The sequence below is a fragment of the Pelophylax lessonae genome, assembly GCF_965119305.1.
Source record: "Pelophylax lessonae genome assembly, chromosome: 3".
NCBI lineage: Eukaryota > Metazoa > Chordata > Amphibia > Anura > Ranidae > Pelophylax > Pelophylax lessonae.
The window spans coordinates 154,338,530-154,482,708 of record NC_138770.1 but is presented as its reverse complement, the minus strand read 5'-3'; the positions used below and the strand labels follow the sequence as shown (position 1 = coordinate 154,482,708).

The 144,179-nt window shown below is 44.3% G+C and overlaps 1 pseudogene across 1 annotated transcript; it reads right to left on the bottom strand.

Moving 5' to 3' along the window:
• Window positions 1–75,519: 75,519 nt before the first annotated feature.
• Window positions 75,520–137,288, bottom strand: LOC309550121 (annotated as a pseudogene). The gene is made up of 2 exons: window positions 136,803–137,288; window positions 75,520–75,665 (listed from the first exon to the last, which is right to left on the bottom strand). The product of its transcript is annotated as an uncharacterized misc_RNA (transcript).
• Window positions 137,289–144,179: the final 6,891 nt, after the last annotated feature.

Sequence of the window (144,179 nt, the reverse complement as noted above, 5' to 3'; positions counted from 1 at the left end):
AAGCAAACCGGGCCAAGCAGGGCCGAGTAGAGCCGAGCCTGTACGAGCCGGTACTTGCAGTGGAAAAGTGCCATAATATTTATAGGTAAAGTTGATCCAGGGAATCAGGGAATCAGGGAATTAGGGAATATCCAATTGCCTCTTGGCTGATCAGGAAGAATTTTTTTTCCCCTGCTGTAGCAAATTGGATCATGCTTTGCTGGGGTTTTTGCCTTCCTCTGGATCAACTGTGGGTATAGGATTGTGTAAATACAGTAGGATTGTAATTTTTTTTCTTTCCTTTTATTTGTTGAACTGGTTAGACTTGTCCTTTTTCAACCAAACTATGTAACTATGGCTTTACACAGGTGTGTCAGTAACTCTAGGTGCCAGTAAAGAGGACCTGTCTTTTATGGCATTGTGCAGCCATGTCAGTAATTTAATCAGCCAGTAAAGATCATCTGCATAAAGCACGTTGAGCAATAACCCAAGCTTCTAAAAAAAAGGACACTGGTCATTATGGTATCACGCAGAGGTACATGATCACGGTAATTGAAAGGGCCTTCTATTGTGACCTCATGTACTGTATTTGCAGCATTGACTTTAAAGAGGACCTGTCTTCATGACATAAGGGATGTATTAGTGACTGAAGCTAGAAATCAAAAAGACATTATGACATCCATGAAACATTTTATCATAACCTTAATCTCTGACTCAGTCTTTCAATAAAGAAGACCTGTCATGATGATAGTGTGCCAGTAACTGAAGCTGCCAGTTAAGAGGACTTTTCATTATGGCATCATGTTGGGATAGTAGTGACTATTACAGATTATGCCAGTAAAGAGGACCTGTCATTACAGTACTGTATAATACAGATGTAGTAATGACAAGTTCAAATACAAATTCAGACAAAAAAATATAATGCATCCTAAGTGACAGTGAGGAGGTTGGGACAAGATACAAACAGTGTCAGGGTGGCATACAAGGGGCATCTTATATTACCATGGTTTAAATATTCATACATTTGCAGAAACAGCACCCCTAGCTAGTATTAGACACTGCCACCATCACTTTTAGCTTATTGAATAAAATTAAAGCGGAGTTCCGGGCACAGAAGTCATTTTTTAATAGACATACCCCCGGGACAGTCAGGGCTAGCACATTCCACAATGGCTAGCCTCTGATCTGTCCCGGTTCGCACTTACCTTTTAGAAGAAATACTTACTTATAAAATTTCTTCCACAGCGTTTCCATCTCTCTTGTGGGCAGGTGAAGCCGGCGCGGTCCTCTTCTGTGTCTTCTTCCGCATCTTCCTGTCCCAGAATACGCCTGCACCGGCCCCTCTCGTCACTTCCGGTGCGGCGCCGCATTCCTCCACAGCTTCTGGGCATGCCCAGAAGCTGTTTAGCAGGGGAATGCGGCGTCGCCCGGAAGTGACGAGCGGGGCCGGTGCCGTCGCATTGATTCCTGGGAGCGATGACGTTCAGCTCCCAGGAATCATCGCGAGACAGGAAGTGACGGGGTGAGCCGCGGCGCTGAGGGAGGAAGTACTCTGAGGTGAGTATTTACGATCTTCAATTACAAGGTGAGTAAACAAAAAAAACAAAAAATAACTATCCAATTCCTTTTCAGGTACTGTCGAACTAGCGGAGGGGCACAAAAAAAAATATAGTTTTTGTGCCCGGAACTCCGCTTTAAGCTATGTTCCCTTTGAATACCAAACCATATGTAGGGGAATTTAGAGGAAAAACAACTAGAATCTTCTAGTTGCTGATTGCATAGTTTAAGCTTAGGCTTTTGGCAGACTTATTTCAAAATGTGCATTACTTATATACCTGCTATCTTATCTCAATAGAGAGGGATAACTACACTGAGCCACACGAAACTCCCTGTAGTGTCTGATGTACAGATGTCTATATTTAACTCAGAACTCTACCCTTAAAGGAAATTAGCGCAATGCATTTTTTTTTTTGTTTTTGTACAGGAGACTTTAAATGTCTCTGCTAAAAAAAAAAAGAAAAAAACACTGCTGCACGTGTGCAATTTTGATGCTAAAGGATGAAGCCAATTGCCAAAATCATGCAATTCTGCAGCTAGGAAGCTGCATCATCACCAGTAGGGATGACGCAATCAAAGGAAAGAAACTCCCTGCTCAAGGTGGTATGAAAGCCTGATGACACACACCGGTGCATGCCCGACTCGCCTCCGTGGATAATCAGTAAAGAAAAAAGGAACGGCTGCACTCCAGATGAGGTCAAAATCCAGATTTATTGACTGGACATCCCAGTGTGGCAAATAATGGCAAGGTAGAAGCGTTTCACACACTACAATGTGTGCTTAATCATTACTATTACTAATGATTAAGCACACAGTAGTGTGTGAAACTCCTCTACCTTGCCATTATTTGCCACACTGGGATGTCCAGTCATTAAATCTGGATTTTGACCTCATCTGGAGTGCAGCCGTTCCTTTTTTCTTTACCAGTAGGGATGAGCTCAGGCATGTCCAGATCTAGTTAAAATCCACCTAAGCAAGCCGACAAGAAGCTGTCACCTCTATATGGGCCAATCATAAATTGCCATGGCATTCCCCAAGCCCCAACTGGGCATATACAAGGGACGTGTATACATGCAGCTGCGGGATATGGAAAGCCCAGCCACCTCTGATTGGCCTAGTACAGTGATAGTTTCCTGGCAGGTTCTCTTGGATAGATTCAGACTAAGATCCAAAGCTCATCCCTAATTATTGACTGCCCTATGGTCGAAGGAGGTAGACAGTGGCAGGGAGAGAAGCTTTTGCAAAGATGGCACCGACAACAGTAGAGCTGCGAGAGAGACTGTGGAACGTTTTTCCATAATGTGCAAGTACACTGTGTATATTTCCATATTGCATAACTGTGAACAGTTTCTGTGCTACAGTTACCGTTGAATACATTTTATTTTTTTTAAATGAAGGCAAACATTGCAATAAAACTCATGATATGAGCTCCTGTTTAACATGTAGTGGTCCTTTAAAACTAGTCCACAACCAATTCTGTCCTACAAAAGACACTTTGAAAAGCCACTTGGGAATCAATCAGCTGCATAGTGGGAAATTCCTGCTCAGACAAAGTTATTAGGAGCACAGTCAGTGAGCATGCCATGCTCCAGAAAATGTGCTTTTAGCACTCTCATGAATATCCATGAATGTGTATATCTGTCCAGATGATGGGAGCTTCATGTCAACATGGGTGAGTGTGAATACAGCTGAAACACCCAATCGGCATGAGACATGCTCAGTTACATGCTGCAGCTGTTCAAAATAGAAGTTTGATATGCTGCTGTGACAGGCTATGGCTGTCAGAAATGTTGGTTTAATGCGCTAAAGGTAAGAGGAGTCCAGGTCCGTTAAGCGCTGTCTGCATCTAAGCTCTCCAGGCAATGTTCCCTAAGTAAAATAGTTACCTGTCTGCGAAAAGTAAAAAACACATCCGCCTTGTTATAATGCACATTTATTAAGCATTCCTGCAAGGCACTTTAACACTTAAGCATCCACACTGCAGTGTCCCACAACACACATTGTCCGATTGTTTGTGTGTTAAGGTGTGTTGCCAGTCCATTCAAAATAATTGAATGCAGCGCACTTTAACACACAATATTGTGTTGCATTAACACATGTGTGTAGTGCCCCTGCCCAGGGCTGCTACATTTAGCATTTAGCTCTGCTGTAGCCAGCTGAGCTGTATTTAATTTTTTTTAAGGCTGATCAGGCTTATTCGTTAACCTGGTGGCTGATTGCTTCTGCCTGTTTCTAGAAAAATGTTCCAGAAATAGTGTGAGAGGATCAATCACTTAATTATGAATAGTCATCTGACCTTAGGTAATCCCTGGGAGGCTGACCCAGAAGGGGCTGATGAAAAGATACATATTTGAGAGGACCTGATCATCCTCTCTCTTTCTCTGGGGCTTCCTACCTGATTGGGGGCCTACTGGGCCTCTGCATGTGCTATGGGCTGAGGGCCTGAAGAAAGCTTGCTAGCAGGAAACCTGACTGTGGAAGCTTGGTTGGAGAGGTGGGTGCCTTTCATCTGCAGATTTCTTTAAGAGAAACGAAGAACATGGTGATAAAATTAGCATGCTGGTGCATCTACCTAATTACTTTTATACTTTTAACAAGGCTAATTTTTGGTTGAAAGGCCCCACAGCCCCTTGTTACAAGATGAGTTAATTTTTTTTTTCCATAAAGATGAGTTCATTTATGATTGTTGCTATGACTTAGGGTCCATTCACACTAGCGTGACCTGTCAGGCGACTTAGTCGCCTGACAAGTCGCAGTCGGTCGCTCGCCATTGAATAGTACAGGACCCGTTCTAATAGGAGCGACACAAGTCGCTCCGACTTAGAAAAAGGGTCCTGTACTACTTTGGGGCGACCTGGAGGCGACTTGCATTGACTTAAATTATATGAAGTTCGTGCAAGTCGCGCCGAGGTCGCGGTGCACGCTGTGTGCCGAGGTCGTGGTGCACAGCGTGCACCGCGACTTTACAGGTCGCCCCACAAAATCCGGTCGCGCCAGTCTGAATAGGCTATTACTGTACACTGTTGCTCTTTCCACTCTGCTGTTCTGTTAAAGAAGTCATAAGCTGTGTAATATTGCAGCAACCATGTTTTTGACCTTACTCCTCACTATTAGACATTTTAATCTCAGAGAAGATCCCTGCAGTGTCCTTCAACTGACTTACAACAGGAATTCTGAGGGTTAGAAGAAAATATATGCCTTTTCCAAGAACAAAACCTTTCATCAATTATCTTCAGGTAAGGTAAGCCCCTGAAATTCCAAATATAGTATATACAGTGGGTGAGATGTTTGAAGGTTATGTTATTATCTAACCACTGAACACAGCACAATAGGAAAAATAATAATAATCAAGCAAAATTAGATTTGATGACAACCACGTAGAGTAATCCTGGATATCCACATATTATATGTTATTCCTTTTCCTGATCTGTCCTCTGTTGTTCCCTTTCAAATGAATCTAATTTGTAAATTTAGACTACATGTATTTAAAGCATATTTCCAGATAAAACCTTTTCTATAGTTTTCACCCACATGACAACAGTTTTACAAGACAGGAAGCGAGGGGAAATCTTCAAGAGCAACATAGACAGATTTTGATTGCAGTTCCTGTTTCAGATTTCTTCTCACTTACTGCCTGGTGAAGCCATTGTTACCATGACAGTAAATGAGGGTTCAGTAGGATCCCAAAAGTGGTTCTTCCCCTACAAAAAAAAATAAACACATTTTGACTGGCCATAGACTTTAACCAGCTAAAGATGCTGGGTGTGATACACAGGCCAAAAAAAAAAAAAAAAAAAACCTCAGCTGAATATTTTTGGGCTTCTACACTCCGTCCTCCCCTGCAGATCTCCATCTGCATTTACCAGCAATTCCTGGCTGTCAGTTTACCCACATGTGATGTTGAGCCTTCATGATTGAAATAACTGAAATTATTGAAAAAGCAGGCTAGGGACAGTAAAGCTGGGGAGGAAAGGGCTAGACGATGCATAATGTCCTCCAGCCAGGAAGGGAGGTGGGCTTTATGGGCACCTATGGATACCCCAATCTAAGGAGGGCGGCAAGGCCAGAGGACTGGGACTATGTTCATGTACTTGATATGCTTGAAATAGAATAGGTCTTCCCACAGCTTTGGTGCCATACTGAAGCACAGAAGGTTTACCATTTTTAATCAGGTGGGCTCTGCTTGACTTGCTGCAGCTTCTAATGTGCATTGTGAGAAGCTCATCTTGTGCAATAAAAGCATGTTATAAAAGATGGCACAAATATGTAAGACTGGAGGTAAGGCTGGAAACCAGCTTTTCAACAATCCGACATTGACTTTTGTTGCTTCAGGCACTGTGGATCAATTAATTCTTAAAATTCACACAGGAAGCAGTGAAGCTGTTCTCTCTCTCAGCAACTCAGCTCCCCCTGCTACTCCCTCCCAGCAGCCTTTCTATCCCTGAGGTAAACAAATAACAGGAGATCTGGGAGGAAAATCACTGTGTGTCATAAAAATTGGCATGTTTTCTTTTCTTTTTCATAGAGAGAATCATTTTCATCTTTTTATATATCCTCTTTACATCTCAGTACTGCTGATTTCCTACATCCATGTCCTGTCTACATGTATATGGTTTATTAGCAGGTGCATGTCATTGCCTCATCAGAGTGTCAACATTGAGTAAGTGTCAGTGTGGCTGCTTAAAGTGATTGTAAAGGTTCTTTTTTTTTTCTGCAAAATAACAAACATGTTATACTTACCTGCTCTGTGCAAGGGATTTGCACAGAGCAGCCCCGATCCTCCTCTTCTGGGGTGCCCTGGTGTTCCTCCTGGCTCCTCCTTTTCATCGGGTGCCCCCACGGAGAGCCACTTTTTATGGGGGCTCCTGTGCAGGTGGGCTCATGAGTCCTGCTGTTGAGTCCATTGACACAGACAGCAGGACTCTGCCCCGCCCCCTGGCTCTCGTGTCACTGGATTTGATTGAAAGCAGAGGGAGCCAACAGCTCCTGCTGCTATCAATCTATCCAATGAGGACCTGAGACAGCGCCGGAGCTGCTGGACTCGTGCTCGTCGCTGGAGCGATCAGGTTCAGGTAAGAATAAAGGGGGTCTGGGGGGCAGCTGCAGCACCAAAGATTTTGCAAAGAATGCATTAGGTGAAAAACCCTGAGACTTTACAACTCCTTTAAGCTGCCATACAAGGAACGAAATATGGCGGGGTCAGCAGAAACTGGATGAATTTGGATCCATTTGTAGCCCTCTCTGTTCAACAGAAGCTGGTAGTCAGACCGGCTTCTGTAAAACAGGCCTGCTGGAAAATCAGCATTTGATCAGTGTGCGCAGCCAATGGGCCGCAGCACTGATCAATATACTCTGCCGGTGGGTAATCCCACTGTCTGTATACAAAGACACAGCGGGGAGAATTTCCCCATCCACCTTGAATGTGTGAATGGGGAAATCGGCTCAGTTTTTTTCATTGTGTGGCCAGCCTTAGGCTACAGCCAGATAGCCAAATACCAGTGGATACTTTGCTGCAGGCTAAACACCATCTCCGGATGCAGCAATACTCTGTCATATGACCACATATACAGTAAACTGGCTGATTAGTTTCAGCCAGTTTGTGTATGGTCAGAACTCAGCAAAAGTGATGGCCGTGTCCCAGGTTTGTCAGAATCATTACATGTGAATAGCGGTGGTGGCAGCCATAGATTTGAACAAAATACAAATCTGACACACACAGTGTGTGCAGGCAGTGCTTACAACTGCCAGCAGGAATCGTAAATTCTGCCCCTGGCCGCTGCTATTTGGCCGTCTGAATTTAGCCTTATAGGCCTCGCTCAGACAGGGCATACAAATGCGTATCCCAATGGAGGGCCATGTTTTCCCATATGGGGGTGCACAGGTGTTCTGTGCATCCCTGTGAAGGCAATCCAATTTCTGTTAATTGGGATGCAGTTGCTGCACTGACACAGCTGCTATTCCCAAAATGACAACCATACGCAACCACGGAAGCACCCAGGGGGCATTTGGGACCGTGCACCCGCACAGAGTGACACTGGGAGCATTGTTTGTGCAGCCATTGCATATGAGTTGAAAGCACATGGACATCTTTGTTAATGGATCACTGAACATTTTTGTATCCCCATAAACATGGCCCCTGATGGGCATATACTTATGTATGGCCTGTGTGAACGAGGCCTTGGTCTACACTGAAAGGGCATGTACCAGTGCGACAATGTGGGGGAACATCTGGGACTTAAAACACCACCAGAATCCACATGGTAGGATTACCAGTTATTTTTTTCATTAAAGCTACAGATTTAAAATGATTAAAAATGACTTTTTAAATGACATTAGCAAGTTAACATTTATTTGAGATTTTTATTATTGGGTTTAAATCTACTTTAAGCGCTATCACAGCTGAAAAAAATCAGGTCTATTGTTTAGCAGATGGAGAATCTCGGATAAATCAAATGGTAAAAACATTTTGTGAGTCAAGGTTATACATTTTTAAATGAAACATGGGTTTTGATGGTACATTTTTAGATACAAAGGTTTAGGGAATATCTGGTGGAATGTGAAATAGATTATCTCTTCAACAAGGAAAAATAATTGTAATATAAGAACATACATTAATTGAGAAAAAATCTGCCATTTTGGAAGTAATCTCAGTAGGTATTTTCTGTTCCATAGGCAGGGTGACTGACTCCGGAAAATTGAGCAGCCTAGATCACAAATTCATAGATATCTCATTTGCATTGCAAAGATTGCACAAGGGACCAACTTCAAATTAAAGATAATTTTGCTCCTGGAAGAAAATGCAGATTGTTCCTGGATACACTTCATATTTGGCACATAAATCATTATTTTCAAGGTTTATTGGAAGATGGGGAGAAAAAAATCTTTAATCATTAATAGCAAAATTACCCATTACACTAGATGTGCTAAGAGGTCCAGATTGAAAATATATTTTAAGCAATGTTACATGGCTAATTCTAGCATAGACGGAATGCCGAGTCTGTTATGACATATGGTACAGTAAAGAGTGCTAGTGCTAAATATGCAAGGTGTGTTGCCTAGCTGGCAGAAGAGAACTAATGCTTTTGGCATCCATTTGTTGGAAAGGGCAAGATGCATAACTGATTTCCCAGCAGACTTCAAATGAACAAGTTGTTTCCCTTTGTGACCATAAGTAAAAATTCCCTAGATGATTCAATGACAGGTATGCATAAACATTTTTCATAGTCATGATGTTGCCTAGAAATCATTGCAAAGAAGTCACCACTAGGAGTGCCATACAAGGGCAGCCAGCTTTAGCCTACAAGATGTGCCCATTGCAATGATACCACTTATAAATGATCCTATAGAAAAGAGACAATTTAATGGCTATAACTTTTACTAAAACAATCTTTTTTTTTTTTATCTCTCTCTCTGACCCCATTAGTAAGATCCCTGTAAATCCTCTAGCTGGTGCTTACTTTGTAGCAGAGGATGAGAACAACATTTTTATATCAGAAATCATAAATACAGTATCTCTGTAAAGTTCTTTAAATCCTCTTCCACAACAATAAGGTTCAAAGTCAAATATCAGTTCCTTTTAAGAATGTTTGGTTCTTATATTAGGGTCTGTTCAGATGAGAGTTTTCTGCTATCTTCAGCAAGGGATCTGCTCATAGATCAGAGCTGAATGGGATGGACGTCAGGATTTGTCTGCATGTTCACAGCAGGCAGTATTGGACCAATGTTGGGTCATACTGGATATAAACAAACCTATGGGCTCCGTTTACATCAGGCTACCTCCAATCTGTAGTATTTTTTGGGGGGAAGGGGCTTAGGACCTGGACAGACCTGGAGGTAGGCAAATATAACCAAACACAACTCAATGTATATCTGCCTACCCACAGAACTGCGTGGAGATTCCGATCAGTTCAGCCTGAAAAATTGACAGGGAAAGGGCCCTAAAGAAGACCATGCAAAGTTTTCCTTCCTTAGTTACACATCCTCTTTAATACTAAGCTTCTCTGCATCTACCACAGTTCCTCACAAATAAAACCCACCTTATTTTGTCCCTAACATATAGGTACCTGTCCCTTTTTCCAACTTCCCCACAGCAGGGCCCCTTTGTGACGCACATTGGGGGACATTTATCAATCCTGTTGCAAAGCAAAGAAATGCTAAACAGGTGCAGTGAGACAGATTTGTTACAAAGTTGCAACCCGAGTCATGAATTTATCTTTTGGCTGCTCTAAAGTCTGCATTAAATCTGACCCTGACCACTTCCTAATTATTTAACCACTTCAATACAGGGCACTTATACCCCCTTCCTGCAAAGGCCAATTTTCATGTTTCAGCGCTGTCGCATTTTAAATGGAAATTTGCTCAGTCATGCAACACTATACCCAAACAAAATGTTTATCATTTTTCCACAAATAGAGCTTTTTTTGGTGGTATTTGATCACTACTGTTTTTTTTATTTTTTGCTAAACAAATAAACAGAGACCGAAAATAAAAAGTTTTTTTTTTTGTTTCTGTTATAAAATTTTGTAAATAAGTGAGTTTTCTCCTTTACTGACAGGCACTGATGAGGCTGCACTGATGGGCACCGATGGGGCGGCAGTGATGAAGTGGCACTAATGATGAGGCACTAATATGCAGCACTGATGGGCACTGATGATGAGGCACTAATATGCAGCAGTGATAGGTGGCACTGATTTGCAGCACTGATGGGAACTGATAGATAGCACTGATATGCAGCACTGATGGGCACTCATAGGTGGCACTGATGGGCACTCATAGGCAGGACTGATGGGCACCGAAAGGTGGCACTGATAGGCACACATAGGTCGCACTGATGGGCATTTGTAGGTGACACTGATGGGCACTGATAGGCGGCGCTGATGGACACTGATAGGCAGCATTGATAGGCGGCACTGATGGGTGGTACTGATGGGCACTGATAGATGGTACTGATAGGCAGTACTGATAAGGAGGCAATGACAGGCATTACTGATGGGCACTGATTGACATCTCTAATGGGCACTGATTGACATCTCTAATGGACAGGGCACTGATTTGCATCCCTGGTGGGCATAGGTGGGCATCTCTGGTGGGCACCCCTGGTGGGTCTGCACTGATAATCAATGTGCTGAATATTAGTGCAGATTCCCCCCTGCCAGGAGACCCGCTGATTGGCTCTCCTCTACCCGCACCTTGTCAGCGTGAATAGAGGAAATGGCGATAAAAGGCAATTCCTGATTACGGTGTGACCAGCTGTGGACGTGAGCGGCTTATTCTGCTGGACGCCACATGACGCCTAGTCAGGATAACTTAAAGACTTTGTGGATGTCATTTTGCTATATGACGGGTGGGAAGTGGTTGCTTTTTATATTTATTTATTACAGATATATAGCATCATCAATTTACACAGAACTTTATACATACAGTATATATTATACATTCACATCAGTCCCTGCCCTCAAGGATCTTACAATCTAAAGTCCCTAGCTCAAATTCATACATACACATATTAAGGCTAAATTAGACAGGATACAATTAACCTACCAGCATGGCTTTGGAATGTGGGAAGAAACCAGAGTACCCGGAGGAAACCCATGCAGGCACAAGGAGAACATGCAAACTCCAAGCAGGTAGTGTCATGGTTGTGATTCAAACCGAAGACCCTAGTGCTGCTAGACAGAAGCGCTAACCACTTAGCCAATGTGCTGCCCATCTGTTTAGAGTGAAAATCTGTCATATCTTCAGTAATATATCTGTCTTTGAACACTGCAAGCTAGCTGCCCAGGTGAACAGGTTTGTAAAACTGTCACAGAGACTTTGTTTCAGCCTGATTTGGGGCTAATCATGTTACTTGCTTAATAAATGTCTCCAACTGTGGTGTATGTAGCACATCTGCAACCAAAAGTGGCTGATTATGTGTCATAAGTAAACCCCAGCTCTCCCAAGATTGAGAGCCCATGGAGCCCATGGGATGAACACATTGGTCTCATACTGAGCTCCTCCCTAGTGGCAGTAGTAAATGACAGTCATGTGACTAGTGATTTAGCGTTCATAGAATCAATTAATCACTTCTTTGCTCCACTAACCTGGCAGAGTGGCACCAGCACTCTTCAGGCATAGCAGTAGCAGATCCTCAACCTCCATAGCAGTAGCAGATCCTCAACCTCCATAGCAGTAGCAGATCCTCACCCTCCATAGCAGTAGCATATCCTCACCCTCCAGGCCCTATTTCTCTACAAGCCCATGTCAGATGTTCTAACAAACTAACTTTCTAATGTAAAATAAAGAAGAAGGCCATTAGGTGGAAATGATTGACCAATTTTTACTTAATTGTGAGTGCAGAATCGCCCTCTTCCTAAGCCCACATGATCCTTCCTAGCCCTAAGTGTTATTGTGCTTTAACCTTGAAGGTCAGCAGTAGGTTTAGCTTAACATGTCCTTTGCAGCTGTATATATTCACCTTCCTATCACTTGGCCTGTTCACCTGGCAAACGACATGAAATACCTGGTACTTTTGGGTATGGGGGGGGACATGCAATTTAGTCTGTTTCCTCTCATGAAAATGTTGTTGGATAAGAAATTGGCTACTCAGGCTCCCAGCTTTGTCACGTGGGGGTGGAAAATCCCTTAGCAATAAGTAAGTTTCAAGATGGAACTTTGAAATGACATTGAACATAGAACTACAATACTGCAGGTGAATGGAGCAGTGGGGGCGTGAAGGGAAAGTAAATAGTAAAAAAATAGTAAAAAAGCAGCTGTGACCATCTATATGAGGAAACCACAGGTTTACTTTAAAATCTTCTGCACAGACCTAAACCAGGTCTTGATATTTTGATGTGACACACATACCAGTTGTTTTTTTTTTTTTTTAAATACACCGAAACGATTTTATTGAGAAAATTATGCCAATGGTTAAACATAAATCAGTTGGTACAATGTAGTAAGGAGCATCATATGGTTTACATATTGTGGGTGATACACAAGGCAAGTCCTAGGTCCCATATTTACAAGTATACAACAGGGGTGTGATGGTGTTCACCATCACTGGAATTTAAGGACAGATGGGTGATGGGTTGAATTGCTTCATATTTGTCAGCAAGGTCAATTGTTCCCTTTGCCATGAGGTCTCTGAGCAGGAAGTCCACTCCTAATATGGTCATTCCAGGAAGTTCAATGGGGAGACGGGCTGGCTAACAATGTTGCTTTTTGTCTGAGGGGGCTTTCCATTCACCTATTGTCAGGTGTGCTAATGACCTCACCTGTTGTCTGCTAAGGGATGTATTGACACTCAGAGTAATGTGTATTGAGGGCTCGTTAGGGAACCATTGTTCTGTGTATGACTAGTGTGTACATTGATTGCCCCCTGGGGCTTCTGTCTCCTTGCATTGGTCAAAGCTATTTGACCAATCCCTGTTGACTTATTTTCAAGTCCTCATTTGCATGGCAGTCCTTCTGGTCAATCTATCTGACCAATCACTGCTGACTCATTTTCAAGTCCTCATTTGCATGGCAGTCCTTCTGGTCAATCTATCTGACCAATCACTGCTGACTCATTTTCAATTCCTCATTTGCATGGCTAAAAGAGGACCTGAATGGAAACTGCAGGTACTTTGCAATTGACCAATAGGAGGGCGGTTGTTGGGGGCAGGATGCTCCAAATTCTGTATAAAAGTGTGCTGTGTTCTTCCAATAAATGTCTTCCTGTTTTAACTTACATACAGTCTGCCTGGTGTGTGTTCTAATGGATTCCGGACGGCACATAGCTGTAGTTCGGATCCCGGATCCTTGGTTGACCGAACCTTCAGACGTTGCGATCTGCAAGCTGACTCACTAGAAACAGAGGAGTGTCGGGAGAGCGGACAGAGCGAGCAAGGGTCTCATCACAAGGAGTATAGCAATACAGTAAAAAATGATCAGTAAACCTCTGAACGTCAGATAAGGTTAAACTTCCCATTTAACAAACCATACATTAGCATAAACTAACAATCAGAGAGAACGTTTTTATTTTGGGGGGTGAAAGATCAACGAGATTAGGTTTCCGAAATCTCACTCCTGGAAAAACAACAACATATAACAGAGAGCAAGAAAGGGCTACTCGAAAGGGTGTGCTTTTTGAGAAAAAATGTCAACTATGGCCAACGTGATCCTCCCAGTTAGAAGATTTCCCAGAAGTGGATTAAGATCTGTAAAACCAAAAATCAACTTAAAAAAAAAAAAAAAAACACAAAAAGAAAAACATAAAGGGGAGGGGGATGAGGGAGAGGAAGATAAGGAGAGGGAGGAAGGAGAGGAGTAAGGTGTAAGCTGGTAAGAGAAGTTGGTGAAGGGGATAGGGAAAAAAACGGGGACTGGTAAGGTTTCACAGGATCCCTCCAGCACAAATTTCCCTCCAGTGCATATCTGTTTTACTTCAGCTGGGTATGCTTGGGGGGCCTAACATAGGTCTATATGTCTCAGTCATTTAAAAATGTATCCAACATGCACACGTGGAAAAGAATTTGAAGGGAGAATTGCTTGCAATGCCTCTGAGTTTTTACCTTTTGGCAATTTTGAGTAAACCAGCTTCTTTTTGAAATCTGGACTGTAATAAAGTTACCTGATTTGTAAGCTCTGGAGGGAACTCAAGGAGATTGGAGAAGATAGAGAGTTCAGTGAAGGCATCACAATTTTGCTATGGTCAAGATTGTAGAATGAGGTGGAGAAGTGGCATTGTAAAACTGCAAGTCAGTGACCTTTCTTCTATTTACAGCTATACGGGGGGTGGGTGTATCACAAGAATATGTTATTCCACATATTTTAAAATGTAAAACATTAATGTGCAGTACATGTGTTTTAACTATGTTTAGTAAATATTGGATTTTAGAGTTAAAATTAAAAAAAACCTCAAAATATTGCACAGTTTCCTCCTGTATTGTTTGTATTGAATACAGCTACTCAGCAATCTTCAGCTAGCATGGGCCAAGTGCGGCGGAGGACAATGAAAAATGGTGCCTTGCAGCCATGTTAATGATAGATTGCATTCACTGCAAGGAATGTTTTCAGTCTGGCCATGTCTGTGAGAATTAATAATGACATTAAATTATTAATTATCTGTAGATTTTATTGTAGCCTGTGTTACTTCTTCATGTTTTGACATGTGTGTTTGGTATAACTGCAATGCTGCGTGTACTTTGTGATGGTTATATTGAAAAGATAGATTTTAGTTATTTTTGCATGATAAGAATGAATGCATAATTTGCTAAAGGTATAATGTAATATTTGCATCCAGCATATAAATAATGCAGATATTTTCATCTATGTGCCCTCGGGCAGTTCATGTTCTGAGGATTTCTTTAATCATATTTTGAGTTAATTCAGAGTATGGTATTAGTTATTACACCACCTGCTTCCAGAGAGGGAATTCCTTTAAAGAGAACCTCCACTGAGACTGAGAGCAGTCTGCATGCTCTGCTCCCATAATGCAACAAATATAATTTTCTTATCTGCTGAATATGAAGTACTGTGAGTTAGGGCACACAAGGAGAATGTGTTAAAGTTAATCTTTCTTTTTACTTATGCAAGGCAAAAAAAATTGGTCATTCACTATATCACCTAAGCCAGCAGCTTATACTCACCTTTAATTCTACCTCAGGAAAAACAAAAGAAAGAAAATTGGCGCCTCCTATAGAGCTTTCTATTGACTCAGTAAACAGCTGCCACCAATTTATGGTGAGTGCCAAAAAACATGTAAACTATATGTGTTTGAGGCGCTAGCTTAAAGAGGAAGTAAACCCTCCTCTGCAACTTGTACCTATAGGTAAGCCTATGATAAGGCTTACCTATAGGTACTGTAAATATCTCCTAAACATGCAACGTTTAGGAGATATTTAGCTTGCATGCAGCTAGTGACATCACTGGCGCATGCGATCTGAAGGAACCGTCGCTCATGCCGTTCCTTCAGAGCCAAGTGCCGTGAAAGTCCGCTCCCGCGCGCATGTGCGGGAGTGACGTCAACGCAGCTCCAGCCAATCAGATGGCCGGATGCCGCAAAGCAGGAAGAAGAGTGACCGAACATGTCACCCGTGAGAGAGGTGAGCGGTCGGCACTGCTGGGCTTCGTTCTAAGGTAAGTATTTCATAATGAGCTAGTATGCGATGCATACTGGCTCATTATGTGTTTGTCTTTCAGGTGTTTGTTTTTTTTTTTTTTTAATTCTGAGGTTTACAACCTCTTTAATATAATAATGCGTTTCCACATAAAACTGACAAATGCATATAATCTCTTATATTGTAAGTTCTAACGAGCTGATTCCTACTGTATTAAAGTGTATTGTATTTGTACTGTCTACCCTCAAGTTGTAAAGCGTTGCGTAAACTGTCTGCGCTATATAAATCCTATATAATAATAATAATTAAATTAATATTAAATTCTACCTCGCTGAATATACATGAAATACCTGGCACCTCTGGATATGGATGAGAATGTGCATGACTCCCCCTCTCCCATGTGACAGTAGAGGGACCTCTTTGCCTCCTGATTGGCCTAGTGCTGTTACATAGAGCCCAGGAAGGAGTCCATAGCCCTATGTGAGCTCTGACAAGTTGGTTACACAGGCTTTATTACAGAGATTACATAGGCTTTCTTTTCCAGATCCTGGGAGCTGAACAGGGGAGCGGGAAAAGGTGGGTAAATGCTGGCCTGGAGTGGGGGAACTGAGTGGACCGTTAACTTTGTCCTGCATAGACAATGGAAAGGTTCACTTCAAAGCATACCTGTAAAAAATGCTGAAAAAAACAAACACTTGAGACTTGGTTCACACTGAAATCTGATGCAGCTCACAGCAGGGTCCAGTGCGTCCTTGTTCTCAGTTTCAGGGACGAATCAGGCCCACATTTTTGCCTGAATTTGATCAGAAACAGAGCCAAAGATGCACAGGACTCTTGTGCAATCCACTCTGCGGCTGCCCCAGAGGTGTGTGAACTGGCTACATTGAGAGGCGGTCACAGTCTTCTGTCAGGCGTATTGGATGAGGGGAAAACCGCATCCAATTCACATAAGTGTGAACCCAGCCTTATATTTATCTGTTCCAGCAGTGCCCATTCGTAGTCCTTGCCCCCAGGGGTGTATCTACTTGAGACAAACAAGGCATCCGCAATGGGTGGCATTTTTTAGGTGGGGGTCCACCCCCAGGCAGAATGAACCAGTGGCACTGCTACAGGGGGCAAGGGAGAGCAATTCCTCCTCACCCCGTGTCGTTTCCCCCCCCCCCCCGGGTGGCCTTTATCGGGCGGGCTCGGCTGGGCTCCGGCAGTTTCTGGTGGCTAGGGCAGGGGTGGTCTCGGCTGGGCTGGACTGGGCTCAGGCAGGGGGGGCGGGCCTGCAGTGATGTAATAACGCCGCTCTGTGCCTTTTTTTGATTCGCAGCAATGGCCAGGACTGGCTGGTAAGGTGAGAGAGGGGTACTGCTATCCTTGGGCTCCACTATGATGATTTCCATCAAATCATCTACTATACAGAGAGGTGAGCAAATGGAAAGCATTACAGGATAATTTTCTGTTCCCTATGATGACCATGAATGATCATTATTGGGGAGTCATGTCCGCAGTCTCTAACCATCTCCTGTATCCTGTCCGCAGTCTCTAACCATCTCCTGTATCCTGTTCGCAGCCTCTGACCATCTCCTGTATTCTGTCCGCAGTCTCTGACCATCTCCTGTATTCTGTCCACAGTCTCTTATCATCTCCTGTATCTTGTCTGCAGTCTCTGACCATCTCCTCTATCATGTCTACAGTTTCTGACCATTTTCTGCATCCTGCCTGCAGTCTCTAGTCAACTTCTGTATCCTGCCCGCAGTCTCTGACCATCATCTGTATCCTGCCTGCAGTCTCTGACCATCTCCTGTAATCTGCCTGCAGTCTCTGACCAACTTTTGTATCATGTCCGCAGTCTCTGACCAACTACTGTATCATGTCTGAAGTCTCTGACCAACTCCTGTATTATGTCTGCAATCTCTTACCAACTCTTGTGTCCTGCTGGCAGTCTCTAACCATCTCCTGTATCCTGTCCACAGTCTATAACTATCTCCTGTATCCTGTCCGCAGCCTCTGACCATCTCCTGTATTCTGTCCGCAGTCTCTGACCATCTCCTGTATTCTGTCCACAGTCTCTTATCATCTCTTGTATCCTGCGTGTGGTCTCTGGCCATCCCCTGTATCCTGTCTGCAGTCTATGACCATCTCCTCTATCATGTCTACAGTTTCTGACCATTTCCTTCATCCTGCACTCTCTAGTCAACTTCTGTATCCTGCCTGCAGTCTCTGACCATCTCCTGTATCCTGCCTGCAATCTCTGACCATCTCCTGTATCCTGCCTGCAGTCTCTGACCATCTTTTGTATCATGTCCGCAGTCTCTGACCAACTCCTGTATCCTGCCTGCAGTCTCTGACCATCGTTTGTATCATGTCCGCAGTCTCTGGCCAACTCCTGTACCATGTCTGCAGTCTCTAAACCGACTCGTGAGGTGAAGCTCTAATAGGAAGAGGTGGAGCCTAAAGAGGAAGGAGTGTAGCCTACAGATGAAGGGGTGGATCCTTAACAGGAGGGGGTGGGATAAATTTAGATGGTGGGGACGCACGACTTTAGTCTTGCCTAAGGCAACACAAAACCAAAATACACCACTGCCTGCCCCTAAAGAGAATGGCAGGAGGAAGCAGAGAACTTGGGAGGTGACACAGGCATTTGACACTTCCACTTTACTTTACTTAGCAATAGAGCACAGATTCTACAAGATAAAACTGGGACAGGTAAACATGAAATGTTTTCTTCTGCAGGAACCTAATTTTTACTTTCTTTTTTCAAAGGCAGGGTCATTTTTAATATTGCATATTAGTTACTCTACCATTTCAAACAAAAGTATTTATTAAACTAGATCATATAGTAAGCTTAGGTGAAACTATCATTACTCTTAAGGATGTCAAATTTGGTGGACTTGGTAATCCCTTAGATCACTTTTATAGGACTTCAGTGCTCTAGTGACAACATGAGTGCAAATCTTAGTTGCAATTGGAAACCTGGAAGTATATAGCACACATTCTGTATAAAAAAAAAAAAAAAAGAAAAGAAGCAGGTTACAGTAGAATTACATAATAAACCTATGAAGATTTTTAATGGTTTCCATACACAATAGGACTCCAGGCAAAATATTTTTTGGCTTGGAGTAATCTTTCATTGCTGTGTTTCAGTCTGGGAGAATTCCTCTGAGATTTCCACCAACATCCTGTCCTGATAAAGAAACAGAAGTAAAAAAAAAACAAAAAAAAACAACACTACAAAAAGTGTTTTTGTTGCTTTCTTTGTCCTAACTGGGAGATTTCCAATCATTTTCTGTCTGTGTCAACCAGTGTCACCAAGACGGGAAGTAATTGGAAATCTCCACAATGGGAAGAATTCTACTTGTAACGATTATCATGCTGCTGCATTTGTGTAATTGGAAATACACATAGCAACAGGGCAGAGGAAAAGCCATAGTGTTAAGCCCCGTACACACGTACCGATCGTCGGCCGAACGATCGGCCGTCTTTTGTCCCCGGGCTGTCGTGTCCGCTGAAAAGTGCAAAAGACTGCACACCAATTTTGTCCGCCGACTGCAGAAGTGATGTCATGTAATGGTTAACTTTCCCTGTGTTTTTTCTTTTCTGAGCATGCCCAGTCTTGCAAATCTGCTGTCTGTCGGCCGAATTCTGTACTGACTGGCGAACAATCGGCCGTTCTGGTGTCGGCATACAAAAATTTTAATGCTTACACGACAGATTCTGTTCGGCCGAAAGTGCGCTGTCGGCTGTCGGAAGCATCATACTAACAAGCTGAAAATCGGCCGATCGGTCGTCGGCCAAATCTTTTCGGCCGACAATCTGCACGTGTGTACGGGCCTTTAGACCCATCTTGATTTTCTTTTACTACTCATTGGGGTTGATTTGCTAAAGGCAAGTAGTCTGTTGACTTTATAAGGGAAGTTGCACTTTGCAATGGAGTTTTCCCTAGAGCTTAGTGAATGAGATAAGGCTCTAATGACTTCCATCACCAAACCATGAGCAAGTTGTTTTTTTTTTTTTCTTGCACATGATTGGATATTCTTTGCAAATTGAAACTTCATCACATTCACTAAGCTCTGTGACAAAGTCCTTTGCAAAGAGCAACCTCACCTACAAAGTCAACAGCCTGTTTGCTTTTAGTAAATCTACCCCATTATGTGAATAAATTAAGCAACTGCTGAGAGTGTATACAGTTATCTTTACAAAGCATTTTTGGTCTTTAGTCACCGCTGAACCACTGTTTTTCCTTACAGAGCTCAGCTGACCTGTCTTGACTTTGGCAGCTCCTGTGACTTGCAGTGACATGTTGACCGGATGACATGGTTTGGGTTACAGTGAAAAAAGAAAATGTAGAGAAAGGCAGAGCAGAGATTGTGTTCCAGCAGCAGCATACAGCAGATGGATTACTGGAAAGACCTAACAATCACTGAAGCAGAAAGAAACAGAAAATCGGTAAAGACGGCCTGCTGGAGTGCAGAAACTGTTCACTGGCTGTGTGAAATGTACAACAAACAGATTTCTAACTCTTTCATAAGCACATCATTGAGCAGGTGAAACAAAGACATGTAACAGAATCTCAGATTGAGCAAACGTTACTTTTACTTCCTAGAAATAAACATTGTTTTATATAAATAAGGTGAATAAAGGCTCTATATTGGTTTGGGAAAAATTGTATTTTAGTTGTTGCTTTTTTTTTTTTAGTTTGTAAGTGTAGCACTGCCCCCTAGGGAGCCGCTGAGAATTACAATTCTTGGGTTACCATTAGCAACTGATAGCAGATACACAGCATTAACAGTTCTTGGTCTCTGCCCACATCTCCAGATTGGCAGTGGCTCCTCCTGCTAGATAGAATTTTCCAACGCGCGTTTTCCCGTGCGGTACAGTAACCTTTCCGATGCCGCTCCTTCTAAGCTTAGCCTGCATGGAAGTTACTGTAAAGCTGACCGTGCCTCTCAGCTTGCACGCATCTGCCATCCTTACTTGTACCAGGGCTCCAACTGCGCCTCCAGTCAGTAGAATTGTCCCATTGTCAGATGCACGGCCAACATTTCTCTTCTTAGCACGTGTACAAGCAAGACTCCCTATACTGTATTTGAAAAATGTTCCACTGTCGTTAAATTCATGGTCAACAGATTTCTGTACAGTATCCACTTTGACACTATTTAGGAAGAATGTTCCTCTGTCATTGGATGCACAGTCAACATTTTCCTGCTTAGCTCTGGCACACACATGCCCCCTGCACACCATTCCACGCGCCCTGGGCCACCATTGTCTCCATCCACACTTGCACCATTTACTGTTAAGCAGGCACAGTCCATTTCCACAGTAAGATGCATTTTTCCGCTCTCCAGCACATCACTTGATCAAACAATTTGTGATTCTGGCAGAAATTATTTTGTTGCCACGGGCAATCATTATTGTGCATTTGATTCTTCATTCCACTCTCCCTATCTCCTGGTGAGCAGGCCTCACACTTCTCTTAAGCATTAGAACACAGTTCATGAGAGAAAAATGAAATTTTCACAACTTTTCTTCGGCCGTTGCCATTAGCAACCATTCTGGTAACCCAGGGCGAAAATCCCGGACGAGCCCCCAAATGTAGCATTGCCCCCTGAGAGCCGCTGAGAATTACACTTCTTGGGTTCCCCTGGTTCACCATTAGCAACTGATAGCAGATACACGGCATTAAAAGTTCTTGGCTCAGACAATGAACAGTCCAGGGGATTCGTTTTTTTTGTATTTTATTTTAGAACTTTAATGGGAGAAGGGAATGAGTGGGATACTCCAACTTGAACTATGCACAATCCTGAGGACAACTATCTGCAGTGTGTGCGGCAAGGCCGCTGCTTCAACTTGCCACTGAAGTGAAGATAAGAATATGAACTCTTTTTAGATTACTCTTCAGGGTTTAACATGGCACCCCCTTTCTTTCTTGTTGTGTGTGCTGACCCCCTGTCCGCTGACACTCTACCAGAGTGGTCCCCTTCCTGGGCAGACCCCTGGCAAGCTTCCCAGTACTCACGGACAATGTTTTTCCCTGGGTTGCTCTGCCTCCAACTCCCTTGTCAGCATCCACTGGACCTCTTGGTTCAGCACCACACTTCTGGTCCACAAGGCTGACCGAATGTGACCACCTTCCTCAGCAACAAGAGGAGAGACAGCCGTCACCCTCCTCCTGGGACCTGGCTTCCCGCCCAAAGACGCCCTGTCACATGTGCCCTTGGCTTATATAACGTATCCCAGGATGCACTACTGCCTGTGCCAACCCTCTGGGACAGTCACAAAGCCTGTGTGTCACTGGCTGGGTTTCCTCCACCGTCCAACAGGCTCCTCAGACCAAGTGAATCACAAATGGACACATGTAACAGGCAGAACTACTGATCAGGCTCCCCTGATAAGCAGATGGAGCAAACTATATTTTACCTACGAACACCCACCCACCCAGGAGGATGCGACATCCACCCCCCACCAAAATGAGCCATGTCCCCATTGGCTCCAGGGGCAGCCGCCCACCCTACAAAAATCCCCACTGGAAAAATTCACGGAGTATCCTACAAACCTGGAAAAGGGGGAAAAGGGAAAACGAATGTACAAGCATAATTTAGGTATAAAAATATAAGCACTTTTGTCTGTACAATATAATAAAATTCGAACTGTCTTTACTAACTTTAGACATCCTGGAAAAAAAATGGAGAGAAATGGTTAGGCACTTATGCATACATACAATCAAACAGTATATATCTAGCTAATTTTTCTGATAAGAAGACCCTCCCCGCAGGGGCGGCCTTCTCATCCAGCATCCCTCACTGAATAGCCTATCAGGCATTAGCTTGCCAGTCTTGACACGCCGCTCAGTACTGCTCCTCAAAGGCAATCCTGAACCCTATCATTGGCTATCTAGTTTTCAGTCCAGAAAAAGGGTGTCTGTAATGTCATCTTCATCACAGTATTCCGCACCCAAGTTTCTCTCCTGCATAGACTTTGTTGCTGGAGCCTGGACAACCATCAGTCCTGTAGGAGCTTTCAGTAACTTCTTCAGGGTCCCCTGGCACCAGGGCACCCCCCACCAAAAATTTGCAGAGGGCCGCCCACTTCTTCCTGGCGGTCACTCACAAAGTTCAGTTGATGGCCCGTTGGCCCAAGACAGCTCATCTGAAACTCTGTACAAGTTGTAATCCATGATCCCGGCCTCTTCCTCGCTGCACACACTTGCAGCCTTGGTTACCACTGGCCAGCTTGCCCCCTCTGCCTGTTTGGGAGCAGACTTGGCTTCTGCTGCTGCAACTTTTGATGCACCAGGTGGCCGCCTTCCCAGCCCGCACTACCTGCATGCAGCCCGTCTCAGACATTCGAGCCTCTTCCCAGTTGCATCCTGGACCACTGACTGACTGCATGGACTCCAGCTGCATCAAGAACTTCAGCAATCTGCTTCCTTGGCTAAGGAAGGGCCCCGACCCCGCAGCCGACAAGGCATGAGTGACCCTGGTCTCCCAAGACACATTCAATCATCTGGGCCGACCTCCACTCTCTTCCTCCTGCAGCAGTAGATTTCCTCAGTGCCCGCACTGGCTCCACACCTGCATGCACATGCTTATATAACGTATCCCCGGATGCACTACTGCCTGTGCCAACCCTCTGGGACAGTCACAAATCCTGTGTGTCACTGGCTGGGTTTCCTCCACTGTCCAACAGGCTCCCCTATTGGACACAGTGAAAAAAAGAGAGCAAAAACTGCCTCAGATACCCCTCATGTACTAGAATGACAAATGCCTTGGTAAAATCGTATACATTTTATTAACATATCATTTTAAAAGGTATAGTTATGTGTCCCTATGACAGGGGACACTGAACATATACATATACAATACACATAAAGTTGGACTATTGTACACTGTATTGTATGATACTAGGGATGAGGATGACACCTGACATGTTTTGGACTTAACAGGGTGATGTCCTTCTTCAAAGGCTGCATCCAAATTCATCCATACATGTATCCGTAAAGGTTTGGTGTGTGAAAACACAGTTTAATATTAGCTCATAAAAGAGCCATCAAAGTGAACACTGCTGGTACATGGTGGCAACAGGTCTTGGTTTTAAAGGAAAATTTGCGGCAGGTGTGTGGTGTGATGTGCAGGCCAAATGAACTGTATGGATCATAAGGACCCGGGGCCGGTGTACATACCTGGGGCGTATTGCCGCTAAACTTCAATCCGAATATAGAGAGCCTTTCAAAAGCAGGTTGCTTAGCGTTCAAGTATATCTGCACCTAGGGAAAAAGTCTTCTAAGAACAATTTCGGAGGTACAGTGTTGGCCAGAACTAGTTTTGGGGTTACCTATTTCAGATGATTGCAAAATGAACAAACAGTATGGCTAAGCAGTGGGGAAAGCAAATAGTATTCTAGGGTATTGCACTAGAAGGGTCAGGACATATGCAGGTAGGGGGTCCTGATTTCACTAAATAGATCTATAGGTATTGCCAGGGCTTTTTCTTTTTTAGAGAATAGGTGCTGGAACTCCCCCTTCTGAGTCACTTCATGTCTCCGCCCCCTACCCACCTCCGAGCACCACTCCCTGGTTCCACCCCCTACCATTTCCCAGCACCGCCTCATTTAGAGAATTTAGAGCCAATCATCATTATGTCATGCTAAGTAATTTGTATGGAATTTGGTAATGATAGCAAGAAAAGACGTAAAATATATACCCTGTAGCCAGCAGCAATATACCCCCCCAGCAACAATAGACCCCCCCCCAGAAACATAGGACCCCAGCCACAAAATGTCACCCCATTAGCAATAGACCCCTGGCAGCAAGAACAGCTCTCCCAGCAGCCAGCATTTAAAGACTCTCCAGCAGCCAGGAGCAATAGACCCCTTCCTAAACAGTAGATCCATTCAAGCAACAATCACCCCCCCCCCCAGCAACATAAACTCCCCAACTGGCAACAAATTATCTCCCAAGCAACAATTGGCCACTACACAAAAATAGATGCCCACAGAAACAATAGATCCCCACAGCAACAATAGATCCCCAGCCTCAGTAGACCCTTCAGCACACCCCAGCCCCCCTTGCTATTACATACATTCAGTGCTGGAGGTGCTGGAACTGCATTCTCACATGTGGGGAGCCATGTCATCTGCTGGTGTTGGTCCACTGTGTTTTATCAAGTCCAAAGTCAGCACAGCCCTCTACCTGGAAATTTTAGAGCACTTTATGCTTCCCTCTGCTGACCAGCTTTAGGGAGATGTTGATTTCATTTTTCAGCAGGATTTGGCACCTGCCCACACTGCCAAAAGTACCAACAACTGGTTTAATGATCATGGTATCACTGTGCTTGATTGGCCAGCAAACTCGCCTGATCTAAACATCATAGAGAATCTGTGGGGTATTGTCAAGAGGAAGATGAGAGCCATCAGACCCAACAATGCAGATGAGCTGAGGGCCTCTATCAAAGTACCTGCAATGCCACAGACTGATCTCATCCATGCCACGCCACATTGATGCACTAAAGCATGCAAAAGGAGCCCCAACCAAATATTGAGTACATACTATACTGTACATGAACATGGCTGCTGATTTACCCTACCACTAGGTGAATTTGGATTAAGTCTCTATCCAGAAGACTTTAAAAGGGCATATTCTCTTCAGGATACTCTCCTAGTATACCCTCCCACTTGACACACTGACACCCGTCCTCTGACTATCCTACTCCGGGGTGACCACCCTCAGGTCAGGCACCTTGACTCGATCCCCTGTACTCACGATACTGTTTTTCGAGGGTCTCCAGTGTCTCTCCCCCTTTAGTCAGTTCTCCTGGACCTCTGGGTTCAGTTCCGTTCCTTTGATTCCCCAGGCTGACTGCCTGTGACCACGTGCCACCACTACAGAGGAGGAGGCATCCTCCACCCTCCCTCCGGAACTCTGTTTACCAGCCAAAGACCCTGCAGCACATTTGCTCCTGGCTTTTATACAGTATCCCAGAATGCACTGAGAAAGCCTGTCTCTACCAATGTCTCTACCAATCGCCAGGACTGTATCAAAGCCTATGTATCCATTGGTCAGGTTTCCTTCCACTCTCCAATATGCTTCCTTATTGGACCAGTGTGAAACACTCTTTAGACCCATTGGATCACATACTGAGCACACTGAGCAGACCTAACTCACAGATCCTGCTCTCTGTTAGGCAGAAATAAATATAGATTTCCCTGCTGCTCCTCTGATAGGGAGACAGAGCCAAAAACTATACTCTCTCGCTAGCACTTACCTAGGAGGGTGCTACATAACTTTTTGATGATATTCTAATTTTATGAGATGCTTCTGTAGATCTTTAGTTATCCATAGAGGAATTATAAACAAAAACTAAAGAAAAGTTGGACCAAAGTAAATCTTTTCTTTTGTTTTTGTTAATGTTCAAACTATCAGGATGTGGTTCCCTAATAACCACTTGTTATGCATTGTGTAGAACGACGAAGGAGGTCCTAATTCCCTTGTATAGATCTTTAGTTAGCTCTCATTTAAAATACAGTGTCCAGCTCTGGAGACCTCACTTACAAAAAGATATCGATAAGATATAATGAGTCCAGAGATGGGCAATAAAAATGGTGAATGGTCTAGTGGAAAAACATATGGGTAGAGACTTCAGGAATTTAAAGTATAGCAAAAGGCAAAACTTTAGTTTGTAGTTTTTGATTTAATTGGAGAGAGATTAGAACCTCTGTCATGTCTTTTGTTTTATGTTCCCCCATTAGGGAAAATCACCCTCCTTATTTATCCTGTTTACACTAATCATAGAACGTAAAAAGGAAAAAAAAAAAAGACCAATTTTGGATAGTCACCATAACAGGAAAAGAGGGCATATCTTCCAAAGTAGACACTAGTCCTGGTGACCCTGGTGACAACCAGAGATTCCCTCAGTTTGGAGGGGTTTCCACTTTCTTTCTATTTTGGCTACAGGACAGGAAGTGAAAAGAAAGTTCCCCAAAGAGGCACAGATGGCAAAAAATACAGGGGTTATAACCCTCCTTTACCCTGTCCAAAATGAAAAAAAAAGTGTTACCTTTTAGTTATTTTCAACTTTAATATGCACAGTTTTGAGGAAAAAGGCACAGTCTTGATTAAAACCTTTAAATACATTGGGGGGGGGGGGGGGGGGTTCATAAGGGCATTTTTTAAACATGAAGATGTCACAAGGCAATTGGTGGACCCTGCTCCTCTGTGGCTTGTAGTTCCCTTTAACCACTTAAGCCCTCGGAAGATTTTACCCCCTTCCTGACCAGGGGGTATTTTGCGATTCGGCACTGCGTGACTTTAACAGACAATTGCGCGGTCGTGCGACGCTGTACCCAAATTAAATTGACGTCCTTTTTTCCCACAAACAGAGCTTTCTTTTGGTGGTATTTGATCACCTGTGCGATTTTTTGATCATGCGCTATAAACAAAAAAGAGCGACAATTTTGAAAAAATAACAATATTTTTCACATTTTTTCACATGAAATTCCCCCAAAAAAAATGTAAAAATCTAATTTTTTTATAACATTTTAGGCCTATTTTCTGCTACATACGTTTAGCTAATATAGCTGACATGGCTGCACTGCTCTGCATTCCACACTCTGCAGATCCAAGACCTGTACCCCTGCTGTTCAAGAGGAACAGGTTGCAGGTCTAGTACAAGCTGTTGTAGCCATCCTCTCACCCACAATCACTGAAGCAGTGGACAGGGCTATCACAGCAGGAATCATCCAGCTTAGGAAGGAGCTGGGAGAGCAGTCTAAACGCCTATCCAAGCTGGAGCATTGCATGTCCAACCTGGAAGATGAAGTCCAGAACTCATTCGCTTCAGAACAACAGGCAAGACATACTAGACAAACTAGATGATCTTGAAAATCATTCCAGACAGAACAATCCAAGGATCATAGGGCTCCCAGAGTCCTATAACGCTGATTCCCCGCATGATATCTGTATGGCACGCATTCTGTCTGCCCTAGGAATTGCTGCACTGTGCACGGTGGAAAGGGCTCACCGCTTGGGTGCCCCATCTAACGAAAAACACACCCCTCGTCCAGTTACAGTCCGTTATCTGAATTATATTGATAGAGTCAACATCCTAAAATCCTTTCAGAATTCAAAATCTCTCCAACTCGATGGCCATAAGCTGCTACTTTTGCGGATTACTAACAAGAAGTATCACGCCGCAGGAAAGTCGATTTGTCAAGCACTCTATCCAAAGTGGGTGTAGTTCACCTTGGCCTAGCCAGCTACCCTCTGATTCACAGACCCCTCGGGAGACCCAAAATTCTTCTCTCATCCGTATAAGGCTGGTCAATACCTACAATCCCACCTCCACATCCCTATGGATGTCACCAATGGATCAGCTCCCAATGTGTGGAAAGCCCAAGAGACCAGCGCAGCCCCAGGAAGGATCCACCCAAAAAACTCAGGCTCTCCAATCCCTCAAGCCGGCAAAAATCCCGTCGATACCTCAATTCAGCTCCAGACACCTCACAACTACGGCTCTAGATAAGCTCTTTGTAACCTTCGTTCCTCTAAGCTAATCATTGTTATTCACCACTACAGTTCACCATTAATCTTTTCTGTTTTCATGTATACAGGCACTCCTCCTCAGCAACACACAACCTTACCACGGAATGGTCAAAAGGCCACACCTGGGGGCACCTCAGGGTCATCGCTAACCTCATTTTCCCCCTCTGAGATTCTCCTGAAGGGCCGCCCTGCTCAAAGATGTGGGCGAGGACCTTTGCTCCCCGGTAACGCTGTTCGCTGGTGTGAGTGTACCACATGTGGAAAATTGCAAAGTCCAGGCTTCCCTGGGTTTTGTTTTCCCCCTCAGACCCCTGTTGGGTCATTATCTCTCCTAGTTCCTCCTCTAAGAGATGCAAGCACCCTCTGTTAGTGAGCCTTACACAATCCCCCTACCTACCGTTTAACGCTTACAAACAATTTAGACAGCCCCCCCACGGCATTACTATATGAGAGTAGTATCTTGGAATGTCAAGAGCCTATGCACGCCCCAAAAATGCATGGCGGTCCTTCGCCGCCTTAAACTACTAAAAATCAATGTGGCGATACTGCAAGAGACACACTTGACAAAGACAGATTTCGCCCGCATGCGCAAGCTCTGGGTAGGACAAGTCTTCGGGTCACCAGCTATCAAAGGGAAAGCTGGCGTCCTTCTCCTAATTCATAAAACATTCCCTTGCGAGTTACTTTCCCTGCAAACTGATGAAGAGGGTCATAATCTTATAGCTAAAATTAAAACCTTGGCACGCAAGTGGGTTATATCCAATGTCTATGCCCCAAACACCCCTTCCAAAAAATTCTTTCAACACCTTACATCTCTCCTAGCTCCTGTCATCCACCTCCCTCTCCTGGTTGGAGTCAACTTTAACTTGGTTTTGAATAGCCAGGAGGAAAAATCACATTGTCAACTCCCCCCCCCCCCCCAGCTCTGCTCCCATAAATTTGCCTTCTCTCCTGTCACACTTCAGGGGGGGCCTTAACCTAGTTGATACATGGAGACTGACTTACCCAGAGGGGAGAGAATTCACCTTTTCTCACCCCCAATCCCCCCCCCCACACCACACTTTTTCAGAATTGATTATATTTTAGCCAACTCTATGCTATTAGAGTACACCACGAACCCCTTCATACAGGAAATAGCAATTTATGACCACACCCCAGTCTCTGTAGAACTCTCAGGCTTCACCACCCAAAATCCAGGCAAGGTCTGGCACTTCCCCTCTTGCCTGGCATATGACCAAGCTCTGCAGAAGGTCATTAGTGACACCTGGAATGACTACCTAGCATCCAACTCGGTACACAACGATAACCCCATCCTACCTCTGGGAGACTGGGAAGGCTATACTTATGGGTAAGATCATTTCATATGCCTCTGCTTACAATAAAAGGGTCTCTAGGGGAATTCAAAGATGCAAGCACAGCCCTGCTCAAACCCTCATGTCACAGCATAACTCTCCAGAAAACAGGGAAACTTGGCGAGTCACAAAAAACGGTTTGATTTGTAGGCAGAGGCACAGGAAAAATTACACAATTCACTCCAAGATCTACAATACCATAAATACGGAAACAAGGCAGGAAAACTCCTAGCGCGACTTTGCAAGGATCCCTACGCTCCCACCCACATAATCCCCTTGAAAGATTCTCAAGGTAATCTGGCTACTTTACCTAAAGAAATCAATGTTATACTTGAAAAGTTCTACGCTTCCCTCTATGGTCCCAATCCCATCGATGAAGCCAAAGCACAAGACTTTCTAGACAAGATCCCCCTCCCCAACATTGACGACGCGCTTCTTACCCAATTAAATGCCCAAATCTCCATAGATTAAATAATCTCCGCAATCAAATCCCTTCCAACTGGTAAAGCCCCAGGCCCTGACAGTTATACACCAGAGTTTTATAAATTCTCTATTGACACAATTTCTTCTACTCTAAATCTAGTCTTTTAAAACATACTTAATGGAAATTCATACCTCCCTTCAGGCTTTCAAGCTCATATCAAACTAAAACCCAAGAAAGGGGAAGACTCTACTGACCCTGGATCCTACCGCCCAATCTCCCTACTAAATCTAGATTCAAAACTCCACCCCTCACAGGCAGATTTTACCCAAGGGCGATCTGCTACCTCCAACATAAGAAAAGTCCTCACAGTACTGGAGTTTGAGAGGACCAACTTGGCCACGGACACTGCCATTGTCACCCTTGATGCCAAAAAAGCCTTTGACAATATCAGCTTCCAGTGGCTTAGCATGGTCCTCTCAAAATTTGGCTTCTCAGGTTCCTTCCTCTACCTTATTACCACCGTGTACTCTGCTCCCTTTGCAAATGTCGTCGCTGCAGGCCATATCTCTAGTAACATCTGACTCCATAAGGGAACACGGCAAGACTGTCCTCTCTCACCCCTTCTCTTCAATCTTGCACTCAAACCTCTCCCCCGACACCTGCTTTTCCAGTCAAAACTACATGGGGTTAAGGTGGGCTCCTAGGAACTCGTACCGCCTTGTTTGCGGATGAAATCCTGATTTTTACATCAAGCCCTCAGGCAGATATGTCCCACATTTAAGATATTTTTTTGAAAATGCTCAGGTTTGAGAATTTATTTCTCTAAAAGCGAGATCCTTCCCCTGTTCCAAGCCCACCCCTGGGCAAAGGGTTCCGTTTTCCCAGTAGCCAAAACTCACATTACATATCTAGGTGTTAAAATTGACAAGACCCCCTTGTCACTATATCATCTCAACTACTCTCCTGTCCTAATTAAAATTATAGCGGAACTAGAAAACTGGTCAGGCCTCCCCCTCTTGTTCTTTGGACGATGCCACCTTTTGAAGATGTTTAGCTTCCTGAAACTCCTTTACCCCCTACAGACCATCCCCTTATTGGTAAAGCACTCAGACCTCCAAAAATTCCAAAAAGCCCTTAAATATTTTTATCTGGCGAAGGCGGCCAACCCTGGATTTCTATCTAAAACTATACCTCTCAAAACATGAAGGGGGTGTCAATCTCCCAAACATACGCCTTTATAACTTATCCTGTCTCTTACAAGGAGGTCCAGACTGGATAACACAAACTTCCAGTTACTAGAATTATGAGCTAGAATCCCAGATGGTCAGCCCAAATGGATTGACCGCATTGCTGCACTGTGGAATCAAATCTTTACCACCTTCTTTAAAACACAATCTCTTGATCCGGGATACAGTAAAAGCCTGGAGAAAACTGAGGAAAATAACTGTGTGTACTCTTTCAGCTCTCACAGCACCTCCATATTTTAAACCACCCTCTGTTCCCAGAGGCGCAGCAATATGCGGGCTTTGCCACATGGACTTGGCTTAACCAAATTTTCTCAACTTTTTGACACCTCATCAGGAAGGCCTCTTGCCTTTCCTCAGATAGCTCAAATATTTATTATACCCACCCACCATCTAATATACACCCAACCAGCAATTTGTTTTGCATGCCAAGTATGTCCTCCTAGGGACATGCGTTTTAAAAGATCTCTCATTGACTCTCCTGTGGACCTCAAATGTCACAACATTTCCCACATCTTCAAACCTCTGAACTTTTTATCAAAATTATTACACTCTAAGACTATATCAGCATGGGACAAAGACCTGCAATCCATTGAAGCACATCATTTATTTTAGCTGGCTACAATACTACCTGCGCATTCATAACCAACTAATTCTGGCGTGAGCAACAATACAAAATAATGCATCGAGCATACACAATCAAAATCTCCTGACCGGCAATATTGCACCCTCTTCAATGAATACAGACATTCACTGCTACACAAGTTATAGTCATGCCCCCCCCCCCCCCGTTTCACATTTTTGGGATCAAGTAGAGACTCTGGCCGCCAAGGTCACGTGACTTCAACCCCGCAGGGACATCTACTCACTACTTTTTGGCTATTTGGATACCCCCCTCCCGTCCCCACAGATAAGAAAAACCAAAATCATAAAGCACAATAAACCTTGGCTTATTACCTGCTACGTATATGTCAGCCAGAAGAGCCATTCTCAAGCAATAGACAGCATCCCCCCCCCCCCACTTTCATAGATATCAAAAATGACCTACAGACCTTACTAAGGAGAGAGAAGCTGGACCTGGTTCTATCCCAACCCTGGAAAGCACCAGGCTTTTTAAATGGGTCCTTTACATCAAAAGAATGCTACCAGACTTTGAGCAACAGCGTCTAAGGGATGGCCCATTCAACTATACTCACGCCCTCCAGACCCATCCAGTCCACGAATAAAGCCACTAACCAATTTCGCCATTAATCAATGAAGGTCTACCGTCCTGAGCACTCTTTACGTTTCAAACGCATTTGGACATTCACGTTCTGAATATACACCCATCACCTTGGATATATAAGTCACGGGCTCATTTCCTCTCCCTTAGATCACCTCCTGTCTACAAGTTTGACATACCATTTGATTAGTTATGCTTGCCTCAACCGAGCTCAGTGATAGGTCACCTGTTATAAAATCTCACTGTGATTATCTCCCCCCTCTCCTCCTCCTCCTCCCCTACCATGCCACCCCTTTCTTCTCTCCCCCCCCCCCACTTCATGAGTTGACAAACTCTACCATTATAACATATCAACCTTGTAATGCTTAATGTGTATTTCATTTGTCTGTTCTGGTTTTATGTTTTACAAGCTTGTGAAAAAAAAAAACACCATAAAATTGTCTTAAAAAAAAGGGTAATTCTTGGGATCTGTGCTTTTACAGGTCAGGAAAGTGACTACAAGTCACTTTTTAGCACAGTGCCGGCATTTTTAAAAGGCTGGGTCTTTTTTTTAACATTCAGGGCCACATTAGACAATTTTAATTGCCAGTTGCCAGATGAATGTGCTGGTCAATTACCTACTAAAAAATGGTGCATGCAGCATTTTAGGAAAGCATTTCTCATGCTCCTAAGAAATAGTGTCCTATGGATTTCATTGATAAGCTTCCTGGTCTTGTCAATTATTGTTTGAGCATTGCAGATAGCATCTGCCTACAAATTAGGCCTACCTTCAAAAGTCTGTCTATGTTCAGTCTGCAGTGATAAAATGACATCAGCTTTCCCAAATGTATTGGCTGGGGTCAAGCCACAGGTTAAGTCAATATACTTCCTACAGGAATTTGCTATTCGAGAGGGCAAATCCTCCCGCAAGTAGATAAGCCACATACAGTATATCAGGACATTTGTGGTGTAGCACCTACAGTGAAGGTAAGTAACACTGATTGTCCAGCAATGTGATAATAATGATATGCTTGTCCAGTATGTAATATTTTAAACTATAGGACAGCAATGACAGTGAGGAAAGGCTATGGCTTGAATTGGAAATTATCAGTCAATATTTAGTTGTTTATTTTGCTCATGAAACTCGTTGTTTTGCCCATGTTCAGCAGCTAAAGGGCTGCGCAAACAGCTGTATCTGCAAGATGAACAAAGGTGTATTTACACATATTATGTCAGGTGTATATATGCATTGGTTTGAGGTAGCCCATTCATTTCAATGGGCTGCCAATGCCCCAAAACAAATCAAAAATCATACCAGCACCATTTTTCATGATGCAACACACCACAACACACAGTAGTTCATTACTGTGTATTGTGGTGCACTGCATTGCAAATGCACCATAAAATGGCATGATGCCATAGCGGCCTGATGCACAGTGTATGTTGCGCTGTTAAGCTTTTATTATGTCATTTCAGTTTTTAAGCCTATCCAAATCTGCTGTCAGAGCACTTTTAATTAGAAAAAAAAAACTCTCTGATGGCTGCAGTTACTTTACCCAGTGCACTATAATGAACAAGTTTCAAGCCTATCTGGTGATTTGTTGAGCAAAAATGTTGCCGCAGACCCAGCAAGAGATGAAGTCATTGTAATAAATATTAAAACAATCCTCCCACATTAGCCATGCTGAGAAAACGCAGCATGAGACATGGTAACATTCAGTTCTCATTCAGCACAATGACATTATCTGTTTGAACATTCCGAGTCTGAAAAATCAAACACCTACAGCATAACAGATCATCAGTCTTTATGCTTTGCTAATCAAGAAAGAGAGACGAGACATAATCAACACAATTATACGCCATGACGAACAAATATCTGCAATATAAGACTAAATGGATTTAATTTTATTAGGTTTCATTGTCTTTTTGCCTATAAATTTAGGTTCAATCTCTAGCATATTTGCTGGGCTTTTTTTTATTCTGTTTTCTCCTAACATCACCAGTTTTACTATTTTACTGCTAAGTAAATCCACACAAAAAGAAACAACTATATGCAGAGAACAAAACTGTCCACTGGATTCCCAAAACCTGATTACATCTGCAAGCAACTGTCAACTGTCAGTATTTCCTGCCCTAAAGTCCCGTACACACGCACAGATTGTTGGCCAACCGATCGGCTGTCTATTGTCCAGTGTTGTTTGTTGGTTGAAATGTGCTCTAGACTTGCACTGGACTTTTGCTGGCCAAGAAAATCCAACTTCAGAAGTGATGTCATGTGATGGTTGACATTCTGTGTGTATTTTCTTCTCTGAGCATGCCCAGTCTTGCTCATCTGATTTTTGTCTGCCGAAATATGTACTGACTAAGGAACAATCGGGCGTTCTTTGTTGGCCAACAAAAATTTTATAGCATGCATACCAGATTTTTTTCGGCCGAAAATTCGCAGTTGGTTGTCGGAAGCATCATACTAACAAGCCTACAATCGGCAGATCGGACGTTGGCCGACAATTTACGGCCAACAATCTGTGCGTGTGTACAGGGCTTAACTTTTCAGGGTGTACCGTAGCAATTTGGACAGGTTTTCTAAACTGTTTGATTGCTCATCATCAGCATCAGAGAGAGCTCGCAGTTATGAGATTATCCCCCAATGTGGCAATATTAGGCACTTTCCATAATTATAATCAGTGTACAACATTTAAAATTTCAAAAATCAGAGCAGAGATTAGAAATTGGTGGTTATGATTCAATGAGAAGTGAATTCAATTTCTGTTAAAAAGCCACAGTATCATTCACATGTACTGTGTTAAAGCAAACCAATCAAACTTCCCAGGGCACATTGATAAGGGCACATGTCAGCATTAACCATTAGTTGCCAACAGTCACGATTTTCCTGGGACAATTATGGGTTCCAGACTCATGTCCCGGGCTAATAATATCCCAGGCAGAATCCCGAAAAATCAGTTTTGTCCCGGGCAGGTATGGACTGGGCCAGGTTGTCTATCCCCCTTTAAAAATATTGCACTGCTCCCTCATCACCCAGTGTCATCCCAGGCCACCCACATAGTAATGTGGGTGGGCTGGGAGTCGGGACTGGGTGGTGGAGGGAGAGGGAGGGATCTAAGAGACAAGTTTAGGTAGCTAGTGGCAGAGGACCTAGCAGGAGGTGGGCTGCACTGCATTACAGCCAATGGGTGAGCTGTGGTTTGGTGGCCATGTGCATGGAGCTGCTGTCTACCCACGTTACTAGTTCAGGTGAGGAAGAAATGTCTTATCTCTGAATAGCACTGCAATATCTATCTGTGAAGAAGAAAGTGTAGCGAACCGATATGTAGTGGGTGGCATATCTCTCTCTCTCTCCCCCTCTCCCCGCCCCTCCCCGCCCCTCCCTCTCTTTCTCTCTCTCTCCCTCCCTCTCCCCTCTTCCTCCTTCTCCCTCTCTCTCTCCCTCACCCCCTCCCTCTCGCCCTCCCCCTCTTTTTCTCTCTCTCTCCCCCTCTCTCTCTCTCCCTCACCCCCTCCCTTACCCCCTCCCTCTTGCCCTCCCCCTCTTTCTCTCTCCCTCTCCCCTCTCTTCCCCCTCTTTCTCACTCCCTCTCCCATTCTCCCCCCCTTTCTCTCTCTCCCTCTCCCCTTCTCCCCCCTCCTACCTCTCCCCCTTTTTCTCTCTCTCCTCTCCCCCTCTCACTCTCTCTCTCTCTCCCTCTCCCCCCTCCTCTCTTTCTCTCCCCTCTCTTTCCCCTCTTTCTTTCTTTCTTTCTTTCTTTCTTTCTTTCTTTCTTTCTTTCTTTCTTTCTTTCTTTTCTTTCTTTTCTTTCTTTCTTTCTTTCTTTCTTTCTTTCTTTCTTTCTTTCTTTCTTTCTTTCTTTCTTTCTTTCTTTCTCTCTCTCTCTCTCCCTCCCCCCTTTTTCTGTCTTATCTCTGAATAGCACTGCAATTTCTATCTGTGAAGAAGAAAGTGTAGCGAACCGGTATGTAGTGGGTGGCATATCTCTCTCTCCCCCTTCCCCTCCCCCTCCCCCTCTCTCTCTCTCTCTCCCTCCATCTCTTCTCTTACTCCTTCTCCCTCTCTCTCTCTCCCTCACCCCCTCCCTCCCGCCCTCCCCCTCTTTCTCTCTCCCTCTCCCTCTCCCCCTCTCTCTTTCCCTCACCCCCTCCCCTCTTGCCCTCCCCCTCTTTCTCTCTCCCTCTCCCCTCTCTTCCCCCTCTTTCTCACTCCCTATCCCTTCTCCCCCCTTTCTCTCTCTCCCTCTCCCCCTTCTCCCCCCTCTACCTCTCCACCTTTTTCTCTCTCTCCCTCTCCCCCTCTCACTCTCTCTCTCCCTCTCCCCCCTCCCCCTCTTTCTCTCCCCTCTCCCCTCTCTTCCCCCTCTTTCTTTCTTTCTCTCTCCCTCTCCCCCCTTTCTCTCCCTCCCTCTCCCCTCCTCCTCTCTACCTCTCTCCCCTTCTTTCTCTCTCTTCCTCTCTCCCCTCTCTCTCTCCCTCTCACTCTCTCTCTACCTCTCTCCCTCCCCCCCACTCCCTCTCTACTTTCTTTCTTTCTTTTTTCTTTCTTGAAAATCTGCTTTAAGGCGGTCAGTAAGACTGTACAAAAAAAGGCTTTTTCCTTTTTGGATAAAGGTTTTAAATAAATGAATAAAAGGTGACTATTTTAGGCATTCCTGTCAATGTTCAATTGTGTGTCTTAACACTCTAACTGCTGCTTTTGTTGGACAGTTTTGGTCTGTTAAAGTAAGTTGAAAAAAAACAGACTTACTGACTGGATCACCAGGAGGTTCCCACCGCCATGTGACTGAATATAAAATGGCCCAATAGGGAAACCAGGCTGCCCCAAAGCCTTCCTAAGAAGAAGTAGTAGTGTGTGAGAGCCTGTGACGCTGCCGTTTTCCTGCTTTCTCATGCGGCGGGTCCAGACTTGTGTGAGCGGTGGTTTCCCTATTGGGCCATTTTATCTTCAGTCACATGGTGGTGGGAACCTTAGAGTTTGCTAATGCAATTAGCCCGAGGTTGTCATCTTCAGCAGGCCAAGACATCATCAGCAGCCCACCCTGTCTACCGTCATGGATTACCACACACGATACTACAGTACCTGTAGTATCGGTTGCAGACAGTCATGCAGTCTGCAAGTTATTCAGAGGTAAGTGGGTATTGGAAAAAGTGTTGTTGTTTTTACCCGCACTGACCTGGCGCCCTGTTTTCTATTTTTATTTTTGTTCTCGAGGGAATCCCATACTTCAACAAGGAGCTGCCGTCTTGTGAGTGTTCTGTCCAGTCACCACCTGCGTTTTTTCCCATTGGCCTTGTTATCCTGTGGTTCTCAGCTATCTATGGACTACATGGACTTTAACCACTTCTGGACGGGAAGGATTTGCCCCCTTAATGACCAGGCCATATTTTGCGATTCGGCACTGCGTTACTTTAATGGACAATTGCGCGGTCGTGTACCCAAATAAAATTGATGTCCTTTTTTTCTTACAAATAGAGCTTTCTTTTGGTGGTATTTGATCACCTGTGCGATTTTTTGCACTATAAACAAAAAAAAGAGCGACAATTCTGAAAAAAAAAAAACAACATTTTTCACATTCTGCTATATAACATTCCCAAAAAAAATCAAAAATCTAAATTATTTAACATTTTAGGACAATTTGTTTTCTGCTACATATTTCTGGTAAAAAAAAATTGCAATAAGCGTATTTTGATTGGTTTGCGCAAAAGTTAGTGCGACTACTAACTACGGGAAATTTTTTTTTTACTAGTAATGCCTGCGATCTGCGATTTTTTGCGGGACTGCGACATTGCGGCAGACAGATTGGACCCCTGACTGACATTTTTAAACTTTTGGGGGGACCAGTGTCATTACTACAATAATCAGTGCTAAAAATATGCACTGTTGCTGTAATAATGACACTGGCAGGGAAGGGGTTAACACTGTGGGTGATCAAGGGGTTAAATGTGTACCCATGGGCGTGTTTCTAACTGTGGGGGGGCTTGGTTTGTGAAATGATCGCAGAGACCTATGTTTCTACATAGAAGGATCAAAGGAGCTCTGTGATCATTCCAGGGAGAAGAACGGTCAGCTGTGTTTACAACAGCTGCCCATCCTTCTGTCTCAGCGGGAAACGATTGCGGGTGTCAGGCGGCAATCGGAGCCACCTGCCTCGTGCATCGGCTTCCCGACTGACGAGTGGGGGTGGGAGCGCGCCCCCCTAGCTGCCTGCACGCGACCGACGTATGCCTACGGCAGTTCGCGCAGGGGCGGCTGCCTACCGCAGTATAACAGTCGTTAAACACCATAATATTATTTCATTATCATTTTTTTCTATGTTCCTATCAGTCTGCATATTATTACCTTTATTTCTATTTCCATTTAATCACATATAGATAGATCTCATCATCAGTAGGTGAATTGTTTGCACTCTTCTCAAATGAAAAGAGAGAAATCTATTGAACTGTTCCATAGACTTTTGTGGCAGTTTCACTGTTCTTGGAGAAATCTGACTGACCACTGTTTGGCTACCATTACCATTTACCATACTGAGTATTCTTCTAAAGCAGACAACTTCAACTGTGGTTCGTAAGCTGGATACAGCCCTTTCCTTGCATACTAACCGGACTATAGGTAAACTTAATGCTGCGATGGTGGAGAACATCAATAGGAATCATTTAAAGGATAAAAAAGATAAACTAATTTGTCAAGCAAATTTACCCTCTTACCTGTTAAATAAGGCCTGGGAGGATCATCTATTGTATTCCAACAATCAACCCTACAGTTGGACAAGATGGAGCCCACAAGCAATCTAAACTTGAACCTGTCCCCTGCAGTGCCCCCTAGTGGCAGAAATTCACATTTCTCTTGTTTGAGAACTGCATTGAGAAGTACAGTGTTATTTGAACTGTATTCAAGGATATGCTTGTCTTTAGCTGAGAGAACTTGCTATAATTGTAGGATTTTACATAAAGTCTCAGAAATCTTTCATTAAAGTCTTCATGTAGTACAGTTTAAATACCATGTCATAGGTATATTATTTATCATTAGAGTTGAGCGAACACCTGAATGTCCGGGTTCGGCGGGTTCGTCCGAACTTGAAAAAAAAGTTCGGGTTCGTGACCCGAACTTTACCCCGATCCCGAACCCCATTGATGTCAATGGTGACCTGAACTTTGAACCACTAAAATGGCTCTAAAAAAAACATGGAAAGGGCTAGAGGGCTGCAAATGGCAGCAAAATCTTCTTAAGAGCATGGCAAGTGCTCTGCAAACAAATGTGGATAGGGAAATAACTTAAAATAACATAAAAAACAGAAAAATAAAAAATAATCATCTTGATCTAGGAGTAGGAGGCCCATATAGAGTAGGAGGTTGAGGTGGCAGTGGATGTGGCGGTGTAGGTGGAAGCGGCGGTGGAGGAGGACGAGGTAGCCAACACTGGTTTTTGTTTTTCATTTTAAATTTCTTTTTAAATTAGGCTACACCCCAAAAGAGTGAGAAAGATCAAAAATACAACAATGGCTGGGTAAGGCCGGTATACATGTCTATTCTGCACAAGATTCGGACAAATCCTGTGGGATCCATGCCTGGTTCATTTTAATGAACGTGAGCTTGTCCACATTGGCTCTGGACAGACAACTGCGCTTGTCTGTGATAACGCCCCCAGCCGTGCTAAATACACGTTCAGATAATACACTGGCTGTAGGGCAGGCCAGCACCTCCAAGGTGTAAAGGGCAAGCTCAGGCCATGTGCCCAATTTGGAGACCCAGAAGTTGAAGGGGGCAGACCCGTCATTCAGTACGTCTAGGCATGTGCACACATACTGCTCCACCATGTCGGTGAAATGCTGCCTCCTGCTTAGACGTTCCATATCAGCTGGTGGTGCTGCTGCTTGGTGTGGCTTGTTGACAAAGCTTTTCCACATTTCGGCCATGCTAACCCTGCCTTCTGAGGTGCTGGCGGTGCCCTGGCTGCATTGGCGACCTCTTCCTCCTCCTCTGCCTTGGCCTTGTGCTTCCACTGAGCCCCCGCTGTCAGGTGGGAATGCCACCAGCAGCGCGTCTACCAGCGTGCGCTTGTACTCGCGCATCTTCCAATCACACTCCAGTGAGGGAATTAAGGGCGGTATGTTGTCCTTGTAACAGGGATCCAGCAGCATGGCAACCCAGTAATGAGAACAAGTTACAATGTAGGAAACTCTGCGGTCATTGCGGAGACACTGCAGCATGTAATTGCTCATGTGTGCCAAGCTGCCCAGAGGCAATGAAAAGCTGTCCTCTGTGGGAGGTGTAACGTCTGTGTCCTCTGTATCCCCCTAGCCACACACCAGTGATGGCCATGAGCTGGCCTTGGTGCCACCCTGCTGTGAACATGGTTCCAACTCCTCCTCCATCTCCTCATCCTCGTCATCCTCCAGAACTGTGCCCCTGCTGGACAATTGTGTACCTGGCGTTTGTGGGTGCAGGAACCCACCCTCTTAGCCACTTGTGAATGACTGCCCTGAAAACCTTGGAAATTATACCTCTTTCTCCTCCTCCTCCTGTGCAACATCCTCTTCCATCATCGCCCGAAGCGTTTTTTCAAGGAGGCATAGAAGTGGGATAGTTAAGCTGAGAACGGCGTCTTCGGCACTGGCCATGTTGGTGGAGTATTCGAAACAGCGCAACAAGGCACACAGGTCAAGCATGGAGGCCCAGTTATTGGTGGTGAAGTGGAGCTGTTTTTCCGCAGAGCGACTCACGCGCACGTGCTGCAGCTGAAAGTCCACTATGGCCTGCTGCTGCTCGCACAGTCTGGCCAGCATGTGCAAGGTGGAATTCCACCTTGTGGGCACGTCACATATGAGGCGGTGAGTGGGAAGGCCGAAGTTATGCTGCAGCGCTGACAGGCGAGCAGCAGCAGGGTGAGAATGCCGAAGTGCACACAGACGGCCCGCACTTTCTGCAGCAGCTCTAACATATCGGGGTAATTTCTAAGGAACCTCTGCACCACCAAATTCAGCACATGCGCCAGGCAAGGGATGTGTGTCAAACCGACTAGGCCCAGAGCTGCTACGAGATTTTGCCTGTTATCGCAAACAACCAGGCCGGGCTTGAGGCTCACTGGCACCAACCACTCATCGGTCTGCTGTTCAATGCCCTCCACAAATCCTGCGCGGTGTGGGGTTTTTCCCCCAAACAGGCAAGTTTTAAAACTGGACAGTATATGGACTTATATGGACTTATGTTTTAATATGTGGCTAAGCGCCTGTTATATGTTTTTATTCAAGTTTTAAAACTGCCTGCTGTTGTTTACCCCTGGCTGTGCTGAATTTGGTGGTGAAGGTGTTACGCTGACCGGATGAGGAGGCGGTAGAGGATAAGGAAGTGGAGTAGGAGGAATTAGGAACAGGAGGCAAACTGAAGCGCCCTGCAATCCTCGGTGGTGGAAGGACATGCGCCATACTGCTATCCGACTCAGGCCCAGCCGCCACTGCATTTACCCAGTGTGCTGTTAGGGAGATATAACATCCCTGACCATACTTACTGGTCCACGTATCCGTAGTTAGGTGGGCCTTGCCACAGATGGCGTTGCGCAGTGCACATCTGATTTCGTCACACACTTGGTTGTGCAGGGAAGGGATGGCTTGCCTGAAAAAGTAGTTGTGACTGGGCACGACGTACTGTGGGTCAGCCACCCCCATAAGGCTTTTAAAACTCTGCGTCTCCACCAGACGGAATTACAGCATTTCAAAGGTCAGGGATTTTGAAATGCTGGCATTCAGGGCCAGGGATCGCGGGTGGGTAGGGGGGTACTTCCTCTTCCGCTCCAGTGGGAGATAGAAAGCTGAACGCTTCCACGGGACATTGTGGAGATGGTTGTTGGTGACCCAGGTGGTGGTGTTGCTGGCAGATCCTCTGTTTGCAGGTTGGCAGGTGCCACTGTCACTACAGAGGTGGATGAAGAGGCCAAGACTGCAGCAGAAGAGGAATCAGGAGGAGCCAGAGACCTTTCTTGGTTTTTGAGGTGTCTACTCCACTGCAGCTCGTGCTTTGCACTTAGATGCCTGGTCATGCAGGTTGTGCTCAGGTTGAGAAGGTTTATGCCTCGCTTCAGGCTCTGATTTCACAGCGTGAAAACCACTCGTGTCCTGTCATCAGCACATTGTCTGAAGAACTGCCACGCTAGTGAACTCCTTTGAGCTGGCTTTGGTGAGCTCGGTGCCTTGCTGCGTTTGGCAGTAGCAGGAGTAGTGTCTAGGGCGCGGCCGCTCCGCTTTTGCACCCTGCTCCCTCTTCTGCTGTGCTGGTGGCTCTGTGCGACCACCGCCTCTTCCTCCAAACTACTCAGGTCACCTGCATGACGTTCATTCCATGTGGGGTCGAGGACCTCATCGTCCTCCACATCATCGTCCACTCAGTCTTCACCCCTGCCCTCCTTGTCGGTCTCCACAATTCGGAATTCCGCAGCAGTTGGCACCTGTGTTTCGTCATCATCCGAGACGTGCTGCAGTGGTCCTCCCATGTACTCATCTTGAGACATAAGTGTTTGGGCATCGGTGCACTCAATCTCTTCCACTTCTGGGGCAGGGCTAGGTGGATGGCCCTGGAAAACCATGCTAACAGAGTTATCAAAAAGAAGAAGAGACCGCTGCATGACTTGGGGCTCAGAATGCTTGGCTGATTTGCAAGGGGGTGATGTGAAAGATTGATGGACATCGGCTGCAGGTGCCAACTCTGACCTTTCAGCAGTAGACTGGGTGGGAGACAATGTGTAGGAACTGGAGCTACTGTCAGCAACCCAATCTACTATCGCCTGTACTTGTTCTGGCCTCAACATTTGTAGAGGCGCATTAGGCCCTGCCAAATACTGCCACAGGTTCTGTCGCCTACTCACACCTTAGGAAGGTGTTTCACTTGTGCGTGTAGCTGGCACAGTTTGACCCCATCCTCTCCTTGCAACAGGAGCTCTACCAGCAGCACCACGACCCAGGCCACGTCCCTTATTTGACCTTCTCCTCATATTTCTCTAATTTAGGATCTTCCCCTAAATGGGTGTTTATTGAATAGCGGAATAGAACAACAGTATCCAATGGGTGTATCTCACAGTAACATATGCAGACTAGGCCGCAATTTAACTTTTTTTCCCTAAATGGGTTTTTATTGAAAATCGGAATAGAACAACAGTATCCAACGGGTGTATCTCACAGTAACATATGCAGACAAGGCTGAAATTAATTTTTTTTTGCATAAATGGGTTTTTATTGAAAGCGGAATACAACAACAGTATCCAATGGGTATATCTCCCAGTAACAAATGCAGACTAGGCTGCAATTTAATTTTTTCCCCCTAAATGGGTTTTTATTGAAAAGCGGAATAGAACAACAGTATCCAATGGCTGTATCTCACCACTAACATATGCACACTAGGCTGCATTTTAATTTTTTTTCCCTAAATGGGTTTTTATTGAAAAGCTGAATACAACAACAGTATCCAACGGGTGTATCTCACAGTAACATATGCAGACTAGGCCACAATTTAATTTTTTTCCCCTAAATGGGTTTTTATTGAAAAGCGGAATACAACAACAGTATCCAATGGGTGTATCTCACAGTAACATGTGCAGACTAGGCTGCAATTTAATTTTTTTCCCTAAATGGGTTTTTATTCAAATCAGAATAGAACAACAGTATCCAACGGGTGTATCTCACAGTAACATATGCAGACTAGGCTACAAATTTAATTTTTTTCCCCCTAAATGGGTTTTATTGAAATCGGAATAGAACAACAGTATCCAACGGGTGTATCTCACAGTAACATATGCAGACTAGGCTGCAATTTAATTTTTTTTCCCCTAAATTGGTTTTTATTGAAAAGCGGAATAGAACAACAGTATCCAATGGGTGTATCTCACAGTAACATATGCAGACTAGGCTGCAATTGAATTTTTTTTGCCCTAAATGGGTTTTTATTGAAAAGCGGAATACAGCAACAGTATCCAATGGGTGTATCTCACAGTAACATATGCAGACTAGGCTGCAATTTTATTTTTTTCCCCTAAATGGGTTTTTATTGAAAAGCGGAATACAACAACAGTATCCAATGGGTGTATCTCACAGTAACATATGCAGACTAGGCTGCAATTTTATTTTTTTCCCCTAAATGGGTTTTTATTGCAAAGCGGAATAGAACAACAGTATCCAATGGGTATATCTCACAGTAACATATGCAGACTAGGCTGCAATTTTATTTTTTTCCCCTAAATGGGTTTTTATTGAAAAGCGAAATGCAACAACAGTATCCAATGGGTGTATCTCACAGTAACATATGCAGACTAGGCTGCAATTTTATTTTTTTCCCCAAAATGGGTTTTTATTGAAAAGCGGAATACAACAACAGTATCCAATGGGTGTATCTCACAGTAACATGTGCAGACTAGGCTGCAATTTAATTTTTTTCCCTAAATGGGTTTTTATTCAAATCAGAATAGAACAACAGTATCCAACGGGTGTATCTCACAGTAACATATGCAGACTAGGCTACAAATTTAATTTTTTTTCCCCTAAATGGGTTTTATTGAAATCGGAATAGAACAACAGTATCCAACGGGTGTATCTCACAGTAACATATGCAGACTAGGCTGCAATTTATTTTTTTTTCCCCTAAATTGGTTTTTATTGAAAAGCGGAATAGAACAACAGTATCCAATGGGTGTATCTCACAGTAACATATGCAGACTAGGCTGCAATTGAATTTTTTTTGCCCTAAATGGGTTTTTATTGAAAAGCGGAATACAGCAACAGTATCCAATGGGTGTATCTCACAGTAACATATGCAGACTAGGCTGCAATTTTATTTTTTTCCCCTAAATGGGTTTTTATTGAAAAGCGGAATACAACAACAGTATCCAATGGGTGTATCTCACAGTAACATATGCAGACTAGGCTGCAATTTTATTTTTTTCCCCTAAATGGGTTTTTATTGCAAAGCGGAATAGAACAACAGTATCCAATGGGTATATCTCACAGTAACATATGCAGACTAGGCTGCAATTTTATTTTTTTCCCCTAAATGGGTTTTTATTGAAAAGCGAAATGCAACAACAGTATCCAATGGGTGTATCTCACAGTAACATATGCAGACTAGGCTGCAATTTAATTTATTTTTCCCTAAATGGGTGTGGCTCGTGGCTCGGGTTAAATTTCAGTGCCAAAAGCGGTAACCCCGAGCCACACTCGGGGTACCGCTAGGAAGATCGCTGAATCCTGGTAGAGGGGTTATTTACCTTGTCACCGGGATCCAGCTATGTATTCCGGCGGTGTGCGGCGGCGGATCTTCCTCCTGATGCTCTGTGTGCCCCGGCTTCCGTCTCCTGCGACGTGACGTTCACAGAGGGGTGGAACCGGCGGCAAATTCAAAAGTAAAACACACCAAACACATTGATACATTGCAAAATAAAATAAATTCACATTAGTTTGCCCCCCAGTGCCCTTTCCTGCAGTTTTACTGTACTTTTATATATATATATATATATATACATACATACATACATACACACATAAATATATATATACGTATATATAAATATATATATATATATATATATATATATATATATATATATATATATATATACACAGTGCCTTGCGAAAGTATTCGGCCCCTTTGAACTTTGCGACCTTTTGCCACATTTCAGGCTTCAAACATAAAGATATAAAACTGTCATTTTTTTGAAGAATCAACAAGAGGGACACAATCATAAAGTGGAACGAAATTTATTGGATATTTCAAACTTTGTTAACAAATAAAAAACTGAAAAATTGGGCGTGCAAAATTATTCAGCCCCTTTACTTTCAGTGCAGCAAACTCTCTCCAGAAGTTCAGTGAAGATTTCTGAATGATCCAATGTTGACCTAAATGACTAATGATGATAAATAGAATCCACCTGTGTGTAATCAAGTCTCCGTATAAATGCACCTGCACTGTGATAGTCTCAGAGGTCCGTTTAAAGCATAGAGAGCATCATGAAGAACAAGGAGCACACCAGGCAGTTCCGAGATACTGTTGTGGAGAAGTTTAAAGCCGGATTTAGATACAAAAAGATTTCCCAAGCTTTAAACATCCCAAGGAGCACTGTGCAAGCGATAAAATGGAAGGAGTATCAGACCACTGCAAATCTACGAAGACCTGGCCGTCCCTCTAAACCTTCAGCTCATACAAGGAGAAGACTGATCAGAGATGCAGCCAAGAGGCCAATGATCACTCTGGATGAAGTGCAGAGATCTACAGCTGAGGTGGGAGACTCTGTCCATAGGACAACAATCAGTCGTATACTGCACAAATCTGGCCTTTATGGAAGAGTGGCAAGAAGAAAGCCATTTCTTAAAGATATCCATAAAAAGTGTTTTTTAAAGTTTGCCACAAGCCACCTGGGAGACACACCAAACATGAGGAAGAAGGTGCTCTGGTCAGATGAAACCAAAATCGAACTTTTTGGCAACAATGCAAAACGTTATGTTTGGTGTAAAAGCAACACAGCTCATCACCCTGAACACACCATCCCCACTGTCAAACATGGTTGTGGCAGCATCATGGTTTGGGCCTGCTTTTCTTCAGCAGGGACAGGGAAGATGGTTAAAATTGATGGGAAGATGGATGGAGCCAAATACAGGACCATTCTGGAAGAAAACCTGATGGAGTCTGCAAAAGACCTGTGACTGGGACGGAGATTTGTCTTCCAACAAGACAATGATCCAAAACATAAAGCAAAATCTACAATGGAATGGTCCACAAAGAAACATATCCAGGTGTTAGAATGGCCAAGTCAAAGTCCAGACCTGAATCCAATCAAGAATCTGTGGAAAAAACTGAAAACTGCTGTTCACAAACGCTCTCCATCCAACCTCACTGAGCTTGAGCTGTTTTGCAAGGAGGAATGGGCAAAACTTTCAGTCTCTCGATGTGCAAAACTGATAGAGACATACCCCAAGCAACTTACAGCTGTAATCGCAGCAAAAGGTGGCGCTACAAAGTATTAACTTAAGGGGGCTGAATAATTTTGCATGCCCAATTTTTCAGTTTTTTATTTGTTAAGAAAGTTTGAAATATCCAATAAATTTCGTTCCACTTCATGATTGTGTCCCACTTGTTGTTGATTCTTCACAAAAAATTACAGTTTTATATCTTCATGCTTGAAGCCTGAAATATAGCAAAAGGTCGCAAAGTTCAAGGGGGTTGAATACTTTCGCCAGGCACTGTGTATATATATATATATATATATATATATATATATATATACACACAGTATATATACTGTATGTATACATACATACATACTTTAACTTATTTATAGTTATTTATTATATTATAATTTATGATTTTGTGTTTCAAACATTATCATACCCGAGATGTTATAAAGAAGAACGCACAGTAAAAAAAAAATCATATGTAAATAGTTGGTTTGGGCTGCTCATTCTTAATAATTACATGCAAAATAATGGTACCGCTTTCAGCACCTAAAATCGGAAAGAATCATACCGCCAGGGAGGTTAATTGATGCTTTTTGAATAGCAGATTAGAACAGCAGTGTCTAAAAGCAGTATGAGAGTGTCACAGTAAAGTATGAATGAAAAACTGAAAAATAATTGTCCCCTTAAATTGGTGTTTGTTGAATAGCAGATTAGAACAGCAGTGTCTAAACGCTGTAAGTCACAGTAAAATATGAAGGAAAAAAAACATTTTTTTTTTTTTAAATCCAGATTAAGCAGACACATATTATGCACTGAGCTTGCATTACATGGCCGCTGCATGTTGCCCACCTAACAGACTGATAAAAGTTTTTTTTTTTTTTTTTTTTTTCTCCCTCCTCCTCACTGGCCTCAGGTCAGGGCAAAAAGATCGTGCCCTGCACCCCCACACAAAAAAATCAATGTAGATCGCTGTCTGATTAAATAAGATTCTTCCTATTCTTTTCCTGAAACCAATCTCCAGCCTGCCCCACAATAATCTCATATATCTCCCTCAGCAGCATCAGGAACCTTTCCCTACAGTAGTTAGAGCAGAGTGACATGCGGCGCTATGTGACTCCAGCTTATATAGAGGCTGGGTCACATGCTGCACTGGCCAATCACAGCCATGCCATTAGTAGGCATGGCTGTGATGGCTTCTAAGGGCACACTAGTTAAACGCTTGCTGATTGGCTGCCCTGCAGCTGTTGAAACCGCGCCATTAAAACAGCGCCAAAACAACCGAACAACAGACTGTATCCCGAACATACAGTGAAATGTTCGGGTCCGTGTCCGGGTACCGAACACCCAAAAGTCCGGTACGATCCCGAACAATACAGTCCGTGTTCGCTCAACCCTATTTATCATCTTTTTTTTTTTTTTCCGGAATAAAACGTTTGAAAAAAATATGAAAAAAAAAACAATTTTAAAATTTTCTTTCCAAACCTCCCCATCTCTGTTCCTACCACTGATAGAAGGCACTATTTCTTTAAAGCGGAGTTCCACCCAAAAGTGGAACTTCCGCTTTAGGGAGTCCTGACCCCCCGACATGCCACATTTGGCATGTCATTTTTTGGGGGGGGGGAGCGGGTACCTAGTTTTGACAGGTACCCGCTCCCACTTCCGCTCGGAGCGCCGCGGCGCCCTGAGCGGAAGTTCTCCTCTCCCCCTCCCTCCCTGCAATCTTCTGGGACACGTCAGAGGTCCCAGAAGATTGCCGGCCAATCACGGCGCGCAGCGCGACTCGCGCATGCGCAGTGGGCACCCGGCTGTGAAGCCGCAAACTGTAACAGCCGGGTGCCCACAGCAGTGATGCCGGCGCCGTGGGAGAGGATCGAGGCTTCCGGCGGCCGCATCGCTGGACCGTTGGACAGGTGAGTAAATGGCTGGAACTCCGCTTTAACTAACATCAACATTGGGGCATACTTCCTGCCACTTACTCCAATGATGGGGCACTTTTCCTCCCATTGACACCACTAATAGGGTGCTTGTAAGGGAAATAGTATGCACGGCCCTGCACAAAGACATGTACGAAGATGTACACTTACTAATAAGAATTCTCAAGTGACAACTAGAAGTTCCCTAACTCGCATGTATGCGCATAAGAATTCCCAAGTGACAAAAAGATGTGCCTTAACTCGCTAATGTATCTGAGCACATGCAAATGCGCATTAGCGTAAGCGGGCGTGAATACTTGGTACCCTCTTGCCTATTTAAACTGGCTCCATAAACCAGAAGATTGCTGAGTGGTCATTAGTGATGGGCGAATGTCGGCCAGGGGCGGTTCGCGAATGCAAGCCGCAAATTTTCTCAAAAGTCTGCAAACCGCGAGTTTGCGGCGGGCCCCATTAACTTTAATGGGAGGCAAACTTTAAAAACCTTTCGTCATATTTGCAGCCACGAAAGACGTACTAGCTGTGCACAAATAGTCCCAGCACATGGACAATGTCATACCAGAAGTATTGCAATCGAAAAAGTTGCCCTAAATTTTTTTATTTTTTTTTTACAGCAAAAAATATATATTTTTTTTCATAAATCAGCCAGAACTAACAGCAGCCGGTAAATACATTGTCTAATACATATAGGGTCCATTCACACATCTGTAAAATGGGTTTGCATCCATTCCACAATTTGGCGGAACCTTTACAGACCCATTGTTTTTCATTTCCAGTTTGAAAAATTAGGCATTCACAGGATAAAGAAGTAAGTGTCGGCCATTCCAGGCCCCAAAAATTAACCCACATGCGTTTACCTGACAGCTAAGAACGTAGTATTCTGTGGCTGAAGGTACATTAGGCATTCACAGGTAACTGAAGTAAGTGTCGGCCATAAAAGGCACCAAAAAATAGCCCATATGGGTTTACCTGACAGCTAAGAATGTAGTATTCTGTGGCTGAAGGTACATTAGGCATTCACACAGTATACAGAAGTAAGTGTCGCCTGTATAGGCTGCAAAAATTAGCTCACATGGTTTGAACTGACAGCAAAAAAACTTAGTTTTTGATGGCTAGAGGTATGGTAGGCGTTCACAGTACACAGAACCGTAAGTGTCGGCCTGTATAGGCTCCAAAAATTAGCTCACATGGCTTGAATTGACAGCAAAAAACTTAGTTTTTGTTGGCTAGAGGTATGGTAGGCGTTCACAGTACACAGAACCGTAAGTGTCGGCCTGTATATTCCCTGCCCGTGTTTGCTAGACCATGTGTCTGTGTAGATAACACCCCGCTTCAATCTGTGGTATTGGGGGGCCACAGGTTTATCACACCAGTTCTACAAATAATTGGCCAGTATCTGTTGTCAATGTGTGTAGCACAGATAACACAGCATAAGAGGCCAAACAGGACTAAAATACAATCTTAAAAAAGTATACTGTTAAATAACACTGCTTCAATATGTGCTATTGGTGGGCCACTGGTCTATCACACCAGTTGTTCAAAAATATGGCCAGTGAGTTTGGCACTGTGTGTACCAGACTTCACTCAGCAAACTAGGCAATATTGTTGCATGACAGAAATACACTTGAAAAAGTTTACTCAGATAACGCTCCACTTTAATATGTGGCATTGGGGGGGAGCATTGGTGTAGCACACCAGTTCAATAAATTGGCACATGAGTTTGGCGCTGTGTGTACCAGACTTCACTCAGCAAACTAGGCAATATTGTTGTATGACAGAAATACACTTGAAAAAGTTTACTCAGATAACACCCCACTTTAATATGTGGCATTGGGGGGGAGCATAGGTATAGCACACCAGTTAAAAAAATTGGCACGTGAGTTTGGCGCTGTGTGTACCAGACCTAACTCAGCATACTAGTTGATATTGTTGCATGACAGAAATACACTTGAAAAAGTTTACTCAGATAACACCCCACTTCAAAATGTGGCATTGGGTGGGGGGGGGGACAATTGGTCTATCACACCAGTTATAATACATAATAAGTGTTTTTGTCACTGTGTGTAGTGTTGCTGCAGAAACGCTCATTCTCACCACCACACCTGTCACAATGCTGCACAGTGCACAATAATACTACTAATCCACTATAATATGCTTTCTACAAAGTATATTATACTGTGGATTACCCCCCCCCCCCCTTTTTAGTGCACTGCACAGCAATACCAAAAACTTGGCAGCCCTTTACATGACTTGTGTGGACATTGACAGAGCAATTTGTGTGTGACTGCAGCCGATCTCTAACTGCCCCTACAGCAACCACAGGATACCTACCCCTAAAGTAAAGAGACTGTAATAGACCCTAAAACGACATTGGAGCATTTTAAATGACTTTTGTGGACATTGAAAAAGCGATTTGTGTGTGACTGCAGCCGATCTCTAACTGCCCCTACAGCAACAACAGGATACCTAGTAGGACCTATAGTAAAGAGACTGTAATAGACCCTAAAACGACATTGGAGCATTTTAACCACTTCCATACCGAGTCATGTAAAATGACGTCGGCAAAGTGGTTGTCTAGATCCGGGCCGTCGTCATATGACGTCGGCCCGTTCTAGCTGCTACTGCGCGCCCCCGGCGGCGCGCAGCGGCGCGATCAGGGATGAGGCTCGTCCCTCGGACATAGCCCATCACTGATCAGGGTAAACAGCCAATAGAAATTGGCTGTTTACCACGTGATCGGCTGTGTCAATCACAGCCGATCACATGAGCGGCTCCAGCACGAGCCGCTCGTTCTCTCTGCAATGCGCGCCCCCGGGGGCGCGCAGAGCAGCGATCGGGGACGAGGCTCGTCCCTCGGACAGAGTCGATCCCCGATCTAGGTAAAGAGCCAATGAAATTGGCTCTTTACCACGTGACCGGCTGTGTCCAATCACAGCCGGTCACAAATGTCAACAGAGAACACGGTAACTAGCTGTCACCGTGTTCTCCTCCTCACACACTGATCCTGTGTGAGGAGGAGATTGTGGTAACAGCTAGTTACCAACTACAGTGCACCCTTAACACACTGATTGCCCCCCCCCCCAATAAAGAGCACCTGTCACTAGCCCATCAAAGTACCCGAGTACCTGTCATCAGGTACTCAGATGACAGGTACTCGGGTACTCTGATGGGCTGGTGACAGGTATTCGGGTACTCTGATGACAGGTACTCAGGTACTCTGATGACGGATACTCTGATGACAGGTACTCGGGTACTCTGATGACAGGTACTCGGGTACTCTGACGGGTACACGGGTACTCTGATGACAGGTACTCGGGTACTCTGATGACGGGTACTCGGGTACTCTGATGACGGGTACTCGGGTACTCTGATGACGGGTACTCGGGTACTCTGATGACAGGTACTCGGGTACTCTGATGACAGGTACTCGAGTACTCTGATGACGGGTACTCGGGTACTCTGATGACGGGTACTCGGGTACTCTGACAGGTACTCGGGTACTCTGATGACAGGTACTCGGGTACTCTGATGACGGGTACTCGGGTACTCTGATGACAGGTACTCGGGTACTCTGATGACAGGTACTCGGGTACTCTGATGACAGGTACTCAGGTACTTTGAGTACCTGTCAACGGAGTACCCGTCATCAGAGTACCTGAGTACCTGTCACCTACCCATCAGAGTACCCGAGTACCTTCCACCTGCTCATCAGAGTACCTGACGCCTGAAGTACCCAAGTACTTGCCGCCTGCTCATCAGTACCCATCACTACTCATCAGTACTCATCAGTACCTATCACGTATCAGTACTGATCATCAGTACCCATCAGTACAGTATCACCTATCAGTCAGTGAGTACTACTCATCAGTACCTATCACCTGCCTGTCACCTGCCCATCAGAGTACCCGAGTACCTGTCACCTGCCTATCGGAGTACCCGAGTACCTGCCACCTGCTCATCAGTACCAGAGTACCTGTCACCTGCCCAACAAAGTACCCGAGTACCTATCACCCTTCATACAGCCACCATGTCCAAGTCCAAAAAGGTTTATATACGTCGTCCGTTTAAACCTAAATACCGGTGTTATGGCAGCAGATAGCTGCCATAACCCTGGTATTTTTTTAAACGGTGGACGGTTGGCTTTCCGATAAGGGTGGTCCCAGCGGCGGATTCGCCGTGGGATCACCCTTCCGGGATGGCGGAAGAGGCGCCCCCCCCCTCCCGACGCGTTCCGGTCCTTTTCCCCGCTTACCGGACCCGCCGGCAGCGGGGAAAACGATCCGGTCCCGAATCCTCACAGACAGGATGTCGAGTGAGGGCAAGCTTGCCCTCACTTGACTCTATGGTCTTGGAGGACCGGAGCTACGGAAAATGTTGTTGCCTAGCAACCGGTTTAAAGGTCCTTTTTTTTTTTTTTTTTCATTTTATATTATAATTATTTTTTTTTTTCTATCTTTTAGTGTACTTGTGAGATCTGAGGACTTTTTGACCCCAGATCTCACAAAAAAGAGGTCCTGTCGTGCCTATTTCTATTACGAGGAATATTTACATTTCTTTTAATAGAAATAAAAATGATCATTTTTTTTTTTTTTTAAACGGTGTAAAAATAAAAAATAATAAATAAAATAAATAGTAAAAAAAAAAAAATTAAATCGCCCTGTCCCCGTTAGCTCGCGCGCAGAAGCGAATGCATACAGAAACCCCGCCCACATATGTAAACGGTGTTCAAACCACACATGTGAGGTATCGCCGCGATCGTTAGAGCAAGGGGAATAATTTGAGCCCTAGACCTCCTCTGTAACTCAAAGATGGCAACCTGTAGAAATTTTTAAATTGTCGCCTATGGGGATTTTTAAGTACCAAAGTTTGTCACCATTCCGTGAGCGTGCGCAATTTTGAAACATGACATGTTGGGTATCTATTTACTTGGCGTAACATTGTCTTTCACATTATGGAAAAAAATTGGGCTAACTTTACTGGTTTCTTATTTTTTAATTAAAAAAAGTGAATTTTTTCCAAAAAAATTGCGTTTGGAAGACCGCTACGCAAATACGGTGTGATAAAAAATATTGCAATAATCTCCATTTTATTCTCTAGGGTCTCTGCTAAAAAAAAATATATAATGTTTGGGGGTTCTAAGCAGTTTTCTAGCAAAACAACTGATTTTAGCTTGTAAACACCAAATGTCAAAAATAGGCCTAGGCAAGTGGCTAGGATGCATGATGATGCTCCTTGGATGTTAGGCCCCTCTATATGGCTAGGCTGTGAAAAAGTCTCACACATGTGGTATTGCCATACTCAGGAGGAGTGGCAGAATGTATTTTGGGGTGTCATTTTTGCTGTGTACATGCTATGTGTTAGGAATATCCTATAAATTGACAACTTTGTGTAAAAAAAAAAAGTTTTCATTTTTTTCCCACATTTTCCAAAAACCTGTGGAAAAAAATGATATGTTCAAACGACCCATAATGCCTCATAGAATATACGTTGGAGTGTTTGCTTTCCAAAATGGGGTCATTTTGTGGACTTTTCCATTGTATTGGTGCTCTAGGGCCTTGAAAAGTGTGATAGGTAGTAAGAAAGTTTTATGTGTATTTATGCTCCTAGAACGCCTGAATGTGATTCTTGGACGTGGAGTCTCTTTTTGTGGCTAGGCTGTGTAAAAGTCTCACACATGTGGTATCGCCATACTCGGAAGGAGTAGCAGAATGTATTTTTGGGTGTAATTTTTGCTGTGTACATGCTATGTGTTAGAAATAGCTTATAAATAGGGTTGAGCGGACACCTAGATGTCCGTGTTCGACGGGTTCGGCCGAACTTTAAAAAAAAGTCCGGGTCCGTGTCCCGGACTTTTACCGAACTTTTCCCGGACACCGAACCCCATTGAAGTCAATGGGGACCCGAACTTTAAGGCACTAAAATGGCTCTAAAACACCAAAGGAAAGGGCTAGAGTGCTGCAAATGGCAGCAAAACGTAATTAAGAGCATGGCAAGTGCTCTGCAAACAAATGTGGATAGGGAAATAACTTAAAACAACAAAAAAAAACAGAAAAATAAAACAATGTTCTTCTTCATCTCTGAAGGACGAGGCCCATATGGAGTAGGAGGGAGGTTGAGGTGGTGGTGGATGTGGCGGTGACATAGGCGTGCGCACAGGGTGTGCTGGGTGTGCCTGGGCACACCCTAATCACCTAGGGCACATAGCATTGCCAGTGAGGAGATGGGAAAGATCTCCCTGGGACCTGCTCTGCTCTATTTCTCCTTGCCTACAGGTACATGGCCCCGATACATTACTCTCCCTGCTGGCAAACACATGCATGTGTATTTCAACTTTGGGGTGCACACCTTAATGCAATAGGCTGCGCACACCTATGGGCGGTGTAGGTGGAAGCGGCGGTGGAGGAGGACCAGGGCCGGATTAACAGCATCATGGGCTTGGTGCTGAGGATTTTGAAGGGCCTTAGGGCCGTGCCTTGCCATGCACCCAGAGGAGGAAGGGTGCAGCCATGCATGCCTAATTCAACATGGGATGCTGTCTCTGAAGCCCATAAACACATCCATGCATCGCCAACTGTCCCTCCTTGTCCGGCCTTCACGCTGTGTGGGGAGGTTCTGAGGGTGCTGCCTGGGGAAGCGAGCATAGAAGCCAGACTTCTGTGTTTACAAGTGACAGAAGAGCGGTAACAGTGAATATGGCCAACCCAGGGCCTATATAAAAGGTAGGGGCCTGGAGCTGCAGCTCCAATAGCCCCTACATTAATCTGGCCCTGAGGAGGAGGACGAGGTAGCCAACACTGCTTCTTTTCACAAATTTTAAATGAGGGTACACCCCAAAAGAGTGAGAAAGAGCAAAAATGGAACAATGGGTGGGTAAGGTCGGTATCCATTGCTATTCTGCATAAGGTACGGAAAAGTCCCGTGGGATCCATGCCTGGTTCATTTTAATGAACGTGAGCTTGTCCACATTGTCTCTGGACAGGCGGCTGCGCTTGTCTGTTATAACGCCCCCAGCCGTGCTAAATACCCGTTCAGATAATACACTGGCTGCAGGGCACGCCAGCACCTCCAAGGCGTAAAGGGCAAGCTCAGGCCATGTGCCCAATTTGGAGACCCAGAAGTTGAAGGGGGCAGACCCGTCATTCACTACATGTAGGCGTGTGCACACATACTGCTCCACCATGTTGGTAAAATGCTGCCTCCTGCTAAGACGTTCCATCTGAGCTGCTGGTGCTGCTGTTTGTTGTGGCGTGCTGACAAAGCTTTTCCACATTTCGGCCATGCTAACCCTGCCTTCTGAGGTGCTGGCGGTGCCCTGGTTGCGTTGGCGACCTCCTCCTCCTCCTCCTCTGCCTTGTGCTTCCACTGTGGCCCCGCTGTCAGATGGGAATGCCAGCAGCATGGCGTCTACCAGCGTGCGCTTGTACTCGCGCATCTTGCGATCGCGCTCCAGTGAGTGAATTAAGGACGGTACGTTGTCCTTGTAACGGGGATCCAGCAGCGTGGCCACCCAGTAATCAGCACAAGTTAGAATGTGGGCAACTCGGCGGTCGTTGTGGAGACACTGCAGCATGTAATCGCTCATGTGTGCCAGGCTGCCCAGAGGCAACGAAAGGCTGTCCTCTGTGGGAGGTGTATGGTCCGTGTCCTCTGTATCCCCCCAGCCACGCACCAGTGATGGCCATGAGCTGGCCTGGGTGCCACCCTGCTGTGAACATGGTTCCATCTCCTCCTCCAGCTCCTCCTCCTCCTCATCCTCCTCATCCTCCAGAACTGTGCCCCTGCTGGACAATTGCGTCCCTGGCGTTTGCGTGTGCAGGAACCCACCCTCGGAGCCCCTTGCGAATGACTGCCCTGAAAGCCTTGGAAATGTTACCTCTTCATCCTCCTCCTCCTCCTCATCCTGTGCCACATCCTCTTCCATCATCGCCCGAATTGTTTTTTCAAGGAGGCATAGAAGTGGGATAGTTAAGCTGAGAACGGCGTCATTGCCACTGGCCATGTTGGTGGAGTACTCAAAACAGCGCAACAAGGCACACAGGTCTCGCATGGAGGCCCAGTTATTGGTGGTGAAGTGGTGCTGTTCCGCAGAGCGACTCACGCGTGCGTGCTGCAGCTGAAACTCCACTATGGCCTGCTGCTGCTCGCACAGTCTTTCCAGCATGTGCAAGGTGGAGTTCCACCTTGTGGGCACGTCACATATGAGGCGGTGAGCGGGAAGGCCGAAGTTACGCTGCAGCGCTGCCAGGCGAGCAGCAGCAGGGTGAGAACGCCGAAAGTGCGCACAAACGGCCCGCACTTTCTGCAGCAGCTCTGACATATCGGGGTAGTTTTTAAGGAACCTCTGCACCACCAAATTCAGCACATGCGCCAGGCAAGGGATGTGCGTCAAACCGGCTAGGCCCAGAGCTGCTATGAGATTTCGCCCGTTATCGCACACCACCAGGCCGGGCTTGAGGCTCGCTGGCAGCAACCACTCATTTGTCTGCTGTTCCATGCTCCTCCACAACTCCTGCGCGGTGTGTGGTTTGTCCCCCAAACAGGCAAGTTGTAAAACTGCCTGCTGTCGTTTACCCCTGGCCGTGCTGAAGTTGGTGGTGAAGGTGTTACGCTGTCCGGATGAGGAGGCGGTAGAGGATGAGGAAGCGGAGTAGGAGGAGTTAGGAACAGGAGGCAAACTGAAGCGCCCTGCAATCCTCGGTGGTGGAAGGACATGCGCCAAATTGCTATCCGCCTCAGGCCCATCCGCCACTGCATTTACCCAGTGTGCCGTTAGGGAGATATAACGCCCCTGACCGTGCTTACTGGTCCACGTATCCGTAGTTAGGTGGACCTTGGCACAGATGGCGTTGCGCAGTGCACACCTGATTTTTTCCCCCACTTGGTTGTGCAGGGAAGGGATGGCTTGCCTGGAAAAGTAGTGGCGGCTGGGCACGACGTACTGTGGGACAGCCACCGACATAAGGTTTTTAAAACTGTGCGTCTCCACCAGACGGAATGACAGCATTTCAAAGGCCAATAATTTTGAAATGCTAGCATTCAGGGCCAGGGATCGCGGGTGGGTAGGGGGGTACTTCCTCTTCCTCTCAAGTGTTTGGGAGATGGAAAGCTGAACGCTTCCACGGGACATTGTGGAGATGGTTGTTGGTGACCCAGGTGGTGGTGTTGCTGACAGATCGTCTGTTTGCGGGGTGGCAGGTGCCGGTATCACTACAGATGTGGCTGGAGCGGCCGAGACTGCAGCAGAAGAGGAAGCAGGATGAGCCAGAGACGTTTCTTGGTTTTGAAGGTGTGTACTCCACTGCAGCTCGTGCTTTGCACTTAGATGCCTGATCATGCAGGTTGTGCTCAGGTTGAGAAGGTTCATGCCTCGCTTCAAGCTCTGATTGCACAGGGTGCAAACCACTCGTGTCCTGTCATCAGCACATTTTCTAAAGAACTTCCACGCTAGAGAACTCCTTTGAGCTGACTTTGGTGCGCTCGTTCCCTTGCTGCGTTGGGCAGTAGCGGGCGTAGTGTCTAGGGCACGGCCGCTCCGCTTCTGCACCCTGCTCCCTCTTCTGCTGTGCTGGTGGCTCTGTGCGACCACCGCCTCTTCCTCCAAACTACTCAGTTCACCTGCATGACGTTCATTCCATGTGGGGTCGAGGACCTCATCGTCCTCCACATCATCTTCCACCCAGTCTTCACCCCTGCCCTCCTTGTCGGTCTCCACAATGCTGAACGCCGCAGCAGTTGGCACCTGCGTTTCGTCATCATCGGAGACGTGCTGCGATGATCCTTGCATGTACTCATCTTGAGAAATAAGTGGTTGGGCATCGCTGCACTCAATCTCTTCCACTTCTGGGGCAGGGCTAGGTGGATGGCCCTGGGAAACCCTGCTGACAGAGTCCTCAAAAAGAATAAGAGACTGCTGTATGGCTTGGGGCTCAGACTGCTGGCCTGATTTGCAAGGGGGTGAGGTGAAAGACGGTTGGACATTGGCTGCAGGTGCCAACTCTGACCTTTCTGCAGTAGACTGGGTGGGAGACAATGTGAAGGAACTGGAGGCACTGTCAGCAGCAAACCAATCTACTATCGCCTCAACTTGTTCTGGCCTCATCACTTCTAGGGGCGTTTGATGCCCTACCAAATACTGATGCAGGTTCTGTCGCCTACTCACACTTGAGGAAGGTGTTTCACTTGTGCGTGTAGCTGGCACAGATCGACCATGTCCTCTCCTTGCAACAGGAGCTCTACCAGCAGCACCACGACCCAGGCCACGGCCCTTATTTGACGGTCTCCTCATATTTCTGTAATTTAAGATCTTGCCCTAGAAAGGTTTTTATTGAATAGCGGAATAGAAAATATGATCCAAAAAAAGTGTATGTATATCACACGTACACAACCACACTAGGCCCCAATTACTATTGTTTGTACCCCTAAAAGGCTAGATGAGGAGTAGGGGGAGTATGGAACAGGCAGCACCCTCAAACCTTCAGAAGTATGAGATGAACCCCAACAACTTGGAAAGGTGGATCTCTCTCACACGTACCGACACAGACTATCCCGCAATTCAATTGATCCTCAAAGGTTTTTATTGAATAGCGGAATAGGAAATATGATCAAAAAAAGTGTATGTATCTCGCACGTACACAACCACACTAGGCCCCAATTACTATTGTTTGTACCCCTAAAAGGCTAGATGAGGAGTAGGGGGGGTATGGAACAGGCAGCACCCTCAAACCTTCAGAAGTATGAGATGAACCCCAACAACTTGGAAAGGTGGATCTCTCTCACACGTACCGACACAGACTATCCCGCAATTCAATTGATCCTCAAAGGTTTTTATTGAATAGCGGAATAGGAAATATGATCAAAAAAAGTGTATGTATCTCGCACGTACACAACCACACTAGGCCCCAATTACTATTGTTTGTACCCCTAAAAGGCTAGATGAGGAGTAGGGGGGGTATGGAACAGGCAGCACCCTCAAACCTTCAGAAGTATGAGATGAACCCCAACAACTTGGAAAGGTGGATCTCTCTCACACGTACCGACACAGACTATCCCGCAATTCAATTGATCCTCAAAGGTTTTTATTGAATAGCGGAATAGGAAATATGATCAAAAAAAGTGTATGTATCTCGCACGTACACAACCACACTAGGCCCCAATTACTATTGTTTGTACCCCTAAAAGGCTAGATGAGGAGTAGGGGGGGTATGGAACAGGCAGCACCCTCAAACCTTCAGAAGTATGAGATGAACCCCAACAACTTGGAAAGGTGGATCTCTCTCACACGTACCGACACAGACTATCCCGCAATTCAATTGATCCTCAAAGGTTTTTATTGAATAGCGGAATAGGAAATATGATCAAAAAAAGTGTATGTATCTCGCACGTACACAACCACACTAGGCCCCAATTACTATTGTTTGTACCCCTAAAAGGCTAGATGAGGAGTAGGGGGGGTATGGAACAGGCAGCACCCTCAAACCTTCAGAAGTATGAGATGAACCCCAACAACTTGGAAAGGTGGATCTCTCTCACACGTACCGACACAGACTATCCCGCAATTCAATTGATCCTCAAAGGTTTTTATTGAATAGCGGAATAGGAAATATGATCAAAAAAAGTGTATGTATCTCGCACGTACACAACCACACTAGGCCCCAATTACTATTGTTTGTACCCCTAAAAGGCTAGATGAGGAGTAGGGGGGGTATGGAACAGGCAGCACCCTCAAACCTTCAGAAGTATGAGATGAACCCCAACAACTTGGAAAGGTGGATCTCTCTCACACGTACCGACACAGACTATCCCGCAATTCAATTGATCCTCAAAGGTTTTTATTGAATAGCGGAATAGGAAATATGATCAAAAAAAGTGTATGTATCTCGCACGTACACAACCACACTAGGCCCCAATTACTATTGTTTGTACCCCTAAAAGGCTAGATGAGGAGTAGGGGGGGTATGGAACAGGCAGCACCCTCAAACCTTCAGAAGTATGAGATGAACCCCAACAACTTGGAAAGGTGGATCTCTCTCACACGTACCGACACAGACTATCCCGCAATTCAATTGATCCTCAAAGGTTTTTATTGAATAGCGGAATAGGAAATATGATCAAAAAAAGTGTATGTATCTCGCACGTACACAACCACACTAGGCCCCAATTACTATTGTTTGTACCCCTAAAAGGCTAGATGAGGAGTAGGGGGGGTATGGAACAGGCAGCACCCTCAAACCTTCAGAAGTATGAGATGAACCCCAACAACTTGGAAAGGTGGATCTCTCTCACACGTACCGACACAGACTATCCCGCAATTCAATTGATCCTCAAAGGTTTTTATTGAATAGCGGAATAGGAAATATGATCAAAAAAAGTGTATGTATCTCGCACGTACACAACCACACTAGGCCCCAATTACTATTGTTTGTACCCCTAAAAGGCTAGATGAGGAGTAGGGGGGGTATGGAACAGGCAGCACCCTCAAACCTTCAGAAGTATGAGATGAACCCCAACAACTTGGAAAGGTGGATCTCTCTCACACGTACCGACACAGACTATCCCGCAATTCAATTGATCCTCAAAGGTTTTTATTGAATAGCGGAATAGGAAATATGATCAAAAAAAGTGTATGTATCTCGCACGTACACAACCACACTAGGCCCCAATTACTATTGTTTGTACCCCTAAAAGGCTAGATGAGGAGTAGGGGGGGTATGGAACAGGCAGCACCCTCAAACCTTCAGAAGTATGAGATGAACCCCAACAACTTGGAAAGGTGGATCTCTCTCACACGTACCGACACAGACTATCCCGCAATTCAATTGATCCTCAAAGGTTTTTATTGAATAGCGGAATAGGAAATATGATCAAAAAAAGTGTATGTATCTCGCACGTACACAACCACACTAGGCCCCAATTACTATTGTTTGTACCCCTAAAAGGCTAGATGAGGAGTAGGGGGGGTATGGAACAGGCAGCACCCTCAAACCTTCAGAAGTATGAGATGAACCCCAACAACTTGGAAAGGTGGATCTCTCTCACACGTACCGACACAGACTATCCCGCAATTCAATTGATCCTCAAAGGTTTTTATTGAATAGCGGAATAGGAAATATGATCAAAAAAAGTGTATGTATCTCGCACGTACACAACCACACTAGGCCCCAATTACTATTGTTTGTACCCCTAAAAGGCTAGATGAGGAGTAGGGGGGGTATGGAACAGGCAGCACCCTCAAACCTTCAGAAGTATGAGATGAACCCCAACAACTTGGAAAGGTGGATCTCTCTCACACGTACCGACACAGACTATCCCGCAATTCAATTGATCCTCAAAGGTTTTTATTGAATAGCGGAATAGGAAATATGATCAAAAAAAGTGTATGTATCTCGCACGTACACAACCACACTAGGCCCCAATTACTATTGTTTGTACCCCTAAAAGGCTAGATGAGGAGTAGGGGGGGTATGGAACAGGCAGCACCCTCAAACCTTCAGAAGTATGAGATGAACCCCAACAACTTGGAAAGGTGGATCTCTCTCACACGTACCGACACAGACTATCCCGCAATTCAATTGATCCTCAAAGGTTTTTATTGAATAGCGGAATAGGAAATATGATCAAAAAAAGTGTATGTATCTCGCACGTACACAACCACACTAGGCCCCAATTACTATTGTTTGTACCCCTAAAAGGCTAGATGAGGAGTAGGGGGGGTATGGAACAGGCAGCACCCTCAAACCTTCAGAAGTATGAGATGAACCCCAACAACTTGGAAAGGTGGATCTCTCTCACACGTACCGACACAGACTATCCCGCAATTCAATTGATCCTCAAAGGTTTTTATTGAATAGCGGAATAGGAAATATGATCAAAAAAAGTGTATGTATCTCGCACGTACACAACCACACTAGGCCCCAATTACTATTGTTTGTACCCCTAAAAGGCTAGATGAGGAGTAGGGGGGGTATGGAACAGGCAGCACCCTCAAACCTTCAGAAGTATGAGATGAACCCCAACAACTTGGAAAGGTGGATCTCTCTCACACGTACCGACACAGACTATCCCGCAATTTAACTGATCCCCAAAGGTTTTTGATTAAATAGCGGAATAGAAAATATGATCCCAAAAAAGTGTATGTATATCACACGTACACAACCACACTAGGCCCCAATTACTATTGTTTGTACCCCTAAAAGGCTAGGAGTAGGGGGAGTATGGAACAGGCAGCACCCTCAAACCTTCAGAAGTATGAGATGAACCCCAACAACTTGGAAAGGTGGATCTCTCTCACACGTACCAACACAGACTATCCCCCAATTTAACTGATCCCCAAAGGTTTTTGATTAAATAGCGGAATAGAAAATATGATCCCAAAAAAGTGTATGTATATCACACGTACACAACCACACTAGGCCCCAATTACTATTGTTTGTACCCCTAAAAGGCTAGGAGTAGGGGGAGTATGGAACAGGCAGCACCCTCAAACCTTCAGAAGTATGAGATGAACCCCAACAACTTGGAAAGGTGGATCTCTCTCACACGTACCAACACAGACTATCCCCCAATTTAACTGATCCCCAAAGGTTTTTGATTAAATAGCGGAATAGAAAATATGATCCCAAAAAAGTGTATGTATATCACACGTACACAACCACACTAGGCCCCAATTACTATTGTTTGTACCCCTAAAAGGCTAGGAGTAGGGGGAGTATGGAACAGGCAGCACCCTCAAACCTTCAGAAGTATGAGATGAACCTCAACAACTTGGAAAGGTGGATCTCTCTCACACGTACCAACACAGACTATCCCCCAATTTAACTGATCCCCAAAGGTTTTTGATTAAATAGCGGAATAGAAAATATGATCCCAAAAAAGTGTATGTATATCACACGTACACAACCACACTAGGCCCCAATTACTATTGTTTGTACCCCTAAAAGGCTAGGAGTAGGGGGAGTATGGAACAGGCAGCACCCTCAAACCTTCAGAAGTATGAGATGAACCCCAACAACTTGGAAAGGTGGATCTCTCTCACACGTACCAACACAGACTATCCCCCAATTTAACTGATCCCCAAAGGTTTTTGATTAAATAGCGGAATAGAAAATATGATCCCAAAAAAGTGTATGTATATCACACGTACACAACCACACTAGGCCCCAATTACTATTGTTTGTACCCCTAAAAGGCTAGGAGTAGGGGGAGTATGGAACAGGCAGCACCCTCAAACCTTCAGAAGTATGAGATGAACCCCAACAACTTGGAAAGGTGGATCTCTCTCACACGTACCAACACAGACTATCCCCCAATTTAACTGATCCCCAAAGGTTTTTGATTAAATAGCGGAATAGAAAATATGATCCCAAAAAAGTGTATGTATATCACACGTACACAACCACACTAGGCCCCAATTACTATTGTTTGTACCCCTAAAAGGCTAGGAGTAGGGGGAGTATGGAACAGGCAGCACCCTCAAACCTTCAGAAGTATGAGATGAACCCCAACAACTTGGAAAGGTGGATCTCTCTCACACGTACCAACACAGACTATCCCCCAATTTAACTGATCCCCAAAGGTTTTTGATTAAATAGCGGAATAGAAAATATGATCCCAAAAAAGTGTATGTATATCACACGTACACAACCACACTAGGCCCCAATTACTATTGTTTGTACCCCTAAAAGGCTAGGAGTAGGGGGAGTATGGAACAGGCAGCACCCTCAAACCTTCAGAAGTATGAGATGAACCCCAACAACTTGGAAAGGTGGATCTCTCTCACACGTACCAACACAGACTATCCCCCAATTTAACTGATCCCCAAAGGTTTTTGATTAAATAGCGGAATAGAAAATATGATCCCAAAAAAGTGTATGTATATCACACGTACACAACCACACTAGGCCCCAATTACTATTGTTTGTACCCCTAAAAGGCTAGGAGTAGGGAGAGTATGGAACAGGCAGCACCCTCAAACCTTCAGAAGTATGAGATGAACCCCAACAACTTGGAAAGGTGGATCTCTCTCACACGTACCAACACAGACTATCCCCCAATTTAACTGATCCCCAAAGGTTTTTGATTAAATAGCGGAATAGAAAATATGATCCCAAAAAAGTGTATGTATATCACACGTACACAACCACACTAGGCCCCAATTACTATTGTTTGTACCCCTAAAAGGCTAGGAGTAGGGGGAGTATGGAACAGGCAGCACCCTCAAACCTTCAGAAGTATGAGATGAACCCCAACAACTTGGAAAGGTGGATCTCTCTCACACGTACCAACACAGACTATCCCCCAATTTAACTGATCCCCAAAGGTTTTTGATTAAATAGCGGAATAGAAAATATGATCCCAAAAAAGTGTATGTATATCACACGTACACAACCACACTAGGCCCCAATTACTATTGTTTGTACCCCTAAAAGGCTAGGAGTAGGGGGAGTATGGAACAGGCAGCACCCTCAAACCTTCAGAAGTATGAGATGAACCTCAACAACTTGGAAAGGTGGATCTCTCTCACACGTACCAACACAGACTATCCCCCAATTTAACTGATCCCCAAAGGTTTTTGATTAAATAGCGGAATAGAAAATATGATCCCAAAAAAGTGTATGTATATCACACGTACACAACCACACTAGGCCCCAATTACTATTGTTTGTACCCCTAAAAGGCTAGGAGTAGGGGGAGTATGGAACAGGCAGCACCCTCAAACCTTCAGAAGTATGAGATGAACCCCAACAACTTGGAAAGGTGGATCTCTCTCACACGTACCAACACAGACTATCCCCCAATTTAACTGATCCCCAAAGGTTTTTGATTAAATAGCGGAATAGAAAATATGATCCCAAAAAAGTGTATGTATATCACACGTACACAACCACACTAGGCCCCAATTACTATTGTTTGTACCCCTAAAAGGCTAGGAGTAGGGGGAGTATGGAACAGGCAGCACCCTCAAACCTTCAGAAGTATGAGATGAACCCCAACAACTTGGAAAGGTGGATCTCTCTCACACGTACCAACACAGACTATCCCCCAATTTAACTGATCCCCAAAGGTTTTTGATTAAATAGCGGAATAGAAAATATGATCCCAAAAAAGTGTATGTATATCACACGTACACAACCACACTAGGCCCCAATTACTATTGTTTGTACCCCTAAAAGGCTAGGAGTAGGGGGAGTATGGAACAGGCAGCACCCTCAAACCTTCAGAAGTATGAGATGAACCCCAACAACTTGGAAAGGTGGATCTCTCTCACACGTACCAACACAGACTATCCCCCAATTTAACTGATCCCCAAAGGTTTTTGATTAAATAGCGGAATAGAAAATATGATCCCAAAAAAGTGTATGTATATCACACGTACACAACCACACTAGGCCCCAATTACTATTGTTTGTACCCCTAAAAGGCTAGGAGTAGGGGGAGTATGGAACAGGCAGCACCCTCAAACCTTCAGAAGTATGAGATGAACCTCAACAACTTGGAAAGGTGGATCTCTCTCACACGTACCAACACAGACTATCCCCCAATTTAACTGATCCCCAAAGGTTTTTGATTAAATAGCGGAATAGAAAATATGATCCCAAAAAAGTGTATGTATATCACACGTACACAACCACACTAGGCCCCAATTACTATTGTTTGTACCCCTAAAAGGCTAGGAGTAGGGGGAGTATGGAACAGGCAGCACCCTCAAACCTTCAGAAGTATGAGATGAACCCCAACAACTTGGAAAGGTGGATCTCTCTCACACGTACCAACACAGACTATCCCCCAATTTAACTGATCCCCAAAGGTTTTTGATTAAATAGCGGAATAGAAAATATGATCCCAAAAAAGTGTATGTATATCACACGTACACAACCACACTAGGCCCCAATTACTATTGTTTGTACCCCTAAAAGGCTAGGAGTAGGGGGAGTATGGAACAGGCAGCACCCTCAAACCTTCAGAAGTATGAGATGAACCCCAACAACTTGGAAAGGTGGATCTCTCTCACACGTACCAACACAGACTATCCCCCAATTTAACTGATCCCCAAAGGTTTTTGATTAAATAGCGGAATAGAAAATATGATCCCAAAAAAGTGTATGTATATCACACGTACACAACCACACTAGGCCCCAATTACTATTGTTTGTACCCCTAAAAGGCTAGATGAGGAGTAGGGGGAGTATGGAACAGGCAGCACCCTCAAACCTTCAGTATGAGATTGTGTTCACTGTACCCCACAAAGATTGAGTTCACTGCACCCCACAATGATTGTGTTCACTGCACCCCACAAAGATTGTGTTCACTGCACCTCACAAAGATTGTGTTCACTGTACCCCCCAAAGATTGTGTTCACTGCACCCCACAAAGATTCTGTTCACTGTACCCCACAAAGATTGTGTTCACTGCACCCCAAAAAGATTGTGTTCACTGCACCCCAAAAAGGATGTTGTTCACTGCACCCCAAAAAGGATGTTGTTCACTCCACCCCAAAAAGATTGTGTTCACTGCACCCCACAAAGATTGTGTTCACTGCACCCCAAAAAGATTGTGTTCACTGCACCCCAAAAATGATTTTGTTCACTGCACCCCAAAAAGGATTTTGTTCACTGCACCCCAAAAAGGATGTTGTTCACTCCACCCCAAAAAGATTGTGTTCACTGCACCCCAAAAAGATTGTGTTCACTGCACCCCACAAAGGATTTTGTTCACTGCACCCCAAAAAGATTGTGTTCACTGCACCCCAAAAAGGATGTTGTTCACTGCACCCCAAAAAGGATTTTGTTCACTGCACCCCAAAAAGATTGTGTTCACTGCACCCCACAAAGGATTTTGTTCACTGCACCCCACAAAGATTGTGTTCACTGCACACCAAAAAGGATTGTGTTCACTGCACCCCAAAAAGATTTTGTTCACTGCACCCCAAAAAGATTGTGTTCACTGCAGCCCAAAAAGATTGTGTTCACTGCAGCCCAAAAAGATTGTGTTCACTGCAGCCCAAAAAGATTGTGTTCACTGCAGCCCAAAAAGATTGTGTTCACTGCAGCTCACACACAGAAAAATGGATGTGGATCACTGACACCTGCCTATCTCCAATCCCACACCACACAGCAATATCGATTGTAGTTTGTAGAACACAGTTTCCCTAAAATTCAGCAGACTCTGTCCCTAACAGGATTGAGAAGAGATCGTAGATCAGGATTGAGTGCAGACCCCACCCCCCACACAGCAATATCGATTGTAGTTTGTAGAAGACACTGACCCTATATAATTCAGCAGACTCTATCCCTAAAATGCCTACAACTCGCCCTGCCTAAACACTCCGACCTGTCCCTCAATTCTATCCGGACACAAATGGTTTTTTCCTGCCTATCTTTCCCTAATCAGCAGCCAGCACGTTGATGTGTGCTCTGTCCCTGAATCTAAGCAGCATAATGACGCCGCTGCGGCTGCCTCGAACTTATAAAGACTTGGTCACATGCTTCAGACGGCCAATCACAGCTACTGAGACATTTGCAGGCATGGCTGGGATGGCTTAAGGCACACCAGTTAAACGATTGTTGATTGGCTGTTGAAAGCCCGCCATGAAAAGAGCGCCAAAGCATGCAAAACCCGGAAATAAAACGACCGAACACGGATTTTTACCCGAACATACAGTAAAGTGTCCGTGTCCGTGTTCGGGTACAAAAAATCCAATTATTCGGTACGAACACGAATAATACAGTCCGTGTTCGCTCAACACTACTTATAAATTGACAACTTTGTGGGAAAAAAAAGAAAAAAAAATTTTTTCTTCATTTTCCCAAGAATTGTGGGAAAAAATTACAACTTCAAAAAACTCACCATGCCTCTTACTAAATACCTTGGACTGTCTACTTTACAAAAAGGGGTCATTTGGTCGGTATTTGTACTGTCCTGACATTTCAGGGCCTCAAGAAAGGAGATAGGCAGTCAGTACATCTGGTGTGATCAATTTTCAGTAATTGGTACCATAGCTTCTAGACTCAATAACTTTCACACAGACTAAATAATATACACTAATTTGGGTTAATTTTACCAGAGACATGTAGCAGTATACATTTTGGCCCAAATGTATGAAGAAAAATTTATTTTTTGCAAAATTTCATAATTGAAACTAAAAAAAAGTGTTTTTTTTTCAAAATTTTTGCTCTTTTTTTGCATATATCACGAAAAAAAAAAACCCCAGTTGTGATCAAATACCACCAAAAGAAAGCTCTATTTGTGTGAAAAAAATGATAAAAATTTTGTTTGGTTATAGTGTAGCATGACTGAGCAATTGTCATTCAAAGTGTGAGAGTGCTGAAAGCTGAAAATTGGTCTGGGCAGGAAGGGTGTCTAACTGCTCTGTATGGAAGCAGTTAAATGACTTTTGTGGACATTGACAAAGCGATTTGTGTGTGACTACAGCCGATCTCTAACTGCCCCTACAGCAACCACAGGATACCTAGTAGGCCCTATAGTAAAGAGACTGTAATAGACCCTAAAACGACATTGGAGGATTTTAGATGACTTTTGTGGACATTGACAAAGCGATTTGTGTGTGACTGCAGGCGATCTCTAACTGCCCCTACAGCAACCACAGGATACCTAGTAGGCCCTATAGTAAAGAGACTGTAATAGACCCTAAAACGACATTGGAGCATTTTAAATGACTTTTGTGGACATTGACAAAGCGATTTGTGTGTGACTGCAGTCGATCTCTAACTGCCCCTACAGCAACCACAGGATACCTAGTAGGCCCTATAGTAAAGAGACTGTAATAGACCCTTAAACGACATTGGAGCATTTTAAATGACTTTTGTGGACATTGACAAAGCGATTTGTGTGTGACTGCAGCTGATCTCTAACTGCCCCTACAGCAATCACAGGATACCTAGTAGGCCCTATAGTAAAGAGACTGTGATAGACCCTAAAACGACATTGGAGCATTTTAAATGACTTTTGTGGACATTGACAAAGCGATTTGTGTGTGACTGTTGCCGATCTCTAAGTGCCCCTACAGCAACCACAGGATACCTGCCCCTATAGTAAAGAGACTGTAATAGACCCTAAAACGACATTGGAGCATTTTAAATGACTTTTGTGGACATTGACAAAGCGATTTGTGTGTGACTGCAGCCGATCTCTAACTGCCCCTACAGCAACCACAGGATACCTAGTAGGCCCTATAGTAAAGAGACTGTGATAGACCCTAAAACGACATTGGAGCATTTTAAATGACTTTTGTGGACATTGACAAAGCGATTTGTGTGTGACTGCAGCCGATCTCTAACTGCCCCTACAGCAACCACAGGATACCTAGTTGGCCCTATAGTAAAGAGACTGTGATAGACCCTAAACGACATTGGAGCATTTTAAATGACTTTTGTGGACATTGACAAAGCGATTTGTGTGTGACTGTTGCCGATCTCTAAGTGCTCCTACAGCAACCACAGGATACCTGCCCCTATAGTAAAGAGACTGTAATAGACCCTAAAACGACATTGGAGCATTTTAACCACTTGCCGACCAGTCACGTTGACTGTACTGCGGCAAAGTGGCTCGTTATCGTCTGGAGACGTAGACCTACGTCACCAGACATTCCCCTCTCTCGGCGCCGCGCGTGCGCCGCCGGAGGGTCGCTCCCGCTGTATTCAGTTACAGCGGGAGTCGGGCCAGGGGAGGAGCGGTGGTGATCTAGTGTGGAAATCCGCCCGCTTGTGTAAACAAAGCGGGTGGATATCCTAAGTGACAGGCAGGGTCAGATTGCAGGGTCCAGCATAGCTGAACCTGCGATCTGTCCCTGTGTCACCCAGTCACCACCCCCCACACACGTTAGTAAGCACCAGGCATACATTAACCCCTTTATCACCAATAAAAATTAACCCCTTCCCTGCCAGTGTCATTTTTACAGTAACAGTGCATATGTATAGCACTGATTACTGTAGTAATGTCACTGGTACCCCCAAAAGTCTCAAAAATGTCAGTCAAGGGTCCGATCTGTCCACCGCAATGTCGCAGTCCCGCAAAAAAGATCGCAGATCGCCGCCATTACTTGTTAAAAAAAACCCCACCAAAAATGACAGAAATCTTTCCCTTAGTTAGTAAACGCAATAACTTTTGCGCAAACCAATCAAAATACGCTTATTGCGATTTTTTTTATGTAGCAGAAAACAAATTGGCCTTAAATGTTAAAACATTTTGATTTTTACATTTTTTTGGGGGGAATTTCATATAAAAAAATGTGAAAAATATTGTTATTTTTTAAAAATTGTCGCTCTTGTTTTGTTTATAGCGCAAAAAGTAAAAATCACACAGGTGATCAAATACCACCAAAAGAAAGCTCTGTTTGTGGGGGAAAAAAGGACATAAATTTAATTTGGGTACAGCGTTGCACAACCGTCCATTAAAGTAACGCAGTGCCGAATCGCAAAATATGGCCTGGTCAGGAATGGGGCAAAACCTTCCGGTCATAAAGCAGTTAAAAATACGCTCATTGAGAATTTTTTTGTCAAAGACATGTAGCTAAATACATTTTGGCCTAAATATATGACAAAAATTTAATATATTGGATATTTTTTAACTGTCAAAGTAGAAAAATATTGTTTTTTTTTTCAAAATTGTCGCTTTTTTTAATTAATATCGCAAAAAATGAAAATTGCACAGGTGATCAAATATCACCAAAAGAAAGCTCTGTTTGTGGGAAAAAAAGGATGTAAATTTTGTTTGGGTACGGCATTGCATGACCGCGCAATTGTCAGCTAAAGTCGCAGAGTGCGGAATCGCAAAAAGTGGCCTGGACGTAACACAGCAAAATCCTCCGGTGGTAAAGTGGTTAAATGACTGGTGGACATTGACAAAGCGATTTGTGTGTGACTGCAGCCGATCTCTAACTGCCCCTAAAGCAACCACAGGATACCTCTCCCTAAGCTCAAAAGATACTAGACCTATACCGAAATACCAGCCCTCAAAATGACTTTTGTGGATCTTCACAGCGCTACATGTGTCTAGCAAACTCTCCCTGATGAGCACAGCAGACCTCTCCCTACACTAGCAGAAAGCGGAATGTGAAATGGCCGCCAGATAGGCTCTATTTATAGGGTAGGGGGACTGTCCATGTGCTGGAATGTTTCATTTGGCTGTCCCGTTCCACCTAATGGCTGTGTCATGCGTCGAAGTTCTTCTGAATGAAAAAGAAAATGGTGGCACAGACATATTCGCGAACATCGGCAAAAGTCCGACTTTTTGCGAATTTGCGAACAAGCAAAATTCGCCATGAACCAACCGCTGGGCGAACCGCAAGGCCACCTCTAGTGGTCATCAGCTTCTACCATCTGTGACCTGATCCTGTGCTTGTTCCTGTGTATACCCAGCCTGTTTGACTGTATTATTTACTGTTTGGCTTGTGACATGACTCTGCCTTTTGCCTACTGTTCCGGTGCCTTCTCTGTTCCTGACTCTGGCTTAGACCTGACTCTTCTCTGGATCCTTTTCTGTACCTCTGCTTCTTGGGCATTACCGACTTCTGCCTGGCCACCAGAAACCCTGCTTCCACCTGCTCACTAGCTTGGTTGCTGTCTGCTGTCCTTCATCTGTTGCTGTGTACCTGCACCTGGCAGTCCACCAGTCTGCCTGCTGTTCTGCACCTGTTGTTGTGTATCCACATCTGCCAGACCACAAGCCTGCCTGCTGCTTGGCATCTGCTGCAAGTACCTTCCATCCAGGATCTCCAGCCAGGCACCCGTGCCACTCTGTGCCCTGTTATATCCTGTCAACACCTTTAGGAGACACAGGACAAGAGGTGTAAGGGAAAGCCCTCCATCAGCTCAGCCTCAACCAGGTACATGACAGTGCTTTTCCTCTCACTGATATCAGTGATGTGGCACTATTCCTCCCCCTGATGCCAACAATGAGGCACTATTCCTTCCGCTGACACCAATGATGGGGCATAATTTCTCCCACTAATACAAGTTATGGGGCACTTAAACCTGAGACATTGTTTATTGACACTGAATCTGTGAGATTTTCTACTCCCACAGGCCACAGTCCAGCCCCCCTAATGTCTGAAGGACAGTAAACTGATGGAGGATGAGATTTGCAAGGAATCTCGAAACCAGCAGCACAAGATACACAAAAAAATTACCAGTAGGTTATGTCCCTTGTGCTCATTTTGTTATTTTTATATTGTCTACATTTATACTGGGTACAGAGGAGACAAAAATCAGCTAGTTCAGCAGGAACCGGCTGACATTTGGTCAGTATGTACAGCTATCTGTCCGACAGAAGCTGGTCTGGTGACTGGCTTTTGTTAAAGGGACATGCTGGAAAACCAGCATAAAAAGCGCTGATCAGTACATTCTGGTGGGGAAGGAGTCCCTTGTCAGAATATAAAGGCATAGTGGAGAAGATCGCAACACCCACCAACATTGCTTGTGTTGTGTTCATACTGTGATCAGTCAATTCTGTCAAAAAGCTAGTAATGTGTACCTAACAGGCTTTAGGCTTTAAATATTTTCTGAATCAAGTTGAACAAAAATTATCTGTGCCTTTTTTGATTTAACTGTGAATTGTTCATGGGGCCCTTATATTCCCTAAGTTTATGGCTATGTTCCACCAATTGCTAATCCCATGTCCAGTCAGATTATTTGTTCTTTCTTACGTGGTCTTAAAGGACAGAAGAGGCTTTTCTGGCTAATACAGGTAGCTGCATATATTTTCTGGTGTTTGCTTATACAAAGTAATTTCTCTTTAAAAAAGTTTAAAATAGCGTATGGTACACTTCAGGACGCAGGAAGTAGCTGGTCAATCCACTTGGAGGCTCTGACAAATGGCTAAGCTCCACCAACCAGTAGTGAAATCGAAAGATATTCCAACCACTCCCCACCCACCCAACCAGCCTTAAAACTAAATCAAAGAGTGGCACAGAGGAGGTTTTTACAGGTAGTCACATCCTCTGAAGTCTACTAATAGGTAAATCCTTCAAATTGAGTGAGGTTCACTTCACCTTACAATTTGGAGCTGACCAAACAAATTGTATGGATGATTAGGTATCTGCAAATCCGCCTGTTCAGGGTTGCATCCAGATTGATTTGCTTTTTTCAAATAAAAGGTGATAAAGTCTATTTACAAAGTTGAATTTTTAAATCTCTTGCATGTAGAAAAAGTAACATAATTTTGAAAATAGAATTTAAAAATGTGTACTTTTTAATAAAATGTTTTAGCGGTCTTAACAGATTGCTGACAATTTGCAGGTGATAACAAGGCGGCATGAACTGATGAAACATGTTAGCCTTACCTTCACAACTAATGACAGGTCGCTCTGTCAGCACTTATCGAACATGACGGCTCACAATGGTGTAGCTGCAAAGCAACTCTAATGTTCTCTAATGACTCTGCGACTAAATAATGAATTTATTTCCCAAGCTAGGTTTATGAAAGTTTATCAAGTCTCTCGGTTTATTTACTGCAGTGGAAGGCACAAACCTAACTTCTCTGTTTTTTTTCTACCCAGAAAGGTGTAGTATTCTCAAGATATCAGAGCAGTGACATTATATTCGTTTGGAAAACTCTAAGTATAATACTATCTGCCACTAACACAGCTGAAAAATGAGCATCATTATCACTTCAGTTTGTAAGTACAGATATAGTGCTATGATGTGTTGTCTACCTGGCAGTTTTCTGGGAAGTACTGGGAAGCTATCACAATTAAAGGTTTGCGAAACGGTAACAGTGGCAGAAAAGTTTATTTTAACACCTTTAGCTTCCCACAGACATGACAAGGAGGTAGAAGGTGCAGGGTGATGAACAGTCTTAGAAGGGTTGTGGCCTAAATATGAACTTCAGCATCAGTTGAATGTCACCGAGTTACCTGTGGGATGTTCATCCAACTGAATAATCAATGGCCATCTGAATCCTGGTCAACTGACTTGGGGCACATTTGGGTTTCAAGTACTTTTTGTTTGCTTCTTAGTTCACTTTCGGATTCTTGTTGCTCTTTGACTCCTCCATTTAGGTCCTCCCACATTTGAAATTCATCCTCTGTGTCCACATACACCGGCATTCCATTTTCACTCTTAGGCATACTGTTCTCCTCTGGGGAGTGTGGTTGATAATACTGACAGCAGGCATTGGAACACACCCTAATTGGTCATGCTCTTCTTTAAAGGGTAAATTCTTCCAATGTGAAGTTAGCCATCATACAGTTCACATCTTGGCTATTTAGCTGATTGACCGTTGATGCCATCTTTGCTTGTCTTGACAGCACCTTAACTTTGACTGCCCTGACCTTGCTGTCATTCTTCAATAAGCATTTGCTCCTCGCTCCAAACCTCATGTTTGGTTCTGGTTATCATTGTCTTGGGTAAGCCATATTCTATGCTCTTGTCAAAATACAACTGGTAGATTGTGTGAATTTTTCTTGAAAATGTATTTAAAACAACTGGAAATGAAGAAAGCATTTTTGTCATGTTTAAAAGAATAGAAAACTGCTTGTTGTTTTTAAGAGGTCACCAACCTGTATCAGCTCATGAGTCACATTTATAGTGTCAGAATGAACAGTACTAAAGTAAAAAAGATGTTTTAAATATTTAATGAAGTAGCATAATCCAGCAACCTCAAGCTGACTTAATTCTTACAGAAAGCTTTTATGGGAATTGATGCTCACTTGAACAGGTAAATGACACCCATTGAGAGTTTACTGGTAACTCCAAAAAAGTAACTGAAAATCACTTGGGGCTCACAAGTTACAGGTTATTGACTAGTGTATCATGTGTTGCCCTAAGGGTATGTTTGGGCAAGAAAAAAAGCATATTCAGTATATATATTTGTAATATACATTTCATGTGTCATAAATCCAGTGTGCCCCTAATTTCCTGGTTGAGTTGACAACACAATTCCAAACAGTGTGAGCCATGTCTAGATCATCTGTGCTGGACAACAGAACACCTTTCCCTCTGCTGATCTTCATAACCTAAGAGGGAGGTGTGGTGTAGAAATAAGGCAGGGATGATAACACTACTTGGCATTCAGTGCAGCAGAGGAAGAGTGCACAGAAATAGGGATCAGCTCAAGGTTTAGTGCTAACACAACTGTGGACCGAACTTTGGCTGTTCAGGCATTCATCTGAAGCTGAGCGTCATGTACAATACTGATATTACTACCACTGTTATATATGACAGCTTGCCACTGTCATTGGTTGTTAAGATAGCCACCAATGCAGGTCCCGCCAAGTCCTTGACAACCAGTGACAACACAGGCTCCATTCACTTACATGCCTGGAGATCCCCAGCCATGTAAGTGAATGAGGCTGGTGACTTAAATGTTTTTTAAGGATGCTAGAGGGTGCAGGCACTGCTGAGTCCTTAACAATCAGTGACTTCACAAGCCCCAGGGAATCCCTGGCCATGTAACCAAAGGGACAGGATCCCAGTGGTATCATTGACTATATTTGATCAATGGCATCCCCAGGAGACCCCACCCCCTTGTATATAAGCTGTCATCCTGTGAACTTTCCATTTAACGGTTGACAAGCAATCAAACTGGATGTGTCTCAGCAGCAGTGGATTAGCATTAATGGATAAGGTGATTGAAAATAGACTTGCAATTAGAAACTTTTTGGGGGATGAAATTTACACAGAAAAAAGTGAAGTACAGTATTTGAATTGCCAGCAAATTATATTAATTGTCAGCTTCTTAAAAAAAAAAAAAAAAAAACAGCACGCAAAGCCCTCCAATGGTCTCCCCAAAAAACATAACAGACTCTTGGGGGGGGGGGGTGGATCTGTGTACTGGTTCTTTCTTTTTTTTTAAACAAAGAAGCTGGCAAAGACAGCTGTCAAAGCCATTTTCTGCCAATTTTTTTACTTTTATACTTTATACAATGTAAATATCGGTACTGAAAAGTCACTTCTCCCAGCTTCTGCCCCTGTCGAATCAAACCCAGGGCTGTTTGGGTCATTACTATATAGGAACATATGTTGCACCCTCCTGCTTAGGTTGCTAGAAGTGGAGGGAAATTTAGCTTTTGGGCTCCTCTGTAGCCAGTGGAGCGAAGTTGATTGTTTTTGGCTTGCTCTGTGTTCTGCTGGTTGCAGGCTTGACTGTTTTCCCCTGATTTCTGGTAGGTTTCAGAATTAGTGGATGGAAGAGGCAGACCCTTACTTGCATATTCATATAGCTTCAGCCAATCCCTGGCAGTAAGAATGACCAGTAGGGGGCTGAGCTGTGTATAAATAAGCAAATACTGGAACAGCAGGGACTTTTCCTGTGGGGGGAAGACCCAGCCTTAGGGCTGTGGCCCTCCAAGGTCACTTAACTGATGAGAAGAATAGGCCATCTGGGTCCCTGTATGGGTCCCACTTCCAAAGTTTTTGGGAGCAGTTTGCAGAAAGTCCACAGAGAATCTGACCTGGAGGCAAATAGTACAAAATCTGTCTCGTACTGCAGAAAATAATTTAAATACCCAGAGTAAGTGAGTACAAGCCTTAAAAGATCCAAGAGAATGTCCTTACTAACTTTTGGGAAATTGCTTAGGATTTGCTGGCTCAAGGATTTCTTTCTCCTGCATTGGAGTCCTGAGATGAAGTTAATTTATCTCTGGCCTCCAGAGAGGTTTTGCAGAGACAGTCACAGTAAGAAGGTTTCCTCCATTACCCTGTGTGCCAAATTTGGAGTATTTCAATGCTCACTCCACACCCTACCCAAGTTCAATTAGCAATTAAACTACAAAAATACATGCACTACCTGTTTCAATAGACACATAGAAAAAAGCTTGCTGAATTCCTGGCAGGATTAAATGGCATCTTTCAGTACATGCAGCATTTTTAAAAGGATAACATATGAAGAAATGTGCATGTATTTCAGAGATGTACTGAATGTAATTTATTTTTCTTCCCAGGCAAACAGTAGAATTTTGCTGTTGGAGATCCGTATTATGTTAGCAGTGGATAGTTGGTTGAACTACAACTTTAGACAGACTACTTTGCATTCTTTAAGAACTAAAGCAAAGGCAGTCTTAGTAAGAAATCTGTGTCAGTTATTTCTGGAATACCTCTATTCTTCAAAGCCTGATGAAATAAGACACCTATAATATTGAGATCATTTGTCATATATAATACCCTGCATGTAATCGCCATACTTAGTATATTGTTTCTGACAAGTGCATGGTGTTTATCCTGGGCTGTTAACATAACACTAGACATATGCTACATAATTCTCTGAGCATTACACAATTCCCTGTGCGGTACCTGACTTCGAGGAGCAGGTACAAGTATATGTAGAAGCTGCTGAAGAAGAGGTTAATGAAGGTGGAGATGTTAATAAAAATAAGGAAGGCAGGTTTCTGAAGGTGGAATAGTGGTGACAGAAGGATTAGGTAGAAAAGCACTTCAGTATTAAAGAGCAAATCCCATCAAAATATTAATCTAGGCATATAATTACAGGTAGCTAAAAGTTATGGTTGAGGATTTTTTACTTTTTCCATTTACAGGAGTTCTATGGTGACAACATACATGTTCATTTTAAAACATCAGTGTTTTATTTTATTAATAACAAAAAAACAATAGTTATAGACAAGAAAGAGGTATATCCAGAGGTATAGTTCACCTGCACCACATCCTTGCATGAAACAGAAAACAGGAAGAAATGCTCCCATGGCGAGCTGGGACTTTTAAGGTGCAAATTATGTACTACGAAAGAAGTAATAAAATTTAAGATTTTAATTTCAATTCATTTAAAATGTATAGATAAAGACACAAACAAACAAACGCAATGTTTTAAAATCATTCAAACATGGTAGTTTGGAGACTGATTAGCATAGTCCAACATTCATGGTACTTCAGGGGTGTTAATCCCAACATGTTTCGCTAACGAATTTAACTTCTTCAGGGGATACTAGTATATCACACTTATATCAATAAATAAAGAATATTCAGCAATATAATCTTAGAGATCTTTTCAATCAGTCCAAAGTAACAAATCATATATATATATATATATATATATATATATATATATATATATATACTGTATTTTCTGGCGTATAAGACAACTTTTGAAAGTCAAAAAAATCCCCCAAAAATGGGGGGTCGTCTTATACGCCGAGTATAATATCTCCAAGGTAACCTAAGTATAAGTATTACCGGTAGATGAAAATTAGGGGGGGTCGTCTTATACACCCAGTCGTCTTATACGCCGGAAAATACGGTATATAAAATCCATGTTTAAATATATATATATATATATATATATATATATATATATATATATATATATATATATATATATATATATACATACACAGTATCTCACAAAAGTGAGTACACCCCTAACATTTTTGTAAATATTTTATTATATCTTTTCATGTGACAAAACTAAAGAAATTACACTTTGCTACAATGTAGTGAGTGTATAGCTTGTATAACAGTGAAAATTTGCTGTCCCCTCAAAATAACTCAACACGCAACCATTAATGTCTAAACCGCTGGCAAAAAAAAGTGAGTACACCCCTAAGTGAAAATATACAAATTGGGCCCAAAGTGTCAATATTGTGTGGTCACCAATCCTCTTGGGCATGGAGTTAACCAGAGTTTCACAGGTTGCCACTGACGTCCTCTTCCACTCCTCCATGATGAAATCAGGGAGCTGGTGGATGTTAGAGACATTGCGCTCCTCCACCTTCCATTTGAGGATGCCCCACACATGCTCAATAGGGTTTAGGACTGGAGACATGCTTGGCAAGTCCATCACCTTTACCCTTAGCAAGGCAGTGGTCATCCTGAAGGTGTGTTTGGGGTCATTATCATGTTGGAATATTGCCCTGCAACCCAGTCTCCGAAGCAAGGGGACCATGCTCTGCTTCAGTATGTCACAGTACATGTTGGCATTCATGGTTCCCTCAATGAACTTAGCTCCCCAGTGCCGCTCATGCAGCCCCAGTCCATGACACTCCCACCATCTTTTGTTGCCTGCGGTGTACTCATTAATGACTGTGTGTTGAGTTATTTTGAGGGGACAGCAAATTTACACTGTTATACAAGCTGTACACTTCAGTGTTGTCATATGAAAAGATATAATAAAATATTTTCAAAAATGTGAGGGGTGTACTCACTTTTGTGAGATACTGTATATATGTAAAATATTTGTTAAACATGTATATACATGTATATAAGTAACATAGAATAACAAATATATTTGATACTAGTTAAAGTTGACAAAGGGTCTCTTACCACTGTGCATTGGGGCCTAGGATAATCATCCAAGTTTCCACAATTTGTAAAGAAAAATAACAAAACAAGCAATAGTTATTATTGATAATCCAAAAAAGATTACTTGAAAAATGTCCTTTTATGTGATGAGATCTGCCTATTTGCTGGCCATCTCCTTCCACAACTTTCTGGATTCCCTGCATGCTTTGCAGCTTCTCTTCTGCTAATTGCTTCAGGACTACATATCCCATGGCACTTTGCTGTCTGCAAACAGTGATTGCTGTACTGACTTCACCCCCTGAACCTTCTCTACTCATCACCTTTGTAGCTCAAAAGACAGGCTCTGTGAATTATGTGACACAGCAGTGCCTACTCACGGGGCATAGTGAGTTTGTGTCACAAAAATCAAGGAAGTAAAGGTGTAGGGGTCTTTACAAAGTAAGTATGCAAATGTCAAGATCATTCAGAATAATAGGATTAGGCTAGAAATATTTGAAATACAATGTGGACGTTATAATAATGACTTTACATTTTGACTGTCGACACACATTAAGTGGAACTAAGCATGATCACGAAAATCTCATATAAGCTTTAACATGTTGATATGCATCTTTCATTAAAATACCTGACTTAAAGTTCCTTGTTGAGGCGCTGGAGGCTGTCAGACGATGACAATTGCTTCTGCATGATCAACCTGTCACATGCACAAGTGTCCGAGCTGTCATATACTGCACAGACATGGGCTAGCTTGTCACTATCAGGACTATCAGAAAGACACTGAAGAGCAATAATTTGCAGTTGACAAAGTTGACAATGGATTGAGTGTAGGAAGTGGCTGAAAGAACTGGAGGAGACCAGCAGTACTGAGTTAAAAAAAAAAAAAAAAGTGAAAAAATGTAAACAAACAACCATGGCATTTAAAATATCTCTTTATCAATCATGGAGAGGATCATGTAATATCACTCTTTGATATAAGTAAACTTATTACATATTACTGCTAATTCTATTTATATGTTTTTGAAATAATCTGCTATGCTATATTATGCATCTGCTAGGCATGTGTGTGTTGGTAACACACATGCAAATTTTCTGGCAATTTCAACCACTTACAAACAGCTTTATATTATAAAAATAAAATGGTTTAGGGCAACCTATCACCACCTGCATAGCTAACAAATCTCCCTTTTAGTTTTTCGAATATATGCACCCTCCTCCTAGTCATCAAAATGAGTGGATCAATTCCCTGGGTGAAGGGAATATTTCATTATTGCAGAGCTACTGTGTGAAAAAATATAAATATAAATGACTTGTGCCACACTGGGAATAATCTTGGAATAGGGAACTGCAATGTGTGTGACATCCTGATTTTGGACATCATGATGTATAAGTTCCAAGGAGGGCGGCAGCTGTGATTGAATATCGCTTGCTTACTGATCTTATGCTCAGTGCACTTTGTGCGTGATGGGATTTGCCAATCCTCTACTTTTCTGGGATGGATGAATGCCCTGACTGGGTATAAGCCGCAGGCGTTATTGACCTCTCTTCGTAAGGGGTCCATGCAAGCTGGGGTGCACACTACCTGATGTGACGGCCTTAGGCCAGTGGAGTGTTACATAGTTACATAGTTGAGGTTGAATAAAGACGATAGTTCATCCAGTTCAACCTGTGTAGGTGTGTGTGGACTTAATTATTTCCCACACCCCCGGATGTTTTGATCTTTGAGATGTATGTCCAAGAGTCTTTTAACCACTTGCCAACTGCCGCACGACTATTTACGTCGGCAGTCAGCCCCTCACAGGCAGAGTGACGTAGATCTACGTCGCTAGCCTGTGAGGGTCTAGGGAGCGAGCGCGCGTGTGACCGGCGGACCCGATGTCCGCCGGTCACTCGCACTCGTCCGTTAGAGCGGGAGAAAGGCAGGCAGCTAATGTAAACACAGCCGCCTGTCATTCTCCCCTGTGTATGAATGGTGATCATACGGTTCTACTATGTAGGACCGTTGATCACTGTTCATACAGCTCAAGCCACAGCAAATCACAGTTAGAATCACGCCCCTAGGGACACACACCACCCCTCCCTCTCAAAAAAAGTTAACCCCTTCACTGCCAGTGTAATTTTACAGTAACAGTGCATATGTATAGCACTGATTACTGCAGTAATGTCACTGGTAAACCCAAAAGTGTCAAAAATGTCAGTCAAGGGTCCGATCCGTCCGCCGCAATTTCGCAGTACCGCAAAAAAAACGCAGATCGCCGCCATTACGCGTTAAAAAAAACTGAAAAATGACAAAAATCTTTCCCTTAGTTAGTAAACGCAATAACTTTTGCGCAAACCAATCAAAATACGTTTTTTGGGATTTTTTTTACCAAACATATGTAGCAGAAAACAAATTGGCCTAAAATGTTAAAAAATTTTGATTTTTACATTTTTTTGGGGGGGAATTTCATATAAAAAAATTTGAAAAATATTGTTATTTTTGCTAAATTGACGCTATTTTTTTGTTTATAGCGCAAAAAGTAAAAATTGCACAGGTGATCAAATACCACCAAAAGAAAGCTCTGTTTGTGGGAAAAAAAGGACGTCAAATTAGTTTGGGTACATCGTCGCACGACCGCGCAATTGTCCGTTAAAGTCACGCAGTACCAAATCACAAAATAGGCCCTGGTCAGGAAGGGGGTAAAATCTTCCGGGGCTTAAGTGGTTAAAAGTAGCCATTTTCCCCGCAGTTACTACCATTTGTGGTAGAGAGTTCCATAATCTTTGAGCCTGTCCTTGGAGCATTTGGAACAGCCCACATTGCTCTCCATGATGAAATAAAAGTGGATGAGACACAGTAGCCTATTGTGACCTCCCGTAATAGGAGGTCTATGCTCACTGGTAAGAGTACATCTTGTATGTGGTGGCGGTGAATTCACAAGATGAAGGGACCCCATTTGAATCCGGAACACAATTTATTTTCACTTATCATCACTTGTGTTATGAGTTTGACACTTGGACTCTATAATCTTTATTGTGATAAATATCTCACGTGAGTGGTGCAGCTTTGATTTGTTTCATATATCATAAGTGCAATATTCTTTTGTTGTTAATTATATTATTGATTAGATTACACCATTTAAGGTAAATCTGGCTAACTGCAAAGTCAACCCACATGCATGGTCAATCTCACACCGCCTCTATGACTGGCTTCCTAGGTTGCTGTAGACTTAAAATCACTTTAGTAGGAGAGGGCAGACCAGTGGCAATGGTGTAAGTGTGGCTGATTACAATAGTGTGACATCATCAACTACAACTACCCCTCTATGAGAGGCCACTGGTTGAAGTGGCAATTTTCCCTATTGGTCAATGTATGAAGCCTTCTATGAGCAGGAACAGGGAAGGAAGTGATCAAAATGTTGTTATGAGGCCTCCTTATTTCTGGTTGCACATCTGGTATTACCCATCAAATCACAGATAAGCTTTTAGTCCCCCTGAATAGAGATGCTAATTAAAACTGTCATCATGGTGGCTGTTTTGTACTTGTACACATGACAGTTAGGCCTAGAATAGCCTAATTAGCCATGATAATGTGCAAGCAACTTAATCCTTTTTTGTTGACAACTATAGCAAGGTATAACCTGTCAACATGTACTAAATTGTAAAGAAGAAATGCATTATTATCATATAGTTCAACCAAGCTAGAACTTTTTAATGAGTAAAGCTGTGGTGTTTAATTATATTTAAATTTACTAACAAAATTTAAATGTATATTGATTATACTTTTCCTTTAATGAAAGAGCTGGCTTGCTAAGCATTTTCAAATTATATTTTTGCCCTCCAGGCCTTATTATAGAATCTAAAATTGTGCTACCATATGGTATCTGTAGGACTCCCATGTCATCTGCTTGTCCCTGGACAGCCTCCATTTTCCATTAATTTTAAGTCTTTATTATCCTGGAAATGAGTTGGTATACTAAGTCTCTGCTATATTTTACCTGTGTGACCTACAAGAGTTTCAATCTCTAAAGTTCTGTAGTAATGCACCATGTTTGTTCTTTTAGAAATAAACATTAATACGCATTTAATAGAAAAATAGAAAAAAATTGTGTTAAGCACCAAAAGCACCTGCGCAAACGGAACTTGGTGTAAAATAAATTGTGCAAAACCACAAAGTGAAAAAAGTGTATAAATAATTCAATTATTAAATGACTAGTGACTAAAAAATTATTATTAAATGACTAATGAATATGTTAAAAAAAAACATCAACAACTGGGAGCAGCACGTAGCCGTGTAAAAACATAATTATGATAAACGTATATAGTGATATATACAAACCCGATTCCAAAAAAGTTGGGACACTGTACAAATTGTGAGTAAAAAAAGAATGGACTAATTTACAAATCTCATAAACTTATATTTTATTCACAATATAATATAGATGACATATCAAATGTTGATAGTGAGACATTTTGAAATGTCATGCCAAATATTGGCACATTTTGGATTTCATGAGAGCTACACATTCTAAAAAAGTTGGGTCAGGTAGCAAAAAGAGGCCGGAAAAGTTAAATGTACATATAAGGAACAGTTGGAGGACAAATTTGCAACTTATTAGGTCAATTGGCAACATGATTGGGTATAAAAAGAGTCTCTCAGAGTGGCAGTGTCTCTCAGAAGTCAAGATGGGCAGAGGATCACCAATTCCCCCAATGCTGTGGGGAAAAATAGTGGAGAAATATCAGAAAGGGGTTTCTCAGAGAAAAATTGCAAAGAGTTTGGAGTTATCATCATCTACAGTGCATAATATCATCCAAAGATTCAGAGAATTTGGAACAATCTCTGTGCGTAAGGGTCAAGGCCGGAAAACCATACTGGATGCCCGTGCTCTTCGGGCCCTTAGACAGCACTGCATCACATACAGGAATGCTACTGTAATGGAAATCACAACATGGGCTCAGGAATACTTCCAGAAAACATTGTCGGTGAACACAATCCACCGTACCATTCGCCGTTGCCAGCTAAAACTCTATAGGCCAAAAAAGAAGCCAAATCTAAACATGATCCAGAAGCGCAGGCATTTTCTCTGGGCCAAGGCTCATTTAAAATAGACTGTGGCAAAGTGGAAAACTGTTCTGTGGTCAGATGAATCAGAATTTGAAGTTCTTTTTGGAAAACTGGGACACCATGTCATCCGGACTAAAGAGGACAAGGACAACCCAAGTTGTTCTCAGCGCTCAGTTCAGAAGCCTTAATCTCTGATGTCATGGGGTTGCATGAGTGCGTGTGGCATGGGCAGCTTACACATCTGGAAAGGCACCATCAATGCTGAAAGGTATATCCAAGTTTTAGAACAACATATACTCCCATCCAGACATCGTCTCTTTCAGGGAAGACCTTGCATTTTCCAACATGACAAAGCAAGACCACATACTGCATCAATTACAACATCTTGGCTGCGTAGAAGAAGGATCCGGGTACTGAAATGGCCAGCCTGCAGTCCAGATCTTTCACCCATAGAAAAATTTGGTGCATCATAAAGAGGAAGATGCCACAAAGAAGACCTAAGACAGTTGAGCAACTAGAAGCCTCTATTAGACAAGAATGGGACAACATTCCTATTCCTAAACTTGGGCAACTTGTCTCCTCAGTCCCCAGACATCTGCAGACTGTTATAAAATGAGGAGGGTATGCCACACAGTGGTAAACATGGCCTTGTTCAAACTTTTTTGAGATGTGTTGATGCCATAAAATTTAAAATCATTTTATTTTTCCCTTAAAATGATACATTTTCACCGTACGGAGGAAGGTCAACGGAATAACTATCGGAAGGGCCTGGAGCACATAAAGCAAACGGGGCATGACAGTCATTTTAATAATATTACAACGCCCGAACCAGGAAAACATGCCCTTCTGCCAGCCGTCCAGGTCCCTCCGGATGCGTGCAAGAAGAGGAGGAAAATTGCAGTCAAAGATGCGTTTGGGGCAGTTGGGGAGGGAGATGCCCAAGTATGTGATATGGGAGGAGCTCCACTTGAATGGAAAATCGCTTTTGAGAAGCTGAGACAAAGCGGGTGGCATCGCTACCGGGAGGGCCTCCGATTTTTGAAAGTTAATTTTGTACGAGGACAAGGCTTCAAATATGTGAAACTCCCGCATAAGATTCGGTAAGGAGATCAGCGGCTTAGTAAGGAAGAAGAGGAGATCAACGGCGCATTTCGTAAATTCCTGTGGACCCGAGGCCCTCCCCGATTGGCATTGAAACTTCTTCGCATGCCCAAGCTCAGCGGCGGAATGGCCTTCCCGGATGCCACCATGTACTCTGCTGCATGCCACCTGGCCAGGATTCTGGATTGGCATCTACATGGCCCATTGAAACAATGGGTGCGGATCGAACAGCTCGGCGGGGGCTCTCCCCCGGAATGTCTCCTGTGGGGGTCATCTCCCCTGCCGGGGGAGGTCTTGGATCACCCGACTGTTGGGGCCACGTTGCAGCTGGGCCGCAGGCTCTGTAAAGAGGGCCTTCTCACGTCTTTACCTTCACCTCTGCTCCCGATTGTGGGAAACCCAGACTTTTCCCCTGGCCTACAGGATCCGGCCTTCTGTGTGTTGAGGGCCAACGGTGTCTACCAAGCCAGACATTTTCTCAGCGGGGACTGTTGGATGTCTCGCCAGACCCTATTGTCGAGCACCATGTTTGCCACCCTGTCGTTCTGGCAGAGGGTGCAACTTGCCCATTTTCTCCAATCGCTACCGCCGGCGACCTCTTTTTCCAGACGCCTCACGCCGTTTGAGGAGTTGTGCGCATCGGATGCTCCGGTGCGCCATGCTATTTCCCTGCTTTATCGTATCGTGACGTCACCCGGACAGCCTTCCAGACCCCCATACATGTCTCTATGGGAACGTGATTTGGGTGTTTCCCTTTCGGATTATCACGTCGAACGTATCCTCTTCTTCACCTACAAAACCTCCACATGCTCTAAATACCAGGAGATGGGTTATAAGCTCTTGACCAGGTGGTACTATACCCCGGTTAAACTTCGAAGGATGTTCCCCTCCTGTTCTGATCTTTGCTGGCGATGTGGCGTGGAGGTGGGATCCCTCCTCCACATTTTTTGGTCTTGCAAAAAATTACAGTATTTTTGGTCGGAGGTCCTCCGTATTATCCAAAAATTCACAGATCACACCCTTACCCTGGAACCAGCCCTCTTCCTCCTTCACCATCACAGCTTCCCAAGGGCGTCTTATCGGAAGTCAATTTTGCCGATACTGCTAACAGCAGCCAAGAGCTGTATTCCTCTCCTATGGAAGCAATCCCGTCCTCCTACTGTGGCGATGTGGTTGCGCAAAGTAGCGTTTATTAATGAGATGGAGGACTTGCTGGCGGCCGAGCGGGGCACTAGAGATGGGTTCCTCAAGCGTTGGTTTTATTGGCATGAGTTCAGCTCGACCACAGAATACCGAGACCTTGTCGCATAGCTGATTTGCTCGCACTCGATGGCCTTCTCCCCTACTTACTCACCCCCTTGTCCCTTTTTATGTGTGTTATGTCGTCCCTCCCCCCCTCCTCCCTATGTCGTCCCCTTCCGATGTGGTGCTTCCTGATCTTTGCTCTTTCCTTCTTCTACCTGTTTTTCTTATTTGAAAATTTCCCCAGTTCCTATAAGGTATACGTGACACTACTACCTTCTTGTGGTTCCTCGGATTGGCGACCCCGTGAGGTACCCTCCACGCTCCGGTATGCCGGCCATGTGACAGAAGCCGGTAGGGGTGTGGTTCTCTCTGGGACCGGCCATCCTGAAACGTACACTGCTGCGATATATATTATCATTTTTCGCATACGGCTATGTTTATCTGATTTACGCCTCATGTAATGCTGTTTTCTTGATGCTCGGCTGTATTTCAATTACCTGCCTTTGTTGACTTGTATACCTTTATCCTTTCTATACCTTCAATAAACATTGAATTTACAAAAAAAAATGATACATTTTCTCAGTTTAAACATTTGATATGTCATCTATGTTGTATTCTGAATAAAATATTGAAATTTGAAACCTTCACATCATTTAATTCTGTTTTTATTCACAATTTGTACAGTGTCACAACTTTTTTGGAATCAGGTTTGTAATACAGCGCTCAAACAATGTAAATATAAAATAATAAATAAATAAATAAAATCAATAAATAAAGTCACACCTTCAGTCCATAGTAAATTAAATTAGATGAGTGGGTAAAGTGCACTCAAATTTGAATGTGCAAGAGTAGGATATAAATAAACAACCAAAGTGAAGGCTAACAAAAAATGTCTCTTAAATCCACGAATAAACTGGATCTGTGGGTATCCTCACTCCTCCACCATACAAAGACCACCCAGTGTGCACAAACTCCATACCAGATTTACCAGACCCCTTAACTACTGGGGGTCGGTACCAGCCTTGAATATCTCAGATCGCTGACACAGGAATATACTGGTACTGATCAAGCCAAAGGAATGTGTGTCTTCCAATAAGCAGGCACTGTCCTCCTTCTAACTTCTCCAACCAAAAACAATCCACTCGCACTCCGGTGGGTTACCAGGGATAGATGGAGAGAAAAAATAGGGCTCTCATGGTGCAGTACGAAAAATAGGTGTTTATTTAGACAATCCACATTACACTTACATTCAGGTAGCTTGTAAAATACCAGTAGCAAGTTCCCCTAGTTTGGAACGCCGCTTCCGCGTGCCAAATGCGTTCCTCGGGAACCCGGAAGTAGCGTAATTGTGATATCACGTCCCACAGTGTACAGCTTGTTTAACAGTGTAAATTAGCTGTTCCCTCAAAATAACTCAATACATAGCCATTGATGTCTAAACCACTGGCAACAAAAGTGAGTGAAAATGTCCAAATTGGGCCCAAAGTGTCAATATTTTGTGTGGACACCATTATTTTCCAGCCCTGCCTTAACCCTCTTGGGCATGGAGTTCACCAGAGCTTCACAAATTTCCACTGGAGTCTTCTTCCACTCCTCCATGATGACATCACCAAGCTGGTGGATGTTAGAGACCTTGCACTCCTCCACCTTCCTTTTGAGGATGCCCCATAGATGCTCAATAGGGTTTAGTTCTGGAGACATGCTTGGCCAATCCATCACCTTTTTCCACAGCTTCTTTAGCATGGCAGTGGTTGTTCTGGAGGTGTTTTTGGGGTCGTTATCATGTTGGAATATTGCCCTGCTGCCCAGTCTCCGAAAGGAGGGGATTATGCTCTGCTTCAGTATGTCGCAGACTCACAGTGCATGTTGGCATTCATGGTTCCCTCAATGAACTGTAGCTCCCCAGTGCTGGCAGCACTCATGCAGCCCCAAACCATGACACTTGCACCACCATGTTGACTGCAGGCAAGACACACTTGTCTTTGTACTCCTCACCTGGTTGCTGCAACACACGCTTGACACCATCTGAACCAAATAAGTTTATCTTGGTCTCATCAGACCACAGGACATGGTTCCAGTAATCCATGTCCTTAGTCTGTTTGTCCTTAGCAAACTGTTTGCGCACTTTCTTGTGCATCATCTTTAGAAGAGGCTTTCTTCTGGGATGAAAGCTATGTAGACCAATTTAATGCAGTGTGCGGCGTATGGTCTGAGCACTGACAGGCTGACCCCCCACCCCTTCAACCTCTGCAACAATGCTAGCAGCACTTATACGTCTATTTCCCAAAGGCAATCTCTGGATTTGACACTGAGCACGTGCACTCAACTTCTTTGGTCAAACAAGTCGAGGCCTGTTCTGAGTGGAACCTGTCCTGTTAAACCGCTGTATGGTCTTGGCCACTGTGCTGCAGCTCAGTTTCAGGGTCTTGGCAATCCTACTATAGCCTAGGCCATCTTTATGTAAAGCAACAATCCTCTTTTATCAGATCCTCAGAAAGTTCTTTGCCATGAGGTGCCATGTTGAACTTCCAGTGACCAGTATGAGTGAGAGCAATAACACCAAATTTAAAACACCTGCTCCCCATTCAAAATGGTTAATAGGCCCAATTTGGACATTTTCACGTAGGGGTGTACTCACTTTTGTTGCCAGTGTTGAGTTGTTTTGAGGGGACAGCAAATTCACACTGTTATGCAAGCTATACACTCACTACTTTACATTACAGCAACGTGTCATTTCTTCAGTGTTCTCGCATAAAAAGATATAATAAAATGTTTACAAAAATGTGAGGGGTGTACTCACTTTTGTGACACCTGCCTTTATATCCACTTAACTTTAATGGCATCCCAGTCTTAGTCCGTAGGATTTCAATTTTAAGTTGGCCATCTCTTTGCAACAATAACAGCTTCAACTCTAATGGGAAGGCTGTCCAATAGGTTTAGGATTGTGTCTATGGGAATGTTCGACCATTCTTCAAGAAGCGCATTTGTGAGGTCAGGCACTGATGTTGGATGAGAAGGCCTGGCTCTCGGTCTTCACTCTAAATCATCCTAAAGTTGTTCTTTCAGGTTGAGGTCAGGACTCCGTACAGGCCATTTAAATTCCTCCATCCCAAACTTGCTCATCGATGTTTTTATGGACCTTGCTTTGTGCACTGGTCCAAATCATTTGGTGGAGGGGTAATTATGGTGTGGGGTTGTTTTTCAGAAGTTGGGCTTGACCCCTTATTTGCAGTAAAAGGAACTCTTAAGGCGTCAGCATACCAAGACATTTTGGACAATTTCATGCTCAGTGAGGGATGCTCCCTTCCTCTTCCCACATGACTGCGCACCAGTGGACAAAGCAATGTCCATAAAACCATGGATTAGACATGAATTAGAGCAGAGACTTCGAGCCAGGCCTTCTTTTCCAACATCAGTGCCTGACCTCACAAATGCGCTTCTGGAAGAATGGTCAAACATTCCCATAGACTGACTGTCGGCTGTCTCTCCTCCTGTCTGAGGAAGGTGAATGTCTCGGGGTGTCGCCTGAGAATCCAGAGAGTGCTGAGTTGAGCTGAGGGGATCTGGTGTGCTGAGAACCAGCGGAGAGCAAGAGAGGTCCAGTCCCAGGAAAGCCTACACAGGTCGTGAGTACTGAGGAGGATTGCCCCTGGGGGTCTGCCTGATGTGTTAGAGGAGACCACTCTGGAAGAGGTTCTGGGATCCAGTGTCAGCTAGTTGGAAAGGGGGTACCTAGGTTGAGGACCCTGAAGTAACAAAGGGGGTACATAGTCAGTGGACCCTGAAGATCTAAAGGTTAAAGGGGTGCCGGCAGTTTGGGCCCTGAATTGTGCAGCGTACCAGTTGAGAGTTGCAGCCGTACAGGAATTCACAACAAGCTACCTCAAGCCAGTGCAAGGCTGGAGGGAGTAGTCAGTGACTTTGCAGCGCAGCAGTGTCAGTAGTTCAATACTCCATAGTCCTGAGTCTTCTGGACTTGAAGTCGAGGATTCAGCACTTCTTTCAAGTTACAGTGGTTTTCTAAGCGTCAGTGAGCATTGGCTAGCATTGGCTGGCGTCAAGGCAGCGTTAACAGACATTTCTCTGGATAAAGTCCTAAGTTGTACCTAGTTGAGCCTAAAGGAGTATCCCACTCATTCCCTTCTCCCATCCCCTTAAATCCAATAAAACCACAAAGCAAAGATGCCGGAGTTGTCATTGTCTCAGTTCTCCCACCCAGGGTTGCAGCTCACATGGGCTGGAGAGGTAACCAGTAACGATGGCAGACATACATCAGGCTCAGTGCCTGGAAAACCTGCTATATATATATATATATATATATATATATATAAACATTTTTCCCCTTTCAAATAAGTGATTACATAATCTATGTTCAGAACTCAGAGAGACAGAGAGATGAGGTAGGAGAACCAGCAGCACACTGGTCTTCCCAGCTAGAGAACGGAGCACTGTGCACTCATGCCCAATGTGGTCAGTTTTGATAGGAAAGCAGGGACTGGCAGGAACACCAGGTATTTCACACAAAGGAAGAAATATGTAGAGAACAGGATACTTTTTCATACAAGTACATAGTACAGCAGGCACATATCAGGAATATGAAATGTTGGGTTTACATATTCTTTAACTCTCCCATCCTCTTTAAAAAAGCAATCCATGAAAATAAAGGTTGTCCTTCCAAATATCTCAAAATATCAGAGAAATGGTTGACCTGCTTGTCCACTTATAACTAGTGTTGAGCGAACACGGACTGTATTATTCGTGTTCGTACCGAATAATTGGATTTTTTGTACCCGAACACGGACACGGACACTTTACTGTATGTTCGGGTAAAAATCCGTGTTCGGTCGTTTTATTTCCGGGTTTTGCATGCTTTGGCGCTCTTTTCATGGCGGGCTTTCAACAGCCAATCAACAATCGTTTAACTGGTGTGCCTTAAGCCATCCCAGCCATGCCTGCAAATGTCTCAGTAGCTGTGATTGGCCGTCTGAAGCATGTGACCAAGTCTTTATAAGTTCGAGGCAGCCGCAGCGGCGTCATTATGCTGCTTAGATTCAGGGACAGAGCACACATCAACGTGCTGGCTGCTGATTAGGGAAAGATAGGCAGGAAAAAACCATTTGTGTCCGGATAGAATTGAGGGACAGGTCGGAGTGTTTAGGCAGGGCGAGTTGTAGGCATTTTAGGGATAGAGTCTGCTGAATTATAGAGTCAGTGTCTTCTACAAACTACAATCGATATTGCTGTGTGGGGGGTGGGGTCTGCACTCAATCCTGATCTACGATCTCTTCTCAATCCTGTTAGGGACAGAGTCTGCTGAATTTTAGGGAAACTGTGTTCTACAAACTACAATCGATATTGCTGTGTGGTGTGGGATTGGAGATAGGCAGGTGTCAGTGATCCACATCCATTTTTCTGTGTGTGAGCTGCAGTGAACACAATCTTTTTGGGCTGCAGTGAACACAATCTTTTTGGGCTGCAGTGAACACAATCTTTTTGGGCTGCAGTGAACACAATCTTTTTGGGGTGCAGTGAACAAAATCTTTTTGGGGTGCAGTGAACACAATCCTTTTTGGTGTGCAGTGAACACAATCTTTGTGGGGTGCAGTGAACAAAATCCTTTGTGGGGTGCAGTGAACACAATCTTTTTGGGGTGCAGTGAACAAAATCCTTTTTGGGGTGCAGTGAACAACATCCTTTTTGGGGTGCAGTGAACACAATCTTTTTGGGGTGCAGTGAACAAAATCCTTTGTGGGGTGCAGTGAACACAATCTTTTTGGGGTGCAGTGAACACAATCTTTTTGGGGTGGAGTGAACAACATCCTTTTTGGGGTGCAGTGAACAAAATCCTTTTTGGGGTGCAGTGAACAAAATCATTTTTGGGGTGCAGTGAACACAATCTTTTTGGGGTGCAGTGAACACAATCTTTGTGGGGTGCAGTGAACACAATCTTTTTGGGGTGGAGTGAACAACATCCTTTTTGGGGTGCAGTGAACAACATCCTTTTTGGGGTGCAGTGAACACAATCTTTTTGGGGTGCAGTGAACACAATCTTTGTGGGGTACAGTGAACAGAATCTTTGTGGGGTGCAGTGAACACAATCTTTGGGGGGTACAGTGAACACAATCTTTGTGAGGTGCAGTGAACACAATCTTTGTGGGGTGCAGTGAACACAATCATTGTGGGGTGCAGTGAACTCAATCTTTGTGGGGTACAGTGAACACAATCTCATACTTCTGAAGGTTTGAGGGTGCTGCCTGTTCCATACTCCCCCTACTCCTCATCTAGCCTTTTAGGGGTACAAACAATAGTAATTGGGGCCTAGTGTGGTTGTGTACGTGTGATATACATACACTTTTTTGGGATCATATTTTCTATTCCGCTATTTAATCAAAAACCTTTGGGGATCAGTTAAATTGGGGGATAGTCTGTGTTGGTACGTGTGAGAGAGATCCACCTTTCCAAGTTGTTGGGGTTCATCTCATACTTCTGAAGGTTTGAGGGTGCTGCCTGTTCCATACTCCCCCTACTCCTAGCCTTTTAGGGGTACAAACAATAGTAATTGGGGCCTAGTGTGGTTGTGTACGTGTGATATACATACACTTTTTTGGGATCATATTTTCTATTCCGCTATTTAATCAAAAACCTTTGGGGATCAGTTAAATTGGGGGATAGTCTGTGTTGGTACGTGTGAGAGAGATCCACCTTTCCAAGTTGTTGGGGTTCATCTCATACTTCTGAAGGTTTGAGGGTGCTGCCTGTTCCATACTCCCCCTACTCCTCATCTAGCCTTTTAGGGGTACAAACAATAGTAATTGGGGCCTAGTGTGGTTGTGTACGTGTGATATACATACACTTTTTTGGGATCATATTTTCTATTCCGCTATTTAATCAAAAACCTTTGGGGATCAGTTAAATTGGGGGATAGTCTGTGTTGGTACGTGTGAGAGAGATCCACCTTTCCAAGTTGTTGGGGTTCATCTCATACTTCTGAAGGTTTGAGGGTGCTGCCTGTTCCATACTCCCCCTACTCCTAGCCTTTTAGGGGTACAAACAATAGTAATTGGGGCCTAGTGTGGTTGTGTACGTGTGATATACATACACTTTTTTGGGATCATATTTTCTATTCCGCTATTTAATCAAAAACCTTTGGGGATCAGTTAAATTGGGGGATAGTCTGTGTTGGTACGTGTGAGAGAGATCCACCTTTCCAAGTTGTTGGGGTTCATCTCATACTTCTGAAGGTTTGAGGGTGCTGCCTGTTCCATACTCCCCCTACTCCTAGCCTTTTAGGGGTACAAACAATAGTAATTGGGGCCTAGTGTGGTTGTGTACGTGTGATATACATACACTTTTTTGGGATCATATTTTCTATTCCGCTATTTAATCAAAAACCTTTGGGGATCAGTTAAATTGGGGGATAGTCTGTGTTGGTACGTGTGAGAGAGATCCACCTTTCCAAGTTGTTGGGGTTCATCTCATACTTCTGAAGGTTTGAGGGTGCTGCCTGTTCCATACTCCCCCTACTCCTAGCCTTTTAGGGGTACAAACAATAGTAATTGGGGCCTAGTGTGGTTGTGTACGTGTGATATACATACACTTTTTTGGGATCATATTTTCTATTCCGCTATTTAATCAAAAACCTTTGGGGATCAGTTAAATTGGGGGATAGTCTGTGTTGGTACGTGTGAGAGAGATCCACCTTTCCAAGTTGTTGGGGTTCATCTCATACTTCTGAAGGTTTGAGGGTGCTGCCTGTTCCATACTCCCCCTACTCCTAGCCTTTTAGGGGTACAAACAATAGTAATTGGGGCCTAGTGTGGTTGTGTACGTGTGATATACATACACTTTTTTGGGATCATATTTTCTATTCCGCTATTTAATCAAAAACCTTTGGGGATCAGTTAAATTGGGGGATAGTCTGTGTTGGTACGTGTGAGAGAGATCCACCTTTCCAAGTTGTTGGGGTTCATCTCATACTTCTGAAGGTTTGAGGGTGCTGCCTGTTCCATACTCCCCCTACTCCTCATCTAGCCTTTTAGGGGTACAAACAATAGTAATTGGGGCCTAGTGTGGTTGTGTACGTGTGATATACATACACTTTTTTGGGATCATATTTTCTATTCCGCTATTTAATCAAAAACCTTTGGGGATCAGTTAAATTGGGGGATAGTCTGTGTTGGTACGTGTGAGAGAGATCCACCTTTCCAAGTTGTTGGGGTTCATCTCATACTTCTGAAGGTTTGAGGGTGCTGCCTGTTCCATACTCCCCCTACTCCTAGCCTTTTAGGGGTACAAACAATAGTAATTGGGGCCTAGTGTGGTTGTGTACGTGTGATATACATACACTTTTTTGGGATCATATTTTCTATTCCGCTATTTAATCAAAAACCTTTGGGGATCAGTTAAATTGGGGGATAGTCTGTGTTGGTACGTGTGAGAGAGATCCACCTTTCCAAGTTGTTGGGGTTCATCTCATACTTCTGAAGGTTTGAGGGTGCTGCCTGTTCCATACTCCCCCTACTCCTAGCCTTTTAGGGGTACAAACAATAGTAATTGGGGCCTAGTGTGGTTGTGTACGTGTGATATACATACACTTTTTTGGGATCATATTTTCTATTCCGCTATTTAATCAAAAACCTTTGGGGATCAGTTAAATTGGGGGATAGTCTGTGTTGGTACGTGTGAGAGAGATCCACCTTTCCAAGTTGTTGGGGTTCATCTCATACTTCTGAAGGTTTGAGGGTGCTGCCTGTTCCATACTCCCCCTACTCCTAGCCTTTTAGGGGTACAAACAATAGTAATTGGGGCCTAGTGTGGTTGTGTACGTGTGATATACATACACTTTTTTGGGATCATATTTTCTATTCCGCTATTTAATCAAAAACCTTTGGGGATCAGTTAAATTGGGGGATAGTCTGTGTTGGTACGTGTGAGAGAGATCCACCTTTCCAAGTTGTTGGGGTTCATCTCATACTTCTGAAGGTTTGAGGGTGCTGCCTGTTCCATACTCCCCCTACTCCTAGCCTTTTAGGGGTACAAACAATAGTAATTGGGGCCTAGTGTGGTTGTGTACGTGTGATATACATACACTTTTTTGGGATCATATTTTCTATTCCGCTATTTAATCAAAAACCTTTGGGGATCAGTTAAATTGGGGGATAGTCTGTGTTGGTACGTGTGAGAGAGATCCACCTTTCCAAGTTGTTGGGGTTCATCTCATACTTCTGAAGGTTTGAGGGTGCTGCCTGTTCCATACTCCCCCTACTCCTCATCTAGCCTTTTAGGGGTACAAACAATAGTAATTGGGGCCTAGTGTGGTTGTGTACGTGTGATATACATACACTTTTTTTGGATCATATTTTCTATTCCGCTATTTAATCAAAAACCTTTGGGGATCAGTTAAATTGGGGGATAGTCTGTGTTGGTACGTGTGAGAGAGATCCACCTTTCCAAGTTGTTGGGGTTCATCTCATACTTCTGAAGGTTTGAGGGTGCTGCCTGTTCCATACCCCCCCTACTCCTCATCTAGCCTTTTAGGGGTACAAACAATAGTAATTGGGGCCTAGTGTGGTTGTGTACGTGCGAGATCCATACACTTTTTTTGATCATATTTCCTATTCCGCTATTCAATAAAAACCTTTGAGGATCAATTGAATTGCGGGATAGTCTGTGTCAGTACGTGTGAGAGAGATCCACCTTTCCAAGTTGTTGGGGTTCATCTCATACTTCTGAAGGTTTGAGGGTGCTGCCTGTTCCATACCCCCCCTACTCCTCATCTAGCCTTTTAGGGGTACAAACAATAGTAATTGGGGCCTAGTGTGGTTGTGTACGTGCGAGATACATACACTTTTTTTGATCATATTTCCTATTCCGCTATTCAATAAAAACCTTTGAGGATCAATTGAATTGCGGGATAGTCTGTGTCGGTACGTGTGAGAGAGATCCACCTTTCCAAGTTGTTGGGGTTCATCTCATACTTCTGAAGGTTTGAGGGTGCTGCCTGTTCCATACCCCCCCTACTCCTCATCTAGCCTTTTAGGGGTACAAACAATAGTAATTGGGGCCTAGTGTGGTTGTGTACGTGCGAGATACATACACTTTTTTTGATCATATTTCCTATTCCGCTATTCAATAAAAACCTTTGAGGATCAATTGAATTGCGGGATAGTCTGTGTCGGTACGTGTGAGAGAGATCCACCTTTCCAAGTTGTTGGGGTTCATCTCATACTTCTGAAGGTTTGAGGGTGCTGCCTGTTCCATACTCCCCCTACTCCTCATCTAGCCTTTTAGGGGTACAAACAATAGTAATTGGGGCCTAGTGTGGTTGTGTACGTGCGAGATACATACACTTTTTTTGATCATATTTCCTATTCCGCTATTCAATAAAAACCTTTGAGGATCAATTGAATTGCGGGATAGTCTGTGTCGGTACGTGTGAGAGAGATCCACCTTTCCAAGTTGTTGGGGTTCATCTCATACTTCTGAAGGTTTGAGGGTGCTGCCTGTTCCATACTCCCCCTACTCCTCATCTAGCCTTTTAGGGGTACAAACAATAGTAATTGGGACCTAGTGTGGTTGTGTACGTGTGATATACATACACTTTTTTTGGATCATATTTTCTATTCCGCTATTCAATAAAAACCTTTCTAGGGCAAGATCTTAAATTACAGAAATATGAGGAGACCGTCAAATAAGGGCCGTGGCCTGGGTCGTGGTGCTGCTGGTAGAGCTCCTGTTGCAAGGAGAGGACATGGTCGATCTGTGCCAGCTACACGCACAAGTGAAACACCTTCCTCAAGTGTGAGTAGGCGACAGAACCTGCATCAGTATTTGGTAGGGCATCAAACGCCCCTAGAAGTGATGAGGCCAGAACAAGTTGAGGCGATAGTAGATTGGTTTGCTGCTGACAGTGCCTCCAGTTCCTTCACATTGTCTCCCACCCAGTCTACTGCAGAAAGGTCAGAGTTGGCACCTGCAGCCAATGTCCAACCGTCTTTCACCTCACCCCCTTGCAAATCAGGCCAGCAGTCTGAGCCCCAAGCCATACAGCAGTCTCTTATTCTTTTTGAGGACTCTGTCAGCAGGGTTTCCCAGGGCCATCCACCTAGCCCTGCCCCAGAAGTGGAAGAGATTGAGTGCAGCGATGCCCAACCACTTATTTCTCAAGATGAGTACATGCAAGGATCATCTCAGCACGTCTCCGATGATGACGAAACGCAGGTGCCAACTGCTGCGGCGTTCAGCATTGTGGAGACCGACAAGGAGGGCAGGGGTGAAGACTCGGTGGAAGATGATGTGGAGGACGATGAGGTCCTCGACCCCACATGGAATGAACGTCATGCAGGTGACCTGAGTAGTTTGGAGGAAGAGGCGGTGGTCGCACAGAGCCACCAGCACAGCAGAAGAGGGAGCAGGGTGCAGAAGCGGAGCGGCCGTGCCCTAGACACTACGCCCGCTACTGCCCAACGCAGCAAGGGAACGAGCGCACCAAAGTCAGCTCAAAGGAGTTCTCTAGCGTGGAAGTTCTTTAGAAAATGTGCTGATGACAGGACACGAGTGGTTTGCACCCTGTGCAATCAGAGCTTGAAGCGAGGCATGAACCTTCTCAACCTGAGCACAACCTGCATGATCAGGCATCTAAGTGCAAAGCACGAGCTGCAGTGGAGTACACACCTTCAAAACCAAGAAACGTCTCTGGCTCATCCTGCTTCCTCTTCTGCTGCAGTCTCGGCCGCTCCAGCCACATCTGTAGTGATACCGGCACCTGCCACCCCGCAAACAGACGATCTGTCAGCAACACCACCACCTGGGTCACCAACAACCATCTCCACAATGTCCCGTGGAAGCGTTCAGCTTTCCATCTCCCAAACACTTGAGAGGAAGAGGAAGTACCCCCCTACCCACCCGCGATCCCTGGCCCTGAATGCCAGCATTTCAAAATTATTGGCCTTTGAAATGCTGTCATTCCGTCTGGTGGAGACGCACAGTTTTAAAAACCTTATGTCGGTGGCTGTCCCACAGTACGTCGTGCCCAGCCGCCACTACTTTTCCAGGCAAGCCATCCCTTCCCTGCACAACCAAGTGGGGGAAAATATCAGGTGTGCACTGCGCAACGCCATCTGTGCCAAGGTCCACCTAACTACGGATACGTGGACCAGTAAGCACGGTCAGGGGCGTTATATCTCCCTAACGGCACACTGGGTAAATGCAGTGGCGGATGGGCCTGAGGCGGATAGCAATTTGGCGCATGTCCTTCCACCACCGAGGATTGCAGGGCGCTTCAGTTTGCCTCCTGTTCGTAACTCCTCCTACTCCGCTTCCTCATCCTCTACCGCCTCCTCATCCGGACAGCGTAACACCTTCACCACCAACTTCAGCACGGCCAGGGGTAAACGACAGCAGGCAGTTTTACAACTTGCCTGTTTGGGGGACAAACCACACACCGCGCAGGAGTTGTGGAGGAGCATGGAACAGCAGACAAATGAGTGGTTGCTGCCAGCGAGCCTCAAGCCCGGCCTGGTGGTGTGTGATAACGGGCGAAATCTCATAGCAGCTCTGGGCCTAGCCGGTTTGACGCACATCCCTTGCCTGGCGCATGTGCTGAATTTGGTGGTGCAGAGGTTCCTTAAAAACTACCCCGATATGTCAGAGCTGCTGCAGAAAGTGCGGGCCGTTTGTGCGCACTTTCGGCGTTCTCACCCTGCTGCTGCTCGCCTGGCAGCGCTGCAGCGTAACTTCGGCCTTCCCGCTCACCGCCTCACATGTGACGTGCCCACAAGGTGGAACTCCACCTTGCACATGCTGGAAAGACTGTGCGAGCAGCAGCAGGCCATAGTGGAGTTTCAGCTGCAGCACGCACGCGTGAGTCGCTCTGCGGAACAGCACCACTTCACCACCAATAACTGGGCCTCCATGCGAGACCTGTGTGCCTTGTTGCGCTGTTTTGAGTACTCCACCAACATGGCCAGTGGCAATGACGCCGTTCTCAGCTTAACTATCCCACTTCTATGCCTCCTTGAAAAAACAATTCGGGCGATGATGGAAGAGGATGTGGCACAGGATGAGGAGGAGGAGGAGGATGAAGAGGTAACATTTCCAAGGCTTTCAGGGCAGTCATTCGCAAGGGGCTCCGAGGGTGGGTTCCTGCACACGCAAACGCCAGGGACGCAATTGTCCAGCAGGGGCACAGTTCTGGAGGATGAGGAGGATGAGGAGGAGGAGGAGCTGGAGGAGGAGATGGAACCATGTTCACAGCAGGGTGGCACCCAGGCCAGCTCATGGCCATCACTGGTGCGTGGCTGGGGGGATACAGAGGACACGGACGATACACCTCCCACAGAGGACAGCCTTTCGTCGCCTCTGGGCAGCCTGGCACACATGAGCGATTACATGCTGCAGTGTCTCCACAACGACCGCCGAGTTGCCCACATTCTAACTTGTGCTGATTACTGGGTGGCCACGCTGCTGGATCCCCGTTACAAGGACAACGTACCGTCCTTAATTCACTCACTGGAGCGCGATCGCAAGATGCGCGAGTACAAGCGCACGCTGGTAGACGCCATGCTGCTGGCATTCCCATCTGACAGCGGGGCCACAGTGGAAGCACAAGGCAGAGGAGGAGGAGGAGGAGGTTGCCAACGCAACCAGGGCACCGCCAGCACCTCAGAAGGCAGGGTTAGCATGGCCGAAATGTGGAAAAGCTTTGTCAGCACGCCACAACAAACAGCAGCACCAGCAGCTCAGATGGAACGTCTTAGCAGGAGGCAGCATTTTACCAACATGGTGGAGCAGTATGTGTGCACACGCCTACATGTAGTGAATGACGGGTCTGCCCCCTTCAACTTCTGGGTCTCCAAATTGGGCACATGGCCTGAGCTTGCCCTTTACGCCTTGGAGGTGCTGGCGTGCCCTGCAGCCAGTGTATTATCTGAACGGGTATTTAGCACGGCTGGGGGCGTTATAACAGACAAGCGCAGCCGCCTGTCCAGAGACAATGTGGACAAGCTCACGTTCATTAAAATGAACCAGGCATGGATCCCACGGGACTTTTCCGTACCTTATGCAGAATAGCAATGGATACCGACCTTACCCACCCATTGTTCCATTTTTGCTCTTTCTCACTCTTTTGGGGTGTACCCTCATTTAAAATTTTTGAAAAGAAGCAGTGTTGGCTACCTCGTCCTCCTCCTCAGGGCCAGATTAATGTAGGGGCTATTGGAGCTGCAGCTCCAGGCCCCTACCTTTTATATAGGCCCCGGGTTGGCCATATTCACTGTTACCGCTCTTCTGTCACTTGTAAACACAGAAGTCTGGCTTCTATGCTCGCTTCCCCAGGCAGCACCCTCAGAACCTCCCCACACAGCGTGAAGGCCGGACAAGGAGGGACAGTTGGCGATGCATGGATGTGTTTATGGGCTTCAGAGACAGCATCCCATGTTGAATTAGGCATGCATGGCTGCACCCTTCCTCCTCTGGGTGCATGGCAAGGCACGGCCCTTAAGGCCCTTCAAAATCCTCAGCACCAAGCCCATGATGCTGTTAATCCGGCCCTGGTCCTCCTCCACCGCCGCTTCCACCTACACCGCCCATAGGTGTGCGCAGCCTATTGCATTAAGGTGTGCACCCCAAAGTTGAAATACACATGCATGTGTTTGCCAGCAGGGAGAGTAATGTATCGGGGCCATGTACCTGTAGGCAAGGAGAAATAGAGCAGAGCAGGTCCCAGGGAGATCTTTCCCATCTCCTCACTGGCAATGCTATGTGCCCTAGGTGATTAGGGTGTGCCCAGGCACACCCAGCACACCCTGTGCGCACGCCTATGTCACCGCCACATCCACCACCACCTCAACCTCCCTCCTACTCCATATGGGCCTCGTCCTTCAGAGATGAAGAAGAACATTGTTTTATTTTTCTGTTTTTTTTTTGTTGTTTTAAGTTATTTCCCTATCTATCTATCCACATTTGTTTGCAGAGCACTTGCCATGCTCTTAATTACGTTTTGCTGCCATTTGCAGCACTCTAGCCCTTTCCTTTGGTGTTTTAGAGCCATTTTAGTGCCTTAAAGTTCGGGTCCCCATTGACTTCAATGGGGTTCGGTGTCCGGGAAAAGTTCGGTAAAAGTCCGGGACACGGACCCGGACTTTTTTTTAAAGTTCGGCCGAACCCGTCGAACACGGACATCTAGGTGTTCGCTCAACCCTACTTATAACCACATAAAATATGGCACTCCATCCTTCAAACCCCATTATCTCTTTTTGAAAGAGTGCTAATTCCACCTAATTCAAAGGACAAGCTAATAGTAAACAATATACATAGGTACTGCCTATTATGTCCATTCAGCCTGTATCATAGGCAGTGGACAAACTGAATAAGTTCAGTTATCCAAAATACACAGAGTTGTTTGAATGTATCTTTTTATTATATTAAACCTGTTCAAAGCCTTATAATTACAAGGGTATGATATTCAAACTGAGACACTTTAACTCTTAAAGAGGTGTACACCGAGAAAAATTTTTTTTCTCTTCTTTACATCCTGAAAGAGAAACCCATAATGAGCTAGTATGCATCGCATAGTAGCTCATTATGAAATACTTACCTTAGAACGAGCCCCCGCCGTGCCGTCCGCTTACCTGTATGACGGGCGACATGTATAGTCGCCCGTCTTCCGGGATCGCGGCATCCGGCCATCTGATTGGCCGGAGCCGCAGTGACGTCACTCCCGCGCACACGCGCGGGAGCCGACGGTCACGGCACGGGGCTCTGAAGGAACGGCACGATCTGCCGTTCCTTCAGAGCGCATGCGCCAGTGACGTCACTGGCTGCATTAAAGGTAAATATCTCCTAAACGGTGCATGTTTAGGAGATATTTACAGTACCTATAGGTAAGCCTTAATTTAGGCTTACCTATAGGTACAACTTCCTGAGGAGGGTTTACTTCCTCTTTAAGGCTGCTTGACACTAGCCGTATGGTAAGGCACAGCATTTTAGCATGCTGTCAGCTGTCAGTCTGAGCTCTGGCAGGGAGCGTTGCAATGTGTTTGAGTGCATCTACTTGTTTCTGTTTTTACCATTATTAGTAGCGTCACATAGTTGTGCCGTAGTGTAGTGACCTGCGTTTGCCATCCAGTGATCACCTACGTCCAGAGATGTGCATCTATCCCTGCACGGTCGTAAACACAGGCATATGCATTAAGATCTATACAGCTGCTGTGTCTCATTGATTTTGACAGTCTGTCTGCATAAAACACCTGTCATTCCCCGAGCACATGAAAACAAACTTCCACATGGAGGTACGGGTCTATGCACCCATGTGAATGAAGCCTTATAGTTCACAACATGCTTGCATCCTTTTTTGTCTAGAAGCAGAAGAATGATTGTGTAATCCCTAATATTCATTGTACTGAACAAAATAGCTGTAATGTTTGCGCAGCACTTGTTTTGTGCTATTTGTACTTTTAACCTTCCATTGTGATAGTTTTCAATAAAACTCCTTTTTTCTTTTTAAAAAATTGTATTTCTAGTCCTGACCATACTAAATTACCAATAAACCTTACCATAAGACAGTGGATGTTTGGTGAGTACTCCATATACAATGGGGCGGATTTACTAAAAGACAGTAGGCCATTCACTTTGCAAGGGCATTTTTTTTTTTTCAATCAAGTAATTTTCCTTAAATTCTTTTTTGCAATTTACAACAAGGCTAAAGCATACAAAACATTCCCACTAGACATGTGAAAATACAAGAGAGACATTAAAAAAAAAAAAAAAAAACACAAAGAGCTTAAGTAGATTATGCAACTTCCAGATTATGCAATCACTGTTACTTAAGACCTTTTGACATAACAATGAATTGACAACAGGGCTTTTTTTCAGCTGGAACTTGGTGGAACTCGGTTCCACCACCTTTGGCTCAAACTTTCTACTCCACGCTCACCAGTCTCTTCCAACAGCTCCCACAGATATGATCTCCTGAGCAGATCCTACTGAGTGCAGGAAGAGGACAAGGGAGATGCAGGTTCCCAGGGGCCTGTGTGATCATGGGCAGGAGGAGGGCATTGCATGGTAGTCTGACCCTCTGTGATCTCCATTTTTCCCTGGTGCACCTATGCCGACACCTGCTGGATGATCTCCATGCAAATGAGGTGGAGTCACCTACAGTGTGTGTGTGTGTGTGTGTGGTGGGGGGAGGTACTAGAGCTGGTTGGGTGCTTCAGCCTAACAAGGCAGCAAAGGTAAGACATTTGCAAGGTGGCGGAGCTATGAAGGAAGGGGAAAGAAGATGGAGCAGTAGGGTGGGGGGGGGGGGGATTGTGTGTTGAGGTCAGAGCTAAACTAAACAGGGGTGAACGTGAGATGTGGATGGAGAATGCAGAGGTAAGCAGCTGTGGAGGAGGGCTGCACTCTGTGTGTAACCCCCCTGAATTCTGCACTCTGTGTGTAACCCCCCCTAAACTCTGCACTCTGTACTTAATTACCCTTTACAACCCTCCCACTGTTTGATGCAGTTTGAAATGCGTCCACACTCACTTTTTGATGCAGTTTGGACGGTGGGTGGGGGAGGGGGGTTGTGGTTGAGTTCCTGCACCTATTCTCTAAAAAAAAAAAAAAAAAAAAGCCGTAATTGACAATATATGTAAAATTGGCAACAATATAAAACAAGAAAGTATACTCAATTTAGCGACTACACCATGACAAAATATATATATATACAATATATATAAAATTATCCCAGATCGGCGACCTACCCCACTGCTAACTTTCCGCAGCATTACAGATATTCACAACAGATTGCGTAGACAAATTGGAGTCTAGCCATCGAGACCAAATTTTCCAACATTTTTTTGGGGCATATCCTGTGTTTGTAAGTCAGTTTCTCCCTTCTTAAATTAAAATTGATGGCATCAAACCATTGAACAGTTGTTGGCAAGGAGTTTGATGTCCATTTTCCCTTAGCTTGGTAAATGTGGTAAAGCTCTGAAAACTTCTACCAGCAAATCATATGCAAGCAAAAATACTGTTTTTTTTTTCCATGTGAGTGATTGGGTACTCTTGGCAAAGTGAAACTTCCCCACACTCACTAGGTTCTGGGAGAATCCCTTTGCAAAGAGCAACTTCCCTGCAAAGTGAAGAGCCTATTGCCATTAGTAAATCAATCCCAATGTCTTCCTTACATCTGCCTCCTTCTCCGCAGGAGAATGCTAAAGCTGATGCAACACGTCTGTTGGCGCTCAAGGTATACAAGCCCATACTCTTTAGTAAATCACCTCCTGAATTTCTCAGTTTCCCTTTGAACTGTATGACCAGTTTCAAGTCACACTAACAGTATTTCACCTTTCTGTGCCTTCTGTTTACATTGACACCAGAATCAAAGAGCTTGAAACTTACCTGCAGAGAATCTCCGACATTTGAGAAAGGTTGAAATAACCTATTAATAGGCTGTTTTCTCTTTCACATCCACATTGTGCCCTTTTCATGGGAGAAGTAAAGGAAACTGAAATAAGTCTTCTGTTTTCACTGTTTACCAAAAATATTACCTTAGAGGCGGTTGGGGTTTATTTTTTTTCCCTTTTTAAGTTTCTTCAGCTCAAGTTTGATATTTTCACAACAGTGCTAAATCAAGCCTGCTGAAGCTTAGCTGAACAGTTTGCTGCATTCCTGAGCCGGTCTTGCTTAGTTAGCATTTTCTCCTGCTGTGAGGTGTTTTCTTTGGATGGCTACCTACAAATACACCATTGACCTCAGTGTGCATAAAGAAGACCAGCATGGACAAACAGAACCGATTGGACATGCTCTATTAATCATCATCACCCACATGCATCCAGCAGAACTGAAGCAGAAGGGGAGTGGACAGCAATAGTTCCACATGACAAGTGTTACCGTGCTTGAGTTTCAAAGTCACTTCCTGGAGAGACTCAAAGACATCAACTGGTAGAGACTAATAACTGTGCAAAGAAACAATTTAGTTATTGATTGCATTCCTTTCCTAGGTCAAAATGAGAAATGTTCAAATTACTTAAAAGAAATCCAAACTCAATCTTTAAAATATCATACATAGTATTTTACATAATAATGTAATTTCAAAAGTAATTTCAATGCTTTTAAATGTGCAGTTTTTACCATAATAATACATGGTAATCATGCAACTAAAGTTCTTGTTTAGTTACTCTGTAATGCAGTGATAACACTCTTTCCATGGCACCAAATTGCTCTCCTACATTGTCACACTGGCCCAGAAAAAGATTAGTGCTGCTCAGCACCTTACTCCTGCGCTCAGAACCTGGTCCTCAGGCTGCCTCAATCTTGGAACTTGTACTCATACTTGGCATCCACTATGGCTATGCTGCCCTCTACGACTGAGGCGGTCGACCAAACACTGTAAATACAAAACAAAGAAAGGACGCCCCAGCCTAGCACATTATCCTCAGCAAGTTTATTGATAATAAAAAGATAAAAATCAGCTACTCACAAACATGCGTGAAAGTCAAGCATTTCAATTCCATAAAGCAGCATCTTTGCAGGAGTCCAATATCTCATAGAAGCGGAGGGCTGGCACGTTTCGAGGCCGTGCCTCTTCCTCATAGAGATTGCCAAGACCCTGAAACTCAGCTGCGGCACGGTGGCCAAGACCATACAGTGGTTTAACAGGACTTTCATTGCTGCAGAAGTTGAAGGGGTTGGGGGTCAGTCTGTCAGTGCTCAGACCATAACCCGCACAATGCATGAAATTGGTCTACATGGCTGTCGTCCAAGAAGGAAGCCTCTTCTAAAGATGATGCACAAGAAAGCTCGCAAACAGTTTGCTGAAGAGAAGCAGACTAAGGACATAGATTACTGGAACCATGCCTTGTGGTTTGATGAGACCAAGATAAAGTTATTTGGTTCAGATGGTGTCACTTGTGTGTGGTGGCAACCAGGCGAGGAGTACAAAAGTGTGTGTCTTGCCTACAGTCAAGCATGGTGGTGGGAGTGTCATGGTCTGGGGCTGCATGAGTGCTGCCGTCACTGTGAAGCTACAGTTCTGTGAGGGAACCATAAATGCCAACATTTACTGTGACATACTGAAGCAGAGCATGATCACCTGCCTTCAGAGACTGGGCTGCAGGGCAGTATTCCAACATGATAATGACCCCAAACACTCCTCCAAGACGATCACTGCCTTGCTAAAGAAGCTGAGGGTAAATGTGATGGACTGGCCAAGCATGTCTCCAGACCTAAACCCTATTGAGCATCTGTGGGGAATCCTCAAACAGAAGGTGGAGGAACGCAAGGTCTCTAACATCCACCAGCTCCGTGATGTCATCATGGAGGAGTAGAAGAGCACTCCAGTGGTAATCTGTGAAGCTTTGGTGAGTTCCATGCCCATGAGGGTTAAGGCAGTGCTGGAAAATAATGATGGCCACACAAAATATTGACACTTTGGGCGCAATTTGGGCATTGTCACTTAGGGATCTACTCACTTTTGTTACCAGCGGTTTAGATATTAATGGCTGTGTGTTGAGTTATTTTGAGGGGGACAGCAAATTTACACTGTTATACAAGCTTTATACTCACTACTTTACATTGTAGAAAAGTGTCATTTCTTCAGTGTTGTCACTTAAAAAGGTATAATAAAATATTTACAAAAATGTGAGGGGTGTACTCACTTTTGTGAGATACTGTACATGCCCCAAACAATTAGTAAGAAAGTAAAACTTTAAAGCGGAACTTCACCCAAAAGGGGAAGTTCTGGTTTTCTGCCTCCTTTCCCACCTTATCTTTACTTTTTTTGGGATGGGGGAGCAGGTACCTGGTTTTGATAAGTATCCATTCCTACTTCTGCTCCGATCTACCCCCCCCCCCCCCTCTTTGCCCGCAGCTTTCTGAGGCACATCACAGGTTTCAGAAAGCTGCCAGACCATTTACAAAGCACAGCCTGGCTAGCGCATGCACCCTGATAAGCTAGCTGTAAAGAGTCACATTTGGCTTGCAACACTAGACTAGGGACCCAAAGACCGGCGAAGAGACAGCCCAGGTGAGGACAGAGCTGGATCCCTGGACAAGTAAGTGTCAATTTTTTAAAAGTCAGCAATATTTGTAACTGCTGACTTTCATGGGTTTTTTTAAGTGTCAGTTAACCTAAAAAAAAAAAAAAAAAACAGTATAATCTCTGTAATAAATGTCTCAATAATTATGTGCTCTTTTTTTTCTAATAAATTAATTTTGGATAAAAATTTCTGTTGATCCTACCAATGACTTTTCATGGCTGTTAGTGGTGGTAGCAATCTGCAGGGTTGTCTAGTCTGTGCAGTGTTGCCACCTCATGTGTGCATGCTCTAAAAGCCACGTATACAGTTTACTTTGCCTTTCCTCTTTAGATCCAAACAGCCTGGGCAATAGGTGGGACCGGCCTGCCCTGCAGTAAATGATTATGACAGGAGGAGCCGCTGTCAATCATGCACTTTTGTAAAGGGAGAGCTGCGCTAAATTGATGGAAAACCAGAGTCACCCAGTATGAACAAAATAAATTCCAATATGGTAAACCCACAATAACAGATGGTACTATGTCAAAATAGATTCTCCTGCAACATAGACACATATATATCACAAATTGTCAGCAGGCATAAATAAAGATGTAAGAAATAGTCCATCAAAAGAAGTCTATAAGGTTGAATAGGTGTCCAGTGAAAAGGATGAAACCACACACCGCTTCCAACGTGTCTAATTCCACAGGTGCCACATGCAAAGAGCTCAAGATCTGCTTACCAGAGCTCATAGGATTATGAGCATATCACACATATCCGCAAATGGGCCAGCCAGAATCGACCATATGCACCGTACTACCACTAATCTTGGGCGGATGACCCCGAGCTGGAATAGGAGCCCCTCGGTGTTCCACGTCCCAAAAAAAGAAGGGTACGATAGCGTAGTACGTCCACACAAGTTTATTAAACATAGGTTAAAAACACTTACAGTGTATATAAGAACAAGCGCTTGTAATAGTCTAATGCCGCCCGACTTCCGGGTCGCGTCGTGGTGATGTCAGCACGCCTTCCTGACGTCACCACGACGCGACCCGGAAGTCGGGCAGCATTAGACTATTACAAGCGCTTGTTCTTATATACAATGTAAGTGTTTTTAACTTATGTTTAATAAACTTGTGTGGACGTACTACGCTATCGTACCCTTCTTTTTTTGGGACGTGGAACACCGAGGGGCTCCTATTCCAGCTCGGGGTCATCCGCCCAAGATTAGTGGTAGTACGGTGCATATGGTCGATTCTGGCTGGCCCATTTGCGGATATGTGTGATATGCTCATAATCCTATGAGCTCTGGTAAGCAGATCTTGAGCTCTTTGCATGTGGCACCTGTGGAATTAGACACGTTGGAAGCGGTGTGTGGTTTCATCCTTTTCACTGGACACCTATTCAACCTTATGGACTTCTTTTGATGGACTATTTCTTACATCTTTATTTATGCCTGCTGACAATTTGTGATATATATGTGTCTATGTTGCAGGAGAATCTATTTTGACATAGTACCATCTCTTATTGTGGGTTTACCATATTGGAATTTATTTTGTTCATACTGGGTGACTCTGGTTTTCCATCAATTTAGCGCAGCTCTCCCTTTACATCTTCTACTTAGTGACTCCCACTACAGCTGCTGCTTTTTCTTTGGCTTAGCGCGGTTATTTATTTTACAATCATGCACTTTTACCCGCCCCATCGGGTGGTGCTGCTGATGACATAGACAGCTGGGAGCCTAACAGGGCAGGTAAGAGTGCTTGACAGAAGCTCCTCCCCTTATTGTCTTTCCCTGCAGAACAGGCTGGTCCATTTGGCTGAAAACATAGCAAAGCAATCATACAGACTTAAATATTCTGCTGAATGGTCAGAAGCAGGACATTATGCATGCTACCAAACCACTGGTATTGTCTACCTACTGACATGTCAGTGTGGCTCATTTTATATAAGTAAAACAAAAATAATTTTTCATTGCTATATCTGACTGTGATATAGTAATGGCATTGCAATAAAATATGACCCTTTTTCACATTTGTCATAATTGTAATCCTTAGTACTACTTTAAGTTCCACATATCCATCTTATTCCATGTGTCAAATATCCCACATTTTACCCATGGTTCCTGCTATACAGACAAAACTAGGGTTTAGCTCTACTTTAAAGCCAAACTCCAATGATGTTATCTAACTAAGGCAGGCTATACATGGAGCAAATATCTTTCCTGCGGGTTCCATGGGTTGCAGAAAAAAAACATTTGCTTGATTCCCCCATCAACACAGACAGTGTTGATGTGGGAATCCCTCCTGCCGGGCCATTGTCTTCTCCCACCAATAATCGCAAGAGAATCTGGCAGGTTGGTTGTACCCAAGTTGATCAACTTGGTATATTGAGCTTGCCCATTAACGTTCCTGCTGAACCAGCCAATATTTGAACCGTGTATGGCCAGCCTAACTGCAGGCATTACTTCCTGAGGCCTGCAGAATGGGAACACCTCCTATTGGTGGAGGTGATACTTGCAGCTGCTGGGTTTTCTTTCATAGACTTTGGGGCCAGGAGAATTCAAGGGTGTGTAGAAGAGACCAGTGCCCAGGAAAATAATGAGCAGGGGAAAATGTCTGGTCCCCAGGTTCCCACGGTAGGAAATGAGCTTGACCCACAGAAGAAACTGTGACTTTGATCCATTACACTGCACGATTGCTTAGGAAGAGGTGTTTAGAATGAAAACAGAGTAGTAAGGTAATTAATGTATAATGAATTGTTTACATTTCATTTTTGTCTGGGTTTTGGCTTTAACAAGGAAACTGGGAGCAAAACTGTGTCGCCTAAGTTTGACTATATCTACAGAATGCTCTCCATACATGTATCAGAACATTTTAGCACCATTTCTTTTCTTTGGACCCTGTAGACAATTGTGTACACAGGGGTCGAATGTTGGGCAGCATTGGCAGGTTCAATAGAAACTGGCTAATATTCGGCCCATGTGTACAGCAGCCGGTCCAACACGAAGGGACATAACCAAAAAAGGTCTGGCGACTGGCTCCCGATCACTGCTGACCAGTGTGTTCTGGCGGGGGTGGGGGGCTCCCTCTGTGAGAACACAATAGAACAGCAGGGGAGATCGCTGTACTAACATTGGATTGTTAGTACAGCGGCTCCGACCTGAGCTCTCATGTTTTTTTCCTGGTTGAACAACAAAAAGCTACAATTGTGTATGAGGCTTAAGTAATGTCATGCTGCTAAAATGACCTCTTTTACAAAGGACATTTGCTTTTTTTCCTTGTCCTGACTTGACTTAAAATATTGTGATAATGGAGTTAATTACCTGAAAACAAATAGGCTGTTCACTTTGCAAGGGAAGTTGCAGTTTGCAAAGAACACCCAATCATGTGCAAGGAAAAAAATAAACAGCATTTCTGCTTGCACATGATTGGATGATAGAAGTCAGCAAAGCTTCACCTCATTTACTAAGCTATAGAGAATCATCTCTTGCAAAGGGAACAACCCCAGTGTAAATCGACCTAGTGATCTTAAATGGGAAGATTATTCTTACCAATAGTGGTTAGAAAAAATGTGACCAACAATTAAGCAGCTAAAAATCTCATCTTTGCCTCTGCTGTCTATAGGCATATGCCTACTGTGGCTAAGGGTAAATCCAGGCCTGATCAGAATTGCATTCTATAGGCACAGCCATGGCCATGTTTATTCAACCACAAGCAACACTTGGGGCTTATTTACACTAGCTGTGGTCTCTGAAGAGCGATCCGCATTTGGATCACTCTCCAGGCAGCATTCGACAGGTGGTGAGGAGGTTTTGTATTGCCCCCTCACTGCCTGCTTTAACTCCTTGAGCACCACAACCACATGAAAGCAACAGATGATCTACTTCAAAGCTATGGCATGTGTACACCCCCTGCCACTGCCTTTGCAGCTAAAAGGGGTATTGGTTGGGGGACTGTAAACGTGTGGCTCAACCAGGGGGTTTTACTGCCCTTCCAACTTTTAGTGTTAATGAGCCCTAAAGGCAATCATAGAGGAAGAAAAAAAGAACATACAAAGTATGGCTTGAATTCAAGTTACATATATTTTTTATAAAACAAGTAAAAACAAAATCAGCTGCATTGATTATATGTTGTGTCCATCACTTCTGTTTTATATGCTTACTGTTGCTACATTAAACTTTTAGTATAACTTCACTCTTTTTTACAGTATTTTTTATTATTTTATTAATATTCTTTACAGCTATTGAAGTCTTACTGCGAAAGTAGAATTCATGCTTAATGTTTATGCCAGGGTCAAAGGTACTGAGAGTTTTCTCCTAGCTCCTAAAATAAATTTAGCTTTAATGACAGTGGGAAAAAAGTGATTTTCTTACAGACTTTTCCCTACAGACTTAGACAGAAAAGTATTTTGTTCACTCTTTGCTAACAAGACTTTAATTGTATACTGGCTAAATATATGGCTGTAGGGTAAGAATGCTCTAACTGCATTTGTTCTCAGAAATAAACTGGTGGTGGAGGTGAAATAATTAGCAATATTTTTCTTACAGTGAGCAGAAAGATGTTGCTGGGTAATAATGCACGTGCTTACAGATCCCTAATGGACTAGAAAGTGGACTAGGACCAAAAGTTTGTGAATCTATATGAGCTTGTTGGATATCACATTCTAAAAACATACTGTAGGTATTAGTATGGACTGACTTGGCCACCACTTTGCAGCCATATTTGCCTGCACTCTTCAGTGAATTCTTTCCTCAAGATTATGGCGGGTGTCTGTGAGAGTTTATGCCATTCAGCCTAAGGAGCATTAGTTTGGTCAGATACCGATGTTGGATCAGAATACTTGGATTGCAATTAGCCATCCATTTAATCCCAGAGGTGCTTGATACTGTTGAAGACAGCAGCACTTGAGTTCGTCCACACCAAACTTATCAAACCATGTCTTTATAGACCTGGCTTTACTGTAGAGGGGTTTTGTCAGGAAAGGAATATTCCTGTCCGCAAACACACAAGCCTCAGAAATCCTGCTTGTGGCTGATTAAAAGGTGTCCGCATGTGTGCGCATACGAATGCGGGAGCGCAGATTGGTGCCAAAAGGGCTATTTAAACTGCTCTAGTGCAGTGTGTGGGTGCAGTTTGGTCTATTACATTCCTGTGTTCCTGTTATCAATTCCTGTTGTTCTCCTGTTGCCAACTTGATCCAGCTTCTGACTCTGTCTGAAAGCCGCTTGTACCAACCCTTAGCCTGTTCCTAAAATTATGCTTCTGCCTGCTCCCTTTGTTCATCTGTCCTGCTGTTACCAACCCTGACTCAATTCCTGACTACTCTCCTGCCTACCATTTGAACCTGCTCTGCTCGCTAGTTGCCGACCTGGATTGTCTGATTCCATGTTGTGCCCATCCTGAACCTGCATCTGCACCTGCCTTCCTGCACTTTCCTCTGGCACCAGTCCTTCCACCAGTGTTAGCAGTCCAGTCATCCCTGCATTCTAGATGCACATCAGCACCTGCCAGCAACAGACTTACCAGGCACTTGTGCCTCTCTTAGCTCCAGCATTCCCTGTCACCTTACCAGGGACTCAAGAGCCAGGGCTGTAAAAGAAGCCTTCCTCAACACTTCAGGCTTCACCACCAGGTATTGTACAGGTGTTCACAATTTTGGCACTATAGTGAATATATTAAGACTGTTGGGAAAGGGCTCACCTGCTGGTGGCACTATGGCTCCCAGATCCATAGGCTGCAGTTCCAGAGTCCCCCAGCGGGTGTCTCTCAGCAGCCAGAAGCTCATATTATTAGTCATCACCTAATGCTCATTGCAGGAAGTATATTTAAGTCCTGTCTGTCCTCTTGTTGCCTTGGTGCTTTATCTTCATGTACCCCTGGCCTGCATTCCTGTGTTCCTGCATCCTGATTCCGACACCGACCCTAGACCCTGATCCCAATTCTACAGCCTGATCTCTTCCTACCTGTTTTTTCCATCTCCCGGTACCCTCTCCCTGTCCTGTCTTGTTCCCAGCTCCCTCTGCTTGAGCTCACATTTATGACCATGGCTCTGTTATGATTTGCTTATCCTGTTTTCTGTATATACTTGGTTTGTGCAGTTGTTCGTTGTGTGTCACTATTGATTGTTTGGTTATCTGGTTTGATTTACACAGTTTTAGTTTTCTGGAGGTACGTTTACATTTGTGTTATTCACTTATTTTTAAATAAATTACATTCTTTTACACTATATTTGTGCCTGGTATTCTCTGTGGCAGTCCACACATTTCTGGTCACATCTGTTACTGACAAAGACCTAATTTCCATACAGATGATGGCACTAGAACCATATTTTATTAACTGTCAAATTATTGTAATCATGTGTCATTGTCAGGAGTCAGGCTTGAAGACCAGTGGCTATAGATTAGAGAGGCTGCTACTGAACAGCTGGATAGGTAGGATAGGTCACCCGATGGATAACATGGGCTTATCTGGGGTAAAGAGCACTGATGATTATTCACCAGAGCTCCTGATAGTGGTGTTGGGTTTAGCTGTGTGTTAGTAACAGGTTGTGGTCCCCAGAATCAACCCAATGAGAGGTGAGCAAGCCAGGGTCCAGTAGCAGATATAGCGGTAGGGTTTAAGCTGAAGCATAGTCAGTAAACAAGCCAAAGGTCGGTAACAAGTGATTGCAGGTTGGGATTAGGTGGAAGCATAGTCAAGGAACAAGCCAAAGGTAAGTAACGAGTCATAGTGGAGATAAGGATACATGCAGGTAAACAAAGGAGCAAGATATCAGTTAGAGAGAGCACACTAATGTGGCAAACAGGAAGTGCAAAGGCATGGCTTAAATAGGAAGTTCCTGGGAGAAGCAAAGGGTTTAAAGTTCAAGAGAAACAAGACACAAGGCAAGATTGTCTAAGAAATCAGGCAGAGAGCTATCCAACATTTCAGGTGGTTTAGGAAGAAGTGCTACTGCTGGATGCAGAAGAGGTTGTAGGTTCATATTCCGGTCCTGACAAGTTGTGAGATTTATCTGTTGCAGATCACTCTATAAAATGATCATTTATTAAATGGATGAGAATGCATGTTTATGCCATGTGCACAAAAAAATCCCTACAGTTTTAGTCACATCAATTACCTGTAATGTGATGTCCATGTTGTGCAGGCAGTTGGATCATGTAGAAATCTTCACTGCAGGGATACCTGTCCTCTTCCTGTCTCTAAAACTTCAGCACTGTGATGGTTAACAGCTTTAGTCTGCAAGCAAAAGAGAAGCACAGGTGATGCAATGGGGACATGCCGCTCCTTCATCTTCCTCCATTGAGATAAGTTCTTTCATTGATTACACTGTATGTAACATGAGCTGTGAATGGAGGAGAGTCAGATCAGTCACAGGATTTTTTTCCTCCATTCACAGATCATGTTGTAGGCATGTAATCAATAAAATTGCTTTCTCAATGAAGGAAGAGGAAGGAGGGGTGTGTCCCCATGGCACCACCTGTGCTTCTTTTCTGCTTGAAGACCTAAAGCGGTTAAGGGTAACCCCACTTTTGTGGGATAAAATATAGCAAATAAAGAAACAATAAAATAGCATATACAATTGGACACAAATCATATCGTATTTGAATGTTATAAAAAATGACCTTTCCTTTTCAATCTGCAGCATTGTTATTTTCTGTAAAATACAATGCAATATGGCTACCTGGAGTTGTTCTGTACACAGACTGTGTACTGAACACTGCTGAGAAAAATAATTTCCTGCTTGTGTGATTGGCTCAGATTTTCCCAGTAGTCAGATATCTGGCATCCCCTGCACCAAAAATGTCATTTTGGTGAGATACTCCCAATAGGAAATTGCATCTAAAGCGATGCAGACCCTGCATTTTTCCTCATTAGGGCTCTGCAGGTGCAGCAGCTGATTGATAATTAAATCCACTACCATTAGATTCCCTTTCCACATGGAGACAGAAAAACAGTGATTTATTCAGAATAACAAAAGAAAGTACTCTACAACAAAGTTTATTAAAATCCTTGCAATGTACATAGATCACCCAGAGGTGAATGTTTTTTTCTCAACAAAAGTGGAGTTACGCTTTAACTATCACAGGTCTAGCAGTTTAAAGACAGGAAGAGGAGGGGCATCCCTGCAGAGAAGCATTCCCCAGGATCCAGCTGGCTGCACAACATGGGACATACATAATTACAGATAAGTGATGTAACTAAAACTGTAGGATTTTTTATTTTTATTTTTTGCTACATTTCAGGTAAAATATAGTGATTGGTCAGTAATATTCACCCTGTATTATCAATATTTCTCCAAAATACAGTGAGTCCAGAAGCAGTAATAGGTATAGACAATTCATAGACAGACAGCAGTTTCCCAGTCCATGTCAACCAACTCACAGTAGTTAATCCTCATCCTTAGAATTCTCTGGATTTTTCTCTACAATAGACAAGTGTACACCAATATGAATTATACAACATAAAATCATATACCTTTAGAAAATGCATACTGTAATTTTAGCACCTAAATAATCCAATAAGACATTGCTGTACTCGTGAACTGGTTTACATCCAATACACCCCATCAGTGGAGAAAATCAGCATCCTCCTATAGATAATTACATTTATCTTCTCATTTTTGTTTTAATACTCTATCAATACATGACAACCTGCAGGTGCTGTGTTGATGCCTTCCATGTGAAGGTGTGAAAAAGTTTTAATGACCGACCCCATTCACTGCTTGACACCTGTGCATGATGTGTAAATTGAGAAGCTAATGAGAGTAGCAGTTTGCGCCTAATATGCCAGCCAGCACATATTATAATGGCACCAGCTGGTCACATATACACAATGTGATTATTGCTGTGCACGTAATAATCCTCAGAAAGGTTTGGCATACATTTTATAGAGCCATTCAAGTCGTACTTTATTACTATATACACTGTTTCATGATTGGCTCCAATTATTTTTTACATTTGAAATAATGCATATCATTGTGATCTTTTTATTAGCATTTGATTGTTTATATTTGAATGTATTAATTTAATTTTTTTATAATAAACACACGCAGTTTTCCTAAAGTTGAACTCCAGACACAATTATTTTTAATTTAAATATATTTCTAAATAGCTACAAAAAGAAAATAAATGTAACAAACAGAAGAGGGTGCCAGATCAGTATCAGCAAGATAAAAAGTGTAATTTATTAAGTATCACTTTCATGTAAACAAGCTGTAAACTGCACACATGGTCAGGGTCACCATCAGGGGGGGACAGCCCATACACATGTAGGGGGCCCGAGTGTTCCTAGGGGTTAGACCCCAACCAACCAGTTTTTGCTGGGTCCAAAGCCCCCTTCCCCCACCGAGCATCCTGCCCAAATAGCTGGTCAGTGTCCCTGCTGCCACAGGCATGCCACTCTGAAACAGCGCAGGCTGTGCAGCAATCAGGGCTGTCCTTCAATGTAATGCCTCGTACACACGCAACGATTGTTGGCAAACCGATCGGGCCGTCTTTTGTCCAGTTTTGTTGTGTTGGTTGAAATGTGCTCTAGACTGCAAACTAATTTTCTCGGCCAACAACAACCAACTTCAGAAGTGATGTCATGTGCTGGTTAACTTTCCGTGTGTTTTTTCTTCTCTGAGCATGCCCAGTCTTGCTAATCTGATGTTTGTCTGCCGAAATCTGTACTGACTGACGAAAAATCGGCCGTTGTGGTGACGGCCAACAAAAATTTTATAGCATGCACACCAGATTTTTTTCGGCCGAAAAGTCGCAGTCGGTTGTTGGAATCATCATACTAACAAGCTGACGATCGGCTGATCGGACGTTGGCCAACAATCGTTGCGTGTGTATGAGGCTTAAGACGGCTGACAACATACACCACCTCCCGCTGTTCAGTGCTAGGGTTTGGTTGCTAGGACCGCCCCTGTTGTTCTAGTGACCAATCATGTGCTTTAACCACACCCAAGTCTCAGCATTCAGAGGAGGAAGAGGAATTTCTTCCTCCAAACCTACCCAGTCCCAATGCTCAGCCTTCTAGCTTCCACCTGTCCTGAAGCTGACTGCTGCAATGAGAAGGAACAGATCCTGATGCAAGTTGGGTTCTTCACAATACTTAGACCCTGATGTAATGGGGCAATGAGACTGGGGACACTGATGAAAGTAAGGGGGACTCGGGGACCCTGATGTAAGGGGCTCAGGCCCAGGGGGCCCAGACCATAAGCTGTGTAAGGGGCTTCAAACTTTCTAATGGCTGCCCTGCACAGGACTGGTATAGTTGCTCAGTTGGGAGTAGTGGTCTAGATGGACTGGAGAGCAATTGCAGGCACCGACCTGGGAATCGCCGTCCGGGGCTCTGGCGCACACCCCTGCAGCTGAGTGCACAAGCAGACAGAATGAGAGAGGAGGCGGGCTGCAACTAATTTCCAAGGCCCCACTCCACCTCCTTCTCCAGTAGTGTGGTCAGTAGTCATCAGCTTGTGATTGTAGGTTCACTCTTTGAATGTACATAGTACGCCCAAAGAGATGAATTGGTTAAAGAAGGAAGCTACTGCACAGAGGCAAAGTTTGACACTGGATTACTGCACAGATCTGGAAGAAATATATAAAGCACACCAAGATTCAAGTAAGGATACACATGGTTCTTGTTTTTTGATTGAGTTCAGCTTTTAAAAAAAAAAAATGTATTTTTAAAAGCAGCTAGTGTAAGTATCTGTATTTGATCCAAAATCAGCTTCTTGTAGTGTCTGTGCAGCAGAGCTTAGATTGGGAAAGAGAGGAGCAGCAAATGGATCCAATCAGTTGTTCTGCAGTGTTCGTGTGATAAGAGAAGTGCATGTTGACTGGAAGAGAGAGAAATTTCTTTCACTGCCTAGTCCCAGGCTGGGGGGGGGGGGGGGGGGGGGGTACAGGAACAAGACCATACTATATGATATAACTTTCACAGAGATGAGTCTGGTCTGCAGAGGGACTGTAATGTGTGGCGGGGCTGTGTAAATGATAAGAATGAATGGAAAGAAACAAAACAAAAACAGGCAGTATGTGTAACATATACAGTATATGTATTCCAACTGAAAATTTTTCCTGGAGTTCAGCTTTAATGTTTTTTCAAGAATTCAACCAAAAGAATCATGTGCAGCCTGACACTGATGACCTTAATGCTTACTCAGTGGATCACTCTGAACAAGTCTGCAGATGAAGTCATCTCATCAACACCAGTTAGGTATCTAGCATTTTTAGAGCAGAGGGTAGGCTGAATATTTTTTTTTGTACAAGTTTATTTTCACAAATAATGTATACAGTATACAGGTGCATCTCACAAAAAATAGAATATCATAAAAAATTGATTTATTTCAGTAATTTAATTTAAAAAGTGAATCTCATATATTATATATAATACATTTCAAGAATTTTGTTCTTTTAATTTTGATGAATATGGCTTGCAGCCAGTGAAAACCCAAAATTCAGTATCCCAGAAAATTAGTATATTACATAAGACCAATAAAAAAAAAAAAAAAAAAGGATTTTTTTATACAGAAATGTTGGCTTGCTGAAACCTATATGCATGTACAGTATAGAATGCACTCAATACTTGGTCAGGGCTCCTTTTGCATGAATTACTGCATCAATGGAGTGGAGCGCATGTCTTAGAGCTTGTTTGCCCTTGCGATCTGGGGTTGGCAAATACAAGCAATTGAGTAGTGTTGACAACCCCTCCCCACAAAGACAGCCAGATGGGGTTGCACATATAGCGCAGTCACGATGCAGTACTCCTAAATGCAACCATTCAAGTGAATAGAGTAGCACAATTGCTTGCAACTGCGTGCAAGGCACACACTTGTAACATGGTGTTGCAGCATGTACAGGGTTAGAACAGGTGGTAAGGAAGCATCCTATACAAGAAATGGGCAATTTGGGACTTTATGTGAGAACTGGCGAGCACTGCACAGTGTCTCCATCCCTGTGAATAGTCAATTGAAAAGCAAGATGGGATAAATGAAGGTGTGTGAAAAACAGCCGATCCTTAGTTTGAAATACTTACCCACCAGTCTGCTAACAAACCAAAATAAACCTGTCTAACAATATAAGTTAAAAGCAGGAGTTTAGTTAACACATATTTGCAAATGCATGCGGAAGCTGTAAGGCCAACGACAAGGCATCCTGCGTTTCTTGCAGACCCTAACACTAAATAACACTACTCAACCTAAGTGTCCAAGTGTCTTCACAAAGGGAAGTACATGCTTGCTAATAGATGTATGGGAAACAGATGGGATTGGAGACCGCCCAATCCTCCCCCACCTGCTCCAATCCATGACTGGCAATGAAAAACGCATGGCTGTATAAAAAACCATGGGGTGCAAACTAAATGTGATCAGCTGGGAGACACACACACATCCTATTGCTTCCCCACCACTTGTCAAATGACTCTTATAAGTGAAGGCTGGCCATACATTGGTCAAATTCTGAAAGAATTTTCTTTCTAAAATCTTATCTAAGAATTTTTGTTCTAGTTTCGCACCATTAGTGGGCTGCAGCAACAGCCGATTTTCATGTGGCCATTGAATTTGAGTGATCGGACATATTACATTTTTTTGAAAAACAAACGGCTTACTAATCATGGATGGGAGTGTGACAAATATAATTGAAATAGAAATGTGCATGAGCGTAAGAAAAGAAAATTCCTGGAAAGCAAAGAATATTCCCGGCCACAAAAATTCTTTCCTGTAGCAACATAAGGTAAAATTGAAGGCTTGGTCGGTAGAATTTTGAAATCAATGGTGGCACCATCGGATCCCAAAATGCACAAAATATCTGATTTTTTTTAAAGAAAATTTGAGCCATGTATGGCCTGCTGTAACGTTCATGCGTTTTTGTTAATGGATGGATTTTCAGCTGCAGAATTATCACACTCAGTAGCCTTGTAGAGATACTGTTGAATAAACCTATCCAACTCTCAGGACTTCATCACGGTGTACTGCCTGTTATACAATATACATATACTCAATCAGATGTTTTAGTGGAGGGATAGAACATATGAGAATGTATAGATGAGAGACAGGCTGTATGGTGATTACTAGGAGTAATATTAGGAGAGTTGCAGGTGATGGTAAAGCAGATAGGTTCTGTTGTCTAGTATAGTGCAGATGGTAAGAGGACACAGATGGAGTATACTTAGACAGAATAACCTAGTGCAAGGATAGTTGAAGGTAGTCCCAAGAGCTAACAGTCTATGCAGATGGTATGGAATAGATAGATAGATAGTCCTGGTAATTGCAGTAGATGACAGTAGGAGATTGGTTAGTAAGGAATCCCCTGTGGGGTACTTATCACTTAGATAGGTTAGTAGTAACAATGTCCATAGATAGAGAGGTGATCCCGTAGCGAGATACGGATCAGCGGCGAGGTTCCGGCGTCAGTTCAGCAAAGGAAATGTCAGCAGCTCCGACTTCACAGGAGAAGGTGCGGTGAACATGTGGTTTGAATGAGCGATGAGTGAGAGAAAGCCGGCGATTGAAATAGCCGCTCATAGCGGCGCTCGGCAATGATGTCATCCGGTCTTAAAGGTATATGCGTCTCTTGTTACACAAGATGGGACGCAATTAGCAAAGGAGAAATATGGAACAAGGGTACCAGAGGTACCAGAACATTACAGTATCCCCCCCCTTAAGGCCGGCTCCGGAAGGCCTCTAGAACTGGTTTTTCTGGATATTTCGAGTGGAAATTGCGAATCAGTCTAGGGGCATGTATATCGGAGGTATCCAGCCAGGTGTCATCTTGGGGCCCATAGTTCTTCCATCGTACAAGATACTGGAGTCTTCTTCTATTGAAACGGGAATCCAAAATTTCTTTTATCTCAAATTCTTCTCCACCTTCCACTTGTACAGGAGGTGGAGGTGAGATAGTAGGCCTTATTCCTTGGTTAGGAACATGGGGCTTCAGTAGAGACACATGGAAGATAGGATGTATCTTGAGGTCTGCTGGTAATGTGAGTTGTACTGCAGCTTTTCCAATAAGCTTCTCTATTGGGAAAGGTCCCAGAAATAGAGGTCCAAGTTTTTTACTAGGGATTTTTAATCTCAGATTTTTTGTAGAAAGCCAAACAAGATCCCCAATGGCATATTGGGGAGAGGGTTTCCTACGGAGGTCGTAGTACCTCTTTTGTTGGCTATGAGCATGTGATATGGTATTGTTGAGTAATCCCAGAGAATCCTTTATCTGGGCAAGATAATCAGATGCCACTGGATTACTTGATGGCAAGATACGTGGTGGAAGGAGTGTGGAATGAAACCCGTAATTTAGGTAAAATGGACTTTGTTTAGTAGTGCTATGAGTCGCGTTGTTATAGGCGAATTCCGCCAGCGGGAGGAGATCTGCCCAATCGTCCTGTAGATACGAACTATAGCAATGCAGATACTGTTCAATGCACTGGTTAACTCTCTCTGTCTGTCCGTTGGTCTGAGGGTGGTATGGAGAAGTAAGTTTACGCTCTATTCGTAGTATCTGACATAGAGCTAGCCAAAACTTTGAGATGAATTGTGAACCACGGTCAGACAGCAGTGTTTTTGGAATACCATGTAACTTAAAGACATGTTTCACAAGTAATTCCGCTGTTTGTTTGGACGAAGGTAGTCTTCGGATAGGAGTAAAATGTGCCATCTTGGTCAGATGGTCCACTGATACCAAGATGGTGTTGAATCCTTTGGAAGGTGGTAGTTCCACTATGAAGTCTAAGGATACCACTTCCCACGGAACCTGGGGTATCGGTAAACTACAAAGTAACCCCGATGGTTTCGTGTTGTCGATTTTAGACCTTGCACAGATATCACAAGATGAAACGAACTTTTTTATGGTTGTCTTCATGTCTGGCCACCAAAACTGCCTAGTAAGTAGATTTAAAGTTTTAGTCATACCCATATGTCCTGCCATAGGTACATCATGCGACAATTCCAAGATCTTGGTTCGCATAGTAGGGGGTATGTATAATTTATCGTTGTAATAGAGGAAGCCTTCTGCGTCAGTAGTTAGTTGTGGTGGAGGTGAGTCCAGTCCTATGCTGTGCAAAATCTCTTCCTTCAGGGAGCGAATGACACCGATAATACGTTCAAGTGGTATTATAGGAACTGAGGGAACCTCGGTAGAATCTTTCTCGGCTAGTCGTGAAAGTGCATCCGCTTTTTTATTTTTGTCTGCGGGCGTATAAGTCACTAAAAAATTAAACCTCAGAAAGAATAACGACCACCGAACCTGCCGGTGGGAAAGAGTTCTATTAGTCTGACTGGTGATAGGACCAGAGGATAGGGGGGTACCGTTAATAAAACTAACGGAGACAGGTTTGGGTTTTGAAACAATAGTTATTTTATTAAGGGAGACAAAACAAATGTCAATGTAGTTTCCACAAGATCCTGTGTCGATCATAGCCTTGGTGGTGATCCTAGTTTGGTCCCACTGCAATGTTAAATGAACAAAAAGATAAGGATTAGAAAAGGAAGTTGTGAGTCCGCCTAGCAAGACATTTGAACACTCACCCTCTTTTCTGCGGACAAGGGGACAGCCGCTTATCAAATGATTCGGGGATGCGCAGTACATGCAGAGATGTTCGGTCTTCCTTCTGGCACGTTCAGAAAGGGTCAGAGGTGGGCGTATCATTCCTACCTCCATAGGAGTAGGGTCAGCAGGCAACATCCGAGAAGGACTGGAAAATGGTGAGCCCATCTTCTCAGCCTTTCTTTCTCGTAGTCGTCTGTCAATATTGATACTAGTCTGTATCAGTCCCTCCAGAGTGCCAGGTAAATCCGCTCGGGCGAGCTCGTCTTTAACGGCCTCAGATAGGCCGAGTCTAAACTGCGTTCTCAAAGATGTGTCGTCCACCCTGAATCAGGGGACCATCTTTTAAATTTTGCCACGAAATCTTCAACGGGTCTCCTTCCTTGTTTCAAGGCCCGTAACTGGGTATCAGCGGTACTCTGCTTATTGGGGTCTTCATATAAACTAGCGAGTTGTGCTAGGAATAGAGGGTAAGAATTAAGGAGTGGATCATCCTTTTCAAAGAGAGCGTCTGCCCAGGCCCGGGGTTCACCCGTTAAATAGGAGATGATGGTACAAACTTTAATTTGGTCAGTGGTGTAGGTTAGAGGTTTTAACAAAAAAAGCAAACGACATGCGTTTTTAAATTCACGAAATTTGCTCCGATCACCAGAAAACACTAGAGGAGGGTTTATCTTAGGCTCACGGGGCTGAGCAGCAGAAAGCTGTGTGAGACGGCCAACCTGCTGTCTCAAAGTCTGATTTTCGTTTTGTACCTCTGTAAGCGCAAGGATCAATGCATCTACTTGCTGTTTTAATTGTAGTACATGAGTGGGTAATTCTGCTGAATCCATATTTTTTTTAAGGCTCGTTCAATCTGTAACGTTCATGCGTTTTTGTTAATGGATGGATTTTCAGCTGCAGAATTATCACACTCAGTAGCCTTGTAGAGATACTGTTGAATAAACCTATCCAACTCTCAGGACTTCATCACGGTGTACAGCCTGTTATGCAATATACATATACTCAATCAGATGTTTTAGTGGAGGGATAGAACATATGAGAATGTATAGATGAGAGACAGGTTGTATTGTGATTACTAGGAGTAATATTAGGAGAGTTGCAGGTGATGGTAAAGCAGATAGGTTCTGTTGTTTAGTATAGTGCAGATGGTAAGAGGACACAGATGGAGTATACTTAGACAGAGTAACCTAGTGCAAGGATAGTTGAAGGTAGTCCCAAGAGCTAACAGTCTATGCAGATGGTATGGAATAGATAGATAGATAGTCCTGGTAATTGCAGTAGATGACAGTAGGAGATTGGTTAGTAAGGAATCCCCTGTGGGGTACTTATCACTTAGATAGGTTAGTAGTAACAATGTCCATAGATAGAGAGGTGATCCCGTAGCGAGATACGGATCAGCGGCGAGGTTCCGGCGTCAGTTCAGCAAAGGAAATGTCAGCAGCTCCGACTTCACAGGAGAAGGTGCGGTGAACATGTGGTTTGAACGAGCGATGAGTGAGAGAAAGCCGGCGATTGAAATAGCCGCTCATAGCGGCGCTCGGCAATGATGTCATCCGGTCTTAAAGGTATATGCGTCTCTTGTTACACAAGATGGGACGCAATTAGCAAAGGAGAAATATGGAACAAGGGTACCAGAGGTACCAGAACATTACACCTGCATAATGCAGATTACCTCTCAACCATCCCTGATTCACCAGGATCGTCCCAGAAAATGGCCTGTGTCCCGTGATCCCAGCGAACAAAGGATGAGTCCCAGAATGCTTGCGGCAGCGCGGGCGTCTTGGTTCCACATGGCAGCCGGTCTCAGTCCCCAGCTGCCTCTGACACAGTGCAGAGTGGAGTGCATTGAACCGGACGGATGGAGCCAGGATGAGATCGGGGGACAGATGGAGCCGGGATGAGATCAGGGAACAAACAGAGTTGGGATGGGAACGGGGGTGGATGGAGCTAGGATTAGATCGGGTGGTGGATGGAGCAGGAATTGCATTGGGGTGGTGGATGGAGGCAGGATGGGATTGGGGGAAATGGATGGAGCCGACCCCTGCATTCTATACATTACACACTCCTGTCCCTGGCATTCTGTACATTACACACTCCTGTCTCCTGCATTTTGTACATGACACACTCCTGTCTCTTGCAATCTGTAAATTACATATTCCTGTCCCCTGCATTCTATACATTCCATACTCCTGTCCCCCGCATTTTGTACATTACACACTTCTGTCCCCTGCATTCTATACATTACACACTCCTGTCTCTGGCATTCTGTACATTAAATACTCCTGTCCCCTGCATTCGGTACATTACACACTCTTGTCTCCTGCATTTTGCACATTACACACTCTTGTCTCCTGCATTTTGTACATTACATACTCCTGTCCCCTGCATTCTGTACATTACATACACCTGTCCCCTGCAGTCTGTACATTACACATGCCTGTCTCTTGCATTCTGTACATTACACACTCCTGTCCCCTGCATTCTGTACATTACACACTGCTGTCTCCTGCATTTGTATATTAGACACTCCTGTCCCCTGCATTCTATACATTCCATACTCCTGTCCCCCGCATTTTGTACATTACACACTTCTGTCTCCTGCATTCTATACATTACACACTCCTGTCTCCTGCATTCTGTACATTGCATACTCCTGTCCCCTGCATTCTGTACCTTACATACTCCTGTCCCCTGCATTCTGTACAATACATACTCCTGCCCCCTGCATTCTGTACATTACATACTCCTGCCCCCTGCATTCTGTACATTACATACTCATGTCCCTTGCATTTTGTACATTACACACTCCTTAAGGTTATCCTCCTCTCACAGTATATACTGTATATAGTGACAGGGACAGCTGACTTCCAATCTTTCCACTACTTCCTGGATTCCCTGCATGCTTTGCAGCCTCTCTTCTGCTGTTTACTTTCAATGTCTAAGGACTACATATCCCATGGTACCTTGCTGCCACCAAGCAGTGACTTCTGTATTGACTCCGCCCCCTGAAACTTCTCCTCTCAGCACCTCTGTAGTTCAGAAGGCAGGCTCTGTCAAATGTGTGACACGACAGTGCCTACTCACAGAGCATAATGAACATGTGTGACAGAATTCAAAGTAAATGTTAGGGGGTCTATACAATATAAGTTTAAGATTTATCACATTAATAGCAGTAGGCCAGAAAAATTAAAACACAATGTGGAAATTTATATAGTGATATTAATTTTGACCATAGATTCGCTTTAAAATGATACTAAAGTCTCATGTTTTTTAGTTAAAAATAACAAACCTGTCATACTTACGTGCTCTGTGCAGTGGTTTTGCACAGAGCAGCCCGGATCGTCCTCTTCTCTGGTCCCTCTTCGGTGCTCTTAGCCCCTCCCTCCTGTTGAGTGCCCCCACATGGGGCCCCTGAGCTGAGCCACAGCTCCCTGTGTCCTTTGAGACACCCCTTTCCCTTATTGGCTGACTGACTTTGATTGACGACAGCGGGAGCCACATGCACCACACTGCCGTCTCAGCCAAAAAGGAGGGGGAGTCCTGGGCAACCGAGACACTCCTGCAGCATTGCTGGATCTAGATGGACCTCAGTTAAGTATTAGGGGGGCTGAGGGGGGTTCTGCACACAGAAGGCTTTTTATCTATCTAGCATAGAATGTATTAAGATAAAAAAAAACCTGCCTTTACAACCACATTAAGCCTTTTTGGCAACTTTTACATATAGTCTTAAAATCTAAAACCTCCTAACCTAAATATTGGGGGTAAAATCAACCTTGTGACGAAACGCCAACCAACGCGTTTCATCACAAGGTTGATTTTACCAGATGTGACATCACCACGCTATTCGGGCCTGTCTTTCTGTTTATGAATGCTGCAGCTTGATTTTACATCCAGATCCTGCAATAAGATATATGGCTTTTTATCCATGATGTTTGTAAGTTTCTTTTACAATAAATTCATCTATTTTATACTGTATTACTCTAGCATCCTTTTTTATCCACATCTATTGGAAGGTCCATGCCCTTTGGAGTCTTGAAGGATTGATTAGTGTTGATGTTTCTACATGCCTGGGATATCTTTCTAGCGTTTTTGGCTTTCCCATGAAGTTGGGGGCCATCTGATTCTGGTAAGCTGCCACCCCCTTCAGTGTTTGGTGTGGTGTCTTTGCACATAGTGGAGTTGCCTCTGGATATTATACTTCACGCATGCTGGGACTTGTGGTTCTTCCTACCCTTTTTTTCTGTTTTAAATTTTCTCAATATTGGACTTTTTGTGATTTTCTACCACTTTTTGTCACGTGTTTATATGGACTCCTCATGATTTCATCGTTATTTTTGCATTTTGTGGGACTCATTTGACTACTGTGCACAATACTTTTTATATATGATTCATTGCATTTTTTCACAATTTTTTCACAATTTATTAATTGAGTTTTTTTGTGAGCGCTGCACTTTCTTTTATTTTAAAATTTAAATATTGACATGATTTTCTATTCATTGGGGTTCCTCGTCACACTTTTTTTCTGGGGGTGTGTAGATCCTATTTGCATTGAGGATGCCATAATTTATGGATCTATAAAAAATATTATTAGGAGCCACCATACAGCTTGTATGCTACCCAGTGTTCCCAGTCTGTGTATAGACAGAAGTGTTCTCTGTGTATCAATAAAATTGTTTGTCTAAAGAATTCTTCCTTATACCATGAGTTGGGTCATGGACATGTTTGTGATGGGTCACTATTTTATTGTTTATCCTAGTTTGTCAAGGCACAAAATCAGTGGATCAGTGGTGATCTAGTACAGTGACCATGACTGACAGCACAGATACATAAGGGAAACTGGAGCACGCGCGAGGCAGTAGGCGGAGGGGATTACGCAGAATAGGGTTTGAACTCTGCTGTTTAGGGACTACAAGAAGCTAATGCCAAATGACACTCAGGAATGTAAATTGCTTACATTTAAAAATCAATTTTAAGGCGGTATTAAAGTGATTGTAAAGCCTTGTTTTTTTTTTTTTGTTTTGTTTTTTCAATAACAAACATGTTATACTTACCTCCTCTCTGCAGTTGGTTTTGCACAGAGCAGCCCAGATCCTCTTCTTTTCGGGTCCCTCTTCAGCTCTTCTTGCCCCTCCCTCCTGTTGAGTGCCCCCACGGCAAGCAGCTTGCTAGGAGCACACCCGAGCCGAGCTGCAGCTCAATGTGTCTATTCAAACATGGAGCTGCCATTTAGCCTCTCCCCTCTCTCTCCTGATTGGCTAACTGACTTTGATTGACAGCCGCAGGAGCAAATGGCACAGTGGCTGTGTCTCAGCCAATCAGGAGAGAGAGTCCCGGACAGCTGAGGGACTTGTGGACATCGCTGGACAGAGATGGGGCTCAGGTAAGTAATATTGTGTATTGGGGAAGCTGCTGGACAAAGAAGGCTTTGTATCTTAATACAAAGAACGCATTAAGATAAAAAAAAAAAAACCTTCTGCCTTTAAACCCCAAAAAACAAAAAAACAATATGTTGCAGCTTATCAATCCTTAACCACTTACTACCCGCCCACCGTCAAATGACAGTGGAGCGGTGTAGCTATTATCCTGGGACGCCGTCATATGACGGCGCACCAGAACAGCCTCTCTCGCGCGCCCCCGGGGGCTAGCGGAGCGGCGATCGTGACCGAGCCGTGTTGCTAGGACACGGCGCAATCCCGATCTCGGTAAAGAGTCATTGACATGACTCTTTACCCATGTGATCGGCTGTGTCCAATCACAGCTGGTCACATGTAAATGAGGAAGTGCCGTTATTCGGCTCTCCTCGGCTCACACTGTCAGTTCCTCCTCATAGGGGACACAGAGAAATTTAATCAGGGCACTGATCACCAGTGCCCTGATTACACAAGAGTGAAATAAAATGCCCTAACTGCCCACCATCAGTGCCCGCCATCAGTGCCCACAATTAGTGCCCATCAGTGCCTGCTCATCTAGGCACTGATGGGCACTGACTGGCAGCATTATGGGCACTGAGTGTGGGCACTGATGGTGCTGTCAATCAGTGCTCATCAGTGCCACCCGTCAGTGTCCATCAGTGCCACCTCTCAGTGCCCATCAGTGCCGCCCGTCAGTGCCGCCTCTCAGTGCCCATCAGTGCCACCTATCAGTGCTCATCACTGCTGCCTATCAGTGCTCATCAGTGCTGCCTATCAGTGCTCATCAGTGTCGCCTATCAGTGCTCATCAGTGTGGCATATTAGTACCTCCTCATCAGTGCCACCTCATCAGTGCCCATAAGTGCCACCTCATCAGTGCCCATAAGTGCCACCTCATTAGTGCCCATCAGTGCAGCCTATCAGTGCCCCCATCAGTGCACGCCTCATCAGGGCACATCAGTGAAGGAGAAAAATTTATTTATTTTCAAAATTTACTCACAGAAAATAAGAAAAACTTTTTTTTTTTCAAAAAATAAAGCTCTATTTGTGTGAAAAAAATGATAAAAATTTCATATGGGTACAGTGTAGCATGACCGCACTATTGTCAATCAAAGTGTGAGAGCGCTGAAAGCTGAAAATTGGCCTGGGCAGGAAGGGGGTGAAAGTGCCCTGTAGGCAAGTGGTTAAAGTGTTACTAAACCCATAACAGTAAAATCAGTCTGTATATGCAGGAGAGCATGCTTGTTATACTCACTGTGGAACCTAAGGGGTTAATCCTCCACATTGTAAGGCTGTTTGATCCTGTCTCTTCTGATGCCTCCCTTCTTCCTCTGTCCCCGATCTAACTCCTAATAGTACAGAGTCTTGGAGGCACTCTGCACATGCTCAGTTTGGTGTGTATTGCTGGGGATTATTTTTTTTTTGGAGGGAGGGTGCATGTGATCAGCACAGAGCCAATCAGCACTGTCCAGACAGAGGGTCCGGGATCATGCATCTTAATAAGACAGTCAGAGGAGAAAGAAAACTCCTCCTACAAGCTTTAACCAGTGCTCAGCCAGACACTAATAAAAGTCACTAGACTGCTATATACTGTGTTGTGGCATATACTAAAAGTCTGAAAAAGCATAGCCGTGCTCTTGAGCGCCTATGGCGTAAGACTCGGTCGCAGAAGGATTTCAACCAATATAAATCCGCCCTCCAAAAATACAATTCCAATCTCCGCACTGCCAAACAGACCTATTTTATCACTCTCATTAACAGCCTGTCATCAAGCCCCCGGCAACTCTTCGCTACCTTTAACTCTCTACTCCATCCTCCACTACCCCCTCCCACCGACTCACTCACTGCCCAGGAGATTGCCAACCACTTCAAACAGAAGATTGATACAATTCGTAAGGAGATCGCTGCTGTTCAGATGCCTTCCTCCATGCCTTATGCTTCACGCCCACAGGTGCGATCATTACTTCCCTCATTCAACCCCGCCACTACAGACGAGGTTGCTAAATTACTTGCTAACGTCCACTTAACAACCTGCCCTCTGGATCCTGTTCCCTCACAAATGCTACGTTCACCTTCTGGCCCTATTCTACACTCTCTAACCCACATCTTCAATCTCTCCCTCTCTTCTGGCATCTTCCCCAACTCTCTAAAACATGCACTAGTCAGCCCCATACTTAAAAAGCCCTCACTGGTTCTTCTCACGTGCTACTGAGCTACTGGGCTTTGTTCACCCTTGCTTCGTCTGCTGCTTGGCCGCGCCTTCCCACCTGGGCACAGAGTGTTCCCTTTATGGGGTGCCTATGGGTTGGCTATGCTGGTCCCAGAGTCCTGGCCACAGCCCCCCTGGTTGCCTCTTCTCCACCTACTCCTAAGTTTGACCCATGGTTATTGTAGCCGTTATTTTGTTAAGCGCATCTGGCTTGTATTTATCTTGTCACTCTGTTTACCAATTGTTGTTACCTGTTTACTTTGTTCTCCAATAAAATGTTTGAACCAGAAAAAGCCCTCACTGGACCCAACCGATCTGAACAACCTACGCCCTATTTCCTTGCTCCCCTTTTCATCCAAACTCCTCGAACGTCTTGTCTACAACCGACTGTGCGACCACCTTGCCGAGAATAGCCTCCTTGATCCCCTTCAGTCTGGATTTCGGCCTCAACACTCCACTGAAACTGCACTCCTAAAGCTGACAAACGATCTGCTAACGTCTAAAATCAATGGACACTATTCAGTACTCCTACTTCTGGACCTTTCTGCTGCCTTTGATACGGTTGACCATCCCCTCCTCCTCAAAAAACTCCATGCCTTTGGTCTCCGTGACTGTACTCTTCACTGGTTATCTTCCTACTTATCTAACTGCACCTTTAGCGTTACCTACAATTCTACTTCCTCCTCTCCTCTTCCCTTCTCTGTTGGGGTCCCCCAAGGCTCTGTTCTTGGACCCCTCCTATTTTCAATCTACACCTCCTCTCTAGGTCAGTTGATAGCCTCCCATGGCTTCCAATACCATCTCTACGCTGACGATACCCAAATCTATCTATCCACTCCTCAGCTCTCTCCCTCAGTCTCCTCACGTATCACTAATTTACTCTCAGATATATCGGTCTGGATGTCACACCACTTCCTCAAACTCAATCCATCCAAAACCGAGCTTATAATTTTTCCTCCACCGCGTGCCCCTTCCCCTGATTTCTCCGTCAATATCAATTTCATTACCATCAGCCCATCCCCACATGCCAAGGTCTTAGGTGTTGTCCTGGACTCAGAACTCTCCTTCAAACCCCACATCCAAACGCTGTCCAAATCTTGCCGCCTCAGCCTCCGCAACCTCTCCAAAATACGCCCCTTTCTAACCAAAGACACAACAAAACTCCTAGTTCACTCCCTGGTCATCTCACACCTCCACAAACTTTTTGAAATATGCAACCGTGAAGCCATCAGGGCCAGCTTGATCAATTTAGCTGACCTGGAAGCTGATTGGTTTCTATTCAGGGCTGCACAAGATTTTGCACTCTCCAATTTTAGTAAATCGACCCCTACCTGTCTTAGGGGGTTTTCACTCTCGATGGAAGAGCACCTGAGAAGCCTTTGGACAACAGTTTTGTCAGCTTGGGGAGAGGGTAGTGTTGAACTAGCAGATTTACATCTCAGGAGCCTATAGGTAGAGAATTCTGAACCGTCCCCCCCCCCCCCAAAAAAAAAAAAAAAAAACAGCACTAGTCAACACACTCTAAACATACATTCCTTCTGCAAAATAAAATTCTCCCCAAACAAAAATCCAAAAATGACCCATCCTTACTGTCCAAATTCCCCTCCCAGCACATATCTTCCCCCCAATCCCACCTTCCAGCTCAAATACCCTCCAATTTCCCACAAATCACCCCTCCTAGCCCCGCTCCTCCTACTGCTCCATATCCTCTTTCCTTCCAAATCCCCCCTCCCACTACAGCACAAAGCCTCTCCCCCAAACACCCCCTCCTAGCTTAAATCCTCTCCCCAAATCCCCCCTCCTAGCACAAATCCTCTCCCACAAATCAAAACTTCTATCACAAATCCTTTCCCCCAATCCCCACTTCTAGCACAAATCCTCTCCCCCACATACCCCCTCCTAGCTTAAATCCTCTCCCAAATTCCCACTCCTAGCATAAACTCTCCCCCCAAATCCCCAATCCTAGAGTAAATCCTGTCCCAAATAGCCACTTCCAGAGTAAGTTCTCCCCCCAAATACTCCCTCCTAGTAGAAATCCTCCCCAATCCCCCTCCTAGTACAACCCCCGCCCCCCCAAAATCCCCTATTCTGGTACAATTCCCCTCAAATCTGGCCTCTTATCACAACTCCCCCCCAAATTGCACTTCCCAGCAAAAATCCCCGACCCCCCCCCCCCCAATTCTCCCCTCCTAGCATGAATCTTTCCCAATTCTGCCCCCTAACAGATATGTCCCCCCCCCCCATTCCTCCTTCTTGCCCAAATCCCCCTCTTCCTCCCAATTATTCTTCCCTTCCTAGCACAAACAACCCCCCCCTCCAATTTTACAGGAGTAGGGTGGAGGTGAGGGCTCTCTGTGCCCCCCCCCCCCAGACTACCCCCCATGAAGATTGTACCTACACCTACTGCAAGTGCAGACAGGAGAAGTGCCAGCAGATAACACAGGATCATCTTAGACCGGACTGTACATGACTTGATTACCTGTTCTCTACCTCCTCCAAGGACTGCTCATCTCCCGAGTAATCAAACTTGTATAGTGCGATCCAAGAGGATCCTGTGTTATTTTCAGTATGGAGAAGCATTCCACTGACAGAAGCAGGGACAGCACAGAAAGCCCACATCTCTTTCCACCTCTCTTCTTGCTATTATTCCCCTTTTCAAAATTGCAGTGGGCATGGGTACAATGTTCATGGGGGGCCATCCTGGGGGGGTAAAAATTAAATCTGGTGGGGGGGGGCGCAGCCTGCTCCAGCACCCCCCTAGATCCCGCCATGTACAGACAGGCTCTAGGAAGGGTGCCTGTAGGCACATGCTTACATTGCCTTATGGGAAATCCAGCCCTGCAGATTTAGACGGGCTTGGCTAACAAATTAAAGCTGAACTCCAGTTAACACTTCATAAGCAGTTACACTAACATTTTTTTTTTCTTTTGGGTTTTACATAAATTAATAAAAGCTCACCATTGTAAGCACCCCTGCCAGTGTTAAATAGTTTGTCGCAACCCTCTTATTGCCACTTTTGCTGGATAGCTTGGTCTTGTAAAGGACATTGAAAAATAACAGAAATACTTGCTGGATCTCCAGGTGTGAATATGAATAAAGGGAAAAAAAACATAAAAAAAGCCACCACAACTATGCTGAAATATAATACATTTTTGTTTTTAGATTAAAGTAGAATTACAGCTTTCAGTTGACTTTTAACTATTTTTTGTTTTTATTTTTTGTAATGAGGTGGTCGCTGGGTGTGCTGTAATATACTGTAGTAGCATTATCTATGTACAATAAGCAGTGCTGCGTTCTGCAATAGTATGGGCCACTTCCCATCTGCTGCCACAGATGGCCTAACGCAAGCCATACCTGGGTCGAATTCCGAACCAATTTTCTTTTGAAAATCAGAAATTTCTTACGCTTTGTGATCCGATGGTGCCACCATTGATTTTGAAATTAAACCAACCAAGACTTAAGTTTCACCTCATTTTGCTACAGAAAATAATTTTTGTGGCCAGGAATCTTCTTTTCTTCCTGGGGAATTTCCTTTTGTTTCCAGGTATTTTCCCCTAAATGGCAGAGAAGGACGTAGGCCAAGTCTTTTTACTTCTGGCAGCAGGTGGGAAGTCGCCCGTATTGGTGTAAAACACAGCGCTGTACACTGTATGTAGCTAATGCATACACAGCGACCTCATCAATGGGTAATGGAAATAGTTTGTTCATGGCCAAACTATCTGATAGAATAGACAGACAGACAAAATCTGCCCGGATCCACGTTTTTGAATAAATTTATTTGAGCATACACAATGGCATGATGTTCAGAAATTTTTTTTTCCGTTTTACATAAAAATATTATTTTATTTTTATTATTTTACAAATACGTTGTAGAAAAAAAAATGTGGAGAGCAGAATGGTTCCATGGAAACAAATATGTTTATTTCTTGTTTTGTTTTTTAGATTTTTATTTTTTTTATCATTATTATTATACAGCCATTGTAGCTTGTCTACATAAGGATTTTCTGCAATTTTTGTAAGTATTGTCTTCTTGGTTCCCAGTATGATTACCATTTTTCTTATCTGAGTTCTCGGATTAAAATGTTTAAAAACACCTAGTCTAAGGTATTTGATCACACACCCAAGTGGATATGACTTGCATTTCTCCTATAATTTGACCAACAATATGTATTTGCTGACTGCCTAACTGGGATTTTACGCCATTTATTTGATGATAAATACTGGGGTTATGGCTACAGCTAGATTCCATTTTCTTTTTCCTCAAGCACCGGACTTTCAGATTAAAAGTGATTCTTTGCGTGTTCACTTTTAAAAGTGTCGGGAGGGGTGCCCCCTCCCCTCTCGCCGCTCCCTGCCGGTTCCTGGGCTTACCTTGCCGATTGTTGAGCCTGGGAACACATCCAGCAATGGTGATGATTAGGCATAGAGATGAGCAAAGGAAAGATGGCCTTCACTCATCTCTATGGCCTAGGAGGATCGGAGCGACATTATGACGCCACTTAAGGTTATGGCTACATGTAAACATGGCCGTTTTTTTTTTTTTTTTTTAAGCAAAAGGTCAAATTTGTTTTTTTTTATATTTTACTTTAAGGGTAGGGGAGAGATATAGGGTGTTTTAGACTCCAGATCTCTACATAAAGAGGACCTGTCATGCTGTATTGTTATCACAAGGGATGTTTACATTCCTTGTGATAACAATAAAAGTGATCAAAAATATATTTTTTTAAGGGACAGTGCAAAAATGTAAAAAATGTCATAAAATTATATATATATATATATAGCTATATGTATGCTCGCACACAGTGGTGAACGCATAAGTAGGTCATGCCCACATGTGTAAGCAGTCTTTGATTCACACATGTGCGGTATCGCCACAAACGTCTGAGCGAGAGCAATAAATCTAGCACCAGACCTCCTCTGTAACTCTAAACTGGTAACCTGTAGGCATTTTTTTTTCCATTTTACAAGACATCCTTTATTAAAGAACAGTCCAGGAAAACCGACAAAGAGCAGAACTTCAGAAGGATGGATGATCTGTTGGTCTTTTAATTCCTTCAGTCTTCTGATGGCAGGTTTCACTGTGATGGCCGAGGTAGTGATGTAGGTCAAGGCACCTCCAGCTACAATTTTCATGCAAGAACCGCAGCGCCAGATTCCTACAGCCTTCCTCTTCGTTTTACTTTTGCCACAGAAGGAGCAGGTGTACTTGGCATGTTGGCTAATTTCAATTTTCTTGACCATCTTCCTTTAGGAAGCACCATAGCGGGTCCCGTATTTATCCACAATGCCGACCTTCTTCTTGCGTTTGGCCATCTTCCTCCAGGACCTGAGCGGAAAGGGAACCTGTAGAAAATTTTGAAGCACCAACTATGGAAATTTTTAATTGCAGTAGTTTGGCGCCAGTTTACGAGCGTGCACAATTTTAAAGCATGACATGTTGGGTATCTTTTTACTTGGCATAACATCATCTTTCATATTAAACAAAAATTTGGGGTATATATGATGTTTTTTTTTTAAATTCATTAAAGGGTATTTCTTCCAAAAGAATTATGTTTGAAAACCGCTGCACAATAACCGTGAGACATAAAAAATTGCAACAACCGCCATTTTATTCTCCAGGGTCTCTGCTAAAAATATATATATATAAATAGTGGATATCACAGTATAGGTGTCTAGGTTTGCCCCTTTTATTTGTTTCCATTTACTTACTCTGTTCTTAAGCTTATAGAAGGATCCTTAAAAGAAACTTTAAAGTACAACTTAATGCAAAACTTTTTCCTGGTGCCTCCATGGCAGCATACCAATGATAGAGCTCCGCCTCTACTCCGCCTTCAGGACTAGTGAATAGCTTAAAAGAAAGACGCCCCCTACTCCCAGCATTCTCCTTTTTTTCCTCATACCATCTTGACTGGTGAAGAGTAGTAGTATGTCCTTACCTGCTGACCATCCGGCAGCTTCCGCCGGGTTAAGCCTCTCCCGTGCGCAGTCCCTGTTTCTTGGGTCGCTCAAAGCACTGATAAGACTGGGAACCCCTTCTGTGGATCTTGGGGTACGGTGCAGAGTTTCCTCATAGGAATGTATTTTGCCTGCAGAAGAACAGATTTTGGATGATTTGCCTGCAGGTTTTTGCAGGAGGACCCACTACCTTTAAACCTTTGTTTTTTTCCTTTTCCTTTTTTTTCCCCTCCTTCCTTTTCTCTCTCTCTCGTCCCTTACTCTCTCAAATATCCTCCCTATTTTGCCTTCCCCCCCCCTCCCCTCTTTTCTATGGGAAGGCAAATGGAAAAGATACCCCTTTTTTGTGTGTATCTGTTCTCTGGCCATTTGTGTGACTTTGTCCCGCTCCATGCACACGCTGGGCCGGCGTGGAGTGCTCCCACATGCGCCTCTCGGCCGCTCTTCTCCTCCCCTCCTTGTCTCCTTCGCTGACGTCTCAGCGCTGGGAGGCGGGGATTCCGGCGGCCGCGGGGTAGAAGCGTGTGCGCATGCGCAGTTCTATCAAGGCTCAGGCAGCCATCTTAGTTAAGGGAAACATGCAGGGCTTTTGCCCACAATTTCCCTTAACATTGCAATTAGTGGAGGAGGAGGGTTTCTCGGTCTTTTTTAAGGCCTTTCCTTATCAAAGGGACCATTAGCCTCGGAGCTATCCAGGCTGATGGTTCCCTGCCTCCTCCTCTCCATAAAGCCCTAGGTAATGCCTTGCACTTTGCAGTGCAGCATAGGGGGAGGGGAAAGAATTAATTTTTTTTGGGGAATTTTTATTTATAATAAAAGGAGAAAGAACCTTCTTATTGGTTCTTAAAAAAAAAAAGAGGGAGATATAAAAAAAAAAAAAAAAAAAAAACAGGAAGAAAAACAGGAAGAAATGTTTTCCTTTTTCTTTTTTTCCTTTTTTTTCCCGTCCTCTTCTTTTAAAGACCCCTGCTCCCACTTCCCCTCTCTTTTTTCTTTAATTACCTTTTTCCCTGCCTTATTTCTTTCTCTCTCTTTATTCTTTTTCATCTATTCTATTTTTTTTTCCAGTCGGTCCTCCTGTAACGCCCTGCAATGAGCCACTCATCCTGTGGACAAGATCCTCGCAATAGGTATAGGACCACCTTCTCGTGAGTATGTCTAGGTACCAAAAGAGTGCATTATTGGCTGACAAACGTAATTTGTTTCAGCCCTACTCATTCTAGAAGATCAGGAAGATCTTCAAGACACAGCGAAGATGATCGCTCTCCCTCTGCACCTTCTCGCTCTCCCAAAAGTTTTGGACCTGTGGAACAATACCCTTGCCACGCAAGCTGGTTTGCAGAGACTGATTCCGCGAGTATGCTTCCAACCGGGAGGCGGAGAATAACCAAGTGGTAGATCAGCTCAAAAAGACAATGAAGGACTCTCTCGCAGAATTGGCAACCCTGGTTCCCGCACAGACAGCCGCTCCTAGGAAGTTAGCGCCAGACAGAGATCCTGATGCACCAGGCCTCAACGCTCAACGTCCTTCCACAGACCCACCAGCCAGAGACGATTCCTCGGATCTACTCTCAGAGGAGTCCTCAGATGAGGCAGATCCATCAGGCTTCAGCTATGCCTTGGTGCAACCATTCATCAAGGCAGTTAAAACAGCCATCTCTTGGGAAGACACTGAGGATCCCCCGGCAAGATCCAAAACATACTTCCCCTTCCTGAAAAGGAAGCAGGTTTTCTTCCCACTAATGGGCGAGATCCAGGACCAGACTGGCCTACCGGGATACCGGGAAATTTCCCGGTGGGCCGCCGACCCTGGGGCCACTTTAAGATAGGGCCGCCCGCAGCACCAATTTAAGCATTGGGGCCGGGCCGGCCGCTGTGATGATGGCCGCGGCGCTGCAGCCCCGCCCCCGGCCCCCGATCCCGCTGTGCTCCAGACAGAGAGTGACTCTGTGACGCTGTGAGCGGCTACGTCAGCCGCTGTGAGCGGCATGATGTCACATCCGGCAGGGGCGGCTGTACACGGTTGATCAAGTCTGAGTGACTGGAGTGGCTGCCTGCAAGACTGTCACATTGCCGACTCTGCATAACATGGCACATGGGATCATCATCAGGACTCGGAGGAAGGTATGTGAGCACCATACCGCTGGAGGGGGGCACACAACTTACACTGCAACTGTACTGGGGAGTGAAGGTGGGGGCTTACTGAGGGGTCGCTACTGGGAGGGGGGCTTACTGAGGGGTCTGTACTGGCAGGGTGGCTAACTGAGGGGTCTGTACTGGAAGGGGGCCTGTACTGGGAGGGGGGCTTACTGAGGGGTCTGTACTGGCAGGGGGGCTTACTGAGGGGTCTGTACTGGAAGGGGGTCTGTACTGGGAGGGGGGCTTACTGTGGGGTCTGTACTGGGAGGGGGCTTACTGAGGGGTCTGTACTGGGAGGGGGGCTTACTGAGGGGTCTGTACTAGGTGGGGGGGGGCTTACTGAGGGGTGGCGCTGGTATAATGACGCAATGCTATGGGGCTGGTATGTCATTTTTTCCAGGGCTGATTTTCATACCCAGTCCAGCCCTGGCGAGATCAGAGAGATCATAGAGGAAGAGTGGAAAAAAAACGATAAGAAATTCTCTCTGGGCCGCCTCAATAAACTCTACCCCCTGGCCAAATCGGATGCACAATCTTTAAACTCAATGCCGGTAGTTGATGCAGCAGTGGCACGCCTTGCCAAAAATGTGACTCTGCCCATGGAAGATTCAACTTCCTTTAGAGATCCTCTAGACCGCCGAAATGATTTTGATCTAAAGAGAAGCTACTTGGCTTCAGGCACTGCCTGCAAGCTGGCCATTGCACTCACATCAGTGTCTAACGCCATCAGAGTTTGGACAGATAATGTGGAAACAGCCTTGCGCCAGGATGTCCCCAGGAAAGACATAATCAAGGCTCTTGAAGAACTTAAGATATCAGCAGACTTTGTTGGAGAGGCAGCAATCGACACAATCCGCTGCTCGGCAAGATCAATGCTTCACGCAGTGATGGCTAAAAGGGCCCTTTGGCTAAAGTCTTGGATGGCTGACCTATCATCCAAACAGAATTGGTGTAGGATACCCTTTGATGGAAAAGCTCTCTTTGGGAAAAGATTAGAAGAAGCCATCTCCAGAGTCTCAGGAGGGAAGTCCGGTTTACTCCCCCAGGATAGGAAACCCAAGAGGTATAGAGTGGGTTCCTTAAGATTCCGCCCGTCGCGGTACAGGGACTACAGGCGACCGAGGCAACAAAAGGAGAACAGAAGACCCTGGATGGGCACGCAGGCCTCCTTTCTAGGGGCACGCAGAAACGAGACACTTACAGCCCCCCAAGGCTCGACAAAGTCTTTCTGATGCCAGGAGACTTCAGTCCCTCCCAGTCGGAGCAAGACTTCAACCTTTCTATCCGGTTTGGGCTGCCTGCTGCCAGGACCCTTGGGTCCTATCAACGATCAAGCTAGGGCATCATTGGGAATTCTCCCATCCCCCGCCTCAGGTTTTTCAGAGAACAAGGATTCCAGCTTCTCTGGCAAAGTCGTCGGCCCTACTGCAATATTTGACAGAACTCCAGCTCCAGTGAGCAGTCATTCCAGTCCCATCTGCAGAACGCTATACAGGCTTTTTCTGGTCAGGAAAAATACAGGAGGATGGAGAACGGTGATAGATCTCAAGAAGCGAAATCGTTACATAACACTCGAGAGCTTCAAGATGGAATCATTAAATACAATGATCTAGGTAATCCAGCCAGGCAACTGGTTGATATCACTCGACCTCTAGGATGCCTACCTGCATATCCCAATCCTCCCATCCTTCCAGAAGTTCCTGAGGTTTGCAGTAGGGAGAATACATCTACAATTCAAAGCTCTTCCGTTCGGCCTCTGCACTTCGCCTCGGGTATTTAGCAAGGTCCTGATATCCGTTCTCACTCCCCTCCGGGAGAAGGGTTTGAGAGTGTTTCAATATTTGGACGAAATCATTCTCTTTGCAGACAATCCAGTATGACTCATGTCCCACAGGGAGATTCTTCTTCAGTCCCTGGAAGATTTTGGATGGCTAGTAAACCTCAAAAAGAGTCATCTATCCCAAACACAACAGATGGTCTATCTAGGGGCTTTGTTCAATACCCGGCGGGGGACGGTATCTTTACCCCCCGAGAAGAGGGACATTGTCATCCAGAGAATGTTCAAGGTCATCGAGAGTTCTCATCTGATGGCCTCCCAGTGTCTGAGCCTAGTGGGTATAATCCTGCATCCCCATGGTGCCATGGGCTCACTGGCATCTACGGTTCTTCCAGACAGGCTTCCTAGCGCAGTGGAAGAAAGAACACCGTTGACAGAGGATCAAAATAACCACAGTAATGCGCAGGAGGCTACACTGGTGGACAAAGAAGGGGAACCTCGAAACGCCTCATTATCTAGGCTCGTTCTCCTGGACCATTGTTACATCAGACGCAAGCGGACTCGGTTGGGGCGCCCATTGCGGAGATACAAGACTCCAAGGAAGGTGGTCTTGTTCAACCAGGGGAATAGTATCCAAGGTGCTGGAATTGAGAGCTGCCTTCTTAGCCCTAACATCACTTCTCCAAGGACACAGAGTTCTTCTCAGGATGGACAAGAAAGCGGCAGTATCTTACCTGCAGAAACAGGGGGGAACATGCAGCAGATCCCTCCTTTTGGAGGTCGAAATAATAATGCTCTGGGCGGAGAGGAACCTGGTAGATCTCAGAGTGGTTTACCTCCCAGGCAAGTTCAACACAATAGCGGACTCCCTGCCCAGGAATTTTCTGGACAACAACGAGTGGTGTCACCACCCACACATTTTTCTTCAGATCTCTAACCTCTGGTTTCCCCCACAGCTGGATATGTTCGCTACCCCAGAGAACTCAAGACTTCCCAGGTTCTTCTCTCGTCTCCCCCACCCTCAGGCAGAGGCAGTAGATGCCCTGACGTGCCCTTGGAACTTTTCCACGGCCTATGCCTTTCCTCCATGCCGTTAATTTTGAAACTCCTCAGGAGGCTCCTCAGAGAATCAGTTCAGATCTTAGCGATTCTTCCATTTTTGCCAAAGAGACCCTGGTTCCCTCTGGCAGTACGTCTCAGTGTCGCATCCCCTGTCAAGATTCCTCCTTTTCCCGATCTGCTCTCTCAGAGGGGCCTATGCCACCCGAACCCGCAGAGACTGGATCTTCATGTTTGGAGGCTGAGAGGAGGAGGTTTCAATCCTTAGGATGTACTCCCGGAGTCATTTCCACGCTCTTGAGGGCTAGAAAACCCTCTACAAACGCAATCTATTCCAGGATCTGGAGTTTATATTTCTGACATTCGCGACCCTATCAGCCCCTCCTCTTCCAACTTGCTATATTTTCTCCAAACAGGATTGGATTTAGGGTTAGGTCTAAGTTCCCTGAAGGTACAAGTCGCAGCGATCTCGGCAGCAACCAATAAAAGATGGGCGTAAGATCCTTTGGTGGTCACTTTCTTTAAAGGGGTACGAAAGATCCGCCCTCCTGCTAGACACCCTTTTCCTCAGTGGGATCTATCTCTAGACTGGAGGTTCTATCCGGATCCCCCTTTGCCCCTGTGGAGCAGGCGACCTTATGGAATGTGACTCTACAAACAGTCTTTCTTGTAGCCATCCCCTCTGGAAAGCGAATTTCCGAACTGCATGCCTTAGGGATAGGCGAGGAGCATATTGCCTTTTTCCCTGATAGGGTAGAGCTTCATCCATTGCGAGGCTTCATCCCCAAAGTGTCATCCTCAAGCCATCTTCTCGAACCTTGGGCACTACCAGTTCTATTGGACCCAGAGTCAAACACCCATGATAATCTGGACATCTCCAGAGTTATTCAGGCCTACGTAGGAGCAACAGATCATCAAAGGCTGTTCATCCTTCCCTTTGGAAAGAACAGAGGCAAGGAGGCTACCAGCAGGACTCTGTCATCCTGGATAATCAAGTTAATCCAAAAGGCCTGCAAGATCAGGGGCTTGGTTCCTCCTTCTCAAGTGAGGGCTCATTCAAACAGGGTGGTTTAAGCTTCTTGGGCGCCAAGGGCTAATGTGTCTTTGGAGACGGTTTGCAGGGCCGCCTCATGGTCTTCTCAACACACGTTCTTCAGACACTACCGTATCGATCCTGGGTCACTCACAACAGTTGAGTTTGGAAGAAGAACGATTCAATCGGCGATGTCCTTTTCCAATTAAAGTTCACTTATCTGGCATTACCCACCCTTGTTATGCT